Raw genomic sequence first — 111562 nt, 5'->3', positions numbered from 1 at the left:
TCTGTGGTATCTTCACATTCACACTGGGTATACTGGACAGTAACTGTGGTATCTTCACATTCACGCAGGGTATACTAGACAGTAACTGTGGTATCTTCACATTGAATCCAGGTATACCGCACAGTAAATGTGGTATCTTCACATTCACACTGAGTATACTGGACAGTAACTGTGGTATCTTCACATTCACACCGGGTATACTGGAGAGTATCTGTGGTATCTTCACATTCACACAGGGTATACTGGACAGTAACTGTGGTATCTTCACATTCACACTGGGTATACTGGAGAGAAACTGTGGTATCTTCACATTCACACAGGGTATACTGGACAGTAACTGTGGTATCTTCACAGTCACACCAGGTATACTGGACAGTAACTGTGGTATCTTCACATTCACACTGGGTATACTGGACAGTAACTGTGGTATCTTCACATTCACACCGGGTATACTGGAGAGTATCTGTGGTATCTTCACATTCACACAGGGTATACTGGACAGTTACTGTGGTATCTTCACATTCACACTGGGTATACTGGAGAGTATCTGTGGTATCTTCACATTCACACAGGGTATACTGGACAGTAACTGTGGTATCTTCACAGTCACACCAGGTATACTGGACAGTAACTGTGGTATCTTCACATTCACACTGGATATACTGGACAGTAACTGTGGTATCTTCACATTCACACTGGATATACTGGACAGTAACTGTGGTATCTTCACATTCACACTGGATATACTGGACAGTAACTGTGGTATCTTCACATTCACACTGGGTATACTGGACAGTAACTGTGGTATCTTCACATCCACGCAGGGTATACTGGATACTAACTGTGGTATCTTCACATTCACATAAGGTATACTGGACAGTAACTGTGGCATCTTCACATTCATACCTGGTATTCTGGACAGTAACTGTGGTATCTTCACATTCACACTGGGTATACTGGACAGTAACTGTGGCATCTTCACATTCACACCAGGTATACTTTACAATAACTGTGGTATCTTCACATTCACACAGGGAATACTGGACAGTAGCTGTGATATCTTCACATTCACACTGGGTATACTGGACAGTAACTGTGGTATCTTCACATTCACGCAGGGTATACTAGACAGTAACTGTGGTATCTTCACATTCAATCAAGGTATACCGGACAGTAAATGTGGTATCGTCACATTCACACTGAGTATACTGGACAGTAACTGTGGTATCTTCACATTCACACTGAGTATACAGGACAGTAACTGTGGTATCTTCACATTCACACTGAGTATACTGGACAATAACTGTGGTATCTTCACATTCACACAGGGAATACTGGACAGTAGCTGTGATATCTTCACATTCACACGGGGTATACTGGACAGTAACTGTGGTATCTTCACATTCACGCAGGGTATACTAGACAGTAACTGTGGTATCTTCACATTCAATCCAGGTATACCGCACAGTAAATGTGGTATCTTCACATTCACACTGAGTATACTGGACAATAACTGTGGTATCTTCACATTCACACCGGGTATACTGGAGAGTATCTGTGGTATCTTCACATTCACACAGGGTATACTGGACAGTTACTGTGGTATCTTCACATTCACACTGGGTATACTGGAGAGTATCTGTGGTATCTTCACATTCACACAGGGTATACTGGACAGTAACTGTGGTATCTTCACAGTCACACCAGGTATACTGGACAGTAACTGTGGTATCTTCACATTCACACTGGGAATACTAGACAGTAACTATTGTATCTGCACATTCACACTGGGTATACTGGACAGTAACCGTGGTATCTTCAGATTCACACCAGGTATATTGGACAGTAACTGTGGTATCTTCACATTCACACTGGGTATACTGGACAGTAACTATTGTATGTTCACATTCACACAGGGTATACTGGACAGTAACTGTGGTATCTTCACATTGACACCAGGTATACTGGACAGTAACTGTGGTATCTTCACATTGACACCGGGAATACTGGACAGTAACTGTGGTATCTTCACATTCACAAAGGTTATACTGGACAGTAACTGTGGTATCTTCACATTCACACTGGTTATACTGGACAGTAACTGTGGTATCTTCACATTCACAAAGGTTATACTGGACAGTAACTTTGGTATCTTCACATTCACACTGGATATACTGGACAATAACTGTGGTATCTTCACATTCACACTGGATATACTGGACAGTAACTGTGGTATCTTCACATTCACACTGGATATACAGGACAGTAACTGTGGTATCTTCACATTCACACTGGGTATACTGGACACTAACTGTGGTATCTTCACATCCACGCAGGGTATACTGGATACTAACTGCGGTATCTTCACATTCACATTAGGTATACTGGACAGTAACTGTGGCATCTTCACATTCACAAAGGTTATACTGGACAGTAACTGTGGTATCTTCACATTCACACTGGATATACTGGACAGTAACTGTGGTATCTTCACATTCACACCGGGTATACTGGACAGTAACTGTGGTATCTTCACATTCACACTGGATATACTGGACAGTAACTGTGGTATCTTCACATTCACACTGGGTATACTGGACAGTAACTGTGGTATCTTCACATCCACGCAGGGTATACTGGATACTAACTGTGGTATCTTCACATTCACATTAGGTATACTGGACAGTAACTGTGGCATCTTCACATTCATACCTGGTATACTGGACAGTAACTGTGGTATCTTCACGTTCACACTGGGTATACTGGACAGTAACTGTGGCATCTTCACATTCACACTGGGTATACTGGAGAGTATCTGTGGTATCTTCACATTCACACAGGGTATACTAGACAGTAACTGTGGTATCTTCACAGTCACACCAGGTATACTGGACAGTAACTGTGGTATCTTCACATTCACACTGGGAATACTAGACAGTAACTATTGTATCTGCACATTCACACTGGGTATACTGGACAGTAACCGTGGTATCTTCAGATTCACACCAGGTATATTGGACAGTAACTGTGGTATCTTCACATTCACACTGGGTATACTGGACAGTAACTATTGTATGTTCACATTCACACAGGGTATACTGGACAGTAACTGTGGTATCTTCACATTGACACCAGGTATACGAGACAGTAACTGTGGTATCTTCACATTGACACCGGGAATACTGGACAGTAACTGTGGTATCTTCACATTCACAAAGGTTATACTGGACAGTAACTGTGGTATCTTCACATTCACACTGGTTATACTGGACAGTAACTGTGGTATCATCACATTCACAAAGGTTATACTGGACAGTAACTGTGGTATCTTCACATTCACACTGGGAATACTAGACAGTAACTATTGTATCTGCACATTCACACTGGGTATACTGGACAGTAACTGAGGTATCTTCAGATTCACACCAGGTATATTGGACAGTAACTGTGGTATCTTCACATTCACACTGGGTATACTGGACAGTAACTATTGTATGTTCACATTCACACAGGGTATACTGGACAGTAACTGTGGTATCTTCACATTCACAAAGGTTATACTGGACAGTAACTGTGGTATCTTCACATTCACACTGGGAATACTAGACAGTAACTATTGTATCTGCACATTCACACTGGGTATACTGGACAGTAACTGAGGTATCTTCAGATTCACACCAGGTATATTGGACAGTAACTGTGGTATCTTCACATTCACACTGGGTATACTGGACAGTAACTATTGTATGTTCACATTCACACAGGGTATACTGGACAGTAACTGTGGTATCTTCACATTGACACCAGGTATACTGGACAGTAACTGTGGTATCTTCACATTGACACCGGGAATACTGGACAGTAACTGTGGTATCTTCACATTCACAAAGGTTATACTGGACAGTAACTGTGGTATCTTCACATTCACACTGGTTATACTGGACAGTAACTGTGGTATCTTCACATTCACAAAGGTTATACTGGACAGTAACTGTGGTATCTTCACATTCACACTGGATATACTGGACAGTAACTGTGGTATCTTCACATTCACACTGGATATACTGGACAGTAACTGTGGTATCTTCACATTCACACTGGATATACTGGACAGTAACTGTGGTATCTTCACATTCACACTGGGTATACTGGACACTAACTGTGGTATCTTCACATCCTCGCAGGGTATACTGGACAGTAACTGTGGTATCTTCACATTCACATTAGGTATACTGGACAGTAACTGTGGTATCTTCACATTCACATTAGGTATACTGGACAGTAACTGTGGTATCTTCACATTCACAAAGGTTATACTGGACAGTAACTGTGGTATCTTCACATTCACACTGGATATACTGGACAGTAACTGTGGTATCTTCACATTCACACTGGATATACTGGACAGTAACTGTGGTATCTTCACATTCACACTGGGTATACTGGACACTAACTGTGGTATCTTCACATCCACGCAGGGTATACTGGATACTAACTGTGGTATCTTCACATTCACATTAGGCATACTGGACAGTAACTGTGGCATCTTCACATTCATACCTGGTATACTGGACAGTAACTGTGGTATCTTCACGTTCACACTGGGTATACTGGACAGTAACTGTGGCATCTTCACATTCACACTGGGTATACTGGAGAGTATCTGTGGTATCTTCACATTCACACAGGGTATACTGGACAGTAACTGTGGTATCTTCACAGTCACACCAGGTATACTGGACAGTAACTGTGGTATCTTCACATTCACTCTGGGAATACTAAACAGTAACTATTGTATGTGCACATTCACACTGGGTATACTGGACAGTAACCGTGGTATCTTCAGATTCACACCAGGTATATTGGACAGTAACTGTGGTATCTTCACATTCACACTGGGTATACTGGACAGTAACTATTGTATGTTCACATTCACACAGGGTATACTGGACAGTAACTGTGGTATCTTCACATTGACACCAGGTATACTGGACAGTAACTGTGTTATCTTCACATTGACACCGGGAATACTGGACAGTAACTGTGGTATCTTCACATTCACAAAGGTTATACTGGACAGTAACTGTGGTATCTTCACATTCACACTGGTTATACTGGACAGTAACTGTGGTATCTTCACATTCACAAAGGTTATATTGGACAGTAACTGTGGTATCTTCACATTCACACTGGATATACTGGACAGTAACTGTGGCATCTTCACATTCACACTGGATATACTGGACAGTAACTGTGGTATCTTCACATTCACACTGGATATACTGGACAGTAACTGTGGTATCTTCACATTCACACTGGGTATACTGGACACTAACTGTGGTATCTTCACATCCACGCAGGGTATACTGGATACTAACTGTGGTATCTTCACATTCACATTAGGTATACTGGACAGTAACTGTGGCATCTTCACATTCACAAAGGTTATACTGGACAGTAACTGTGGTATCTTCACATTCACACTGGATATACTGGACAGTAACTGTGGTATCTTCACATTCACACTGGATATACTGGACAGTAACTGTGGTATCTTCACATTCACACTTGATATACTGGACAGTAACTGTGGTATCTTCACATTCACACTGGGTATACTGGACAGTAGCTGTGGTATCTTCACATCCACGCAGGGTATACTGGATATTAACTGTGGCATCTTCACATTCACATTAGGTATACTGGACAGTAACTGTGGCATCTTCACATTCATACCTGGTATACTGGACAGTAACTGTGGTATCTTCACGTTCACACTGGGTATACTGGACAGTAACTGTGGCATCTTCACATTCACACCAGGTATACTTTACAATAACTGTGGTATCTTCACATTCACACAGGGAATACTGGAGAGTATCTGTGATATCTTCACATTCACACTGGGTATACTGGACAGTAACTGTGGTATCTTCAAATTCACGCAGGGTATACTGGACAGTAACTGTGGTATCTTCACATTCAATCCAGGTATACCGGACAGTAAATGTGGTATCTTCACATTCACACTGAGTATACTGGACAGTAACTGTGGTATCTTCACATTCACACTGAGTATACAGGACAGTAACTGTGGTATCTTCACATTCACACTCAGTATACTGGACAATAACTGTGGTATCTTCACATTCACACAGGGAATACTGGACAGTAGCTGTGATATCTTCACATTCACACTGGGTATACTGGACAGTAACTGTGGTATCTTCACATTCACGCAGGGTATACTAGATTGTAACTGTGGTATCTTCACATTCAATCCAGGTATACCGGACAATAACTGTGGTATCTTCACATTCACACTGAGTATACTGGACAGTAACTGTGGTATCTTCACATTCACACTGAGTATACTGGACAGTAACTGTGGTATCTTCACATTCACACTGGGTATACTGGACACTAACTGTGGTATCTTCACATCCACGCAGGGTATACTGGATACTAACTGTGGTATCTTCACATTCACATTAGGTATACTGGACAGTAACTGTGGCATCTTCACATTCACAAAGGTTATACTGGACAGTAACTGTGGTATCTTCACATTCACACTGGATATACTGGACAGTAACTGTGGTATCTTCACATTCACACTGGATATACTGGACAGTAACTGTGGTATCTTCACATTCACACTGGATATACTGGACAGTAACTGTGGTATCTTCACATTCACACTGGGTATACTGGACAGTAACTGTGGTATCTTCACATTCACACTGAGTATACTGGACAGTAACTGTGGTATCTTCACATTCACACTGGGTATACTGGACACTAACTGTGGTATCTTCACATTCACACTGAGTATACTGGATACTAACTGTGGTATCTTCACATTCACATTAGGTATACTGGACAGTAACTGTGGCATCTTCACATTCACAAAGGTTATACTGGACAGTAACTGTGGTATCTTCACATTCACACTGGATATACTGGACAGTAACTGTGGTATCTTCACATTCACACTGGATATACTGGACAGTAACTGTGGTATCTTCACATTCACACTGGATATACTGGACAGTAACTGTGGTATCTTCACATTCACACTGGGTATACTGGACAGTAACTGTGGTATCTTCACATCCACGCAGGGTATACTGGATACTAACTGTGGCATCTTCACATTCACATTAGGTATACTAGACAGTAACTGTGGCATCTTCACATTCATACCTGGTATACTGGACAGTAACTGTGGTATCTTCACGTTCACACTGGGTATACTGGACAGTAACTGTGGCATCTTCACATTCACAAAGGTTATACTGGACAGTAACTGTGGTATCTTCACATTCACACTGGATATACTGGACAGTAACTGTGGTATCTTCACATTCACACTGGATATACTGGACAGTAACTGTGGTATCTTCACATTCACACTGGATATACTGGACAGTAACTGTGGTATCTTCACATTCACACTGGGTATACTGGACAGTAACTGTGGTATCTTCACATCCACGCAGGGTATACTGGATACTAACTGTGGCATCTTCACATTCACATTAGGTATACTAGACAGTAACTGTGGCATCTTCACATTCATACCTGGTATACTGGACAGTAACTGTGGTATCTTCACGTTCACACTGGGTATACTGGACAGTAACTGTGGCATCTTCACATTCACACCAGGTATACTTTACAATAACTGTGGTATCTTCACATTCACACAGGGAATACTGGACAGTAGCTGTGATATCTTCACATTCACACTGGGTATACTGGACAGTAACTGTGGTATCTTCAAATTCACGCAGGGTATACTGGACAGTAACTGTGGTATCTTCACATTCAATCCAGGTATACCGGACAGTAAATGTGGTATCTTCACATTCACACTGAGTATACTGGACAGTAACTGTGGTATCTTCACATTCACACTGAGTATACAGGACAGTAACTGTGGTATCTTCACATTCACACTGAGTATACTGGACAATAACTGTGGTATCTTCACATTCACACAGGGAATACTGGACAGTAGCTGTGATATCTTCACATTCACACTTGGTATACTGGACAGTAACTGTGGTATCTTCACATTCACGCAGGGTATACTAGACAGTAACTGTGGTATCTTCACATTCAATCCAGGTATACCGGACAATAACTGTGGTATCTTCACATTCACACTGAGTATACTGGACAGTAACTGTGGTATCTTCACATTCACACTGAGTATACTGGATACTAACTGTGGTATCTTCACATTCACATTAGGTATACTGGACAGTAACTGTGGCATCTTCACATTCACAAAGGTTATACTGGACAGTAACTGTGGTATCTTCACATTCACACTGGATATACTGGACAGTAACTGTGGTATCTTCACATTCACACTGGATATACTGGACAGTAACTGTGGTATCTTCACATTCACACTGGATATACTGGACAGTAACTGTGGTATCTTCACATTCACACTGGGTATACTGGACAGTAACTGTGGTATCTTCACATCCACGCAGGGTATACTGGATACTAACTGTGGCATCTTCACATTCACATTAGGTATACTAGACAGTAACTGTGGCATCTTCACATTCACACCAGGTATACTTTACAATAACTGTGGTATCTTCACATTCACACAGGGAATACTGGACAGTAGCTGTGATATCTTCACATTCACACTGGGTATACTGGACAGTAACTGTGGTATCTTCAAATTCACGCAGGGTATACTGGACAGTAACTGTGGTATCTTCACATTCAATCCAGGTATACCGGACAGTAAATGTGGTATCTTCACATTCACACTGAGTATACTGGACAGTAACTGTGGTATCTTCACATTCACACTGAGTATACAGGACAGTAACTGTGGTATCTTCACATTCACACTGAGTATACTGGACAATAACTGTGGTATCTTCACATTCACACAGGGAATACTGGACAGTAGCTGTGATATCTTCACATTCACACTTGGTATACTGGACAGTAACTGTGGTATCTTCACATTCACGCAGGGTATACTAGACAGTAACTGTGGTATCTTCACATTCAATCCAGGTATACCGGACAATAACTGTGGTATCTTCACATTCACACTGAGTATACTGGACAGTAACTGTGGTATCTTCACATTCACACTGAGTATACTGGACAGTAACTGTGGTATCTTCACATTCACACCGGGTATACTGGACAGTAACTGTGGTATTTCACATACAAACCGGGTATACTGGACAGAAACTGTGGTATCTTCACATTCACACAGGGTATACTGGACAGTAACTGTGGTATCTTCACATTCACACTGGGTATACTGGAGAGTATCTGTGGTATCTTCACATTCACACTGGGTATACTGGACAGCAACTGTGGTATCTTCACATTCACACCGAGTATACTGGACAGTAACTGTGGTATCTTCACATTCACACTGGGTATACTGGACAGCAACTGTGGTATCTTCACATTCACACAGGGTTTACTGGACAGTAACTGTGGTATCTTCACATTCACACCGGGTATACTGGACAGTAACTGTGGTATCTTCACATTCACACTGGGTATACTTTACAGTAACTGTGGTATCTTCAGATTCACACCGGGTATACTGGACAGTAACTGTGGTATCTTCACATTCACATTAGGCATACTGGACAGTAACTGTGGCATCTTTCACATTCACATTGAGGTATACAGGACAGTAACTGTGGTATCTTCACATTCACACTGGGTATACTGGACAGTAACTGTGGTATCTTCATTCACACTGGGTATACTGGACGGTAACTGTGGTATCTTCAGATTCACTAGGGTATACTGGACAGTAACTGTGGTATTTTCACATTCACACCGGGTATACTGGAGAGTATCTGTGGTATCTTCACATTAACACTGGGTATACTGGACAGTAACTGTGGTATCTTCACATTCACACCGGGTATACCGGACAGTAACTGTGGTATCTTCACATTCACACTGGGTATACTGGACAGTAACTGTGGTATCTTCACATTCACACTGGGTATACTGGACAGCAACTGTGGTATCTTCACATTCACACAGGGTTTACTGGACAGTAACTGTGGTATCTTCACATTCACACCGGGTATACTGGACAGTAACTGTGGTATCTTCACATTCACACTGGGTATACTTTACAGTAACTGTGGTATCTTCAGATTCACACCGGGTATACTGGACAGTAACTGTGGTATCTTCACATTCACATTAGGTATACTGGACAGTAACTGTGGCATCTTCACATTCACACTGAGTATACAGGACAGTAACTGTGGTATCTTCACATTCACACTGGGTATACTGGACAGTAACTGTGGTATCTTCACATTCACACTGGGTATACTGGACAGTAACTGTGGTATCTTCAGATTCACACAGGGTATACTGGACAGTAACTGTGGTATTTTCACATTCACACCGGGTATACTGGAGAGTATCTGTGGTATCTTCACATTAACACTGGGTATACTGGACAGTAACTGTGGTATCTTCACATTCACACCGGGTATACCGGACAGTAACTGTGGTATCTTCACATTCACACTGGGTATACTGGACAGTAACTGTGGTATCTTCACATTCCCACTGTGTATACGGGACAGTAAATGTGGTATCTTCACATCCACACGGGGTATACTAGACAGCAACTGTGATATTTTCACATTCACACTGGGTATACTGGACAGTAACTGTTGTATCTTTCACATTCACACTGGGTATACTGAGAGTATCCGTGGTATTTTCACATTCACACAGGATATACTGACAGTATCTGTGGTTTCTTCACATTCACACAGGGTACTGACAGTAACGTGTGCTATCTTTACATTCACACTGGCATACTTCTTTACAGTAACTGTGGTATCTTCACATTCACACTGGGTATACTGGACAGTAAATGTGGTATGTTCACATTCAGAACGGGTATACTGGACAGTAAATGTGGTATGTTCACATTCACACCAGGTATACTCGGTTGCAGTAACTGTGTTATCTACACATTCACACTGAGTATACTCGACAGTAACTGTGGTATCTTCACATTGACACCAGGTATGCTGGATAGTAACTGTGGCATCTTCACATTCGGCCACTTGGTATACTGGAAGTAACTGTGGTATCTTCACATTCACACAAGGTATACTGGATAGTAACTGTGGTATCTTCACATTCACACAGGGTATACTGGACAGTAACTGTGGCATCTTCACTTTCACACTGGGTATACTGGACAGTAACTGTGGTATCTTCACATTGACACTGGGTATACTGGACAGTAACTGTGGCATCTTCACATTCACACCAGGTATACTTTACAATAACTGTGGTATCTTCACATTCACACTGGGAATACTGGACAGTAGCTGTGATATCTTCACATTCACACTGGGTATACTGGACAGTAACTGTGGTCTCTTCACATTCAATCCAGGTATACCGGACAGTAAATGTGGTATCTTCACATTCACACTGAGTATACTGGACAGTAACTGTGGTATCTTCACATTCACACTGAGTATACAGGACAGTAACTGTGGTATCTTCATTCACACTGGGTATACTGGACAGTAACTGTGGTATCTTCACATTCACACTGGGTATACTCGAGAGTATCATTGTGGTATCTTCACATCTCACACTGGGTATACTGGACAGTAACTGTGGTATCTTCACATTCCCACTGTGTACACGGGACAGTAACTGTGGTATCTTCTCATTCACACTGGGTGCTGCTTTACAGTAACTGTGGTATCTTCACATTCACATCAGGTATCCTTTACAGTAACAGTGGTTTCTTCACATTCACTCCAGGTATACCTGAAGAGTAACAGTGGTATCTTCACATTCACATCAGGTATACTGGACAGTAACATGGTATCTTCACATTCACATTGGGTATACTGGACAGTAAATGTGGTATGTTCACATTCAGACCGGGCATACTGGACAGTAACTGAGGTATCTACACATTCACACCAGGTATACTGGACAGTAACTGTGGTATCTTCACATTCATTACACCAGGTATACAGGATAGTAAATGTGGTATCTTCACATTCACACTTGGTATACTGGACAGTAACTGTGGTATCTTCACATTCACACAGGGTATACTGGACAGTAACTGTGGTATCTTCACATTCACACCAAGTATACTTGACAGTAAATGTGGTATCTTCACATTGACAACACAGGTATATTGGACAGTAACTGTGGTATCTTCACATTCACAGGGTATACTGGACAGTAACTGTGGTATCGTCACATTCACACTGGGTATACTGGACAGTAACTGTGGTATCTTCACATTTACACTGGGTATACTGGACGGTAACTGTGGTATCTTCACATTCACACCGGGTATACTGGACAGTAACTAATGGTATCTTCACATTCACACCAGGGTATACTGGACAGTAACTTTGTGGTATCTTCACATTCACACTGGGTATACTGGACGGTAACTGTGAGGTATCTTGCCTCACATTCACACTGGGTATACTTTGGACGGTAACTGTGGGTATCTTCACATTCGCACTGGGTATACTGGACAGTAGCTGTGATATCTTCACATTCACACTGGGTATACTGGACAGTAACTGTGGTATCTTCACATTCACTTCGGGTATACTGGACCCAGTAACTGTGGTATCTTCACATTCACGGTAGGTATACTCAGACGGTAACTGTGGTATCTTTCACATTCGCACCAGGTATACTGGACAGTAACTGTGATATCTTCACATTCACACTGGTTATGCTTGACGGTAACTGTGGTATCTTCACATTCACAAAGGGTATACTGGACAGTAACTTGTATGTTCACATTCACACTGGGTATACTGGACGGTAACTGTGGTATCTTCACATTCACACTGGGTATACTGGACGGTTAACTGTGGTATCTTCACATTCACACTGGGTATACTGGACAGTAACTGTGGGTATCTTCACATTCACACCGGGTATACTGGACGGTAACCGGTGGTATCTTCACATTCACACCGGGTATACTGGACACTAACTGTGGTATCTTCACATTCACACAGGGTATACTGGACGGTAACCAGCGTGGCTATCTTCACATTCACACCGGGTATACTGGACAGTAACTGTGGTATCTTCACATTCACACTGGGTATACTTGGACAGTAACTGTGGCATCTTCACATTCACACCAGGTATACTGGACAGTAACCGTGGTATCTTCATTCACACTGGGTATACTGGACGGTAACTGTGGCATCTTCACATTCACACTGGGTATACTGGACAGTAACTGTGGTATCTTCACATTCACGCCGGGAATACTGGACAGTAACTGTGGTATCTTCACGCATTCACCAAAGTATTCGACAGTAAGTATTCTTATTACCGGACAGTAAATGTGTGGTATCTTCGCATTTCACACCTGAGTATACTGGACCGGTAACTGTGGTATCTTCACATTCACACGGTATACCGGACAACCGTGGTATACTACAAACCGGGACGGTAACTGTGGTATCTTCACATTCACACTGGGTATACTGGACGGTAACTGTGGTATCTTCACATTCACACCGGGTATGCTGGACGGCGGTAACTCACACAATGGTATCACTTCACTGGGTATACACAGTAACTGTGGTATCTTATACTGGACAGTAACTGTGGTATCTTCACATTCACACTGTGTACCTCACATATACTGGACAGTAACTGTGGTATCTTCACATTCACACTGGGTATACTGGACAGTAACTGTGGTATCTTCACATTCACACAGGGTATACACGGACAGTAACTGTGGTATCTTCACATTCACACCAGGTATGCTGGACGTAAACTTACAGTAACTGTGGTATCTTCACATTCACAAAGCGATTCACAGTATCTGTGGTATTTTCAAAGTCACAATGGGTATGGCTCGGACAGTAACTGTGGTGGCTGCATATTCACACCGGGTATACCTAGCAGAGAACCTTGTGGTATCTTCACATTCACATTGGGTATACTGGACAGTAACTATGTGGCATCTTCACATTCACACCAGGTATACAGGGTAAAATGGGTATCTCACATCTACTGGGTAAACCATACCGTGGTATCTTCACACATTCACAAAAGGATATACTCGACAGTATCTGGGTATTTCAAATCACTGGACAGTAACTTCGGCTCTTCACTGTGTAACCGTTGTATCTTCACATTCACACTGGGTATACTGGACCCAGTAATCCGTGGTATCTTCACATTCACGCTGGGTATACTGGACAAGTAACTGTGGTATCTTCAAACATTCACACCGAAGGTATACCGGACAGTAACTGTGGTATCTTCACATCCACACGAGAGTATACTGGACAGTAACTGTGGCATCTTCACATTCGCACTGACCAGGTATACAGGACAGTAACTGTGGTATCTTCACATTCACACTTGGTATACTGGACAGTAGCTGTGGTATCTTCATTCGCAGGAAGGTGCTGGATTCATTCACAGTAGCTGTGATATCTTCACATTCACACTGGGTATACTGGACGGTAACTGTGGTATCTTCACATTCACGCAGGGTATACTGGACGGTAACTGTGGTATCTTCACATTCAATCCTGGTATACCTGACGGGAATAATTTGGTGGTATCTTCACATTCACACTGAGTATACTGGACAGTAACTGTGGTATCTTCACATTCACACTGAGGTATACTGGTTTGGTAACTGTGGTATCTTCACATTCACACCAGGTATGCTGGACAGTAGCTGTGGTATCTTCACATTCACACTGGGTAAACTTTACAGTAACTGTGGTATCTTCACATTCACAAAGGATATACTCGACAGTATCTGTGGTATTTTCAAAGTCACAATGGGTATACTGGACAGTAACTGTGGTATCTTCACATTCACACAGGGTATACTGGACAGTAACTGTGGTATCTTCACATTCACACAGGGTGTACTGGACAGTAACTGTGGTATCTTCACATTCCCACTGGGTATACTGGACAGTAACTGTGGTATCTTTACATTCACACTGGGTATACTGGACAGTAACTGTTGTATCTTCTCATTCACACCAGGTATACTAGACAGTAACTTTAGTATCTTCACATTCACACCAGGTATACTGAACAGTAACTGTGGTATCTTCACATTCACACCAGGTATACTCGACAGTAACTGTGGTATCTTCACATTCACACTGGGTATACTGGACAGTAACTGTTAGGTATCTTCAAAGTTTCACTGGGTGCACTGGACGGTAACTGTGGTATCTTCACATTCACACCAGGTATACTACTAGACAGTAACTGTGGTATCTTCACATTCACACGGGTATACTGGACAGTAACTGCCGGTATCTTCACATTCACACTGGGTATACTCGACAGTAACTGGGTATCTTCACATTCACACTGGGTATACTGGACAGTAACTGTGGTATCTTCACATTCACGCCGGGTATACTGGACGGTAACTGTGGTATCTTCACATTCACACTGGGTATACTTTGCGTAACTGTGGTATCTTCACATTCACACCGGGTATGCGGACAGTAACTGGCGGTATCTTCACATTCACACCTGGGTATATTGGACCGGTAACTTTGGTATGGTGTCGCCATTCACATACAGGGTATACTGGACAGTAACTTTGTGGTATCTTCACATTCACACTGGGTATACTGGACAGTAACTGTGGTATCTTCACACAGGGTCATGCCAGACAGGGTAACTGTTGGCTGTGGTTTCACATTCACACCGGGTATTGGACGGTAGTATATGGTGGCTATCTTCATTCATCAACTGCTTGGGGTATGCTGGACAGTAACTGTGGTGTCTTTACATTCACACAGGGTATACCGGACAGTAACTGTGGTATCTTCACATTCACACTGGGTATACTGGACGGTAACTGTGGTATCTTCACATTCACACTGGGTATGCTGGACAGCAACTGTGTGGTATCTTCACATTCACCTGGGTACATACTGGACGGTAACTGTTGGTATCTTCACATTCACACCGGGTATACTGGACGGTAACTGTGGTATCTTCACATTCACACTGGGTATACTTGGACAGTAACTGTGGTATCTTCAGATTCACACCGGGTATACTGGACAGTAACTGTGGTATCTTCACATTCACATTAGGTATACTGGACAGTAACTGTGGCATCTTCACATTCACACTGAGTATACAGGACAGTAACTGTGGTATCTTCACATTCACACTGGGTATACTGGACAGTAACTGTGGTATCTTCACATTCACACTGGGTATACTGGACAGTAACTGTGGTATCTTCACATTCACACACTGGGTATACTGGACAGTAACTGTGGTATCTTCAGATTCACACAGGGTATACTGGACAGTGGCTGTGGTATTTTCACATTTCACCGGGTATACTGGAGTATCTGTGGTATCTTCACATTAACACTGGGTATACTGGACAGTAACTGTGGTATCTTCACATTCACACCGGGTATACCGGACAGTAACTGTGGTATCTTCACATTCACACTGGGTATACTGGACAGTAACTGTGGTATCTTCACATTCCCACTGTGTATACGGGACAGTAAATGTGGTATCTTCACATTCACACGGGGTATACTAGACAGCAACTGTGATATTTTCACATTCACACTGGGTATACTGGACAGTAACTGTTGTATCTTCACATTCACACTGGGTATACTGGAGAGTATCTGTGGTATTTTCACATTCACACAGGATATACTCGACAGTATCTGTGGTTTCTTCACATTCACACAGGGTATACTGGACAGTAACTGTGCTATCTTTACATTCACACTGGGTATACTTTACAGTAACTGTGGTATCTTCACATTCACACTGGGTATACTGGACAGTAAATGTGGTATGTTCACATTCAGAACGGGTATACTGGACAGTAAATGTGGTATGTTCACATTCACACCAGGTATACTGGACAGTAACTGTGTTATCTACACATTCACACTGAGTATACTGGACAGTAACTGTGGTATCTTCACATTGACACCAGGTATACTGGATAGTAACTGTGGTATCTTCACATTCACACTTGGTATACTGGAAAGTAACTGTGGTATCTTCACATTCACACAAGGTATACTGGATAGTAACTGTGGTATCTTTACATTCACACAGGGTATACTGGACAGTAACTGTGGTATCTTCACTTTCACACTGGGTATACTGGACAGTAACTGTGGTATCTTCACATTCACACTGGGTATACTGGACAGTAACTGTGGCATCTTCACATTCACACCAGGTATACTTTACAATAACTGTGGTATCTTCACATTCACACTGGGAATACTGGACAGTAGCTGTGATATCTTCACATTCACTGGGTATACTGGACATACTGGACAGTAACACGCAGGGTATCTCTTCACATCTTCAATCCAGGTATACCGGACAGTAAATGTGGTATCTTCACATTCACACTGAGTATACTGGACAGTAACTGTGGTATCTTCACATTCACACTGAGTATACAGGACAGTAACTGTGGTATCTTCACATTCACACTGGGTATACTGGACAGTAACTGTGGTATCTTCACATTCACACTGGGTATACTGGAGAGTATCTGTGGTATCTTCACATTCACACTGGGTATACTGGACAGTAACTGTGGTATCTTCACATTCCCACTGTGTACACGGGACAGTAACTGTGGTATCTTCTCATTCACACTGGGTATGCTTTACAGTAACTGTGGTATCTTCACATTCACATCAGGTATCCTTTACAGTAACAGTGGTTTCTTCACATTCACTCCAGGTATACTGAAGAGTAACAGTGGTATCTTCACATTCACATCAGGTATACTGGACAGTAAATATGGTATCTTCACATTCACATTGGGTATACTGGACAGTAAATGTGGTATGTTCACATTCAGACCGGGCATACTGGACAGTAACTGAGGTATCTACACATTCACACCAGGTATACTGGACAGTAACTGTGGTATCTTCACATTCACACCAGGTATACATGATAGTAAATGTGGTATCTTCACATTCACACTGGGTATACTTTACAGTAACTGTGGTATCTTCACATTGTCACAGGGTATACTGGACAGTAACTGTGGTATCTTCACATTCACACCAAGTATACTTGACAGTAAATGTGGTATCTTCACATTGACACCAGGTATATTGGACAGTAACTGTGGTATCTTCACATTCACACAGGGTATACTGGACAGTAACTGTGGTATCGTCACATTCACACAGGGTATACTGGACAGTAACTGTGGTATCTTTACATTTACACCGGGTATACTTTTACAGTCACTCTTGTAGCTTGACATATTCTACCACCAATATATTGCATAATCTCTGTGGTAGTTGAACATTAAACCTGGGTGTGCAGGGCAATCGCGATGCTTACGTGAATGTTTACATTAGTGAATGTTTGTTATTCTGGTTTCACATGTTAGCCCCAATTGTCGTGCACTCCAGTTTCATTTTATTATGTCCTTCCTCGAAACCGAGACTGGACACACACAACATTATTTTAATTTCCCTCCGACATTTCTGCATAATTACATGTTTTTGTGAGGTGCTGCTAACTGCTAAGAGGAAGGGTCACTCTGGAACCAAGGGGTCTTCTGGCTGGAGGCATATTTCATGATCGCCCTGAGAAATTGAACATCATGATTATATTGCACAAGTTCTTCAAATTGGCTCTAGGATCTGTACTAAAGGAAGGTAATGTGTAATGAAATTTTGTAATATTTGTTTATATGTGGATTCAGATGTAGAAGCCTAAGCGACGGTTCATAATTTATGGTTAGGATTTGGGAGCTGGGGGTTGGGGGTTGGGTGATAATTTTTTGGAGAAGCATGTACAATGTAAATGACACCCTCACGCTCTAACATTTACGTACAAAGTAAGCGACCCCCTTGCATGCAATGTACAAATCCAATGCCCAACCCTTCCCATAATATTAAAGCATAATTTTTAAATTCTTTAATGTACAAATTAGATTAGATTATCAGCTGCACATTTGATAACCTCTTCTGACCTTCACCTTGTCTGATGTTTGTTTGATGTTTACCGCCCCACTCAGCAATATTCCAACTATGTGACGGCGGTTTGTAAACGATCGCTTCTGGGCCAGACAATCCTGTGACTGACATCATCAGCATCGATCTGTAAGTCAAAAATTAATCCGATCCGATGCCTAACATGTCAATGCAGTCTTGACTCTGAGTTCAAGAATTGATATACTCTCTTTAGTATTAGATTTTGTGAATGCATATATCATACAACGTGTCAATATTCTTTCCACACTTAAAGCACATGTGTACTATTTTAGGTATTCCCGTCTTTTAGACAAAAGTTAAACACTTTGACAAACAGGATACTTGAATTCGAAGGTAAACACAACAGAGTCATTTTATATGCGGGTATAAGTATATTCCTTCCATTCCATTCCTCCCAGGTGGTCATATGTTACCGTAATGTTCTCGAAGTCCCATGAATATCCGAGTCTTAAACGAACCATGCTTGTCGTTAGAGGCAAGTAACTTGCTCGGTGGTCACCCACTGACATAGTTTATGCATGTCATCATATCCCAGATGCGTGGATCGATGCTCATGATGTCAGTCACCGGGTTGTCTAGTCCAGAACACCGAAAAACATCGACATCAAACCAAAAAACCATAATAACCCAACAACACAAGTAGGATTTCTATTTGAACTAAAGGTATAATATATCCATACATACAAGTTTACTTGTCCTACGGAGGTTTAATCCCTCAAGTGGGTACTTTGTATGAAGACAATTCTCCTAGAGGCAATAGTGTGTAACGTGGCGAGCATATTCGCTCACTCAGTTCTCACACTCAATGAGGTGTCAAGGCGTTCTTCGTCAGTTTACGTGCGCTTCAGTTTTCTGTGCAAAAATACGAGTGAGTGAGTGAGTTTAGTTTTACGCCGCTTTTAGCAATATTCCAGCAATATCACGGCGGGGGACACCAGAAATGTTCTTCACACGTTGTACCCATGTGGGAAATCGAACCCGGGTCTTCAGCGTGACGACTGTTGGGTGTGTTAACTGTTGAGTGAGTGAGGTTAATCTTCAGCATTCAGCAACATTCCAGCCAGACAATCCAGTGATCAGCCGCATGAGCATCGATCTACGTAACTAACTGTTAGTATCAGGGGTAACATAAACCCGAACCGGAGACGGCATGGTCACGTGACGAGGTTATCCTTACTTCAGTTATTTCTGTCTAAGCGTTTTGAGCACACTAAAAACCTCAGAATACGAAGCATAGTTGAATTAGCGTAAGCATTATGTATCTCACATTTAATAGTTTACAACTCGACTGAAATGTCTCTGCACAGTTCTAGACAATATAACAGTTTAGTTTTTCACCCTGCTTGTGAAATAGAATACTTACTACCTGTCACATCGTGTCCATGAAATGGCGGGTCAAATTGGATGCAATGTGGCTTGCAATATACGCCCATGTTATTCATGTACCAGCACAATCACTGCGGCGGACGCCTGATATGGAGTTCACACATTGTACCTTTGTGGGTAACCCGACACGGGTAATCCATGTGACACGCGAGCGTTTTAACCCCATCGTCCCACCTTATTTTTAAGTTCGCCGGATTACCGGAATTATACCCAAGTGAGTTGAGTGACGGTCTGTAAATTATTGAGTCTGGACCAGACAATCCAGTTATCAACAACATGAGCATCGATCTGCACAACTATGAACCGAGGACATGTGTCAACTAAGTCAGCGAGCCGGATCACCCGATCCCGTTAGTCGCCTGGTACGACAAGCATGGGTTACTGAAGATCAATATTCTAACCCGGACCTTCACGGGTCGAATTATACTCGAGCATATGTAGGTTTAGCGTTTACGAATAAGAAACAGTTGTATCCTGTGATATCTCACAACTTACCAATGGGAGGATCAAACCCATGCATTGGCGTGATAAGCTCATGCTTTAACCACAGGGCTATCCCACCCATGATGTCAGGTGTTGAGGCATTGGGGTCTAACGATTCACTAAATGTCGAAAATATCCTTGATTGTTTCAGCAAAATTGTCTTAGAACAACATCCAAAAAAGGTTGTTGTTCCCTAATTACCTTTCAGAGGTAAGATCCCTAATGCGCCAATAACGCAGTATTACGGAACATGTAGTTTTATATAAAGATTTCTTTCAGTGACGAAACACTGGCTAAACACCTGTATTCCATTAATCGCCTTTCAACACAAATTATATACACACATTAAACAAACTAATAATACATAAATACACACAACCAGTACTGCACAGAATGCACACAACCAGTACTACACACTATACACACAAATTGTACTACACAGAATGCACACAACTAGTACTACACACAATACACAAAACTAGTACTACACACAATACACACAACTACTACTACTACTACACGCAATACACACAACTAGTACTACACACAATACGCACAACTAGTCATACACACAATACACACAACCAGTACTACACACAATACACACAACTAGTACTACACACAATACGCACATCTAGTACTACACACAATACACACAACTAGTCCTACACACAAAATACACAACTAGTACGACACACAATACACACAACTAGTACTACACATAATACGCACAACTAGTACTACACACAAAATACACAACTAGTACGACACACAATACACACAACTAGTACGACACACAATACGCACAACTAGTACACAAATACTTCTAAACACAATACACACAACTACTACACACAACTAGTACTGCACACAATACACACAACTAGTACCACACACAATATACACAACTAGTACGACCCACAATACACAAACTAATACTACACACAATACACACTAGTACTACACACAATACACAACTAGTACTGCACACAATACACACAACTAGTAGTACGCACAATAGACAGAACGAGCACTACCCACAATATACACAACCATTACTACACTCAATACACACAACTAGCAGTAATTACAATACATACAAATTGTACTACACACAATACACACAACTAGTACGACACACAATACGCACAACTACTGCTACACACAATACACACAACTAGTACTACTCACAATACGCACAATTAGTACTACACACAGTATACACAACTAGTAATACACACAAAGTACACGTCTAGTACGACACACAATACACACAACTAGTACGACAAACAATACACACAACTAGTATGACACACAATACACACAACTAGTACTACACACAATACACAAACTAATCCTACACACATGTAGTATTACGCACAATACACACAACTAGTACTACTCTCAATATACACACCTACTACTACACACAATACACACAACTAGTACAACACACAATACACACAACTGGTACTACACACAATACGCACAATTAGTACTACACACAGTATACACAACTAGTACTACACACAAAGTTCACAACTAGTACGACACATAATACACACAACTAGTACGACACACAATACGCACAACTTGTACTATACGCAATACGTACAACTAGTAATACCCAAAACTTACACAAGTAGTACTGCACACAATACACACAACTAGTACTACACACAATACACAAACTAATCCTACACACAACTAGTACTACCCACAATACACAAAACTAGTACTACACACAGTACACACAACTAGTACTACACACAATGAACACATCTAGTACTACACGCAATACACACAACTAGTACCACACAATACACACAGCTACTACTACACACACAATAATCACACAACTACTACTTCACACAACTAGTACTGCACACAATACACCCAACTAGTACCACAGAATACACACAACTAGTACTAAAGCAGAATACACAAACTAATACTACACACTAGTACTAGACACAATACACACAACTAGTACTACACACAATACACACAACTAGTACTGCACACAATACACACACAACTAGTAGTACTCACAATACACACACACAACTAGTAATTACACACAATACACACAACTAGTAGTACACGCAATACACACAACTAGTACGACACACAATACACACAAACTAATCACTACACTAACAACTAGTACTGCACGCAATACACACAACTACTACTACACACAATACACACAACTAGTACTACACACAATACATAACAACTAGTACTACTCACAATACACACAACTAGTACTACACGCAATATACTCAGGTAGTACTGCACACAATACACACACAACTAGTAATGACACACAAAACACAAACTAATCCTACACACAACCAGTACTACCCACAATACACAAAACTAGTACTACACATTAACAGCACACAACAACTAGTACTACACACAATGCACAAAACTAGTACTACACGCAATAGACACAACTAGTACTACACGCAATACGCACAACTAGTAATACTCAAAATATACACAGGTAGTACACACACAACAACACAAAACTAGTACTACACACAATACACACAACTACTACTACACACAACACACAAAACTAGTACTACGCACAATACACACAACTAGTACTACACGCAATACACACAACCAGTACGACACACAATAAACACAAACTAACTAATCACTACACACAACTAGTACCGCACTCAATACACACAACTACTACTACACACAACACAATAACTAGTACTAGCAAGCACAATAACACACACTACTACTACACACAACTAGTACTACACACAAAATACAGCGTCCAGCAGTCGACATGCAAGCTTCGCATAAACCTGGACTGGGACTGACAGTAGTCCATCAAATGTCACTGTGATATGTACATTAGATAGTAACTGTCCTATCTTCACATTCACACTGGGTATACTAGACAGTAACTGTGGTATCTTCACATTCACACCGGTATACTGGACAGTAACTGTGGTATCTTCACATTCACGCTGGGTATACTGGACAGTTACTGTGGTATCTTCACATTCACACTGGGTATATTAGACAGTAACTGTGGTATCTTCACATTCACACTGAGTATACTGGACAGTAACTGTGGTATCTTCACATTCACACTGTGTACACGGGACAGTAACTGTGGTATCTTCACATTCACACAGGGTATATTAGACAGTAACTGTGGTATCTTCACATTCACACCAGGTATACTAGACAGTAACTGTGGTATCTTCACATTCACACAGGGTATACTGGACAGTAACTGTGGTATCTTCACATTCACACTGGGTATACAGGACAGTAACTGTGATATCTTCACATTCACACCAGGTATACTTTACAGTAACTGTGGTATGTTCACATTCACACCAGGTATACTAGACAGTAACTGTGGTATCTTCACATTCACACTGGGTATACTGGACAGTAACTGTGGTATCTTCACATTCACACCAAGTATACAGGACAGTAACTGTGGTATCTTCACATTCACACTGGGTATATTATACAGTAACTGTGGTATCTTCACATTCACACTGGGTATACTGGACAGTAACTGTGGTATCTTCACATTCACACCAGGTATACTGGACAGTTACTGTGGTATCTTCACATTCACACCAGGTATATTAGACAGTAACTGTGGTATCTTCACATTCACACTGAGTATACTGGACAGTAACTGTGGTATCTTCACATTCACACCAGGTATACTGGACAGTAACTGTGGTATCTTCACATTCACACTGAGTATACTGGACAGTAACTGTGGTATCTTCACATTCACACCAGGTATACTAGACAGTAACTGTGGTATCTTCACATTCACACTGGGTATACAGGACAGTAACTGTGGTATCTTCACATTCACACCAGGTATACTAGACAGTAACTGTGGTATCTTCACATTCACACTGAGTATACTGGACAGTAACTGTGGTATCTTCACATTCACACTGGGTATACTGGACAGTTACTGTGGTATCTTCACATTCACACCAGGTATACTAGACAGTAACTGTGGTATCTTCACATTCACACTGAGTATACTGGACAGTAACTGTGGTATCTTCACATTCACACTGGGTATACTGGACAATAACTGTGGTATCTTCACATTCACACAGGGTATACTGGACAGTAACTGTGGTATCTTCACATTCACACTGGGTATACTGGACAGTTACTGTGGTATCTTCACATTCACACTGGGTATATTAGACAGTAACTGTGGTATCTTCATATTCACACTGGGTATACTGGACAGTAACTGTGGTATCTTCACATTCACACTGGGTATACTGGACAGTAACTGTGGTATCTTTACATTTACACCAGGTATACTGGACAGTCACTCTTGTAGCTTGACATATATACCACCAATATATTGGATAATCTCTGTGGTAGTTGAACATTAAACCTGGGTGTGCAGGGCAATCGCGATGCTTACGTGAATGTTTACATTAGTGAATGTTTGTTATTCTGGTTTCACATGTTAGCCCCGATTGTCGTGCACTCCAGTTTCATTTTATTATGTCCTTCCTCGAAACCGAGACTGGACACACACAACATTATTTTAAATTTCCTGAGAAATTGAACATCATGATTATATTGCACAAGTTCTTCAAATTGGCTCTTGGATCTGTACTAAAGGAAGGTAATGTGTAATGAAATTTTGTAATATTTGTTTATATGTGGATTCAGATGTAGAAGCCTAAGCGACGGTTCATAATTTATGGTTAGGATTTGAGGGCTGGGGGTTGGGGGTTGGTTGATAATTTTTTGGAGAAGCATGTACAATGTAAATGACACCCTCACCCTCTAACATTTACGTACAAAGTAAACGACCCCCTTGCATGCAATGTACAAATCCAATGCCCAACCCTTCCCATAATATTAAAGCATAATTTTAAATTCTTTAATGTACAAATTGATGACACCCCCACCTCCCCCAGAACAAAATTGGTGACCCCACTTAAAAATAATAAACACACCCCTCCTCTCCCCCCTCTCTCTCTCTGTGTCTCTCTCTGTCTCTGTCTCTGTCTCTGTCTCTGTCTCTGTCTCTGTCTCTCTCTCTCTCTCTCTCTCTCTCTCTCTCTCTCTCTCTCTCTCTCTCTCTCTCTCTCTGTGTGTGTCTCCTCTACCTCCCCTACCGGAAATGCTACTTTCATAATCAAATCTGTGAGAAGTTTCCGTGTGTGTGGTGTTGCTGAATGGTCGCATTGCATACACAAACTCCCATCCTCTCAACATACATCGCTGAGATAGACATAGTCAGGTGAAAGATATTAATTAGATTAGATTATCAGCTACACATTTGATAACCTCTTCTTACCCTCACCTTGTCTGATATTTGTTTGATGTTTACCGCCCCACTCTGCAATATTCCAACTATGTGACGGCGGTTTGTAAACGATCGCTTCTGGGCCAGACAATCCTGTGACTGACATCATGAGCATCGATCTGTAAGTCATAAAATTAATCCGATCCGATGCCTAACATGTCAATGCAGTGTTGCCTCTGAGTTCAAGAATTGATATACTCTCTTTAGTATTAGATTTTGTGAATGCATATATCATACAACGTGTCAATATTCTTTCCACACTTAAAGCACATGTGTACTATTTTAGGTATTCCCGTCTTTTAGACAAAAGTTAAACACTTTGACAAACAGGATACTTGAATTCGAAGGTAAACACAACAGAGTCATGTTATATGCGGGTTAAAGTATATTCCTCCCATTCCATTCCTCCCAGGTGGGGGGGCGGTGGGGTAGCCTAGTGGTTAAAACGTTCGCTCGTCACGCCGAAGGCCCGGGTTCGATTCCCCACATGGGTACAACTTGTGAAGCCCATTTCTGGTGTCCCCCGCCGTGATATTGCTGGAATATTGCTAAAAACGGCATAAAACCATACTCAGCCAGTCAGTCAGTCCTCCCAGGTGGTCATTTTTTACCGTTATGTTCTCGAAGTCCCATGAATATCCGAGTCTTAAACGAACCATGCTTGTCGTTAGAGGCAAGTAACTTGCTCGGTGTTCACCCACTGACATAGTTTATGCATGTCATCGTATCCTAGATGCGTGGATCGATGCTCATGATGTCAGCCACCGGGTTGTCTAGTCCAGAACATCGTCAAACGTCGACATCAAACCAAAAAAAACCATAATAACCCAACAACACAAGTAGGATTTCTATTTGAACTAAAGGTATAATATATCCATACATACAAGTTTACTTGTCCTACGGAGGTTTAATCCCTCAAGTGGGTACTTTGTATGAAGACAATTCTCCTAGAGGCAATAGTGTGTAACGTGGCGTAAGAGCATATTCGCTCACTCAGTTCTCACACTCAATGAGGTGTCAAGGCGTTCTTCATCATTTTACGTCCGCTTTTAGCAATATTCCAGCAATATCACGGCGGGGGACACCAGAAATGTTCTTCACACATTGTACCCATGTGGGAAATCGAACCCGGGTCTTCAGCGTGACGACTGTTGGGTGTGTTAACTGTTAGGAGTGAGTGAGGTTAATCTTCAGCATTCAGCAACATTCCAGCCAGACAATCCAGTGATCAGCCGCATGAGCATCGATCTACGTAACTAACTGTTAGTATCAGGGGTAACATAAACCCGAACCGGAGACGGCATGGTCACGTGACGAGGTTATCCTTACTTCAGTTATTTCTGTCTAAGCGTTTTGAGCACACTAAAAACCTCAGAATACGAAGCATAGTTGAATTAGCGTAAGCATTATGTATCTCACATTTAATAGTTTACAACTCGACTGAAATGTCTCTGCACAGTTCTAGACAATATAACAGTTTAGTTTTTCACCCTGCTTGTGAAAAAGAATACTTACTACCTGTCACATCGTGTCCATAAAATGGCGAGGTCAAATTGGGTGCAATGTGGCTTGCAATATACGCCCATGTTATTCATGTACCAGCACAATCACTGCGGCGGACGCCTGATATGGAGTTCACACATTGTACCTTTGTGGGTAACCCGACACGGGTAATCCATGTGACACGCGAGCGTTTTAACCCCATCGTCCCACCTTATTTTTAAGTTCGCCGGATTACCGGAATTATACCCAAGTGAGTTGAGTGACGGTCTGTAAATTATTGAGTCTGGACCAGACAATCCAGTTATCAACAACATGAGCATCGATCTGCACAACTATGAACCGAGGACATGTGTCAACCAAGTCAGCGAGCCGGATCACCCGATCCCGTTAGTCGCCTGGTACGACAAGCATGGGTTACTGAAGATCAATATTCTAACCCGGACCTTCACGGGTCGAATTATACTCGAGCATATGTAGGTTTAGCGTTTACGAATAAGAAACAGTTGTATCCTGTGATATCTCACAACTTACCAATGGGAGGATCAAACCCATGCATTGGCGTGATAAGCTCATGCTTTAACCACAGGGCTATCCCACCCATGATTTCAGGTGTTGAGGCATTGGGGTCTAACGATTCACTAAATGTCGAAAATATCCTTGATTGTTTCAACAAAATTGTCTTAGAACAACATCCAAAAAAGGTTGTTGTTCCCTAATTACCTTTCAGAGGTAAGATCCCTAATGCGCCAATAACGCAGTATTACGGAACAATACACACAACTAGTACTACTCACAATACGCACAATTAGTACTACACACAGTATACACAACTAGTAATACACACAAAGTACACATCTAGTACGACACACAATACACACAACTAGTACGACAAACAATACACACAACTAGTATGACACACAATACACACAATTAGTACTACACACAATACACAAACTAATCCTACACACATGTAGTATTACGCACAATACACACAACTAGTACTACTCTCAATATACACACCTACTACTACACACAATACACACAACTAGTACAACACACAATACACACAACTGGCACTACACACAATACACACAATTAGTACTACACACAGTATACACAACTAGTACTACACACAAAGTTCACAACTAGTACGACACATAATACACACAACTAGTACGACACACAATACGCACAACTTGTACTATACGCAATACGTACAACTAGTAATACCCAAAACTTACACAAGTAGTATTGCACACAATACACACAACTAGTACTACACACAATACACAAACTAATCCTACACACAACTAGTACTACCCACAATACACAAAACTAGTACTACACACAGTACACACAACTAGTACTACACACAATGAACACAACTAGTACTACACGCAATACACACAACTAGTACCACACAATACACACAGCTACTACTACACACAATTCACACAACTACTACTTCACACAACTAGTACTGCACACAATACACCCAACTAGTACCACAGAATACACACAACTAGTACTAAGCAGAATACACAAACTAATACTACACACTAGTACTAGACACAATACACACAACTAGTACTACACACAATACACAGAACTAGTACTGCACACAATACACACAACTAGTAGTACTCACAATACACACAACTAGTACTACACACAATACACACAACTAGTAGTACACGCAATACACACAACTAGTACGACACACAATACACAAACTAATACTACACACAACTAGTACTGCACGCAATACACACAACTACTACTACACACAATACACACAACTAGTACTACACACAATACACACAACTAGTACTACTCACAATACACACAACTAGTACTACACGCAATATACTCAGGTAGTACTGCACTCAATACACACAACTAGTACGACACACAAAACACAAACTAATCCTACACACAACTAGTACTACGCACAATACACACAACTAGTACTACTCAAAATGCACACAACTAGTACTGCACACAATGCACACAACTAGTACTACACGCAATAGACACAACTAGTACTACACGCAATACGCACAACTAGTAATACTCAAAATATACACAGGTAGTACTACACACAATACACAAAACTAGTACTACACACAATACACACAACTACTACTACACACAATACACAAAACTAGTACTACGCACAATACACACAACTAGTACTACACGCAATACACACAACTAGTACGACACACAATACACAAACTAATACTACACACAACTAGTACCGCACTCAATACACACAACTACTACTACACACAATACACACAACTAGTACTAAGCACAATACACAAACTACTACTACACACAACTAGTACTACACACAAAATACAGCGTCCAGCAGTCGACATGCAAGCTTCGCATAAACCTGGACTGGGACTGACAGTAGTCCATCAAATGTCACTGTGATATGTACATTAGATAGTAACTGTCCTATCTTCACATTCACACCGGGTATACTAGACAGTAACTGTGGTATCTTCACATTCACACCGGTATACTGGACAGTAACTGTGGTATCTTCACATTCACGCAGGGTATACTGGACAGTTACTGTGGTATCTTCACATTCACACTGGGTATATTAGACAGTAACTGTGGTATCTTCACATTCACACTGAGTATACTGGACAGTAACTGTGGTATCTTCACATTCACACTGTGTACACGGGACAGTAACTGTGGTATCTTCACATTCACACAGGGTATATTAGACAGTAACTGTGGTATCTTCACATTCACACCAGGTATACTAGACAGTAACTGTGGTATCTTCACATTCACACTGGGTATACAGGACAGTAACTGTGGTATCTTCACATTCACACCAGGTATACTTTACAGTAACTGTGGTATGTTCACATTCACACCAGGTATACTAGACAGTAACTGTGGTGGTATCTTCATTCACACCACTGTTCTGGACAGTATACTGTGGTATCTTCACATTCACACCAGGTATACTGGACAGTTACTGTGGTATCTTCACATTCACACTGGGTATATTAGACAGTAACTGTGGTATCTTCACATTCACACCAGGTATACTGGACAGTAACTGTGGTATCTTCACATTCACACTGAGTATACTGGACAGTAACTGTGGTATCTTCACATTCACACCAGGTATACTGGACAGTAACTGTGGTATCTTCACATTCACACCAGGTATACTAGACAGTAACTGTGGTATCTTCACATTCACACCAGGTATACGGACAGTAACTGTGGTATCTTCACATTCAACGTGGTACTCACAGTATACTAGACAGTAACTGTGGTATCTTCACATTCACACCTGGTATACTGGACAGTAGCTGTGGTATCTTCACATTCACACCAGGTATACTAGACAGTAACTGTGGTATCTTCACATTCACACTGAGTATACTGGACAGTAACTGTGGTATCTTCACATTCACACTGGGTATACTGGACAGTAACTGTGGTATCTTCACATTCACACAGGGTATACTGGACAGTAACTGTGGTATGTTCACATTCACACAGGGTATACTGGACAGTTACTGTGGTATCTTCACATTCACACTGGGTATATTAGACAGTAACTGTGGTATCTTCATATTCACACTGGGTATATTAGACAGTAACTGTGGTATCTTCACATTCACACTGGGTATACTGGACAGTAACTGTGGTATCTTTACATTTACACCAGGTATACTGGACAGTCACTCTTGTAGCTTGACATATATACCACCAATATATTGGATAATCTCTGTGGTAGTTGAACATTAAACCTGGGTGTGCAGGGCAATCGCGATGCTTACGTGAGTGTTTACATTAGTGAATGTTTGTTATTCTGGTTTCACATGTTAGCCCCGATTGTCGTGCACTCCAGTTTCATTTTATTATGTCCTTCCTCGAAACCGAGACTGGACACACACAACATTATTTTAAATTTCCTGAGAAATTGAACATCATGATTATATTGCACAAGTTCTTCAAATTGGCTCTTGGATCTGTACTAAAGGAAGGTAATGTGTAAAGAAATTTTGTAATATTTGTTTATATGTGGATTCAGATGTAGAAGCCTAAGCGACGGTTCATAATTTATGGTTAGGATTTGGGGGCTGGGGGTTGGGGGTTGGGTGATAATTTTTTGGAGAAGCATGTACAATGTAAATGACACCCTCACCCTCTAACATTTACGTACAAAGTAAACGACCCCCTTGCATGCAATGTACAAATCCAATGCCCAACCCTTCCCATAATATTAAAGCATAATTTTTAAATTCTTTAATGTACAAATTGATGACCCCCCCCCCACCTCCCCAGAACAAAATTGGTGACCCCACTTAAAAATAATAAACACACCCCCTCCCCCCTCTCTCTCTGTGTCTCTCTCTGTATCTCTGTCTCTGTCTCTGTCTCTGTCTCTCTCTCTCTCTCTCTCTCTCTCTCTCTCTCTCTCTCTCTCTCTCTCTCTCTCTCTCTCTGTGTCTCTCTCTCTCTCTCTGTGTGTCTCCCCTACCGGAAATGCTACTTTCATAATCAAATCTGTGAGAAGTTTCCGTGTGTGTGGTGTTGCTGAATGGTCACATTGCATACACAAACTCCCATCCTCTCAACATACATCGCTGAGATAGACATAGTCAGGTGAAAGATATTAATTAGATTAGATTATCAGCTACACATTTGATAACCTCTTCTTACCCTCACCTAGTCTGATATTTGTTTGATGTTTACCGCCCCACTCTGCAATATTCCAACTATGTGACGGCGGTTTGTAAACGATCGCTTCTGGGCCAGACAATCCTGTGACTGACATCATGAGCATCGATCTGTAAGTCATAAAATTAATCCGATCCGATGCCTAACATGTCAATGCAGTGTTGCCTCTGAGTTCAAGAATTGATATACTCTCTTTAGTATTAGATTTTGTGAATGCATATATCATACAACGTGTCAATATTCTTTCCACACTTAAAGCACATGTGTACTATTTTAGGTATTCCCGTCTTTTAGACAAAAGTTAAACACTTTGACAAACAGGATACTTGAATTCGAAGGTAAACACAACAGAGTCATGTTATATGCGGGTTAAAGTATATTCCTCCCATTCCATTCCTCCCAGGTGGGGGGCGGTGGGGTAGCCTAGTGGTTAAAACGTTCGCTCGTCACGCCGAAGGCCCGGGTTCGATTCCCCACATGGGTACAACTTGTGAAGCCCATTTCTGGTGTCCCCCGCCGTGATATTGCTGGAATATTGCTAAAAACGGCATAAAACCATACTCAGCCAGTCAGTCAGTCCTCCCAGGTGGTCATTTTTTACCGTTATGTTCTCGAAGTCCCATGAATATCCGAGTCTTAAACGAACCATGCTTGTCGTTAGAGGCAAGTAACTTGCTCGGTGTTCACCCACTGACATAGTTTATGCATGTCATCGTATCCTAGATGCGTGGATCGATGCTCATGATGTCAGCCACCGGGTTGTCTAGTCCAGAACATCGTCAAACGTCGACATCAAACCAAAAAACCATAATAACCCAACAACACAAGTAGGATTTCTATTTGAACTAAAGGTATAATATATCCATACATACAAGTTTACTTGTCCTACGGAGGTTTAATCCCTCAAGTGGGTACTTTGTATGAAGACAATTCTCCTAGAGGCAATAGTGTTTAACGTGGCGAGCATATTCGCTCACTCAGTTCTCACACTCAATGAGGTGTCAAGGCGTTCTTCGTCATTTTACGTCCGCTTTTAGCAATATTCCAGCAATATCACGGCGGGGGACACCAGAAATGTTCTTCACACATTGTACCCATGTGGGAAATCGAACCCGGGTCTTCAGCGTGACGACTGTTGGGTGTGTTAACTGTTGAGTGAGTGAGGTTAATCTTCAGCATTCAGCAACATTCCAGCCAGACAATCCAGTGATCAGCCGCATGAGCATCGATCTACGTAACTAACTGTTAGTATCAGGGGTAACATAAACCCGAACCGGAGACGGCATGGTCACGTGACGAGGTTATCCTTACTTCAGTTATTTCTGTCTAAGCGTTTTGAGCACACTAAAAACCTCAGAATACGAAGCATAGTTGAATTAACGTAAGCATTATGTATCTCACATTTAATAGTTTACAACTCGACTGAAATGTCTCTGCACAGTTCTAGACAATATAACAGTTTAGTTTTTCACCCTGCTTGTGAAATAGAATACTTACTACCTGTCACATCGTGTCCATGAAATGGCGAGGACAAATTGGATGCAATGTGGCTTGCAATATACGCCCATGTTATTCATGTACCAGCACAATCACTGCGGCGGACGCCTGATATGGAGTTCACACATTGTACCTTTGTGGGAAACCCGACACGGGTAATCCATGTGACACGCGAGCGTTTTAACCCCATCGTCCCACCTTATTTTTAAGTTCGCCGGATTACCGGAATTATACTCAAGTGAGTTGTGTGAGTTGAGTTTTACGCCGCACTCAGCAATATTCAAGCTATATGGCGACGGTCTGTAAATTATTGAGTCTGGACCAGACACTCCAGTGATCAACAACATTAGCATCGATCTGCACAACTATGAACCGAGGACATGTGTCAACCAAGTCAGCGAGCCGGACCACCCGATCCCGTTAGTCGCCTCTTACGACAAGCATGGGTTACTGAAGATCAATATTCTAACCCGGACCTTCACGGGTCGAATTATATTCGAGCATATGTAGGTTTAGCGTTTACGAATAAGATACAGTTGTATCCTGTGATATCTCACAACTTACCAATGGGAGGATCAAACCCATGCATTGGCGTGATAAGCTCATGCTTTAACCACAGGGCTATCCCACCCATGATGTCAGGTGTTGAGGCATTGGGGTCTAACGTTTCACTAAATGTCGAAAATATCCTTGATTGTTTCAGCAAAATTGTCTTAGAACAACATCCAAAAAAGGTTGTTGTTCCCTAATTACCTTTCAGAGGTAAGGTCCCTAATGCGCCAATAACGCAGTATTACGGAACATGTTGTTTTATATAAAGATTTCTTTCAGTGACGAAACACTGGCTAAACACCTGTTTTCCATTAATCGCCTTTCAACACAAATAATATACACGCATTAAACAAACTAATAATACATAAATACACACAACCAGTACTGCACAGAATGCACACAACCAGTACTGCACACAATACACACAACTAGTACTACACACAATACGCACAACTATTACTACACACAATACACACAACTATTACTACACACAATACACACAACTAGTACTACACACAATACACACAACTAGTACTACACACAATATACACAACTAGTACTACACACAATATACACAACTAGTACTACACACAATACGCACATCTAGTACTACACACAATACACATAGCCGGTATTACTCATAATACAAACACCTAGTACTACACATAATACAAACACCTAGTACTATACACAGTATACACAGCTAGTACTACATACAATACACACAAACCAGTAGTACACACAATACACACCAGCACTCCACACGTACACATAACCGGTATTACACTTAATAAAGACACCTAGTACTATACACAATATACACAGCTAGTACTACACACAATATACACAAGCAGTACTACACACAATACACACAAGCAGTAATACACACAATACACATAACTGGTATTACTCATAATGCAAACACCTAGTACTACACATAATACAAACACCTAGTACTACACACAATACACACAAGCAGTACTATACACAATATACACAGCTAGTACTACACACAATACACACAAGCAGTACTACACACAATACACACAAACCAGTAGTACACACAATACACACTTAGCACTTCACACAGGACACATAACCGGTATTACACCTAATAAAGACACCTAGTACTATACACAATATACACAGCTAGTACTACACACAATACACACAAGCAGTACTACACACAATACACACAAACCAGTAGTACACACAATACACACCAGCACTCCACACAGTACACATAACCGGTATTGCACTTAATAAAGACGTCGTCATATGAGCGAAATATTCTCACACGACGTTAAATCCAATTTCACCTCACCTTAATAAAGACACCTAGTACTACACACAATATACAGAGCTAGTACTACACACAATACACACGAGCAGTACTACACACAATACACATAGCCGGTATTACTCATAATACAAACACCTAGTACTACACATAATACAAACACCTAGTACTACTCACAATACACACAAGCAGTACGTAACGAAAAACACACACCTAGCACTAAAAACAATAGACATAGACAGTACTAAAAACAATACACACTAGCACTCCACACAATACACATAACCGGTATTACACTTAATAAACACACCTAGTACTACACACAATAAACACAAACTAGTACTACACACAATACACACCAGCACTCCACACAATACACATAACCGTTATTACACATAATAAACACAGCTAGTACTACACACAATATACACAACTAGTACTACACACAATAACCACGAGCAGTACAAACAAACTAATACTACACACACAATACACACATCTAAAAGTACAAATAATGCACAAAGCAAGTACAACACACAATACACACAAGTACTACACACAATATACACAACTGGTACTACACACAATATACACAACTAGTACTACACGCAATACACACAACTAGCACTACACATAATACACACAACTAATACTAGACACACAATACACACAACTAATACTACACACAATACACACAAGCAGTACAACACAATACACACGAGCAGTACTACACACAATACAAACAAACTAATACTACACACACAATACACACATCTAAAAGTACAAATAATGCACAAAGCAAGTACTACACACTATACACATAAGTACTACACACAATTAGAAATAGACTTAATACACACAACTAGCACTACACACAATACACACAAGCAGTACTACGCACAAAACACACAAGCAGTACTACACACAGTACACAGAAGCACTACTACACACAATGCACACAACTAGTACTACACACAAGCAGTACTACACACAAAACACACAGGCAGTACTACACACAATACACCCAAGCATTACTACACACAATGCACACACCTAGTACTACACACAATACACACAAGCAGTACTACACATAATACACACAATTAGTACTGCACACAATGCACATAACTAGTACTGCACACAATACACACAATACACAGAAGCAGTACTACACACAATGCACACAACTAGTACTACACACAATGCACACAACCAGTACTACACACAATACACACAACTAGTACTGTACACAATGCACCGAAGCAGTACTACACACAATACACACAACTAGTACTGTACACAATGCACCGAAGCAGTACTACACACAATGCACACAACTAGTACCACACTCTATACACACAAGCAGTACTACACACAATACACAGAACCAGTACTGCACACAATGCACACAACTAGCACTGCACACAATACGCACAACTAGCATTACACACAATACACACAAGCCTTACTACACTCAATACACACAACTAGTAATGCACACAATACACACAGGTAGTAGTAGACACAATGCACACAACTAGTACTACACAAAATGCACTCAACTAGTACTACACAAAATACACACAAGCAGTACTACTCTAAATACACACAAACAGTACTACACTCAATACACATAAGCAGCACTACACACAATACACACAACTAGTACTGCACAGAATACACACAACTAGTACTGCACACAATACACACAAGCAGTACTAAACACAATACAGACAAGCAGAACTACACAAAATGCACACAACTATTACTGCACTCAATACACACAACTAGTACTACACAAAATGCACACAACTAGTACTGCACACAATACACACAACTAGTACTGCACACAATACACACAAGCAGTACTGCACACAATACACGCAACTAGTACTACACACAATACACACAACTAGTACTGCACTCAATACACACAACTAGTACTGCACACAATACACACAAGCAGTACTTCTCACAATACACACAAGCAGTACTACACAAAATGCACACAACTAGTACTGCACTCAATACACACAACTAGTACTACACTCAATACACACAACTAGTACTGCACTCAATACACACAACTAGTACTGCACACAATACACACAAGCAGTACTACACACAATACACACAAGCAGTACTACACAAAATGCACACAACTAGTACTACACACAATACACACAACTAGTACTGCACACAATACACACAAGCAGTACTACACGCAATACACACAACTAGTACTATACTCAAAACACATATGCAGCACTGCACACAATACACACACAGATTTTCCTCCAGAACTCTCCAGGGTCTGATTCGCAAAGTTCCTCCATCTCAAGAAGCGTTTTCTTAACGTGGGCACGTTTAGCGCGTTTGCATTTCTTATCGAAAGTTGTTCTTCTTGCAACGTATATACTCTTTAGATGCTTTTTCCTGGGACCATTAGATTTGCACCATAACAATTCTTCTTCACAAAGGTTTTTCCATAGCTCAGCTAACTCCAAATTCCACCACTGTTTCTTGTATTTACATTTAAATTTCTTTCTCACCGAATAATGCACAACTGCTCTTGACGGAAGGATTCCTTTCATCTCACATCATACAACCTCGGCGAAAGATTCAAAAGCCATATTGATAGACGTTTTGTCTTTTATTGAGACTTCCAAAGCACTAATGACTTTATCTAGTTTCAGACCTGACTCCGTTGAACTACAGAATTGCTCTGGAATTCTTGAACAGTCAAATTTAACAGACGTAACTGGAATAGCATTATCATTGGTGAAAGTCGAATGCGTTGTACCCATTTCCAGTGTCATGTTCCACTTCAACATAGAGTGATCCAGCTTGAAAATATAAGTAGGGTCTATAGATCCAGTGCATCCTGCTGATGTAGCTACAACGTTTGGTCTAACCACTTCAAAATCCGTGAAAAATTGTCAACGATTCATATGCAAGAGTGATCCAGCTTGAAAATATAAGTAGGGTCTATAGATCCAGTGCATCCTGCTGATGTAGCTACAACGTTTGGTCTAACCACTTCAAAATCCGTGAAAAATTGTCAACGATTCATATGCAGTCAAGCAGTAATCTACCACTGAAGTGCCTCTATTTGATACATATGTGTATCATTGTTTTTACAATCTCTACCATTAATAATACCATAATTGACATTAATCAAAAATTTAATTAAAGCACGGCTATGGGCATTAATAACATCATCAACAACATAACAATGTATTATAGTTATTGGCATTTAATAACAACGTTTCATAAAACTCCAAAGCGTCGATGTCTCTTGTTGAGTTTTCTGGTGGCAGGTAACACACACACGTGCACATGCCGTCAGTACAGTTTCATTGCTGTGTTTACACACCAATCTCAACCATAAAATGCCTTCAAACGATTTGTCTAAAATATTCACATTGTATTTTTCACATATATCTTTTTTTATTAAACAACCGATACCACCCGATCCTCGCTTGGCTATAATGTGAGTTCTGTTTCTATTTTGTCCAAACCAATTGTAACCGTCAACTGTAATAGTTTTGTTATTTACAAGATAGGTTTCTGCAATACCAATTATGTCAAAGTTATTTTCAATAACACATGTCGATCTCAATCGATGATTCTCGGAAATTAAGTCAGTGTCCCACCCTCCAACATTCCAAAACCCACCGCGTACCTATCTATGTGTACCTCTGCTTGGAGCGCGTGTCCCTGCTGTTGGCAGCCGGGTTTGGTGATCGCTAGTTGGTGCGTGCGGAGCGTTGATTGGTCGATGGCACTGGTCACGTGATCTTCGTTGATCAACATTACCACGTGCGTATATAGTATGACCCGAAATTATTGAGAATTTTAGGAATATGTTTAATTGGATTTCTAGTATAAACAACCTTGACCAGCTATCAAGTGCTTGGTTTCATTCAAGAGAGACAACTCCGTTAATCCTTTTTCATTAGTTTGTGAAGAGTTATCTCCCTTTGTTTACTTGCTAGCAGACGACATTTTCAGTGATCCTCAGTATGGATGATTTAGAGAAGAGGAAGTTGATTGTAGAGTATTATAACAAGGACATCAGATCAGCTAAAGTGATTTCAAGTAGAACAGGCATCCCTTTGTCCACTGTTTATCGTGTTTTGAAAAATATTGCAAATAGATATGGCATTGAGCACCAGGGAGGCGCAGGTAGGCCCAGAAAATTGACTGTCGGTGACAGGAGGCGGCTTGGTATTCTTGTTTCTAAAACAAACAAAGGAGTTTAGAAAACTTAAGGCTGGATATGATTGATAGAGGAAATGTGGCTGTCTGTAAGGAGACAATTAGAACTGAGTTGCATGCCATGGGTTGGCAGAAATGTCGAGGAATTCCATCACCGATCATGAAACCTGAACAAAAGGAGCGAAGATTGAACTGGTGCTTACAGCATAGAAATTTTAACTGGGACAAAGTGATTTTCTCAGATGAAAGTTCTGTGTGGCTATTTCCTAATACACTGAAATTCTGGACCAAACAAACTGAAAAACCTTTGTATCAGCGCCCAAAGTACAGTCCGAAATTTAACGTGTGGGGTGGCATATCTGTGTTAGGGGCAACGCCCCTCTATGTATTTGAAGGGAATATGAACAGTGAGCGGTACACAGATATTCTCGAAGGACATTTACTTCCATATGCTCACGTGTTCTATGGACATTTTTGGATTTTCCAGCAGGACAACGATCCAAAACATCGTTCAAAGCATTCACAGGCCTGGTTTCGGACCCAAAATATGACATTATTAGATTGACCAAGCTATAGCCCTGACCTAAATCCAATAGAAAATGTTTGGGGACTTATGAAGGAAAGTGTCAATAAGAAAAATCTGACAAATATTGCTGAAATGAAAGAAGAGGTGGTCCGATATTGGGACAGCATGGACCACGACTTTCTAACTTCTTTGATCAGTACTAGTATGCCCCGCCGCATTGAAGCCTGCATTGCTGCCCATGGTGACATGACAAAATACTAACTGTTCACCTGTTTTTGAATCTGGAGTTATGTTCTGCTAATATTCACATTTAATACGTGAGTAATGAGTGAAAAAAATAACAAAATTACAATCTTTAAATTCTCAATAATTTCTGGTTGTACTGGACATCCCTCCGATCTACGTTGTTGTTGCTCTCTGTTCTCGCCTGGTTTTTGTCCCGGGGGAACCGCGGGTATTGCTCCTCCTCTTCTTCGCGGCCCCAGTGTCCAGCTGACCTGCCCCTTTTGTACAGCTTAAGACCAGACACACTGAGTTTACCACCCCCAACTGTCCCGGCTAACACCCTCATGTTGGATTCTAAAATGCGTTGTTGCACTGGCTTGTCTGGTGTTATGTGCCCATTCCTAAGTTTCTACTGTTAGTCAATCTCTTCTTTTCCTCGAGGATCTTCTCCTTGTCCCCCGTAGAGCTACACGTAGCCACTATCAAGCCCGGGTATTTGGGGTGACGAGACACTTTTCTAACGGCTTGTGCAACGCTAATGTCCTTTAAATGCAAACCTGCATGATAAGCGCGAGTAATGTTATGTACATGTGGCGTACAAGTCAACCATTGAACGTTCATTTGCTCGTAACTGATACATTTCATGCAACTGGTACAAAGCTCATTATTCCACAGTGGTTCGAATCACTGTTTGGACAATAATTTAAAAGAATAAAAATCTAGATTTTTGCACCTGTATGTTGTTTTTATATGTAATGAGTAAATTATATTTCAAATTTGAACGAAATCGGTGAAGAAATGGATTTATTAGAAAATTCACCCTCTACACTCATTACATAAAATAAAGCATGCGTTATTCTTCTCAACAGCCAGACGACAAAGGCACCTCGGACATTAACATAGCCGGTTATGCAAGACACGGCTGCTAATCAGTCACATTAGTGTCAATGGATGATTCAGCAAAGGATCTTAGAAATCGTCATACGTCAGTTACAGAATGAATGCCATACGTCAGTAACAGAATGATTGCCATACGTCATAACAGAATGAATTCCATACGTCAGTAACAGAATAAATGCCATACGTCAGTAACAGAATGAATGTCATACGTCATAACCGAACGAATGCCATACGTCAGTAACACAATGAATGCCATACGTCAGTAACACAATGAATGCCACCCGTCAGTAACAGAATGAATGCCATACGTCAGTAACAGAATGAATGCCACCCGACAGTAACAGAATGAATGCCACCCGTCAGTAACAGAATGAATGCCACCCGTCAGTAACAGAATGAATGCCATACGTCAGTAACCGAATGAATACCACCCGTCAGTAACACAGTGAATATTCTCTTCGGTACCAGAATGAATGTGATATGTCAGTTATAGATCTTAGATGATTATCCATCATTAAAGGTCAAATGCGACTTGTTGTGCGATTTATTATAGCGCAGATGTAACAGATATTGTTTAGATAATGCTTCTCCGAATGTCCTATTATCGTTCTTCGTGGAAAAGGCATGAGGAAATAAATTTACCCGGAAAAACAGAAATTGCAGAAAATCAGCTAACTGCATGATAAGAGCAAAATGTTTTATTCAACTTGTGACTATTGTCCATGCTATCAGTCATTCACGCATGTCCGGTACCAACTGAACGAAAACGAAGTCGGAGTGCGGCGTTAAACAACATTCTAGTCTATTACTTGTTTAATACATTTGTTGCTTTAAGAACACATTATTGGAATTCACCTCACTGTTTGTTATTAAATCAGACAACTGTGGACTAGGTGCGAGGGTGTGGTCAGACCGAGGGCGTGGGTTTGTTCTGAAGTGGAATGGTGCTCTTCTCATCAACCACTGGTTTACCGATTCCATTCTCCAGAATTGAGAAATGTCTTTGAATAGGTTGATGTATTTGGCGGATTCACTCACACACGGATGAGAGGCGGTGGGGTAGTCTAGTGGTTAAAGCGTTCGCTCGGGTTCGATTCCCAATATGGGTACAATGAAGCCCATTGATATCCCCTGCCGTGATATTACAGGAATATTACTAAAAGCGGCGTAAAACCAAACTCACGCACTCACACACGGATGCATTCTATTGTTATGTCGATGTGTGTAAGGGGTATCCACACCATAAAACTAAATATTTTTCTCGAATGCCCGTCAGTCCAGCCGCTCTCTGCTTTAGTTATCATTTTCCCTTTCACTTCACTTTTCCATTGTTCTGTCTTTCTATTCTTATTTGTCCGACACATGCCGGTTCGCGTCATTTACATGGGCTCGTTCCACATATGAAAAATGACATGACAATATAGTGTTCAGACAAGTATCAGCCTGTCACCCGTTATAGTAGCTTACATACTTATCTACGCCAGAATTGTTGCACTTAAACACTGAGTGTGAGAGTGTGCACACCAGTAGAGTGACGTAAGCAATCGATCTGTAGCTAGACAGCTGAGTATAGTATGGACCTATTTCTGTACAGTTGTACGTGTGGTATTTCATGGTTCATATTCTAAGGAATTGTTGAAACGGTAAGTAATTATGTTTAATTTCATCATCATGCTAAAAGACGTTTAGAACTGTAACTTATTTGACCAGCTGGCTGGGCATTAGTTATAAAAGAAATGGTCGCTTAGAAAGTATACTGAATACTGTCACGATATACTAACAAATAACGGGTTAATGACAGTGGTGTATGTTCAAGTAAAACAGTACCATGCTATCACGAACAATTACGTTTCATGAAAATAATATGTAGTACACATTAATTTGTTTGTATGTTTCTATTTCCAACGAATATTGGCTTAGTGTGCAGGCAATAACAATAGCCTGTAGAGATGTGCGTGAAATGAAATCAATTACTTAATAGTGCAATGAAGACACGATGTGGTGTGGTCGGGTGGCGGGTGGAGGCTGTGATAGAGAGAAGCGGGGAGGTGTGTTGCAGGTAGGTAGACACAGTGTGGTGTGGTCGGGTGGCGGGTGGTGGATGTGATAGAGAGAAGTGGGAGGTGTGTTGCAGGTAGACACAGTGTGGTGTGGTCGGGTGGCGGGGTGTGATAGAGAGAAGTGGGGAGGTGTGTTGCAAGTAGACACAGTGTGGTGTGGTCGGGTGGCGGGGTTTGATAGAGAGAAGTGGGGAGGTGTGTTGCAAGTAGACACAGTGTGGTGTGGTCGGGTGGCGGGGTGTGATAGAGAGAAGCGGGGAGGTGTGTTGCAGGTAGACACAGTGTGGTGTGGTCGGGTGGCGGGTGGTGGCTGTGATAGAGAGAAGCGGGGAGGTGTGTTGCAGGTAGACACAGTGTGGTGTGGTCGGGTGGCGGGTGGTGGCTGTGATAGAGAGACGTGGGAAGGTGTGTTGCAGGTAGACACAGTGTGGTGTGGTCGGGTGGCGGGTGGTGGCTGTGATAGAGAGAAGCGGGGAGGTGTGTTGCAGGTAGACACAGTGTGGTGTGGTCGGGTGGCGGGGTGTGATAGAGAGAAGCGGGGAGGTGTGTTGCAGGTAGACACAGTGTGGTGTGGTCGGGTGGCGGGTGGTGGCTGTGATAGAGAGAAGCGGGGAGGTGTGTTGCAGGTAGAAACACAGGGTGGTGTGGTCTGGTGGCGGGTGGTGGCTGTGATAGAGAGAAGTGGGAAGGTGTGTTGCAGGTAGACACGATGTGGTGTGGTCTGGTGGCGGGTGGCGGGTTGTTATAGGGAGAAGTGGGGAGGTGTGTTGGAGGTACACACAGTGTGGTGTGGTTGGGTGGCGGGTGGTGGATGTGATAGAGAGAAGCGGGGAGGTGTGTTGCAGGTAGACACAGTGTGGTGTGGTCGGTTAGCGGGGTGTGATAGGGAGAAGTGGGGAGGTGTGTTGCAGGTAGACACGATGTGGTGTGGTCGGGTAGCGGGGTGTGATAGAGGGAAGTGGGGAGGTGTGTTGCAGGTAGACATGATGTGGTGTGGTCTGGTGGCGGGTGGTGGCTGTGATAGAGAGACGTGGGAAGGTGTGTTGCAGGTAGACACAGTGTGGTGTGGTCGGGTGGCGGGTGGTGGATGTGATAGAGAGAAGCGGGGAGGTGTGTTGCAGGTAGACACAGTGTGGTGTGGTCGGGTAGCGGGGTGTGATAGAGAGAAGTGGGGAGGTGTGTTGCAGGTAGACACAGTGTGGTGTGGTCGGGTAGCGGGGTGTGATAGAGAGAAGTGGGGAGGTGTGTTGCAGGTAGACACAGTGTGGTGTGGTCGGGTAGCGGGGTGTGATAGAGAAGTGGGGAGGTGTGTTGCAGGTAGACACGATGTGGTGTGGTCGGGTAGCGGGCTGTGATAGAGAAGTGAGGAGGTGTGTTGCAGGTAGACACAGTGTGGTGTGGTCGGGTAGCGGGGTTTGATAGAGAGAAGTGGGGAGGTGTGTTGCAGGTAGACACGATGTGGTGTGGTGTGGTAGTGGGGGGGTGTTTTATAGAGAAGCGTGGGAGGTGTGTTGCAGGTAGACACGATGTGGTGTGGTCGGGTAGCGGGGATGTGATAGAGAAGTGGGGAGGTGTGTTGCAGGTAGACACGATGTGGTGTGGTCTGGTAGCGGGGTTTGATAGAGAAACGTGGGGAGGTGTGTTGCAGGTAGACACGATGTGGTGTGGTCGGGTAGCGGGGTGTGATAGAGAGAAGTGGGGAGGTGTGTTGCAGGTGGACACGAGTGTGGTGTGGTCAGGTAGTAGGGGGTTTGATAGAGAAAGTGGGGAGGTGTGTTGCAGGTAGACACGGTGTGGTGTGGTCGGGTTTGTAGGGGTTTGATAGAGAGAAACGTGGGGAGGTGTGTTGCAGGTAGACACGATGTGGTGTGGTCGGGTAGCGGGGTGTGATAGAGTGAGTGGAGAGGTGTGGGAGGTGTGTTGCAGGTAGGGTGTGACGAGAAGTGGGGTGTGTTGCAGGTCACGGTGGTGAGGGGTAGCAGGGGTGTAGATAGAAGTGGGAGGTAGGGTGTTGCAGGTGGAGCCACGGTGTGGTGTGGTCGGGTGGCGGTGGGGTGATGAAGTGAAGTGGGGAGGTGTGTTGCAGGTAGACACAGTGTGGTGTGGTCGGGTGGCGGGGTGTGATAGAGAGAAGTGGGGGAGGTGTGTTGCAGGTGGACACGATGTGGTGTGGTCGGGTGGCGGGGTGTGATAGAAGTGGGGAGGTGTGTTGCAGGTAGACACGGTGTGGTGTGGTCGGGTGGCGGGGTGTGATAGAAGTGGGAGGTGGCGGGTGGGCACGGTGTGGAGGTGGTTGCAGGAGGGGTGTGATAGGTGGACAGTGGGGTGGTGTGGGTCGGGTAGATGGACAGAACGTAGGGGGGGTGTGATAGGTTGGAAGTGGGGAGGTGTGTTGCAGGTGGACACGGTGTGGTGTGGTCGGGTGGCGGGGTGTGATAGAGAAGTGGGGAGGTGTGTTGCAGGTGGACACAGTGTGGTGTGGTCGGGTAGCGGGGTGTGATAGAGACGGTGGGAGGTGTGTTGCAGGTGGGACACGGTGTGGTGTGGTCGGGTAGGTGGGGTGTGATAGAGAGAAGTGGGGAGGTGTGTTGCAGGTAGACACGGTGTGGTGTGGTCGGGTAGCGGGGTGTGATAGAGAGAAGTGGGGAGGTGTGTTGCAGGTAGACACGATGTGGTGTGGTCGGGTAGCGGGGTGTGATAGAGAAGTGGGGAGGTGTGTTGCAGGTAGACACGATGTGGTGTGGTCGGGTGGTAGGGTGGGGTGTGATAGAGAAACGTGGGGAGGTGTGTTGCAGGTAGACACGGTGTGGTGTGGTCGGGTAGCGGGGTTTGATAGAGTGAAGTGGGGAGGTGTGTTGCAGGTGGACACAGTGTGGTGTGGTCGGGTAGCGGGGTTTGATAGAGAGAAGTGGGGAGGTGTGTTGCAGGTAGACACAGTGTGGTGTGGTCGTGTGATAAGCGTGGGGAGGTGGTTGCAGGTGACACGGTGTGGTGTGGTAGAGAGAGAGTGAAGTGGGGAGGTGTGTTGCAGGTAGACACAGTGTGGTGTGGTCGGGTAGCGGGGTGTGATAGAGATACGTGGGGAGGTGTGTTGCAGGTAGACACGATGTGGTGTAGTCGGTTGGTGAGGTGTGATAGAGTGAAGTGGGGTGGTGTGTTGCAGGTAGACACAGTGTGGTGTGGTCTGGTGGCGGGTGGTGGAGTGTGATAGAGAGAAGTGGGGAGGTGTGTTACAGGTAGACACGGTGTGGTGTGGTCTGGTGGCGGGTGGTGGAGTGTGATAGAGAGAAGTGGGGAGGTGTGTTACAGGTAGACACGGTGTGGTGTGGTCTGGTGGCGGGTGTTGGGGTGTGATAGGGAGAAGTGGGGAGGTGGGTTACAGGTAGACACGGTGTGGTATGGTCGGGTGGCGGGCGTTGGGGTGTGATAGCGAGAAGTGGGGAGGTCGGTTACAGGTAGACACGTTCTGATGTGGTCGGGTGGCGGGTGTGAGGTGTGATAGAGAGAAGTGGGGAGGTGTGTTGCAGTAAGAAACAGTGTGGTGTGGTCTGGTTGCGGGTGGTGGTGCGTGATAGAGAGAAGTGGGGAGGTGTGCTGCAAGAAGACACGATGTGGTGTAGTGTGGTGGCCGGGTGTGATAGAAAGAAGTCAGGGTGTGTTGCAGGTACACACGGTGTGGTATGGTCGGGTGGCGGGTTGGGGTGTGATAGAGAGAAGTGGGGAGGTGGTTTACAGGTAGACACGGTGTGGTGTGTTCGGGTGGCGGGGTGTGATAGCGAGACGTGGGGAGGTGTGTTGCAGGTACACACGGTGTGGTGTGGTCGAGTGGCGGGTGGTGGGGTGTGATAGAGAGAAGTGGGGAGGTGGGTTACAGGTAGACACAGTGTGGTGTGGTCTGGTGGCGGATGGTGGGATTTGATAAAGAGAAGTGGGGAGGTGGGTTACGGGTAGACACAGTGTAGTGTGGTCGGGTGGCGGATGGTGGGGTGTGATAGCGAGAAGTGGGGAGGTGGGTTACAGGTAGACACGGTGTGTTTAGGTCGGGTGGCGGATGGTGGGGTGTGATAGAGAGAAGTGGGGATGTGGGTTACAGGTAGACACGCTGTTGTGCGGTCGGGTGACGGGTGGTGGGGAGTGATAGAGAGAAGTGGGGAGGTGGGTTACACGAAGACACGATGTGGTCCCCTCGGGTTGCGGGTGGTTGGAAATGATAAAGAGAAGTGGGGAGGTGTGTTGCAGGAAGACACTATGTGGTGTGGTCGGGTGGCGGACGGTGGGATGTGATGGCGAGAAGTGGGGAGGTGTGTTGCAGGAAGACACGATCTCGTGCGGTCGGGTTTTGGGTGGTGGGGTGTGATAGAGAAAACTTGGTAGGTGTGTTGCAGGAAGACACTATGTGGTGTGGTCGGGTGGCAGTTGACGAGGGGCGGGTGGTGGGGTGTGTAGTGTTGGGTGTGAGAGGGAGAAGCGGGGGAGGGGTGAGCAGAAGGAAGACATGATGTTGTCGTTGCGGGTAGCGGGGTTCTGAGTCTGGGTTGTGATAGGGGGAAGAGGGGAGATGGGTCATAGGAAGACTCGACCTGATGTAGTAGAGTGGCGGGTGATAGGAAGATGTGGACTGATAGGTGTAAAAATGCCACACTGTCTGCGGTAAATAATGTGCAATTTTATAACATCCGGATCTTTAACAGTTGTAAGCGTATTATTTTCTAATGTGTTTCTTCAGTAACCGTAAGAACAACTTTTGTAGAATAAACCCCAAGTTTGATATGCATATTCTCCTTGCCATCAGTGTCACCGCGAGGACAGGACTTTATTAGGACACTTCATACGTGAAGGAGCGATCGGAACAACAGCAAGAAGTACCTCTCTGCTGTGCGACGTTGCATGGACACATTAACTGTGAGTCACTTAAATAGAGTGAGGATTTGTGGGAATATCGCCAATCATCAAGATGTCGGGCAATTCAAATCTGAAAAATGAAAGTCCAAATATCCGACCATCGAGAAAGAATAATAACAACGTGGAAGATGTGGTGTCCTTGGAAATGACGCACCTCTTTATGTTGGGGCTTAAGCGGAACAAACAAGCAAAGGAAGGCTTCTCTATGATAGACCTTATCAACACACAGCTCACTCAAACAAGGATAAAGCAGATTGAAAGAATTGAGCAGACACTTCTTTGTCAGTGTGCAGAAATAAGCAGCAGATATAAAAATACACATATAGATGACCTGGACGCTTTTTGTACCCAAACATTCAGGTTGGCTTTGTTTAAAAAAGAATTAGTTAACAATAACATCGATGTTCATGAGAGTTTAACCAAATTTGATGAGGAAGAGGTTGCATCTTATGAGGTAGTTAGATGCTCTTTAGATGTAACGGTTGCTAACAAAGGGGAGAATTTTGACGAACTAAACAAAAGGCAACAGCGACGTCGCCTGACACAGATCAAGAATCGATCACAGAAGAGTCTTTCTTTTCTGGCGGAGTACCGGCTTTCACCCAAAGACCTAGTCATGACCTCGCCGATAGGCACAGAGTACAGGGTTTGCTTTGATGCAGATGGCCAGAAACGCTTGGAGCCCGAGAACCTCCGCACTCTTGTTGGTCTCATGGACAGGTTTTGTGTAAGTGAAGCTGCTTATCACGAACTTGCACAATTGTATCCGAACCTACCCCGCACGCATACTGTCATCAATGCCCGCCGACAGATGACCGCTACCCTCAACATCGAACGAGTACCAGGCGATGTCAACGGAGCACTGGTAAGCTTCAGATGTGAACTTCACAAAAAATTACAAGACGTCTTGAAAGAAAATCCCGACCAGAATAAAGTTATGGTTCAGTTAAGCATGGATGGAACGCACGTCAGTCGCATATCCAACTATGTGGTGTTTTCATTTCGGTTGGTGGACATGTCGGATAGCTGCTCCGCTGACAGTATTAAAACTCTGGCAATCTTAAACTGCAGAGAAGACTATATTAAACTGAAAACTTCCTTGCAACCTTTATTCGAAGAAATTAACTCAGTAATTGAAGATGGCTATGTGAATGTAGATGACAAAGCTATAGGAGTTAAGATTGTTTTCTGTGCTGACATGAAGATGATCCTGACAATTCTTGGACTGGGAGGAATCTCCTGCAATCACGCCTGTGTCTGGTGCTTGATGCACAGAGGTGACAGACACAACATGGAACATCCACTGGACTACTTCAACAGCGACGACATGAAGAGGAACTGGCAACAAATGACAGAACATGCTGTGAAATGTGAGTTTGGGGTACAACACACTCCTCTCTTGAAAATAGAAGTGGAGGACTATGTACTAGATGAGCTACATCTTCTGCTACGAATTACTGATCTTCTGGAGAGGAACCTGATTGATGAGGTAAAAACCCGAGATGAAGAAGAAAGAACCTCGAAAGGACAACCTACACATATGGACAAACTTGTCAAGTCCATAAAAGACTGTGGAGTATCTTTTTCGTTTTGGCAGGATAAGGAAACCAGGAAACTAAAATGGACGAGTTTGAATGGTCAGGAAAAAAGAAAACTTTTGGCTAAACTCCCACAAACATTAAAAGGGAAGCTTAGACCAAACACAGAGGAGAGAGTCTTAAGACTGTGGTCTTTGTTGTTTGTTATACATACCAAAATCACATCCCCCGAGTCTGTGGATGCACAAGAAGTGTTTGAATTATCCAGAAATTGGGTAAAAATTTTCTTATCACTTGACAAACACTTATCAGGATACAACGAAAGGAACATAACTCCATATGTCCATTGCATGGTGTATCACGTACCCTTCATGATACAAAAATTTGGTACTTTGAGGTCGTTCAGCTGCCAAGCTTTCGAGAAGCGCAATGATGTGATTAAGAAGATACATCAGCGGAAATCAAACAAATGGGACCCCACTGTTGAAGCTCTTCAGATCTGCAAACGCATGGAAGAAAGCTCCAAGTCTACACGAGACAAGCGTCAATACATAAAGAGAAAACCTGAGTACTGGAACGAGGAAATCCAACAAAACCGACGTGCGAAGCGAGCAAAACTAGATCTGATAAACTGCCAACCTGTTGAAGCAGTTGTATTGGAGAGCATGAATGAACCGGAATTGAGAGACTATATTGAGGGAAAGGGTATCAAAACCAAAGCCAGAAGTCGGGGCTGGCTTCTGAAAGAGGCAAAGCGTCTTGATATATAACTTTGTGACTGTCGCATATACTGTGACAGGCTTTGAAAGTGATACAGTGATTTCAAGCAAGTATTCAGTTTCTATTCAAGGACCATTGTTATTCAATGTTCCTCTCGTGTGTCTAGTGGTATTGTATCATTTGTAGGTCGCTCAAAGTCGCGCTTACTCGGCGTGTCTAGGCACGAACCATTTCCCAGGGAAATAGGCCTCTTGCACACGGTGTCTCGTATTTAGAATACTAACAGCTTTGACACAAATGTCATATAAGTGGTGAATACAAAAGTTGCTAAGAGGATATTTAATAAGTTTAACTACTGGACCGCGTCAATATTACCTTACATACAATCACGTCCATAAAACTGTCGCATTTATCACTTCGTTCAGAATAGACTCTGAATGTGTACACAAGTGCTTGAACGATTTTGTAAAATCGAAATCGTTCTCAGGTCTGCATGTCTATGCACGAACGATCGCGTCTTGAATATGTATGTACAAAATGCTTATCTTAATTAATTACAGTCAGTCATAAATTCCCTGTCCTGATTTTGTAAGAAAAACAATATCAATATATCAGTGTAAGACACATTTACAAGGAAGCAATGCTATATATTTTCGCCGGCTATATTTAACATTTGACACTTATTTTACCACGGTTACCGGACATGTTATTAATCTTAGACTCACACCTCAAATGTCACACGTTTCCTTAGCTAATGGGGAATGCAAAAAAGGCATTTCAACATTTTACAAAGCATAAGGGACCTGAATGAAATTTAAAATTATTATGAATGATAAATATATGAGAGGTGCCAGTTACATTTGCCCCTTGATTATATAACCACGTGACTTATTATCTGACCCCCACGATCTGCTCCTGTGTCACAAACCAGAAGTATTGCCGATATCGTGAAGCTAAGGATATCCTTGAATGTTTTAAGAACAGGACGATCTTGTCAAAACAATATGTATAATATTGATATTATATAAGTCATAACAAGGCAAATATGTGACAGACATATTCGCTTGTTTCATGATTTTTTCATGATGTTTGACACAGACAAACGCCTTTGACTATGCACATGGGGATTTATCATGGATCACCCACTTAGAATTAGGCGTCTGGATGAATATCTACGAGCCATCAGATCAATGTCAATCAAGATTGAATACACTGTGCCAGTTAAGCAGTATACAGTTGTTATCCACCCTTTATAGTCAGGTGTACAGCAATGATGTGTCCTTCCGCCTATACCGTTTGCAATGTGTAAGAGAGGATCTTTTGAATACAACCAAGGCTCAAGTGGTCGCGTGACAGCTACTGTTACGTCGAGGGGACAGGGAGAGGTGCGTGACGTATCTCAGCTGAAAGTCGAAACCATGTGTGGGCACGTGTGCGTATTGTTCTGTACAGTAAAGCCTACTTCAAGCAATCGCCCGCTCAAACATGATTGCCACGTCGTCTGTACAATACTGTTACGCAAGCTGAGTGGCGGAACCAGAGGAGGGGGTGTGTGTGTCAGAAGTTAATGTTTTGCAATGGCGGAGTCAAGGTGGAGTTACACACACACACACACACACACACACACACACACACACACACACACACACACACACACACACACACACACACACACACACACACACACACACACACACACACACACACACACACACACACACACACACACACACACACACACTTTGAAAATTTCTGGATCCGCCTAGCTTAGCTTGTGTATCGTTTAGAGAATGTCACTGCATAAATAATACATGTGACTCACGAAACACACTTGTGCAGGTTTGACTATGAACTATATTAGCGAAAGACGTAGGGTGCTTGTAAAACGCTCCAGTGCACTTGTCGAAAGGTGATATCTTCACGCGTTGGTTGGTTTGTTGTTGTTTAACCAAGTCAGCGAGCCTGACTACCCGATCCCGCTAGTCGCCTTTTACGACAATCATGGGTTACTGATCATGATCAATTCTAACTCAGATCGTCACAGGTCGATATCGTCACGGACTCTAATTGAATATCTCAGTGTTATGTTTTATTTATTTGTATTTCAGTGTTGATGTTTATTACCTTTAAATGTGTTTCAATACATTATTCTTTTGAGTAATTGGAGCAAGTTGAGTTTCAGTTTGAGTCACATGGAAAAAACAGATGCCATTAAAATGCTCTATTCTGCTCGTGGACCATGGTATTAATTCTATTGCGTATAGATTTCTGCATTAATATATTGCTGTGGGGATAGCCTCGCGGTTAACACTGAAGACTCTCATGAACACGATATGTAACGCCTATTTCTAGCGTCCCATGCCGTTATATTGCTGAAATATTAGTACACTAAAAGAGGCGAAAGACCATTGAATTCTCACTCATTCAAATACAGGAGACACAGGTTTTGGCAACACAAGTAAACAATACTGTCCCCAGCCAGCTTATCGATCTACCGACTGTTCAATATCTATTGTACTGGCGACATGCTTACCCTACGCTCGATTATTTGCTAAGCAATACTGTCAACAGTCCGCATATTATAGGATATTTATGTAGCGCACGTATCCACGCAACTAGTACATGCTCAAGGCGCTGGTATCGATCCACCGAGTGAATGAGTGAGTGAGTAACGAGTGAGTGAAGAGTGTGAATTCTTACTGTCAATCGAGTACTGCCATGGGTGCATATTATCATCGTTGTATTTATTGCTATTATTACTGCTCTTGTAATATCTTGTGAACTTGGTTCATTTTGGAATACAGTTATAATTACTGCTCTTGTAATATCTTGTGAACTTAGTTCATTTTGGAATACAGTTGTTAATTACAGCACATTTCTTTGTTGTTTGTTAATTGGCAGGGATGTCTAAACAAGAGGAATTTAAGAGCCAAGGAGAAACGAATATATGTCAAATATTTATCAGAGTAGTAGATACAATAGCGGTCCGAGACCAAGTCCAACAAAAGCCTCTGTAAAGCTTTATTTCACAAATAAAGCTTTTGTCAGGCCCTTAGATCTCACCCCCCATTGTCTACTACTTTTGAACCCCCCAGTTAATTTCCCGGCCCCACGTGACACAATAGTGCCGCTATGACCGCGAACTAGCACTTGACACTATGTCGCGTTGACCTCGATGAAACAGTTTAATGTGAATCGCCTATGATTTCTTTGGTGTTCATAATAAAGGCTTGCTGGGCTTTCCGTACCCCCTGTTCTATGTACTTTTTTTTCTCGTCTTTGCTGATGGCAGACTTACGAGACTTGGACCGGATTTCTTGTTTCTTCTTACGGTACTTGTCGAGTTCAGAGAGGATTGAACGAAATTCCTCCTCTGAGATCTTACTGTCAGTGAGTGCCGAGGAAATACGCTCACTTACCGTGTTCAGCTTTGCTTCGGCTAGAACCCTGATCTCATCGTGTTTCAATGCCTCACGATGCAGTCTGCGTGATGCAAACTTAAACACCAACCCTGCCACCCCTACAACCCCAGCTGTTATTTCAATGCCTAGCACTATAGGTGCGGCCACGATGGTGGCTAACAACCCAACACCTGCCGCCCCTAGTCCAATGCTGGTTGCCATAAGGGCAGTATCAGTCCCGTCCACGATATTGAAAGCTCTATGGTACTTCTTAATAGTGCTTTCCGCGTGTCGCGGTCTTGTTCTAGTTGGCGTTTTACACCACATAACTGTCTCAAGTGGAATCCGTCTACGGTTTCCAGGGTCTTTGCGACTTCCTCTACGACTGGGTACAGACCCATCCTGTGTGCATATAATATATCTTATGAGATATTTTCTAATTGTGTGCTATTTAATCGTTCCTGAACGTATTTGAGACTTACAAGGTGCAGACTCTCAGGCAGGGAAATAGGTGAGAGGATAATAGGCTCCTCTGCTCTCACACGAACCCCAGGGAGGCTTACTAAGGGGTCGAAGCCCGGTTGTACGACGATACAGCAACGTTGGCCACCGTGTATGGCGTGCCATTGTATTGTCAACCCGAGTAAAAGTGGTAGTGCTGAACTATAAAGGGTTCCCCCGAAATGGACTTCTATGATGAGTGTGGAGGGTAGGGTCACATATATAAGCTTCAAATGGGAATTGGGGGTGTAAAACCTTAATTAATTATTTTTGATTGAAACAAACATGTTGCTCGTTCGATCTGGGGTTAGCGGGACACCTACATCAGGCCCCGGAATGAAAACCCCGAGAGAGGTACCGTTATTCCTAATTTCGGAGACATAGCCATCTTTGTTTAAAGAGATATAAGGTGCGGTGAGGGTCATGTTGATCAACCATTTGGGCTCCCTAAGGACGTCTGCCAGAGGCTGCCGCACGTACACGCCGTTTCTTAAGCGTAGGACGTACGAGGTGTCTTCGTCGCCAGGCTGATCGAACCCCTCTATGCCTCTTAGACCCACGAGTGTGATGTTTGGTAAATGATCGGCCATTTCCGCCCGCCTATACACGTTATCTTTTAAGCGTAGGACGTACAAGGTGTCTTCCTCGCCGGGCTGATCGAATCCCTCTATGCCTCCTAGACCCCCGAGTGTGATTTTGGGTAGATGATCGGCCATTGCCGCCCGCCTATACACGTTATCTTTCAAGTGTAGGACGTACAAGGCATCTTCCTCGCTGGGCAGATCGAACCCCTCCATGTCTCCTAGATCGTTAAGTGTGGCGTTGGGTCGATGACAATTGGGCATTGCTATAATACTATTACGAGATAGTTTCCAATTGTTTTTCTGATAATTTCTCAGGGGTGCACTTCACCCCCATGAAGTGTATGTTGTTGGGTAGGAAGATCTTGGTGAGTGATATCGTGTCTTCCACGGTCACGGTGACCCCCTGCAGACTGGTGTGGGAGTAGACACCCACCCGCACGTAAACAGTGCAAACCTGATACTAGTGCCGTTTCACCCACCAGAGTTTGATCCCCTTCACGATTTCGACTTCATCCGGGGATGGTTCCCCTAGGTAGACTTTGATGACCAGCGTGGAGTTCGCCGGTAGGCTCGCCAGGATGTTGACCACGCCAACGAATTCAGACACCAACTGCAATGCCCCGTCTTGCACTCCCGGTTTACTCGATAGCATGTGGGCTGCCATACTGGCGACTGGGCTGATGATTACGCTACGTCTCTGCGCCGGGACATAAGCCACGAGCAGGGTTCCGTTGTTCACGACTTTGTTTAGGTAGTTGTCTTTGTTCTCTGTGAACACGTAGGGGAGCCGAGCCTAATATTGAGAAACCAATCGTGAAAGGGTAACAACACCCACTTGTCATCGTCGGTGAAGACGAGCGTATATGGCTTGTTTCTGGCGACGGTCGTTATCTCAACATCTTCTTTGTCGAACAGTTTGCCTCCGAACGATGGGTATACCATCCATTTATCATCACCGGTGCGGACTAGGGTGTACCGAGTGTTGACGGTCGCTCCTAAGGTATCTACTATATCACCTAGGGTTCTACCGGATGGGACTTCAACGCGTTTGTAAATGTTGTTTTTCAGTTGCAAGACATACAATTTACCATCTATTCCGGGGTCATCGAATCCACGTGTGTCCCCGAGGTTGGAGATCCCCGCATTGACGCTTTTTTCAACCTCATTCCGGGACCTTGTATAGTCATTTTATGTGCAGCGTTATGCTGAGGTATCCTATATTCACAGGATTATGATTTATATCTAACACCGATATTACCAGCCCAGGGATGTTGCCCCGAGTTAACCTCTAATACTACCGTCGTTGTATTTCTCCGTTTTCACCGGTACGCCTCTCAGTATTGTGGAAGGATGGCCACGTTGAATGTTGTCCGTTGTGCTCAGCTGACCGAGATGAACGCACTGCTCTCGGTACGGTACTAGGTCTGGTAACTTCGTGCCTGTGACGGTAGTTGTTGGTTTTATCTGATCAGGCGGCATACCGAGTGTCCTCGCCAATGGCCGGCCGAGCCTCAAGGGGTTTATTCCGTTGTTGATTAACACCACTGTGCCATTTGAATCGTTCATCTTGAGTTTGGCCCCCAAGGGTTTGAAGACCTTTTCGCTTAGCGAGCACACGCTGTAGTAGCCGTTGGTTATCTGGTTGCGGGCGCCACTGACGAACAGCTTGTTGTTGTTGAAGTTGGTGTTAGTCTTTTTTCATGATATCGACCCCCGGGTGAGCCTTCAATCGTAGCGTGCGCTTCTTATCGACGGTAAACTTGGCATAGTCTCGTACCAACGGCTTGATGTTGTCCCTAATTTCAACTGCATTGTAATAATCGTCGACGGCCAGCTGTACAAGTTCAGCACTTAAGGGGTTGTTCATGAATGTGGTGTCATCGTAACCCACATCAGCACCAGCACCCATATCATCCATCGGGATGTCCTCATGGACGCCTTCAGCCATTATTTATATTAAACTTTTATATTTTATCTATATAACAATGTATGGTAGGAAACTAGATCCTTTCCGAAGATCAAGAGAGCCTCCAGGCGTCAGAGCCTCGCGCCAGTCGGTGACCATCACCAACAATCCCAGCAAGATAGACCAGAACCAAACGCTGCTGGTTAGATTCCCAAACCTGGGTGAGAAGGACCTCATCGTACCAGGCACGGTTCGACTGACGTTCAACCTCACGTTGACTTCCGACAATGACAAACGCGAGCTAGTGCGGAACGTAGGTCGAGCCATCATCAAGAAAACCACTATCAAGATCAGCGGTAACGAGGTGCTGAGCATCGACGACAGCGACGTCTTTCACTGCTACGGGGACCTCTGGAAAAGCGAGGGAGAACGCGTCAATGACGTGTACCAAGGTATCAGCAAATCGACTTGGTTGCGCGTGGGGTACGGCTTCATGGCAGACCAACTAGACAAGATCTCGAACGGTGAAAAGGCCATCGCCCAAGCGTACGGGAACAGGTTCTGCGTGCCGCTCGACTTCGAGTTGCTCACGGGACACGTGCCGTTTTACCAGGCTGCGCTGGGTGATAGGCTTGAATACGAGCACACGTTTAACGACTACCGCAAAGTCGTGCGTACGCCGAACGGTGATGAGGCCAGTTACACCATCAACAACATCTCTCTGGAGTTCGACATGGTCACTGGCCCGGAGCTGGCCAGGCAGGTTCGAAACCAGTACTCGGGGAAGGTGGCCATCCTGTATGATAGGGTACTGAGGCATAGAGCGGTCGTGCGGGATAAGAGCGACACGCTGTGGAACATCAACCTAAACATGCCAGCGCGATCGATGAAAGGTATCCTGATCGTCCCCGTGGAGGATTATGAGCCGTTCCGAAGGGACAGCGAGAAGTTTTTCAACCCTGCAATTGAAAAGGTGGAAGTGACCATCGAGGGCGTGCCCAACCAGCTGTTCAGCGCTGGTATGAGGGCACACCAGCAGTGGGACGAGATAATGAAACTACCGACCTGGCACCAACACGTCATCAAGGACCTGGACCTACCCACCGTGCAGATCGGTGAATACCTGACCACCAACTATGCGCTGTGGTTGGACATGCGATCCACGGACAACAATAAATTGCATGGTAGTGGGCGTCGCATTGATAATGGCAGCGAGGGGATAACCATCCAGATTACCAAGAAGGCTCAACCCACGGGCAAGTTGAAATTATATCTGTACGTTATTATGGACGCGCAACTTAATATAGAGAATGGGAGATTCGTGCAAGCCATCTATTGATTTGCCTGGCGGCAAGCCATCTATTGATTTACCCGTGACCCGCACTGCGCCATAGTGTGCGGACAGACTGGTTGTGGGAAGACCGTTTTCATGCTGGATATGTTGGAGTGGTACTACCGGGATGTGTTTGACAACATCGTTATCATGTGCCCTACTTTGCACATGAATAGAACGTACACGGAAAGACCTTGGGTGATGACGGACCCGGACGTACACAGAGTCGACCCGGGAACACGTCTGCAGGAATGGTTGAAAGCTTATCACAACAAATTCAAGGGGGAGTCGACGCTGTTCATACTGGATGACTGCAGCGCTATCAGACTATGCTATAATACCTGGCCTTCTCCGGCCGGCACGCAAAGCACAGCGTCTGGGTACTAACGCAGAAGTTCAACTCGGTGTTGAAAGACCTCAGGGAGCAGACACGATGGGTGGCCTTATTCCACTGCAAGGACAGGGATTCGTTCGAGGAGTGTTTGAGAGAGAACGATGTGATGAATAAACATGATAGGGAATCGGTGAAGAAACAGCTCGCTGAAACTAAACATGCTAAGCTCGTGCTCAAGACCGACCAACCTGTGGTCTATAGGGTGTTACCACAGCCCGAATCCCCACGTGCAGGCGTCCAATCAGTAGCATATCGACCGTAAAACAGCGGTGGTGGTCGGGGGATCGCGGTTGGACTGGGTCTCATTTGGTTAAAAATTCCTTAGCCGCTACGTACACCAGACCCGCCACGGCGATGATGGCTGCCCACAGGTTTTGACCGAGCCACGTGACGGTTTTAGCCAGCGTGCTGAGCAGCCACGAGACGATGCTACCCAGGATGCCGGGCAGGGCTTCAGCGGCCTTACCAGCGAGTTTAGCCAGGGCCTCCCCGAGGGATTTCAGGTGTTTTTTTATCCAGTCTCTGACGCCACCAGTGGGTGTACCACCTGGTGTACCACTGCCGCTGGCAGGCATCAGCGACACGACCAGTGTTGATATGATGAAGCCCAATGCAGTCAGAATGTTGGCGATAGTAATCCCTTGCTCTTGGAATGAGGATTCGGATCCTGTTGGCCAACGTGGTGTCTTCATTTAGGACTCGATCGATGGTTTCCCGCACGCGGCTGATCTTGGATTGAAGCTGTTTCCAGAAGCGGATTCCAACCGAGTCCGTCTATCATCTTGTAAGCCACGCTGCCGTTTCTCGATACGGCGCTTCATATCCTCGTCCTCGGTGAGTTTTACTTTCTCGCGAGCGATGTGCTCATCGAGTTCGTTCAGTTTCCCCATGTTGTTCACGAGTTCTCCGCGTACACGTTTCAAGGCTTCGTCTAGGCCTCGCAGTTCTCGAACAGGAAATTCGAAACCAGGCAAGGGTTTGTCATGGTACGTGGCCAATATTTTTTCGATACTGTCTGATGTTTCTTTAGCACGTTGGGGTACATCCCCGGTATTGCTGAGTTCGGTCCTGGCTGCTTGCAGATCTTGGACGACCTTCGGGGGAAGCTTAGGTCATGCGCCACCGTAATCTATGAAGCCTAGTTCCTCACGGATCAGTTGACTTCCACCAGGGCGACCGGTGAGTGTTGACAAAGCATACGGCCCTTTCTCGTCTTTTTTCATGATATCGACCCCCGGGTGAGCCTTCAATCGTAGCGTGCGCTTCTTATCGACGGTAAACTTGGCATAGTCTCGTACCAACGGCTTGATGTTGTCCCTAATTTCAACTGCATTGTAATAATCGTCGACGGCCGGCTGTACAAGTTCAGCACTTAAGGGGTTGTTCGTGAATGTGGTGTCATCGTAACCCACATCAGCACCAGCACCTATATCATCCATCGGGATGTCCTCATGGACGCCTTCAGCCATTATTTATATTAAACTTTTATATTTTATCTATATAACAATGTATGGTAGGAAACTAGATCCTTTCCGAAGATCAAGAGAGCCTCCAGGCGTCAGAGCCTCGCGCCAGTCGGTGACCATCACCAACAATCCCAGCAAGATAGACCAGAACCAAACGCTGCTGGTTAGATTCCCAAACCTGGGTGAGAAGGACCTCATCGTACCAGGCACGGTTCGACTGACGTTCAACCTCACGTTGACTTCCGACAATGACAAACGCGAGCTAGTGCGGAACGTAGGTCGAGCCATCATCAAGAAAACCACTATCAAGATCAGCGGTAACGAGGTGCTGAGCATCGACGACAGCGACGTCTTTCACTGCTACGGGGACCTCTGGAAAAGCGAGGGAGAACGGCGTCAATGACGGTACCAAGGTATCAGCAAATCGACTTGGTTGCGTGCGGAGTGCGGCTTCATGGCAGACCAACTAGACAAGATCTCGAACGGTGAAAAGGCCATCGCCCAAGTGTACAGGAACAGGTTCTGCGTGCCGCTCGACTTCGAGTTGCTCACGGGACACGCGCCGTTTTACCAGGCTGCGCTGGGTGATAGGCTTGAATACGAGCACACGTTTAACGACTACCGCAAAGTCGTGCGTACGCCGAACGGTGATGAGGCCAGTTACACCATCAACAACATCTCTCTGGAGTTCGACATGGTCACTGGCCCGGAGCTGGCCAGGCAGGTTCGAAACCAGTACTCGGGGAAGGTGGCCAACCTGTATGATAGGGTACTGAGGCAAAGAGCGGTCGTGGGGGATAAGAGCGACACGCTGTGGAACATCAACCTAAACGTGCCAGCGCGATCGATGAAAGGTATCCTGATCGTCCCCGTGGAGGATTATGAGCCGTTCCGAAGGGACAGCGAGAAGTTTTTCAATCCTGCAATTGAAAAAGTGGAAGTGACCATCGAGGGCGTGCCCAACCAGCTGTTCAGCGCTGGTATGAGGGCACACCAGCAGTGGGACGAGATAATGAAACTACCGACCTGGCACCAACACGTCATCAAGGACCTGGACCTACCCACCGTGCAGATCGGTGAATACCTGACCACCAACTATGCGCTGTGGTTGGACATGCGATCCACGGACAACGATAAATTGCATGGTAGTGGGCGTCGCATTGATAATGGCAGCGAGGGGATAACCATCCAGATTACCAAGAAGGCTCAACCCACGGGCAAGTTGAAATTATATCTGTACGTTATTATGGACGCGCAACTTAATATAGAGAATGGGAGATTCGTGCAAGCCATCTATTGATTTGCCTGGCGGCAAGCCATCTATTGATTTACCCGTGACCCGCACTGCGCCATAGTGTGCGGACAGACTGGTTGTGGGAAGACCGTTTTCATGCTGGATATGTTGGAGGGGTACTACCGGGATGTGTTTGATAACATCGTTATCATGTGCCCTACTTTGCACATGAATAGAACGTACACGGAAAGACCTTGGGTGATGACGGACCCGGACGTACACAGAGTCGACCCGGGAACACGTCTGCAGGAATGGTTGAAAGCTTATCACAACAAATTCAAGGGGGAGTCGACGCTGTTCATACTGGATGACTGCAGCGCTATCAGACTATGCTATAATACCTGGCCTTCTCCGGCCGGCACGCAAAGCACAGCGTCTGGGTACTAACGCAGAAGTTCAACTCGGTGTTGAAAGACCTCAGGGAGCAGACACGATGGGTGGCCTTATTCCACTGCAAGGACAGGGATTCGTTCGAGGAGTGTTTGAGAGAGAACGATGTGATGAATAAACATGATAGGGAATCGGTGAAGAAACAGCTCGCTGAAACTAAACATGCTAAGCTCGTGCTCAAGACCGACCAACCTGTGGTCTATAGGGTGTTTTAGTGAGCAAATGCTTAGCAAAGTTTAGCCATGCTTAGCAAATGCTTAGCAAAGCTTAGCGTTTAGCACTTAGCAGTTATAGTTATAGTTATGGTTGTTTTTGAAGTGCTCGTCGTGTGCAACTTAACTTTCATTTCGCTGTGTTTCACCTGCATCGGGTATTATATTATTAAAACTAAAACTTGCTTATTACATTATAAGATGGAGCGTGATGAATTGCTAGAACAACTGTTGGTGGAGGGGGATAAGCGAGGGGACGATGACAAGACTGAGAGACTGGTAGCGTTGGCTGTTGGTGGTAAAGCCAAACAATACTTTGGGGACTACACTCCCGATAAAATTCACAAAATGTCAACCGAAGAAATTGATAAGCTGTACGCGAGATACGAGACTAGGCTCGTGGCCGAGATGACAAAGACTATAGGATCGGCTATGACCCAGATCTACACTGGTCTAGTGTCGTACTTCGTTCCCATTCCCCAGGAACGTCGACTTTACCTGTGGGAGCCTTGAGCCTGTATGAGCTGCGTGCTGTACCACAAATACGGTATGTTTTTACCCCGGTGACGGCGGCGATTATCACAGCAAAGCATTGCCAATTTAAGGAGGGGAAAAATAATCATAATAGTATACAAGATAGATGCTGCCCAAGAAGTGACAAAGGAGGTTAACCCTCCAGAGGAAACCCCACCCCAGGAGGGAAACCCTCCACAGGAGGTGAATCCTACAGTCGCCAGGCAGAAGAACCCTAAGAGAGTAGCTGCCGGTAAAAAAGGTGGTCTAACCAACATAAAAGTAACTACACGTGGAGCCAGGCTCCACTCCTGTGGATTGCAGGCGCAACTGCTGCCGTGGCTCTCTCATTATTGTTATATAATAAACAACCACCCCGGGAGGGTATCCCTCCCCCCACAATTAGAGGTCAACCCACATATCATGTTATAAATATATATTTTTATATCATATACATAATGTCTGAGGGTAAAACGTTCGTCAACGATGCATACCACGCCACCGTGGTCGCCAGTCTAGCCATAGGGTACGCTCGGTTGACCAAAATGGTGCTTAAACAACCGACTATCAAGCTAGATTTCAACCTGCAGGATATGGGTATGCTCATAATGAACCTTGGCATGGTGATGGCCACCAAGGACATCCTAGTAAAACAAGGGATCCTACCGGAAAATATTTTGAAGTAAATGTAACTATATATAGGATGGCTACGATCGCCATGATTGTCAGCGGGGCGTTAGTAAACGCCCTGGCATTTTCCGGGAGTAATTTCCTCTTCTCGAAACTATGGGAGTCGAACGCGGCCGAGATACAAGCTGAACGGAAGCGCCACGACCTGGCATTTGAGAAATTTCAAGCAGCGCAAGCCGCGTACGCGAAGACACGTGTACAGAGGATCGATTAAATTAACGAACAACTCCATCGTGAGAACCATGCCGTTAAAACATTCCATGATGTCGAAGCCGGAGCGAGAGAATTATACCTGCTAACCGGTAAACAGCTAGAACCACTCCATAAGCCCCCACTCGCTCAGTACTGCAAACCATCCCCGGGGCAAAAAGACATTTATGGTTGCAAAACAATTGGACTAAGTACTCATATAAGTATACCAAAGATGAGACCCGCCCCGTACCGATGCCAATACATACTTATGGGGAAGACTGAGGCTTGCGGTAGGAGATGCAGGACTGAGGGGTACTGTTCTGTGTGTGGTGTTGGGGTGAAAGGTCACTACTGCCTATGCAAAGCTCACGGAGCAAACATAGTCAGACATCATCTTATCTACGAGAAGAAAAAAGACTACAGAAAAGAACGTAGGCGCCTCCTCAGGATAGAGGTGTAATTAGAGATTATTTACAAGTATAAAAATAATGAATAGCTGGCGAATTGAACATGTATCTATTACTGATGCCAAGCCTCTTATCATTAACAAACTCGGAAAATTGGGACATATCAACTGTCAAATGATGATTGTTGTAAATCAGGATGTCTTCAGAGAGTATAGTTTGACTGAATCAGTTGATTTACATTCATATCAGCGACATTCTGGAAATAATAAAACGGGAATACGACACTTAGCCAATAATCGATACGGTTATTATTGGTGATTAAATTGTTTGAGTTACCTTCCCGGCGGCCCAATTAGAGATTGATCTAGTTATGATATAGCCTTCAACGTCTTTGGGCACGAAGGAAACAAAACGATCGTGCACAGGGTCAGTCTAATGTTGGGTCGCCGCGTGATCAATATATTCATGATCAGGCGAGGTGCAGACATGAACTTGAGGGGGCTGCTTTACAGTGCTTTGTAAACAAGTTGTTTTGTAGCGTTCATAGCTGAAACGTCGAACTCTCAAGCGTCTTCGGTTACTGAAACAACGGAAAATGGATTCATCAGAAAATAATATTTTGTTCCACTGCAGCAGCCGAAAATGTTTGACCCGTTTAGACCATGAAAATCGCTGTTTTCTTTGCTTCTTATTGAGAAGAGGTTTTCTGGCAGGGACGAAACATTTTTACCCACATTTTTGTAGTCTACGAGAGATAATCATCAGACGAACCTGTTTACTCACTGATTGCTTTAGTCGACCATGAATAATGTTCAGTGTAGCATATCTATCCTGATTATTCGGTCTTCACGTCTTGAAATACACCGAGGTCTGCCTGACCTTGGCAAATCTTTAATACGGCCAGATTCTTTGTATTTCTTACAACTTGATCATACCTCTAACTAGGGGTGGGTATTGCAGAGAATTTTCATATTGCGATATATTGCGATGCGGAAGCATATATTGCCATCTGTATTGCAATATATTGCAAGGATTATTTTTTTAACAAAAAATACTTATAATCGAGTTAATGCTTGATTATAAAGCAAAAACACAACAAAATCACTATGATTAACCTTTTATAAAAACTTTTAATCATGACAAAATAAAAATGTAAGTAGCATTTGGCACTAATGAAACAGGGAAAAGAACAATTCAAAAAACGGAAATATCCGAAGATTTCCAACTGTTACAAATTTTTCCGAATGCATGTCAAAATACCAGTTTTCGATCAGCGTATCGCAATACGTATCGTTTTCATGTCTGAACCGGTAAATACCCGTAAACCGGCTATATTGCGCAGCCCTACCTCTAACTGAGACATCACTCTTGTATTATCTCGCCATAAACTTCTGAATGGTACTCCATGTATTCCCTGCATCCCTCAATGTCACAAGCTTACTCCGTTCCATGTTTGTCCAGTTTCTGTTCTTTGCCTGATCCATTCTGTAAACAAATCACGATAGTTTATTATCGAGACAATGTGTTTTACCAAATGTTTCTAAACGAAGACATAAAGCTTCCCAGAAACGAAAAAATATACTTTTAAACAGAAGAGTTCAGATTTCTACCAGAGAAGACTTTAAACTCCTAAATATGATGTAATGAAATTTGTAACTGTTCTTTCTTTCTCTAACAGTATAGTTTAAGTATGTCCTAACAAATGTTGATTACATAATTTAAGAATAATAACGAAATAATAGTATAACTCACCTTTCTGTCTTGATGATCGCAGCTCCTGAATTTCATCCTCGGATACCGATGCTGTAACAAAGGCGTGACTAAGCTGTTTAAACGCACAACAATGATGCGAAAACACAACTTGAGCTCATTTGCATACGTAATTTACGAATAGGATTTACAAACAGACACTGGAATTCAATTAAAAGCAGTCGCCTAGGCTTTTTGACACGCTCTTGATGAGATATGGTGTCAAAAGTCATACACGCATAGACGACACAAGGCGATTGAAGAAAGCTTGGGGAATGTTGTGCCATGTCTGAACCAATGCTTTTCCCAATTCAGCTAACGTCAATGGTTTATTCTGGGCTTGACGTAAACGTATCTCCATTTCATCCCAAGCGTGCTCGATTTCCTTCATGTAAGCCGTGCATGACGTACGCACAGTTTAGGTTGAAATTAACGTGTTTCCACAACATTCAGTGGCTCGATTCACATTTCTTCAACTTTCAATATCAGGTGTGTGAACTTCAGGTGTCAAAAAGCATACAAAAAGTGAGTACGGTCATTGTGCACAAAGTGGCATCAAATGCCACGCAAAGTGCTTTTCTACATGTTTATTTTACGGTTACTTTTATAACTTCTATATTATTTTTATAATTTTATATTATGTACAGTTACTTTTTTCCGTTAGTATATGTAAAACTTCGGGCTCGGTGATTATTCGGTCTATTTTAAAATCGAAGAAATATTGACAGATGATATTACAGAAATCATACCATTTAGCGTATATACATGTAACAATTGTAACACTTGATTGGCTAATAATACTGTGTTGTCACTTCAGTTTGGACTGCACTTTGAAACTTGTCACGTTTAGATTTAAAGTGAAATGTTGACCACTAAAGAGCACCAGTTCAGCAGTTGCTTTAAGTAAACTAAACATGTTTAATAAGGCTTTTGGAAGTGGCCAAATGTAACATACATGTATGTCATATTGGGATTACACTTGAACCATTTGACCACTTTCTAAATGGAATTGCGTATGCTTAGCTTTCGGTCGTGGGAGCCGTGCTAGTTTACACGTATCAGAGGAGAACACAAAGTACCTGATCTAGACTACCAGTTGCCCGACTTCCATATGTCGTGGAAGCCCAGGTGGCTGACTTTGTGTCTGACGGCGTGGGTTCGAATCCCGGGTGGAACTAAACCTAACAAAACTACTCGCCTCTTTCCGTGACCTACAAGAAGACTCGTACCCCTATCGTACGCCATTATTGCCAAGAATCGTGGCAAACCAATCAAATCGCGCGTAGTAAAACGCATTTCGAAGCATGAAAATGGCGGCACCGTTGAAGTTTGAAACTTCGCTAAACTATGCAAAGCACAATTTAAACATAAACTTTGAGCTAAAGGATCAGAAACTTTAAACACTGAAACATATTTACAAAGGGAATGACTGTATTGCTGTTTTGCCCACGGGATATAGGATATTCTAGGAGCCATGTTTGGAAATTCAGAGTTATCTTTCCTTGGTAATAGTACTAGACTATTTTCATCTCCATGCCCGTTTGCGCTTAGACAGGGCCCAGTCGTAAACATGGCCACGAGAGGGGTACGAGACGCCATCCGGCTTGCCGGAATGACACGAGTACCTACGAACAATTTTTGGCCTCGTGGGACGACATCCTGCTATGTTTTGTTCTTCATTATGCGGAAGCTTAACATCCATACATTCTCTCTCTTGTGGGTATCACTTCTAACTGTCACTCAAAGACTTGATGGAATAGATTGGTCATTAGCGATGTATCCCTCTTACGTCAACAGACATCCACATACATATATGGAACACTACCTATGAGTCCTGTCACCGAAATACATTGATCGGTTATATATGATTTTGAGTTTTGAAGGATTTTGTTTGTGGGATACATAGCAAAAGATTTTACGGGCTCCTCCGATTGTGAGCGATCTAGCATTGGACAGAGTCATTTATGTACTGCAGCGACAGTGGGTGAGTGAGTGAGTTTAGCTTTACGCCACTTTTTGCCATATTCCAGTAGAAACGTAATTTCTTTGATAGCGTTATAGGCTGTCCTTCACTTTTTTTCACTTAAAGGCAATGTAAACATTTAAGTATTCGGCGTAAAATGCCTAATTGTTGTGTATATCAATATTATCTTTGAACGTGTAATACACTATGAGTTGTTCACTGATCACGAGGGGGACATGGGTTGATGTACTCTCTATGTTTATTTAAGGGAACGTAAACAAACATCGAGGGTACATCAACCCGAGGCACCAGTGAACAACGTACTTATCTTACCGAACATCTCAATGTTAATTTTGAACTGTTTGAAGCACTGCCATCGGATCATAAGAAGGAGTACCAGAGTTAGGCAAATAGACTAAACTAGATTTTCAGATGACATAGAATCTAGCAGACGACAAGAAAAACAAATTTAGAGTTATCTCATCGTAATTGAGATGTTAAAACATCAGTAATTTCCGTACATCATGCGTGACTCAGTTATTCGAGAAAAAGAATTACTAACACGAAGTATCAAATGAGTTCGGTATTCCCAGCGGGCAACATGGGGAATGTTACTCGCTTGTAAGCGGGGTAGATTAAAAATAATAGAAGAGCGCTCAGTCAATCAGAAAACGACATTTATGCTTGAGGTAAGATGAAATATACTGTCCATGATCAGAAACCCTTCTGGGTGTGCACTGAAAACACAACATATATGTGCTCCGTGTATGTCAAGTGGTATAGCGTAATTTTTCCAAACTTGAAACGTTATCTCAATTAGCAATCTCAATCTTAACAAATGAAACTTTATACATTATCACATTTACAACACAGTTATCTCCCTTCGTTTACGCTAAGCTATTTCTGCGGCGATGAGATTCCGTACCGATTGCTTCATACATCTCTATTAACGCGAGTTGCAGCCCTGACACGGCTTACCGCTGTCACAGGGAGTTATGACAGATATATGCTTCAAACATATAGAGTGGTGGCTTCAGTCACAGTCTATGCGGAGAGAGGTGGTTCGAACCCGGTTGCGCTATGCCAAAAGACGTTAAATGACGCCATGGGTTATAATGTCGATGGGCATTAGAGAGATATACCAGCAGGTTTGAAGTCTCATGAGTTGGTTCCTAGTGAAGCCTACAAGCACAGGTGTGGCTCTGCTAAGGGATGGCACTACACTTGTTGAGTTTGCTGGGGAGGTGGAAACTTTGTTTTGATAGGCGGTGTACTTCAGAAGACGTCAGTGGTGATTTTCATCATTTGGGACATTTGGTTTTGCTGTGTGTGTCAGTAGTTACTGCACATTCAAGCGAAGGTAGAATCTGTTACAAAATTCCTTTTCAAAACAAGAAAGGAATTTCTGGTAATGGTTGGTTACTGCCATATATACTCATGCCAATAATGGTTGTCACCACCACTAATATTCTAGCAATATCACGACTGGCGGACACCAGAAATGGGCTTCACACTTTGTACACATATGGGGAATCGAACCACTTCAACCACTAGGCTACCTCTTTTAAGGCACTAAATCACACCACACTTCTCTAAACATAAATAATGCGTTTCTCTCAATAACACAAAATATCAGCCCTCAGGGAAGCTACATAGACTTTAATAATAAAAACACACGTACTTAGATTACAGTATTAAATTAAAAAGTTCATATTAATTAAATGGACTCTCGCGCCCTCTACCGACCGAACATTATTTCAAGCGGAATCCATAGAGTTATGTCCCTTGCAGCGCTCTTTACGAATATCTACGCACAACTTGTGATTGAAACCAGTACAGAGCAATTGTTGGCCCTCCATATATGGCAAGTGTTCTCTGTTTGGAAGCTGTTCGACTAGAAGATTCAATTATTAATTTCAGGCAAATCGTAAGGGTAATAATTATTTTATTGCATCAACAGGAAGCTAAAGTGAGTGCATATGCGAGCAAAATCAGCTTTTAGCAATATTCCAGCAATATCACGGCGGGGTACACGAGAAATGGGCTTGACACATCGTACCCATGTGGGGAATCGAACCAGTGTCTTCGGCGTGACGAGCAAACGCTTTAACCACTGTGCTACCCCACCGCCCGAGTGCATATGCCCCAATATGGATACCAAGGGGTCAATTTTGTCGAAAATCTCTGACATTGTGCCCTTAAGGCAAAGATACCATTATCATTGATGTATTATTACAACAGGGCTGAGGATGTCCTGACTGAGAGTGTCCTGACTGAGTATGCCCTGACTGAGGGTGTCCTAGCTGAGGGTGTCCTAGCTGAGGATGTCCTGACTGAGGATGTTCTGACTGAGAGCGTCCTGACTGAGAGAGTCCTGACTGAGGATGTCCTGACTGAGAGTGTCCTGACTGAGTGTGTCCTGAATGGGGTGTTCTGACTGAGGATGTCCTGACAGAGAGTATCCTGACTTAGGTTGTCCTGACTGAGCGTGTCCTGACTGAGCGTGTCCTGACTGAGGATGTCCTGACTGAGTGTCCTGACTGTGTCCTGACTGAGGGCGTCCTAACTGAGGAAGCCCTGACCGAGAGTGTCCTGACTGAGGATGTCCTGTCTGAGACTGTTCTGAATGAGAGCGTCCTGCCTGAGGATGTCCCGACTGAGAGTGTCCTCACTGAGAGTCTCCTGACTGAGGATGTCCTGAGTAAGCGTCCTGACTGAGAATGTCCTGGCTGTGCATGCCCTGACTGAGGGTGTCCTAACTGAGGGTGTCCTGACTGAGGACTTCCTGACTGAGGATGCCCTGACTGAGAGCGTCCTGACTAAGGATGCCGTTACTGAGGGTGTCCTGACTGAGAGTGTCCCGACTGAGGGTGTCCTGACTGAGGATGTCCTGACTGAGAGTGTCCTGACTGAGCATGTCCCGACTGAGGATGCCGTTACTGAGAGTGAACTGACTGAGAGCGTCCTGCCTGAGGATATCCTGACAGAGAGTATCGTCACTGAGAGTGTCCTGACTGAGAGTGCTTCACTGAGAGCGTCCTAGCTGAGGGTGTCCTAGCTGAGGGTGTCCTGACTGAGGATGTCCTGACTGAGGGTGTCCTGACTGAGAGTGTCCTGACTGAAGATGTACTAACTGAGAGTCTCCTGACTCAGAGCGTCCTGGCTGAGGATGTCCTGACTGAGGATGTTCTGACTGAGAGTGTCCTGACTGAGAGAGTCCTGACTGAGGATGTCCTGACTGAGGATGTCCTGACTGAGAGTGTCCTGACTGAGAGAGTCCTGACTGAGGATGTCCTGACTGAGAGTGTCCTGACTGAGTGTGTCCTGAATGAGGGTGTTCTGACTGAGGATGTCCTGACAGAGAGTATCCTGACTTAGGTTGTCCTGACTGAGCGTGTCCTGACTGAGCGTGTCCTGACTGAGGATGTCCTGTCTGAGACTGTTCTGAATGAGAGCGTCCTGCCTGAGGATGTCCCGACTGAGAGTGTCCTCACTGAGAGTCTCCTGACTGAGGATGTCCTGAGTAAGCGTCCTGACTGAGAATGTCCTGGCTCTGCATGCCCTGACTGAGGGTGTCCTAACTGAGGGTGTCCTGACTGAGGACTTCCTGACTGAGGATGCCCTGACTGAGAGCGTCCTGACTGAGAGTTTCCTGACTGAGAGTGTCCTGACTGAGGGTGTCCTGACTGAGGATGTCCTGACTGAGAGTGTCCTGACTGAGCATGTCCCGACTGAGGATGCCGTTACTGAGGGTGTCCTGACTGAGAGAGTCCTGAGTGAGAGTGTCCTGACTGAGAGTGAACTGACTGAGAGCGTCCTGCCTGAGGATATCCTGACTGAGAGCGTCCTGACTGAGAGCGTCCTGACTGAGGGTGTACTGACTGAGGATATCCTGACTGGGTGTCCTGACTGAGGTTGCCCTGACTGAGGGTGTGCTGACTGAGGATGTCCTGACTGAGAGTGTCCTGACTAAGGGTGTCCTGACTGAGGATATCCTGACTGAGAGCGTCCTGATTGAGGATGTCCTAACTGAGAGTGTCCTGACTGAGAGCGTCCTGACTGAGGGTGTACTGACTGAACGTGTTTCACTGAGAGCGTCCTGACTGAGGATGTCCTAATTGAGAGCGTCCTGACTGAGAGTGTCCTGACTGAGGGTGTCCTGACTGAGGGTGTCTGACTGAGGGTGTGAGGATGAACTGACTGGGTGTCCTGACTGAAGGTGTCCTGACAAAGGATGTCCTTACTGAGTGTTTCCTGACTGATGGTGTCCTGACTCAGAGTGCCCTGACTGAGAGTGTACTAACTGAGGGTGTCCTAACTAAGGATGCCCTTACTGAGGATCTCCTGACTGAGAGCGTCTTGACTGAGGGTGTCCTGACTGAGTGTGTCCTGACTGAGGATGTCCTGTCGAAGCTTCCTGTGTCTGAGGGTGTCCTGACTGAGACTGTTCTGAATGAGAGCGTCCTGCCTGAGGATGTCCTGACTGAGAGAATCCTGACTGAGAGTGTCCTGACTGAGGATGTCCCGACTGAGAGTGTCCTGACTGAGAGTGTCCAGACTGAGGATGTCCTGAGTAAGCGTCCTGACTGAGGATGTCCTGGCTAAGGATGTCCTGACTGAGTATGTCCTGACTGAGGATGCCCCTACTGAGGGTGTGCTGACTGAGAGTGTCCTAACTGATGGTGTCTTCTCTGAATGTGTCCTGAATGAGGGTGTCCTGACTAAAGATGTCCTGACTGAGAGTGTCCTGACTAAGTATGTCCTGACTGAGAGCGTCCTGACTGAGAGAGTCCTGACTGAAGATGTCCTGACTGAGGATGCCCTTACTGAGGGTGTCCTGACTGAGAGTGTCTTGTCTGAGGGTGTCCTGACTGAGGATGTCCTGACTGAGTGGACCGCCTCCGTGGTGTAGTGGTTAGAGCGTCCGCCCGGAGAGCGGAAGGTCGCGGGTTTGATCCCTGACCGCGTCATACCAAAAGACGTTAAAATATGGTACTTGTTGGTCCCTGCCTGGCGCTCGGCATTAATGGGTACAACAAGGACTGGTCGGCTCGGAGTCAGTATAATGTGTCTAAGTGGGGTATCCATGATTCACTGCGGCATGGTATCTCAGTGGGCTAGCACTATAAAACCAGCTTAAGCCTGGGCTAGTACAAGCAGCCGCAACACACATACACACGCATGCACGTCGTCATACGAGCGAAATATTCTCAAGCACGACGTTAAATCCAATTTCACCTCACCTCACCTCACCTGACTGAGTGTCCTGACTGAGGATGCCCTGACTCAGGGTGTCCTAACTCAGTGTATCCTGACTGAGGACTTCTTGACTGAGGATGCCCTGACTGAGAACGTCCTGACTGAGTGTGTCCAGACTGAGGATGGCCTGTCTGAGGGTGCTCTGTCTGAGAGAGTCCTGACTGAGAGCGTCCTGACTAAGGGTGTCCTGACTGAGGGTGTCTCTTGTCCTGCCTAAGGGGGGCGTAACTAAGGGGGTCCTGGCTGAGGGGGTCATCACTAAGGATGTCCTGACTGAGGGGGTCCTGACTAGGGTTATCAGGACTGAGGATGTCCTGACTCAAGGTGTCTTGAATAAGGGAGGGCTGAAAGAGGATTTCTTCCTTCCTGCAGATATGATTTGAATTTTGTGTCAACTTTTTAATCTCTGAGAATTAAAAATGTTGATCTTTTCATGGACAATTATAAAATATTGTAATATTAATGTTCAAAATGTAACTAAAATCACGCAATAATGTCGCGAAAATAGGTATCGTGATATGTATCGAATCATGACATGGGTATCGTGATACGTATCGATTCATAAAACTCATGTATCGTGACATCCCTAGTTAATATCCTAATGCAGGATATTAACCATCCCAAACCACACGAGTGTGATAACCTATTTATCATACACAGTGTCATTCTTACTTTATAATTAAGAAAATGCGATTTCAATTGCCAGAAATCATGAAATTAAACTTCATGGAATGTGCATAGGTATCTATGACGTCACAAATATGCGCGTAGTAATACGTTACACAAGTTTCTTCTGATCACTCAATTGACTGCGTCATCTAGTTCTCAGAAAGTTTTTATGTTAAAGCACGTATTGTTGTCAACACATCTCAGCTTACGTTTGAAAAATAACAACACCTTGTGTGGAACTTAAAGGTCACATGCAACCCAAAAATCAAACATAATTAAAACACAATTATCACTTCTTCATGACATATAATATGCATTGCTGATTATGAAAAAACAAATAAACAAAATTATAAGCGTACAATCGCAAATCAAAAGTGCAATATTTTGTACTTGGGTTTACCTCCCTCAAAACGAAGCAGCCGGGATACCGAACCCAGTAAGAGCGGGTGGGTGTGCACTCAAGTGTAACGGCTGGTTCATTAGCAGATGCCGCCTTCACGGCTCGTGTGTGTATATATAGAAAGTTGGGTTTTGTAAATACATGCTCATTTTTTGTGTATAACATTTTGCAATCAACAGTCATCATAACATGTCATGTGTTTAAGTATCACACCTGCCTGTCTGTGTAATTACATAATGTGACAGAGACCGAACTCGGGCCATAAATCAATGCGTTTTGTTTATGGTGTATAGCCTGATTGGTGTTAAGTTCAAATTGCATGTGGTCAGTGATCGCAGTTGTGTATTGAATATTGTCATTAGCAGACAGGCAGGCAGACACACAGGTGTCAATAAAACAAGACATTGAGTTTTGTCTGTGACAGCGACATATCTATATCACAGTTAGAAATTGTGTCAACTCTAAATAAGTGACTCGGTAAGAAGAACGTGTGGTGAAATAGACAAATGAAATTATATAAACAGTTTATTTACTGTCATAACATACAAAAAGCTCGCGCCTGTGAGATATCAACAAAACATTAGAAAAATGGCTCACACCAAAGCCTTCACCGAGTATTCACCAGACAGCCCGCTTCCAAGTTGCGCGAACCTATTTCACTGCGCACGTGCTATGAGCGCAGCCTAGCTGTTGAAACCCGTATTCCCCAGAAAAGTCTGGGAAAATTAGTGAAACGTTTGAACTCCGATTTCGCGCGGTTTTTTTCATCGCGTTATTTTTCAACTTTATAAGTTGAATTTGCATTTTTGATGCTTTGTTTCGGGAAGTCCATACTGAAAGGTATCAGAATCTGCAAAGTTGTGTTTTACGTTGCTTGTGACCTTTAAGAAACCTTCAATTAAACTGTTAAGCAACAAATGCACTTTAATGTTCGCGTGACACTCTGCACCTGGATTCCTGTGCCGTCGACACGCTGACGCTGACAATCGGTCGGGGAACTGGTGTTGGTAGGTTCGTAAGCCTATGAATTTCTACCTTCGCTTCGTAATCCACTCCATCTATCATAACCAGATATTGAAATTTCTTGGATCAAAGCAATGACGGTACCGTAACCACGGTCGTCAATCCGGACACGATCGCCGACACGCCATGTTTGTTTACAGGGTGAAAGTAGTCCCTACAATTTGCATATGACCTCTCTAAGTTGTATCGATATCCGTATATGACCCCAACGGATACCGAAACTATCCGTTGGTTTTATCCTGCCGAGAACGCTATCCATTGTATGATAAAATAGAAAGATTAATATTCTTGTGTATATAAGAAAGGATTGCTATTGTTTCTCATTTCACAGTACATCTCAGCATTGCATGTAATGATCATACCATGGATACTCTCTGTCTTGCCCTTTCTTCCAACTTGTGTTGCTGTAACTGAACTGAACTTTATTTACACTCCGGCCGCGTTCTGCGGCATTAGAGGTACAAGTTTACAACATAATGTACAACTTAAATACAGGTATGAAACATAAGTGGTCATATATACATATCGCTTGGTTGCAAGAATAAACTGTCTGTACGTACATTTAAGCCAGTTAAATAAACAATGTTACACTCGTGCGCTACTGGTTATCCTTTGTTGGGGCTTGCTTAAAATGAGACAATATTGCAAAATATAGCTAATTTCCTTATTGTTCCTAGCTGGTTCATTTTGTGCATATTTGGATTTCTACAGAAATAGCTGTTAATATATTTTTTCCTTTCTTGGGCCAAAGTAGGGCAAATAAACAAAAAGTGAAATTCATCTCCAATATCGTTTGCATAACAGAGTAGCCTACATATTTCATTTGGGTGATATTTGATCCATCGTCCTGTTTCAATTGGTAGATTTTGGTTTGAAGTTCTGAAATTAAGTAACGCCCTCCGATTATTATAATGTAATAAATTCATATAGCTTTCATATTTCAATTCAGATTTTTTTTAAATATTCTAAATAGCGCCTCTTGAAGATTTTTCTATGTTTGATATCCAGGTCTGTATATTGATTTCTTTCAGTCTTTTAACAACAAGTGCTTTAAGACTATTTTTATTAGGACATGCCTGTGTAGCCCAAATATAGCTCATTCAAATTTTGTCAAAAGTGTCCTTAATACAGGCAAACCATTTATAGCCAGATGTGTTACAAGCTGTATCATTATAGAGTAATTTATAAACTAGGAAAGAAAATTTAGAAGGGTTTTTTTTTCCCCAAAAGAGTAACATACGTGATTTAATTTCAATTTCCAGCGGATATCTTCCCAGTTCCCCATAAACCATGGATGAGGGGGTGCTTTTTCTTAGAGGAGTTCCTTTAGAAATTTTAAATGAATATTTTCTACCCAAGAATTATTACCCAAACCCCATATTTCACACCCGTAAAGAAGGACAAGCAATCGAATAATCGTAACTGACAATCACAAGACAAACTAAGTAATCTGCCTTTGCTTAAAACAAAATACATTGTTTTGGTGGCGTTCTCAGCAAGAGAGGTGAATATCACCATCAGTGGCGTTGTTGCTATAACAACTAATCTTGTAGTAAAGTGCCTTTTCACTGTCATCCCTATTGTTTACTGCCATGGTGAAACCTTTGTAGAGATTTATGTAGATTTCTGAACTCAGTTAATTTGGGAGTGAGTGAATTTGAATTTTTTCTATCACTCCTATTGTGTACTGCCATGGGGACATATTATCATGGTTGTCTGTATTGCTGTAATCACTGCTCTCTTGTTAATACAGTTGTTAATTACAGTATTTTGTGTTGTTTGCTGGTTTCATGCTTTCAACTTGGGAATCAACATGTCACCGTCTTACGTGCGTTGTAATGAAAAGACCTGTCGTGGAGTATTTATTCACTTTGCGAACATGCTCTCACCATAATGTCGGCGTTGAAAGATGCATACGTACAATCCTGACTTTTCTGACTGATTTCCCAGCCACCTCCATGATGGGTGCAGTAAGGGAGACAACTCGATTGTACGAGTATTGCCGCGTCGCTACTGATCACCAATTGTTTTCATGATGTGTGATATTCCAGTGTATAACATAGTTTTGAAATGTGGCCTGTCCAAGGACTGGCTGTCTAAAAGGTTACCAGTCCTGAACAAACACAGCCAGTCCCATAAACTAAAACAACAACAAAAATCAACAAATGTTTATTCGAAAACGAGAAAGAACATGATTGCTAAGACGAAGTTAAGTTTACTTTTTTTCAAATATTTCCCCCGACCAATTTGCAAAGGGCTGCCTTACTTATTTAGTAGACCGTCCTTCAGAAACATAGACCATCAAGGACGGTGGGACGGGCTATGTTTTATACACTGGATATTCATTCTGTTTTTGTCAGAATGCAAACTAGATTCTGTCTGATTTCTTTTCTCTTCAGATGTGGAGCTGATTTGCGTCTTTGAGGTTTTGTATGTGTGCTCCCTTATCAGATTCTCACAAATTACAATTCTTGGTCGTAATAGCATCCACTTCGAGTGAGTGAGTGAGAGAGCGAGTTCCAACCTATTGCTATATAGCAGCAAAAATAAATAGTCTAGGCTGAGGTGGGATACTGACTGAAATCATAAGCAACGATCCAAAGGAAGATAGGCTGAGTTACAGAGCCTGACCATCCGACCCAGTTTAATATGCACATTCGATACAACCATTTCCATAATTTTAAGATTCTTAAATTTCTACCGAAAGCATGTGTGTAAGATCCACAATCAATTAGTTTAGATACCAGGATGCCGTTTCACGAAATCCTCTTAGTGTTATGATCCCCTTACCGCCACGGCACGGTTTATGACTGTCTCAAAGTCAATCTTAAACTTGAAGTGAGTGAGTTTCATTTTACGCCGCTTTTAGCAATAATCCAGGAGTATTTCGGCGGGGGGTACCAGAAAAGGGCTTCACACATTGTATCTATGAGGGGAATCGAACCCGGGTCTTTGGCTTTACGAGCTAACGCGTTAACCATTTAGCTACCTCACCGCCTCCTTACGACATCGCATTTTACATAGCAACCGGACCCGGAAGTAAAAGGGCACCTGTCGATATGATCATCTGATGATCAGTCGGTATCGTCTTTATACCGAGTCAATTCCCGATACAAAGAATTATGAGGTATACATGGTCAGAAAGCGTTGTTCTATTCAGTTTGGGTTTAACGTGTCGTATTCGTACATGTCGCCATGATCGTCGGTCAATATTCGATTGATTATTTCAGAAACATGTAATGTGTAATCTATATCACTCTTCTTTGAAAATACGAATGAAACAACTTGAGAGTTACGTCCCCTTTCGGCAAAGAAGACGTCAAAACATTGCCGAGCGTGAAGAAATGAAGTTTATCGAGACAAGAAATATACTTTCTTTATTAGTCAAAGAAAACATTCTTCTAAAAATACTGTTAAAGTGTCTTTCTTTAGTTATTGTAAAATATAAACAAATAACATGATCTGGCAACAAGGTTATTTATTTATCACAAAATGTGGAAAATATTATATAACTAACTGTAGCAGAGAGCGTTCTGAGACATACTTAATACAATCTTAGAAGCTCTGTGTACTGCATTTCCGGTAAAGTTGAGCGTCGCACACAGCGTCAACATTGGCAGCGTCATAACCTGTTCGAGATACAAAGGCAACCTTGTGGCTAGGCGTTTTCACATGTATTAAGAAATTACTGATATTACAATTGATTTATAGATATCTGTTTTCTATTTAAAGACATCAAGAATTAATTGAAGACATATATATTTTGAAATAATTTCTGATAGAAAAAATCGAATTACTGACAACGTATAATGTTATTGAGATATTTCTTGATACCTCCAAATGTGTTTAAGATTTCATTTACAAAATTACTATCATATCGTACATAATTATATTAGAGCTTAATTCAAGATATCTTAAATTTAATTAAAGATATCTAAAAAGTAATTTATACATATCCACAAATGCATTACAGATATATTTAATTCAATTAGAGATATGTTCTTCTTCATGGACGGTGGGGTAGCCCAGTGGTTAAAGCGTTCGCTCGTAGGTTATTACAGGTTATTGATATCAGGAAAAGACGGCAAATCAATCATTCATTTCAAGGTATCTAACATTCAATTTAAGATGTCTTCAGTTCAAAATATCTCTTTTTTTCATTCACGTTACCTTTAAAACAATATAATACATCAGTAATTTCCGAATATATCTGAACACGGCTTCCTATACGACTATGTCTACTTGAGGCCTCAGTTTAGGGATGAGGGTGCTTTCACTGCATCCGTGAATCTTTGGGAAACCGCACAATTTGAGGAATTCTTCTATAAGTTGTCTGTGCTTGACGAGGGGGTGAAAATATATAACTCTGACAGAATGAAGAATGGCGGACGCAATCTCGACAAGTGAATGTCACCGATCTTGCTATAAAGACGACCTTTAGTAAATTACCTCAGAGTACACAACGCATGGATCTCGGCAGGTGGTTAACGCAAACGTTGATGCGGTTGCAATAGATGTACATCAACATGAATAACGTGATCACCTTCAATAGATACAGTTTGAACATGAATATAATTATTGCCCCTTGAACATTCAGTGCACTTTGTTCTTGTAATTCATTTACATTGATGTTGTTGCATCAACCTTTATCTAATATGTTGCGATAACATTGGTCTGTGATTATAGAAATGATGTGCGTAGATGCATTTTAGTGATTAGTTCACAAATCACAAGAAAGGTTTTGACATAATACAAGTATTATGCAACTGCAAGTAAGGTCTAGTTTAAAGCTGGTTCATCACGTGTTAAATTAGCATTGTTTTGGTTAATTTGCAATTACCGTAGCAATTATGTTAATGCACTGAAATTCACATAGTGTTGTTATGAACACGGTGAACGTGTACACATGGAAATGAATATTGCGTATGTGCGTAACAGTGATTAACCAACCAGGCCTTCAAACACTGCTTCTTGCACATAGAAAAATGAACGTGAGAAGAAATGACAAGCTTTCAGAAACTGGGAGCTTGTCTGTGTTGACTGTGTAAGAAAGATGTTAGCGCCTTTAACTCCAAACCTATGTCACCTATGTCGTTAACCATCAACAGTTGTTTGTAACGGTATACTGTGCCCCACGACCTGGTGGTGTCCTCTCACTTAGCCAGATTCTGTCAAAACAGGTCTCATAGTAGCAGTGTAACATCTCGCTATATATATGTACTTAAGTATCGGCTATGTAACATCTGTCCCTAGGTTAGATTGACATAGGTGACATAGGTTTGGAGTTAAAGGCGCATATATCTACGAAGTTGAATCATCAAAAACGCCGACTCTGCATTTCCGGTGTTCGTTAGACATCTGTCCCTATCCTAATAAAAAAAAATACTTAGATCTATAAATCATGATATTATCAAATCAGTACATAACTTTATTATCACTTCAAGAAGATTTAATCAATCTTAAGTTTTCATCTAGCCCTTTGCAGAACTAAAAGGGGCGCGTTGGGCGAGCTGGCTAAGGCGCCAGGCTAGTGATCCAGCGAGGTTGAGGTGACGGGATCGAGCCCACCTGTGACCGGGTGTAAAAACCTTGGAGTCAACTTTGTGTGCAGACTCTTTCAGTGTTGTCACAACCCCTAGTGTACAGTACACAACCCTGTGCACTTAAAAGAACCCACGAATCCGTTGGTACATGACCAGATGGTGGCCACATGAATACGTGCAAACACCTAGTTGCGGGTACAGCAACGTGCAGTGAACTTGGACAAAGTACTGTGACCATGTGTCCCAGTCCACCCAGCTGTGAATGGGTACCTCGTTAAGATGAGAAAGTCACAATAACTCGGTGCGCCTAGTGGCTGAAAGAGTTGTATACTCCCCAGGGAGTTGAGATTGATAATACGATGTGCTGTTGAGATTACATCCAAAGATCGAGGGAAAAAATACCAGCGCCTTGAGCATGCACTAGTTGCCTGGATATGTGCGCTATATAAATATTCTATAATAATAATAAAAGTATTTCTGCTGTATGGATGTTTATATTCATGTATATTGTATGCTTTATGTTGTTTATGATATCGTGTACTCTTGTAATAATGCTATGAAATACAAGTCGCATAAATGCCACTTAAGGAAGAAAAGTCGCATAAATGTTATTTTGTCTGGACATACATTAATATAAGATTTTTCCATTTTCTGAACAATATATCAGAAATAAACATGTTTAAACCGAATTTTCATATTACAAACAAACGCACACACACTTGCATACATCTTAAATCGTGTCGCATTGTAGATATAGACTATAGCCCTTGAACAAAGGCTCACGCTTCAGTGAATAATGCTAATTACCTGGATCCCATCTCTCACCTAGCCACAGTGCAATGTTGTCTTAACAAGACCTTTTTGGTCAGACTGCTAAGTGAGAGTGAACCGACCTGGTACCCATTACCGGACTAGATATTGTGACACGTGTCTGAGTTATTGCGATGATCATAAACTGCCGTCTTCATGAATATTAAGGTGTTATACTCTGTTAATATTGACTTTACAGACAAAGAATGGGGGTTTTGAAGCTATGACCAAACCTACTAAAACTACCAGTTGACACAATCGCATGTAAGCCATTGAAACTGAACATGAATGTCACGCTTTCAATACACTGTTTAATACTTTACATATTACTTTACAAACACATTGTCGGGTAAATGAAACTAGACACTCGTGTACGATGGTGGTTAAAGCTGCAGCACAGAAGAAACGTTGTCAATGTTGTTGTAGTTGACATGGATATCGCCGTTCTTTGTTTTGAACCTTACGTTTGCAGTGTATGGACGACTTTTTCAACCTGTGGTCTGGTGGTTGAGTGAGTGTTTTCATTGCATGTATTTCAACACTATCACGGTCGGGACATCTGACATGGCCTTCACACATTGTACTCTTCGGGCATTCGAAACTTCATCCACCTTCATCCACTAAACAGTTTTACCGTCGTTCACAATTTAATACTAGTAGCGCTGTATTATATTCTTACTGGACTAAATTAATAATACTTCCTTACATGAACACATTTGCATACGTGAGTAAATTTGCACACGTAAGTATATTTACTCACGTATGCAAATGTGTTCATGTAAACGCAATTTGGGTATTAGTCTTATATTTGTATATCGTTTTTAAGATGTACATAGGTGAGACGTGAATCAGTTTTATCAATAAATATTCAAATAGAATTAACAAAATCCCTTCCATATTCATAACACGGTCACTGCTCAACGCAGAATCCATTGTACGATTCCGACTATCTTGAGCATGTGTCTACAAACCGGTGACAATAATTTCCTGCTCAGGTAACTGAGTTAGGCCTGTAATATGTCCCATTTTATTTGGGTGAGGTGAGGTGAAATTGGGTTTAACGTCGTGCTTGAGAATATTTCGCTCATATGACGACGTGCATGCGTGTATATGTGTATGTGCGGCTGCTTGTACTAGCCCAGACTTAAGCTGGTTTTATAGTGCTAGCCCACTGAGATACCATGCCGCAGTGAAGCACGAATACCCCACTCAGACACATTATACTGACTCCGAGCCGACCAGTCCTTGTTGTAACCATTAATGCCGAGCGCCAGGCAGGTACCAACAAGTACCATATTTTAACGTCTTTTGGTATGACGCGATCGGGGAAAATTTTATTTGGACTTATATGCAGGAATATATAGGTGATAAAAATAATGATATTCACATTTCACACAGAACAGTTTGAGGGCCCATGTCCGCAGTTGCAATGCCATTTGTCGGTTACCTAAAAGAACGTTATCTTTTGCACCCGCAATGCTTATATATAGTTCAACAAGTACCCATAAAAATACAGTTTCGTTTTTTAACGAGCGTTGCTACGGTTACCTAAAATACGCTATCAGTAACTACATGTCTCTCGCAGTTATTGTCTCCATGGCACTATACCCTTGTCTGAAAGCCACACATGGTGCCAATGGGAAACATGCTGACATCACTCACTCGACCCGCGAATGCCGGTGAGGTCACATAACATGACAATCTGGAAACGTATATCGGCCCGCGCATGCGTAACAGATGACCCCGACAGCACATCTCGACTCCCTATGGAGAATTGCTTGTTTACAAGTACCTGCGTGTGGTTTGGATTATCCCATTACCGGAACAATCTATGTGAAGCACGTGTAACCTTGCGCGTGTTTATGTAACCGAATTAGAATGGTCAGCATGTTCTGACATATGATAGCAAAACAGCTGGTGCATGCAGTGAGATGACAATTTGATTCATTATCATATTCGTAACTGCAGATATCTCAGGAAATTTAATACCTGAATATGTAACATATACTAGTATATGGACAGATTAAAATTCAATATGCCGAAATCAGATGTGAAAAAACTAAATAAATTATTATGATTAATCATATTTTTGGATGTGTGTAGTTTATCCCAACAATCCCAACTAAACTACCAACAGTATGTCAAAGGAAAAAAGTATAATTATGTTGATTATACTTGTGTCAGTGTAGAATAGGAAGAATTTGTCAAACAATTATACCCAAAGAGATTAACAACAGTATGTCAACGGGAAATGAATATGTTGATTATACTTGTGTCAGTGTAGAAGAATTTGTCAAACAATTATACCCAAAGAGATTGACAACAGTATGTCAACGGGAAATGAATAATTATGTTGATTATACTTGTGTCAGTGTAGAATAGGAAGAATGTGTCAAACAATACCCAAAGAGATTGACAACAGTATGTCAACGGGAAATGAATAATTATGTTGATTATACTTGTGTCAGTGTAGAATAGGAAGAATGTGTCAAACAATACCCAAAGAGATTACCAACAGTATGTCAACGGGTTATGAATAATTATGTTGATTATATTTGTGTCAGTGTGGAATGTTATTAGGTTATCAAACGTGACAAAATATTTCACTGGAATATGGCTATGCTCATTACATTTTTGTCTGAAAAGAATATGTGTAGTTTTTCACACAAAACCCAAAGAGACCGAAAACAATATGTGACCAGGATAAGATTATGCAGAATACATGTGTGACCACTTAGACTGGAAGTATGTATTGTAAATACGAATGTAACATTGATCGTTCATTACCCATTACCCATTCATTTAGAATATTATTATTATTATAATTTATATGTAAGGATTTTTACACCACGATGTTGAAATCGAACGTGAGATCCCACATCGCACAGCAGGTGCAGAACGCAAAACATTCTGAAATTCCTGCATAGTTATGAAACAGACACAAACCCTTCAACTTTTAAGTCGTACACATCCCTTGCGTTTTGTTCAAATATTTACTTCACGTCAATTGTAAAAGGAATAAACACATGTCCGATTACCAACACGACGGTGTATGTTCGAGATTCTCCCCGTCCAAAAATATCCCACAAAATGGACAAATCTCCCCCTGGCAAACTCCCTACTGTGTTCCGTTGTTTAATTGTAAGTGGAGCAGCGTTGTCTGGAGCTCAGCGGGATCCACGGTTCCAAGCGGAGAGTGCATCCCAAGCAGACGATATAAGCAGCAGACGATTATTAACGCAGCTCAGGCAAGTCACGTGCAAACATACCGTAAAAGGGTGCAGGGTAAGACGGCTGTACGACAGACGAGCAAGGATCAGATTTCAGAGCGAGGCCGGCTTTACATACGGAGCGTGCGCAGTGAAGATTCCTGTTATTCCGGCTTGCTACCGTTCGAGGTCTTTTTGGAGCAAATTGTTATCGGGGGATAGTCAGTAAAAGATTTCAAAGCCAAAATGGTGAGTGGATTACTAACATTTTGCATCGTTTAACCCCTGGTTCTATATACGTGTATTTTGTCCAAAGGGTGTTTACACAGACCAAGGCCACATATGAATTCATTCTGGGAGTCGGGAACTACCACAGCAAAATGTCGAAGGGAGCCCCTCGCTGATACTTCTATTAATGTCAGGTCATGATAGAGTAGCTCCGATTTGCGCTACGTCAGTTACACCTGTAGGTATTGTTTGATGTACTGTACCTGTTTATTGTTACCACCAAAAGGTGGATTCCACTTGCATGTTTCAGGAATACCCTCCGACATTCTACCATTCCAATTTCCGGATGTTATCGGAACAAATGTGTGTGTTATTTCCTTTAGTTACGCCATACTAAAAGCATATGTCGTTTGCGAATAGTCTCGGGAAACAGATGATGTATTCTAAACTAGATTTCTGATGAGAAGAGTAAATACAGGTACTATATATCTTGTGTTTGTGAAATATATACCAAAGTAAAAATCCGCTCCAGGAACCTTATTCCGTAAGAGAAACTAATGGTTAGTTCTTTCTCCTTTATCATCCACGATGAGTCAGAACGAACTTTTCAGAGCAACTCCTTATATCCGTGTTTGCCACAAAGGACCACGATCTTAGAAACAGAATCATCCAGTCCCGTAAGCTGCCTGTGTTCTGCTCAGCTCTGCAGAGCACCAACCAACCGCATGTGTTGTTTTCTTCAACTCAAACCCAAGAAAAACACCACGATGTTTTGCGAGGCACTCAACTATTTATAACGTGTTGAAGATATTTATAAACATCGGCCTACTGGGCCATTAGATCCGTATCTATTTATAGCATATATCTACGAAGTTGAATCATCAAAAACGCCGACTCCGCATTTCCGGTGTCGGACAGATATTTAGAAGTAACACATCTGGAAATCATCACTATAACACAGAAAATCGGAGGTGGGATTTTCTCAGAAAGATCCCCGTCTCTGCCGTTATCTCGACACCTTTATGTTGTAAATTGAGTGGTGCAACAGAACTGTGATTGTTCTATACATTCAGCTTCGGATAGAACGAACATGGTATGAACAAAAACAAAGAAATGGCATCAAAATCAAGCTTTTGTGATTCACATTATTGTTCAAAGGTGTAACGCAATTGGATAAATAAGAATTTCAACATTGCCATGGAGATGTATTTCAGTTATGATAGCGATTATTGGTATTTTTGTCTGACGGATTAAGGTGTTTTGGACTGACGGTTTGACACAAAACACGTATTTAAATTATAACATAATCTTTCTCATTATGCGGGTTAAATCTTTGCTAATTGTGAATTGCCCTATTTTTGTTGCATCTTTTAAGAATCATTAATGAATAACTATGCATTGTTTATTTTTCAGACCGAATTCAAGGTTACCGAAAAACAGTTTAGTGGTGAGTAGTATTTCGGCCTGGATTCTCTGTGAAGAGATATTTATGTTTCCAACATCGAACTTGACTTGCTTCAAGTTGGATCCGGTCCATTCTATGACTAAAATATGTATCATGTATGAATTTCTTTAGATCTACATCACATATCATCATGTGAAGGATTCATTAATAACGCCACCTGTACGTGTTCGTCACATGTGCCTGTAACCTCTGGGTTACAGTATGAGGAACAGGCAACGTCATGAGCGACACACATGTGCCAAGACCACTTCTTGAGCTACCTTGGTACAAAGGAAGTGATGTGTCATTATTTCCCACGGAGAAAACCGTTGCTAGGAAATGACGTACAGTTATATATGTTTTAAACTACAATCTATAGTATAGATGTTGTTGGGAAAATATAATTACAAATTAACCATGACTTCTTTGAGTGGCATTTTAGAAGTTGAAGAGTCAGATAAGGGCATATTTTATGGATGAACACCTTTATTCACCATTATTATCGCGTTACCTGTATAAAGAAGTTGTTCATTCATAAAGTTTGTCCTTATCAACTAAATTAGGAACTCTGTAATTTGGCAGAAACATATTAGAAATATTTTGTAAGTACATGTACTCTTGTGTGTTATGTGTAGGATCAGAATATGTTGTGTCATGTGACAGTCACGTGAATGGAATTCAAACTAGTTCTACTATAGATCCTCACAAAGCAAACAGAGTAGTCACCGGGTTGAACCGGTTAAAGGCCAATTCATCCCTATGATCAGTCTTTCTAAGAATATAACAGACTATCAAGCTAAGGCTTTGCACGTGGTGATGATGAGAGGTTTAATGTTACTACAACATCAAGACGATGTTTTTACAACAGTTTACCTCCGGTATTATCTCTTTGATAGGGCATCCTCCAGGAGCCACAACTATTTTTGGTTACCTGGTTACGTAAATAGATGTGTTCTTGATACACGTCTATTGCGTGTGTTACGAAACATTAAGCAATGCAAACGTTAATCTGAAAAGGCAGCAACAGTCCCTGTTAGTGAACAAACATGATTACGAAGTAATGACAAACAGTAACAGAACCTTCCACAGCACCATTCCTTGTAGATGAGCTCCTTATCCTTATCCTTCATGGGCAAACGAGGATAGTCAGTCCTTATCCTTCGGCAAACGAGGATATACTACTTAACGTTTGTGAGGAATAGGTCTTCGTAGTTATTTTATATGTTTCTCCATAAATGCAAATAATGTAAACTATAAATACCAATGTCAAAGGTTTGATAACATATACACTTACTAAACTCTATTCGAAAAGAATCTCTTCCTGCTCGAGGAATGGCCTGTTTTGAATGATCATCAGATATTCTACTTGTGTGTGAGTCTTTTCATTGACTGTACGCAGATAATAATAATAATGATAATTGATATAGACACATTTGCAATAAGTTCTCTTCTTTCTCAGGTTTAGTAATTGGTTTGATCTGGAAATATGTTTCCTGTTTTTACACACCATAATGTATTATATTACTTAGTGTTTAAATAACATTTTCAAATTCTATTTAACAGAAACGATATATAGCGATAAGTAAAGGTTATTTAATTTCATAACATTAATGTTTCATATATGATTTTCATATATGCAATTATGTCAGAAATAAGAGTAACTTTGTTTCACTCATGATGCACTTGGATGTTTAAGCGAAACGAAACAAACCTAAATCCTGTGGCAGTAATCTACGAAAAGATGGTCCTGAATCTGTGAACAGACCTCGTGTTGCAACAGCTGCCGAAATAAATGCAGCTGTGTGCCAGAAAGTATCAGCGATGTCGTTAAGTGATCTTCTAGCCTGTCTGGGTTTTCTGTATTACTCGGTTACGTTAAGAACACGCGTCACTGAAATGTAGGCACTGCAGCATAATAACAAATGTTCATAAGATAAAAATACAAATGATGCTAAAGCTTACAAGCCAACACTGTATTACCAAGCAGGTCTTTCACATGTTTGATTGTGTCATAGCTGTAGTGATAACCCACTGTATGTACATTTATGATAATAACCTGTATCATTGCTTCAAGTCATTTATGATTTGTTTATGCAATTCCTCACACATTATTTTCCCTACTGCCTAGCCCTCCCTGAAATGCTGAAGCCCTAAATGAAGCAAGTCTACATTTCCTCACATTCTGAATCTCCCAACTCACTGGGGCTCCTTTTCAATTTAAATAGGTTCATTTGTTAATATCAAAATTATATATATCCAGAGACTAAACGTTAGTCTAGATCTCACTTAACATCCTCTGTAATCTGCGGTAAGGGCATGTGTGAATTTAGTACAAGGTACCAGGCACCTGCTTTTACATACAAATTGTAAGATGAAATTTGCCTGCCGTGAGAAATATATTTCGCACGGGGTGGTAACGCGCTGTACACCATTGCTATGGCTACCTCCTTTATCATACTGGATCACAAGTGACATAACGGGATGTAAGTTTAGCCTTGAAGGAACAGGTGGCGATATGTTTCCTGGGAGGTCCCATGACATGGATTTAAACACTAAAGAAAGAGATAGCTTTGAACACCTGTCCTGCGTTACCATTGGTTGGCAAACGCTTAGTCTTTAAAGATGCATATATTCTGATAGAAATAGATAAGTCCATTTGAATTTAAACGGAGCTCCAGTGAGATTGGAGATATAATACCCAAGGAAAATCTAAACTTGTTAATTTTGTGATTTTACTGTTAGATTTAATGTCTGGGCGGTAGGGAGAATACTATGGTCCAGAGTCTGTGAGACAGACTAGTTGATAGGTAACCATTACAGTACGTGTCATCGCACAGGACAAACGAGGCACTCCTTGGAGGAACATCATTACGATGACGTCACGCTATTATAAGTGCTTTTGATTCTGGGCCAGGATTTCAGTTGATCTTCTGAACACAATGTAAACAGGAAACACTGACAGAACCAAAGGTTATTTACACTGCAAATTATTTCCAAAATAATTTATCAATTATAACATGATGTCATTAGAGCAATGGTTGGAATCTGATGATTAGGGAAATAGTATGTAGAATCAGCATGCGTATGGAAGCAGTTGTGCGCCATCACTCTGAGTTAGTGAAGTCGGCCTTGATGACTTAGGAGATAACGGTTTTAGGAAATATACAAACACAGCTTCGACGTGTTCACATTTTAGTTAAGTTATTTATATATTTGGCTCACAAGTGAATTAGACTGGGTGACTGTTCCTGCACTCAGTGTGATCCTGGCTGGATGACATAAGTCATCTTGATTCAAATTCTGCACATAGACCCACCTCCTCAAAATTACTGATTTAAACAGAAATACAGAAAAACTGAAACCAAATCAGGTTTGTGTTGGAATTTACAAATATCCAAATATATACCTAAGATGATATGATCTCCTGACACGTTAAGTAGGTATGCATTGCTTTCAGAAAAAGCAATATGATGAAACATCGTGAGCACTGCAATAGTCGGGTACCGATTATATGTAGGTGCGTTTGACATGGATGTAGTTTAGTGTTTTTGTAGGACATAGCGTCTTATTACATATCTCTGTTTCCGAAGCATGAGACATGTTCCCATCTATGGAGCATTGTTAGCATGTGTAGAAAGTTACTCACAACACAGATGCTTCTCCTTACAGTAATCGCTCAGCAGGACACAACATCTCCGGTTGCAGCCAACTGCGTTGTTCCTGACTCTGACGTAAAACAACATTGTATCACTCAGGGCTAAGGGAGTAAAGTCAATTGTTAAAAGTGTCCAATGGCTCAACTGTCAAGAGGTGTTGTGGCAATTCATATATCAAACACTTACTAATGACATGCCACGCTGCTGGACCTTAGCTGTTAATTTGGGGATTCTATTTCACCATTATGCACCAATCGTTAGGATGGTTGCACTAAAATAATTTTCTTATTAGTTTTCCTTTTACTCTGTATGCAAGATCTATAGATGAAAAAAATACGGACCAAAAGATCGTTGCTTTGGCTGTAATAGGACAGAGATAGTTTCCAAACTCTAAATCTAGTTTTCATAAGTTCCAGTGATTTTGGTTGTAAGATTTAGATTGTCCCTGATTAAGATCCTACAAATATCAGTACTCAACTAGATGTATTCGGCACAGTGGTAATGGTGATGCAACTGAAATACGTATAAAATCAAGGTATATATCCTTACGCCTCACGAAGGGCCATTTATCGACTTCAGTGTCTTCAAGCATCCTGCCATAGAAGCTTAATGATAATGCGTCTCTGATGGATCATATAAAACATTTGCTGGCTAATATACGTCTGTTAAACCAGATATCAGTGCTGTGTTTTACTGTGGGATCTGGCAGTCTGTATGGCCATACCCTTGGGAGTATTTACCGAGCACTAGATACGTTAAGTAAACAGTATAACGTTCTGGCTACACAGCTGTTGGAGTATTCCCGAGAGACTCAGCAAGGCAGACATTCCAGGATATGCATCACAGGTATTATTAGAGGTTGCCTCTGCCCTCTGACATCTGGGATTAAACGTACCAGGATTCTTACATACGTTAGAGGGGCAAGAGTTCACATAACGCTGGTTCATGTTGCACTGTTATGTTGGCCATGGATGACATATCAGACATTGGTAGCTGCAATAGTCTCATATGTTATTTCAACAGTAATAGGAGAAGGTTTGGTTAAAAGTGAATTTCATGGATATTAAAAGAGCGAATTAGGTTTCTTCACTTGCATCACAATCCCTGTCAAATCATGACATTCGAGTATTCAGATTAAGTGAATGCTTTGACCACTCGGTTAATCAACCGCCATGTTAAAACTGAATACTAGCAATCAAAATTTGCATGACTATATATTACTGTGATCAATATTTATTATACGAAATATGACCGATGTCTGAAATATAACCATGAATAGTCATCTCAAAATGACAAAATTTACGCATGAATGTGTAACCACTTTTCTATTATTTCTCTGTCTGGGTATTGGTTAGATAAGAACAGGTCCCAAATACGCAATGCCTGTCACAAGAGCCTACTGAATTGAAGATCGGATGGTGGTAATATGTAACCTGGTTGGATTACCCTACGACGTGGTCAGACAAACTAGTTGTTGATAGCATAACAATTTTATTTTAATGTATCTTTATGTTTATTTGGCTGGAAGCATGTCTTGGCTTAGCCATGCTTTTTGGCTGTACTGAATGATTAATCCACGTATATAAGGTATATCTATTCTTATATAAAAGATTGGTCTTTATTATGAGATAACTTGCTGGTTTATGTTTATAATCTAGAAATTACGATTTAAACTAATAATGATTTCCTGTGAGACTTGTCCAAAATTAGCAAATAATTACCGCGGTATCACATTACTTAGCATTTTTAGTGAATTTTTTTGCATATCATTAATAAAAGACTCGTTTTCTGGGCTGATTCGAAAGATACAATTCATGAATCACAAGCGGGCTTTAGAGAGGGTTACACCACCACTGATAATATGTTCATTCTCCAAAGCCTTGTTCAGCGTTATATCTCACGTAAAGGTGGTAGATTTTATGTTTTATTTGTAGATTTTGCCAAGGCATTCGATTCAGTTGATAGAAACAAATTATGAAAGCTACTCACCCAGTACAGCTTGAGTAGCAAAATGGGAAAACTATTATATAATACATGTATATGTTACAATGTGAAAGCATGTGTGCGTAATAATGGTGTTATGCCATCAACGTTTGTCGGTGTACGCCAAGGCTGTATACTTAGCCCATTTCTGTTCATTTTCTTTATGAATGAATTAGCGTCAGTTGTGAATCATAAATGTACAGATGGTATTCAGTTGCACTCGGATATTGTTTAGGTATTTTTATTATTGTTTGCTGATGAAGTCATCATGTTCTCAAGTACAGTTAAGGGTCTACAAAAACAAATTAACTTGTTGGAAAGCCATTGCCGTGAATTTAAGCTTAATGTAAATGCAAATAAAACAAAAGTTGTTGTCTTTAAGAATGGCGGTAAACTGTCCAAATCAGAAATGTGGCTTTATAGCGGAGACTACTTAGAAGATGTTAAAGGATATAAATATCTAGGTGACCCATTTTGTCAATACGTTATCATGGTATCATCATGGAAATAGTGCTGCTTTACAGGGACGAAAGGTTTTAATGGGCATTTACAGTAATTTAAAGAAATTGAGCAATGTAAATTTCAAAACATATTTCAAAATATTTGATACAGAAATTAAACCAATTTTGCTATATGGGACCGAGGTTTGAGGTTTTTCCTTTCTGGAAGCATTGGAAAAGGTTCACTTGTACGCTTGTAAAAAGCCTTAGGAGTTAAATTAAACACCCCAAATGTCATGATCTGCGGTGAATACGGGTCGTTTCCCACTTTATTTAGAAGGACAACTAAAAGTTATCAAACACTGGGTAAAGCTCTTGAATATGCCTGTATCAACATTTCCCAAGAAATGTTAAAACATGATGTGTTTGTTTGACACTAACGGAAAATCAAATTGGGTAACGAATGTTAGAAATTTACTAAATCATTGTAGTTATAGTGATATATTTCTGTCACAAAAGATTACCTGCCCAAAGTCATTTTATAATGCTTTATCGCACAGATTAAAAGATATGTACATTCAGACCTGGAATTCATCTTTAATACAGTCGCACAAATCCATTTTTACAGTACTTTTAAATCTGTTTTAAATACAGAGCAAAACTTTCACGATATTCATCTCAGAAAATTTCTCGTTTCATTATCCAGATTTAGATGTTATTCACATGATCTTATGATCGAGAAGGGCAGATATTATAATATTCCAAGAGAAAACAGATTGTGCATAGTTGTGCATTAAATGTAATTGAAGATGAGTTCCACTTTTTGCTGGTATGTCCTTGCTACGCTGATTTAAGGACAAAATATCTACCACAATATTACCATTCATATCCTACATACCTATGTATATCCACCATGCGTTTGCACGTAGAAAACAACGTTTGCAACATTGTGATTGTATGCCATTATTGCTATCAGACCTTGTACTGTAGGCCTGTGGCCTCTTCAGTACTGGAATAAATCTATCTAACTATCTATCTATCTACGGAGAGAGAGAGAGAGAGAGAGAGAGAGAGAGAGAGAGAGAGAGAGAGAGAGAGAGAGAGAGAGAGAGAGACAGAGAGAGAGACAGAGAGAGAGAGAGAGAGAGAGAGAGAGAGAGAGAGAGAGAGAGAGAGAGAGAGAGAGAGAGAGAGAAAGAGAGAGAGACGCACTGTGAATAATAACATGTTCAAATGACGAAACGTTAACATATATATTGTTTGTAGTAACATTTCAATTTTTGAACTTCGGTCAACATTAAATATAAATTTATGGCACAAGTACATGGAAAGGATTATGTTTCTGGGAAGATTACGAACCAGGTAGTGGCCAGAGGTGAACGTTTTACCAAAGGTCGATATTCGTCAATCTCCGTTTGTGTCAAGGACGTGGTGTAAGAACTAAAGCAAATGCTCTAAAAACCTCCGAAACTCCCACATTGCAGAAATACAACTGTCGTGGTAAGTGATGCAACAAGGCTGTGTAAAACATAAATTAAAATCGTTATGCGCGCGACTTTCGCCACGACTCGAGACGATATATGATTGTTATTGTAATATTTCATGCCGTATAATATATAGCGGTGGTGTCACACACGCAATGGCTTATATACACAAACCTGTTACGTGCACATGTACAAGGTTACGCTTCTCCGAGGAGATGTTGGTTATCTCTGTCTAGATCGGCGTCTGGGAGACTACCTATATCTTCATGAATGCCTGTAGTGTTTGAAAAAAGAGGAAACACATAAACGATAAGACACATGCACGGATATTGACTTTCTAGTTTACGCCTCTTGCATACGTTTTACATGACCTTGATAATATCGATTGACGCTGTTTTTGAACGTGTGTTTTAAGTGCGTTCAGAATTGACAAGGTGTGAGGATTAAAAAAAGTGGTAACGCCGTTAATAATTTCTCCTCTTGACATAAAGCGTTTGAGTCAGCAGAAATTATAAACCTGCATTTGCATTCATATCGCTCAATCATTCGACACATTTACAGGGTAAAATACCTAATACAATCCTTATGGACATCGAATACAATTTGTACATGTATTTCTGCACGTTTCATTCCAAGAGTATAAAACGTAATTGGCAAGAACCTCAGAAAAAAACCCTTTCGCATTTGTAATAGCAATCAGAACGTGCCAGGATGGCAGCTAATTTGGACATATGCCAGCACAATGACTAGTGAAATTGAAAGTATGTTTGAGAGATAAGCTGCTTCCTATGCCCGTGGGCTGCATAAATTACACTCTGGTGATTCTGCAGAGATGGACTAAGTTGAGAAGAAAGGTAAAACCGTTTGTCAAGACTTGACGTTTGGAACTGGTTCGTACTATGCGCAGTACATTAGTGGACATGAGAACGAGAAAACAATCGTCCCTCGCGCTACACCTAGTGACGGCTGACGGGATGTATTTGGTGGTTTTACAGTGTGGAATGTGTTGTGTATGGGCTATGCGCAAAGCACATCTCAGTGCTACACATGTATATGTACCAACATGACCTTGGGGATACACTGTTTCTTATGTATGTAAAACTACCGTGTCAGAGGATACCGATGCTAATGAATATGTTAATATAGAAATAATCTCTATTTGACAGGTTTGTATGACAACACAGAACGTTGGCTTAAGTATCCTGAGTTCGGGACACCCTATTGTTTTTAATTTGGCTTAAGCATCCTGAGTTCGGGACACCCAATTGTTTGTAATTAGGGTGCCGTCATTTGATTTTGAGAGGTGTGATGGTGATGTGGAGGGTTTTGTGTACTGATCAGTTTACAGTTTATGAGCTCAGTCATTTTGTTTCTAACATGAACAGGTGCTTAATTAGTAATATGTTTTCGAAACACATCATTTAAAGTTCCTATTTTGTTTCTCTGAATATGTAAAAGGCACCATTGTTTATTTGGGTTATAGATCGCCATGATGTCTTAATATTTATATTATTGTTGTGTTCTTCTCACAAAGGCACTTAGCTTTAGTTTTCACTCCCAACGCAACAATACGGCTTAATACTGTTTTGGTCTGTCTTGACAAATGATTAGTTGCTTACTCTGGCTGACGCAAGTAGAAGGTTAGCGAGGTAACTATACATGTTTCCAGCCTTGTCGAACTACATTTGGAAATGCCATCCATATGTCTAGATCTGCCATATACCTTTTTGAAAACTTAACTGTGTAACTTAACAAAGTTATAACCTTGAATGTTCTAACTTTGATCAGCATCCAACCTGTGGACACACAAGGTTAGCAAGATTTAGTAACTTCTAGACTGTAGATATAGAAGCTTAGAAATATGTAATATCTTCTGGGTTGAACGTACATAATGTCAGTAACTTGTAGTAAAGATATACAATAGCAGTATCAGATAGTAACGTATAGCTTGTAGATGCACAAGGCTAGGAACATGTATACCTTCTAGGATAAAATAAGATGAGATTGATATTTATTGCATAGCATTCCATGAAGGAAAAGTGGCAATATTCTATAAACTACAAATATAAACACAGTAGGTACAAAGATATAGAGATACACACCACATATAAATGATGTATATTATAACAATTTCACAAATCATATGTAGTATAATGACATGGAAACAATATGAGGAGACTATGGTAATACACAGAATTCATTTAAAATTGTAAATATGATGACATATTTTGAAAATTGTTTCTGGACATCTGTTTGTGAAAATTATTAAGAAGTGTTCATTTTTTACAGAGTGTAATGACTCTTGATCATGATTACGGATTGTTTGTGGAAATTATTCTCTTTCTTTCCTATATCTTGTAATGGATATTACATGGTGTTGCTCATCTTCCAAGACATTAAACATTTCACAGAAACGTTGTTCTAGTGGTGTTGAATGTCTTGAATATCTGGGGCTGTGGGGTAGCCTAATGGTTAAAGCGTTCGCTCGTCACGCCGAAGACCCGGGTTCGAATCCCCACATGGGTACAATGTGTGAAGCCCCTTTCTGGTGTCCCCCGCCGTGATGTTGCTGGAATATTACTAAAAGCGGCGTAAAACCAAACTCAGTCAGTCTTGAATATCTACCAATGTGATCAATGAGCTTTGTTTTTACAATGAAACAGATAATTCCCGAGTTCTGTGGATGACGCGACCAATCTGTATGTTCTTAATTTGTTACTTGATGTATGAGAATGCCTGAACATGTCTTCCTATTTGAACTGGAGTTTAGTCATGGTAGATAAATTACAATTATTCGTTCTCACTATTTCCAAAGTTTGCTTTATTTTATTAACTTTATGAACCCAGCCTTAGGTTGTAGATGCATAAGTACAGTAATAGGTTTTTCGTCTCGGCTGTAGCTCCACAAGGCAAATGAAAAGTTTACCTTCTAGTTTGCATATGTACAAGACGAGTAACACGTTTACCTTCTCGGTGGTAGATGCACAAGAAGAGTAACACGTTTACCTTCTAGGTGGAAGATGTACAAGGCGAGTAACATATTTACCTTCACGGTTGCAGATGTACAAGACGAGTAACACGTTTACCTTCAAGGTGGTAGATGTACAAGACGAGTAACATGTTTACCTTCAAGGTTGTAGATGCACAAGACGAGTAACATGTTTACCTTCAAGGTTGTAGATGCACAAGGCGAGTAATATGCTCACGTTCTAGGTGTAGTAGATGCACCTTCTAGGTTGTAGATGCACAAGACGAGTAACACGTTTACCTTCTAGGTGGAAGATGTACAAGACGAGTAACATGTTTACCTTCAAGGTTGTAGATGCACAATGCGAGTGACATGTTTACCTTCTAGGTGGTAAATGCACAAGGCAAGTAATATGCTCACGTTCTAGGTGGTAGATGCACAAGAAGAGTAACATGTTTACCTTCTAGGTGGTAGATGCACAAGGCAAGTAAATATGCTAGATACACAAGGCAAGTAACATTCTAGGTTGTAGATGCACAAGACGAGTAACACGTTTACCTTCAAGGTGGTAGATGCACAAGACGAGTAACATATTTACCTTCAAGGTTGTAGATGCACAAGGCGAGTAACATGTTTACCTTCTAGGTGGTAAATGCACAAGGCAAGTAATATGCTCACGTTCTAGGTGGTAGATGCACAAGGCGAGTAACATGTTTACCTTCTAGGTTGTAGATGCACAAGGCAAGTAACATATTTACCTTCAAGGTTGTAAATGCACAAGGCGAGTAACATGTTTACCTTCTAGGTTGTAGATGCACAAGGCAAGTAACATGTTTACCTTCAAGGTTGTAGATGCACAATGCAAGTAACATGTTTACCTTCTAGGTTGTAGATGTACAAGGCAAGTGATATATTTACATACTAGGCTGCGGACTCTGAAGGTTTATAAGATGTAGAGGGAAACTAAGCCTACAACTAATCTGTGTTTTAAAGTATTATGATAACAGATTCTTGTCGAAATTGGAAATATAGTTATTACTGAAAACACATATATCTAGCGTAGCGTGTCTTCTCGTGTATCAAATGCTTAGCAAAGGCGATAGCCAACCACTGAAGTCAAGATTATGGTCATAACATCAAAGTTGTGTAAGATATATCGGGCGAACCGGTAATGGAGAGGGCACCTAGTCCAATTTGCGCTACAGTGCTTGTAAAAACTAAAGAGACGTTGGGCTAAATCTGGAGGTGGTACATGCCCTTGCCTTAGCAATACACACCAGGCAACCACATGCAGCTGATGCAGGATTCTGTATACTAAGCAGTCAGGACAGAGCTAGACTAGAACAAGTCTCCACATAATTTATAGTGAGTTTATATTTCAAGTCCTAGATTATGTAAATAATAGGAACAAGACGTCCTTAGAGGAGATTGTGGTCATGCCAATTGTAATTAGCAGCAATACTACACATCCACGCACTTTCAGCAGTATGATTCAGTGGTTCCGTGGATCAAGGCTAGTGCACAGCGTGTGAGATACCACAGCTGGAAACGGTAACCATATTATCAGTTCTGTTGGCTCGCCTGTCATTATTCTCAGTGCACCTTCAATATAGGGGTGTTGCTTTTGTCTTGCAAAGATGAACCAGCACCAGATAATATTTATCAGGAGCATTCCCTGTGTATGTAAACCATCCTTGCCACCCTGCCTCCCGTCTTGAGATAAATGATGGGAACCACATGTTGCCAAGGAGAAGGGGCTTCATCACTTTACGGGCATATTGACCCAAGGCCAGTTCAGAGTTGTCTCCCTTGACACAGGGAGCTTCCAGATGTTGACACCAGGGGCCTTATAAGGAGGCTGTGTCTCTATCATGGAATTAGTCCTAGAGAAAATGCCTCGCGTGCTCAGAGACGAAAATAACCAGAGATATATGTGCGGGGAAACTAGTTACCTAGGTTACAGGCTGTTAATACCGCATTGAAACGGATTGCTGGGTTACCACGGAGTATAAAGATAGTGTTTTAATGATGAAGCATGACGGAAACAGCTCTTGTTATCGTCTTGACGGATGGTATTCACGTTGAAGCGTGTTACAAGCGAGGTTACATGTACACAATAGACAGCGAGCGACATGCGAAACGAATTGTATGTAGACATTTGCAGTAAAACAATATTTATGTTCTGCAAAGGAGAGTGTTAATTGATATAACTGGAGGAAAGGTGTACCAGCTTTACCGACCGACAGTTAAATATAATAGACCCAGTACAGCCTTGGGATGTGTTACCGGCTTATCGGAGGCTCTTTATATTAGAATATCAGTCTTTCATGTAATTACTTGTTACAAAATAGAATAGGTGTCGATTTTACTATCGAAGCGAGTTAGTGTGACGTAGTACAGGATCTACTGCATAGTCTGAGGGATAACGCGCCTAGTATTGTCTTATCAAATGAAGGTAATCTGCAGTACCTGTTGTTACCCAGCATGGCGCTGGGCGATAACGGGATACAACAGAGACTTGCCTGCTTGAAGTCAGTATACTGTGTTTGGGTTGGGTATCTGTGTGAAACTGCGATATGACATAACAATAGGCGAGCAATATGAACTCGGCATTAGTTGCGGTCAACTACACACAGATAAACAGACGGGCGGGCTTACACAATACACATTGATATGAGTGCAACAGTCATGTCTGACTCACAGTCCCTGAACCATATTATTTCGCCTACATCCTAACCCTTCCGGCAATGCAAAAGCCTTAAATGAAGCAAGTCTAGATTTCCACAGGTTCAGGAATCTCTGCTCTCCCTGGGTCTCCTTTTCAATTTATATGGGTTTATTTGTTACAATCACAATGATATGTATTCAGAGACTAAACGTTAGGTTAGCAACAATCTTGAACGCTACGCTAAATCCTATTTCAGCTCACCTCCGCTATGTATCTATATAACGTGTATCGGAATATAATACCATGTAAAGATGCGTGGATATCTTTTAACCATCTACATGTTGTGTATATGATGTATATATTGTGCGTATGATGTACACATTGTGAAATTGGGGGATAACTGTACTGTGTTTGACGAATTGGGGACGTATACCGGTGGTTATATAGCCGCAAATGTAACGTTATATCGGCTGTATAACCACCGGTATACGCCCTCAATTCGTCAAACACAGTACAGTTATCCCTATTCTAATTCAACTCTTTTAACGCTGTTTTTCCGTGAAAGAAATTCATCATTTAAACCAGGTCAAAGTTCCTCTAGGTCAAAGGTTAATCATATCACTCCTTGAACGTACACCATCGCCAGAAAAAGTAGTTCACTTTTCAAACTTAAAACACGTTTATTGTGTGCACACTGGCTAAATCTGACAATGATGAATAAATCATAGTGTTAAAGCTAAATTGGACGGAATTATCATGAAACCGCCCTCTAGTTAAATGAGCGGGCCGCTGCAAATGACAATGGCCCGCTGATTCCTCAACGACGGACCTTATAGCTAAAATACATGGAATTATCATGAAACGGCCCTCCTGTTATCAGAAATTTGCGGTCCGCTGCAAATGATATTGGACCGCTCAACCTTAACGACGGGCCACTATCAGTTCTGTTGTCAAGTGACGTCATAGTTCGACATTAGTGGCTTTCGACTGGCAGATGTTCTGGGTCAAACAAGTCAAAGCAACCCAAATTCCCGCTTTAAATAGCGATAATATTGGCTTTCTTGCTGGTGCTAACCTTAACAATTGCACTATTAAGACTGTTGATGGACCAAAACCGAACACTGTCATAGCTTGACATGTTGCAGGCTATGGTCTTGTCAAAGGCCAAGGTCGAATATCGTCACTTTCTGTTGTGACGTCACTTGAATTGTTCGATGACGTAATTGCATTCGGGCAGTCAAGCCCGTCAGAAGTTGATTTGGGTACAGTCAAATTCCTTCATTGTTTCCTTTTTCTTTTCAACACAAATTCCATGTAGTTTAGCAATAATAACGGTAATGCTATTTTTGAGGGCATTATCATTTGCAGAAAACCCTCGGTCTTTATCAACTGCCCTCCTTCGTCGGGCAGTTTATTATCCGGTGTGTTGTCAAATGACGTCACAGAAGGTGACGTCACACTCCATAATGACGTCATAAATCTTGTTCCATGATCTAACAGTGTTGGGTCAACAGCCCGTTGCGAGTTGTTTGAAGTAAACTTACAATTAAATTTATGATACTGTTTTGTCTTTTTCAACACAAATTCCATCCATGTTAGCGGAATAGGGGGGTTAACATACCTAGGGCTTCTGCAAATGATAATGCCCTGAAAAACAGCGTTACCCTAATAGTGTAGGGATACATTCAAAGGTTTTGGTGAATCGGTTTTCAAATTGCGACCGTATATGCTGATTATACGGTCGGAAATTTATAGCATTGGCCAATCATACTAAGTTGAATTAGAATCAGGTATATATTGACTGTGTATTTCGTGTCCATTCACTTTCCATATAGAAGATACTTAACTAGATTATAGCGTACTTTCATACACGTCTATGGTTGTAGCAAATGTAGCATGTTGTAGTCATGTACCTGATAATATGTATGAACTATTTTCCATATTAAAATATGAACGATTTCCAAAATTACACTTTTATGAAGTTTTTGGAGTCTTGTACTAGGCGCACAAGGACGTAACCTGACTGTCGCAATATCAATCCCTGGGTTGTCAGATCAACAAACAAACAATATTATCATTCTAAACCAAATCCCCACAAACCTGGTTCACAGCTAAGATAAACGGCCATACACATTGGCGCATTGTTCACATACGTAACACAAACATATGGTTTGCATATAAACTGTGGACATACATATATTTTCATATGATAATATGCTACAGTCGCAGTGAGTAAGTATATGAACATGTTTGTTCCTTCTCAATGTATGTTGTTGTTTGATACACTGTTCCTCGCCGATGTATGTACTTCCGTCATATGATACAATGTCATCCACATGTGCTAACAAACAACGCGCGAGGTAAAGTAAATACTAACATCTTGCACAATCAGCACTATCCAGTAACCAAAACCAAATTTAGGGGGATGTTTCTTTTCCATATACCTTCATGCAGCAGTTGCCCCGTTCTTTCTGCTCACCCCGTCGTGATATAGCTCGAATATTGCTAAAAGAGGCGTAAAACTAAACTCACTCACTCACTCTTTCTGCCCACCCCGCCGTGATATAGCTGGATATTGCTAAAAGCGGCGTAAAACTAAACTCACTCACTCACTCTTTCTGCTCATGTTGATAAGATAAGATGATGGTGAAATTCCGTCATTCAACAAAGAACGTACAAGTGTACCATTTGATTTGAGACACAATAAAAGGGTCGTCGTTTTGTTCACAGTTGAACAAATTTTGAATTTCACTCGAAAATGAACATATATTTTCACGCAATCTCAAATATATTTCTTAAGACATTGGACAGAAATAAGCAGTATACATTAAATAGATGCATGTGTTTAAATGTGCATGAGTATTAAGGAAGTATATGGTCGCCTTGTCTAAGACCTGTGCTATTTTCAGTTTTCCATCTATAAGCTGGTGCGACGTGATATAATTGAAATACCGCCGAAGAGGCGTCAAACTCAAGTAGGTCAATCAATCAAACACCAAAAACATTTCAACTTGTCTTCCAGATGCTCAACAAACATTCGCCCTCTTTGACAAGAAAGGTCACGGTAGAGTCTCAACGAAAGACATCGGCAGTGTGTTCAAAGGTCTGGGTCTTCAGGTCGATGAGGAGACGTTGAAGGGATGGACAGATGACCTGGATGAGGAAGGTGAGTCGAAGAACTGATATGACGAATGTTAGCGTCATACCTACCGACTGACGCTAGTGAACACATGCCCATTGTTCTCATAGTCTTTTGCTAGGTTTATGTGAAGATACTTTGGTGATTAGGGGTTTAAGAGCATCACGTTTAATCAGTGAACTGACTGACGATGCAGAGTTGCATCCCATAGTTCTGCCAGGAGCTGATTATGAACATTGGTCTGTCATGATCATCACCGTGCACTTGCTGACGTACTGGTACATGGACACGTCTGAGACCTTCTAATATATTATGTGAGAAATGCTCAAGCACGTTCTCAAATTCACAATATCCATGTACCAATATCATGCAACGTTGTCTGATATGTTCAGGCCCACGGTGGTATACTCTTCCAAGAGGCGTTTAACTCCACTCATTGTCTTTACCTTATCGATACCACAGCGGGGGTAAGAAATGCTGACCTAAGGAAGACAAATTTGAAATTTAAACATATGATTCCTAATACTTATATTGGACAGCGATGTTTTAAATACGGGCAGTATTTGCATGCATAACGAAGAGAGACATTCAAATGCTAGTGACAAAAATATCAAGAAATATTCATTGCAACAGATGTCAACTTTTGTAAGGTGAAATTGGTGAAAGAAAACTACTACGTGTCAGTTTTCTATTTAGGTACTTCAGGTAATGTATGTAGATGAGTCCAAATAAAATGTTCCCCGACCGCGTCATACCAAAAGACGTTAAAAGATGGTACTTGTTGGTCCCTGTCTGGCGCTCGGCATTAATGGGTACAACAAGGACTGGTCGGCTCGGAGTCAGTATAATGTGTCTGAGTGGGGTATTTCTGCTACACTGCGGCATGGTATCTCAGTGGGCTAGCACTATAAAACCAGCTTCAGTCTGGGCTAGTACAAGCAGCCGTACATACACATACATACGCATGCACGTCGTCATATGAGCGAAATATTCTCAAGCACGACGTTAAACCCAATTTCACCTCACCTCACCGTATGTAGATCTATATCGTTACTATGAAAAAGACTATCCTACATGTTATCAAGTATGCATTGATGATGTGATTTATTTTTCAGCAACGGGAGCTATCGATTTTGATCAATTTAAACAGATTTTCGAATTGAAGCTGAAGCAAGATGAAGACGAGAGAGAACTCCGAGATGCTTTCCGTGTATTAGACAAGAACCACAAAGGAACAATTGGAGTCGATGATCTGAAGTGGATCCTTAAGAGTTTAGGCGATGACTTAAGCGATGAAGAAATTGAGGCCATGATCACAGAGACAGACACAGACGGCAGTGGAACGGTAGACTACGAAGGTATCACGATCTTCATGGTTTCTTTGTATTGAGGTATTGTACTATGATATACACATAATGAAATCCCGTGAATCGGTCTTTGGCAAACCATGCTTGTCGTAAAAGACGACTAACGGGATCGGGTGAACAAAGATGGTGACTTCATTCACAAATGTCTTCGTATCACATTGCGATGTTCATGATGTCAGTCACTGGATTGTCTGGTCTAGGTAATATATAGCTGTAATATTGTTGAGTGCAGAGTCAAGCAACACATAATGTGTGTGATTCCAAGTAGAAAGATGTTTTGAACTGGTTTCGGTTTGGTCTGTCGGCTGTCATGGGTTTTCGTCTCTTTGTAAGAAATAAAATTGTTTTGGGACAAATATAATGACTCGGTCAGGAATACCATTATAACAATTCTCACAACACCCTCTGTGATTACGCTCTGAAAAATAAATGATGCTTCCGTCAAGGAACGTGATATATAATCTCTGTAATGACATCTTTCTGTCATTGGCGTAGGTTGTTGCTAAGGTCATTTTAAAGAGGTATTATACGTTTATCATTATATACTTTTTTATGTTATTTGGTCTTGTGAAATCCAAAGCCTTGGTAGTTAGAGGCAACTCAAGTTAAAGCAAGGGGCATCTCAAGTTCACGGTGACAAGGAACATTTTTAGTTAAGCGGATATTTTTATGGGCATTTTATGTTTTGTGCATGTGGTGGGCAGATTAGGTGGACACTCCTCAATGAACCGTGGTCAGAAGAAATTAGAAGGTATAGAACCCATGGAATTATAGTTGAATGCCATCTGTAATAAATGTTTATACTGACAACAAATACGCAATGCAAAACCAAGTGAACATATTCATTATTGCCACGCCCTTTGTACACATCGCAGGTTTAGATTTGTTATGTTTATTACATGTACACAAATTATGGCAACTTATATCTCCGTGTATTCACAAAATTGTCATTAATGAAAATTGTTTATTTTTGCAGAATATAAGGGAATGGAGGAACAAAAATATAATTTAGCTCCGTGTTACCAAATGGTTTCAGAATCAACCTTGTTGATACCGCGAAGGGAAACTCCAAACTTCTATAAATCGTTAACTACTATCAACTTAGCGATAAATTACTATCTTTTTCTGGTATTATTGAGCCATTATTTAAACGTATCCAGTGATTCGGAAACATTGTTGAAATTTATCCATTTGGAAACGACAATGCAACTCCTAGATTTCGGAATAATATGGTTTTGATGTATGCAATTGTCATCCTTTTCAGCAGCACTCGAGCAGAAACATCTTACCAGATACTGTTTTTTACTTATAACCCCCTTATAATCCCCTTTGATATTCCGAGATGACCAAATTTATTTGCATTGGTTTTGAGATCTGTTACAACTTTTACGTCCTGATCTTTCTTAACTAAACAAATAACACCTACTTATATACTGCTGGCGCGATACCAAGGTTCAAAGTGTCATTTTTGAAATTGAATTTGACGTGAAAACCCCCCTTCCGTGTTTTCGAAAGATCCGAATTTAATCAAATGTTGTCCCATAATTTTGATCCTTTTGCTTTTTCTATGACTATTTACCCCTCTGGCTAACAGGTAATTGATATATGGTGTGTTTGTATTTCTACGTTGAATTTACATTCAAATTATTTGTCCATGAATAGATGACGCCGCCGCATAGTGACAGTTACCATTTCCCTTTGTATATCAAACACAAATATGTGTTTTGTGTACCATTTATTGTAACGATATACTAAACATTTAAAACGGCGTCTGTGATTTGAATATAAATTCAACTTGGACCCACCACCAACACGTTACTGCTCAGAGTAACATGAAATCGGCAACACCAAATTCTAAAATGCAAAATCACAAGGACAATTCCACCTGTATATGTACTTTGTGGATTCAACATTTTTTATTCATCTTCTTTTGCAGAATTCAAAAACCTGATGACATCTGCGTGAAACAGCCAATACAAGACCTGGTTTTGGTTACCTTATGCCACAATCACGATTGTTCCAAACGGCAGTAATATTTATTAAAACAAACTTTGAAAGCCACGGAACAGTGAAACTTAGACTTCATGATGTCAACACCCCTGTGCAAAGGCCTGAATTTGCACGCGTCCCACATTTCCCCGATTCGATTCGCAAGTCCACTTCAAGACGGGCTTCCATTACCATTTTGCCTTTTCCCGTCATTCAAATTACTTTGTCTTCCTCTTCCATCTGCACCGCACATGCGCACTAACCGCACGCTTACTTCTGTTGTCTTGCGCTGCTCTTCATGTATATAGCTATCCAGCATGCTTTGTAGTACTTCTTGTTGATCTGTTTTCTTCTGTTGTTTCCAGAATTCTATGCGTTGATGAATGATAAATGAAAGGTTGATCAAGCTTCGAGGTTCCGCATCTTTGATGGAGACCCCTATCGGTCGTTTTCCGCTCAGCAGTATCCAGAAAAAAATTAGCTTTTTCCAAAACTGACGTCAACTGTTTTCTAACAATATACATTCTCCCGATAGATAAGGAGGGCATACTCTTCTAACTCCGAACGAAAATGTACACCTTTCTAGGGCCCTCTGTTGGCGTGATGTATATTTCAATCTGTGTCAATTTCAATCAGTTACCACCTGTTAAGTGTTAATTACCATGTCTGTATATTTGTATCCACCGGAACTTATTCAATATGTTGTTTCTGTCTGTGTAATACGTAGTTCATTTCTTGTCAGTTTCTTTGCTTTTTGTGCTTGAAATCGTCACATTTTTTATTCCTTTAATGCCCTATATCTCATTGGCAGAAAGCAAACTTGCACAGCACTTACTAAAAGCACTTCTTCATTCAACTTATTTCATTACTATTCTGCTATAAATGTCGATTTCTACCAGATGTTCTAAAAGTTGGTGCCGTGTTGACCCAAGACACCAGGATCGTTCGGTAATAGTTCAAGGAAAGGATTATCAGCTTTGAAAATTAGATAACAGGTTGATGTCTATATATAAACGATATATAATAATCTGTCTGTGAATATCTGATATGAAATAAATCTTTATCCTGACTTCCTTTGCATTTGCTGTGTTTGAGTTCGTAGCAATTCAATCTCCTTTTAATATTTCAAGTAAAATAAATATCACTCTTTAAAACAAACTCTCTTAACTCGAACATCGTGTCAATCAATACATTTCGGCAATGACAAATTTGTTGCGTGCCCCCCTGAAACATCGGAGGGCCATGTAAACTTGTGGTTGCAGCATTGTTTACATTTTGCTAAAAACACTCCTAAATTTGTACTTCGAAAACATGACATAGCCACACCAGATATTTATTTTGCCTCTGGCTCAAACATACTGTTTAAGTTTGAGTCGGCAATCCGTGGTTGAGATGTTAAAGGGAGATAACCATGTAGATGTGTTAGTAGATCGTTATGTAGATCCAAGCTTAGCCTATACTTTTTCAGGTATGTAGAAACGTGTGATCAATTCCATTGTAGACACTTAGTCATCTGCTTGAGTCTACACAATATACATCGACATACAGGTGTGTGATAATTGCTTGCCATTTGAGTCAAGAGCCTCAACGAATGTTCTGAGTTCGTTCCAGAAGGATTGGAGATAATGTTGGCCGTGGATATCTTTATCAAGGGCTACAACTACTTTAACGTGAAGAGAGCACAATACATCTTTCTTTAACGAAACATCTGACATGCATTCGCAACATACAAGTACGTGGTAATATTCAAACGCACACAGCCTGAAAGATGCGTTCATATAGCATATGTCAGTAGCATGTAACGCGCGATATGTTTCTCTGTGATATGTACACAGGACCAAAATGTCTAAGAAAAGGTGAGGTTGGAACCAATACTAGCCAAAAGGAAAATTCAGCTGTCATTTTATCAGTCAGGAGAGAACGCACATTCCGTGTATTCTGAGTTAGTGAGTTAGAGTCTTTCACATCGCCAATGACCTGGGATTGTAGTGAAGGCTATGTGTTCTGGTTTACCGTCGTACTTCAGGCTGCATCCACTACCAACTGACACAAACTTTGGTTATGCTTACTTTTGAGTTTATCCTCACATATTTCGTTTGTTTTTGATAATATGAATAAATTTTATACATTACTCTTCCTTGTGTAAAGTCAACAACTTTATTATTTACATGTTAGAAGTGAGTGAGTGAGTATGGTTTTACGCCGCTTTTGGCAATATTCCAACAATATCACGGCGGGGGACATCAGAAATGGGCTTCACACTTTACAGGTTATGAAATAGTGTTGGATTACAAGAACAAATTGCATGTTATGTTCACACTCCGGCACAGCGATGACTAACATAACATCACTGCCACAGGCTAATTTGCATATCACGTGACCGGACTTTTCTCTTGTTTGTAAACAAACGCGCATATTCATAATAAGAAGAATCTTGAATCTTGAATCTTGAATCTGTCTTCATAACGTTTTACATTGTTACATATATTTTCTTCCACAACTGCGACAGTAAAGGTCTATGACAGTACATATTTAGATATGAAACTGGCTGCATCGTATGCTCTCTATCAGCTTCGATGACAGCACGTGGAGCCGTACAACCTATGTAAACAAAGGATCGCTACGCAAATCGAAATAGTGTTACACGTTTTTGGATATTTTGTCAGTGAAACTAAACCATTCCATTAAAGATGATTTGTTAGATGTGTAGACTCGTCAAAAATAAAAGAGCTAAGAAATCTGTACATTATATTGAATGGACATTGCAAGATGTGACGAATCGTCACATTTTTCTGGCCTGTGGCAGAGGTACTATGCTGGCTTGCCGCACGGAACGCTGGGTAGGAGAGTGTGTTATGTTGTCATGTCAGGTCCGGTGGTCTTGACCTGTAACAGAACTCAGGAATATTGGTTCCTGGCCCTTATAGATCCTTTGGATATACGTCAGGCATTAAAACATATGCATTTATATAAACTGCCTAACGAAAAAAACAACAACATTAAAAACGTCACGCCAGGTAGCAGCCGGTCTGCAGCTACATGACGAAGGAGATTCAATTGGGCACAAAAAGGTAGTGACAATTATATGAACAGACCACCGAAATCTATGGCTGACTTCTGACTCCAGATAGGCAGGAAGACGGAAAACATTTGCTCCCATAAATGCATCAAACCATTATCTAGTATAGTGCCCAAACAACTGCTTCATACCACTGCTGCTAAACCTTTTGATGAGAGTTCCAACTTTCAAGATTTTATGAAGGCATGTAGATGCCATTTCCATATTGGACCCGAAATTTTGTCCAACGAATTTCCTTATTTTCACTTGCATCCTAATTCATCTCCGAAGATAAAGAAAGCTTTTCTTTGATTGTCTTAAGAATAATTTGGTGTTGTATTTGCGGGATCCAGCGACACATCTCTCCTTTACGGATTCTTATGAAGGTGTGGTATTATGTACACAAGACGAATGGACAAACTTGATTTTAAAGTTAAACATTGACATTGCTGTTGCTTGTTTGGCAGATTTCCCCCTCAGTTAACATGACGGCCTTATATATATGACGCACATATATAATTAATCAAACAATTAATAGTGATGCATACGCATAATGACATTTGATGCCTCGAAAGAGAGAAAACAGTTACTTCAAAACATTTACGTAAAACTTACAGACCAAGGTGACGGCTGGCTAGTATAGAATGGGTGTGCTACAATTCTGTTTCCTGTTTCTCAGTTTGTGCATTCAGTCGCAGACATGACATGCTGAATTAATCTACTCTGAACGACATTCAAAAGGAGAACGACATTCAAAAGGTTTATCATCTCTATTGGCCTATAGTTGAGCATAAGCTGCGACTGAATCCACAGAGATGTTATAGCGGTGATCCCAATTGGGAAAAGGCTGCTCCTGATGTTCGTAGTCTATCTTTGGTTTACTGACCACCTGTGGCAATGGCAACAAGAGCGAAGGCCCCTTTGATTATATGACTAACACGTTCGTAGCTGCAGGATAACCGTCTCCAGCCACAAAGTAATGGAGTAGGCATCATGATGTGCCAGGACTGTTGCACATGTACATTCGTATAATTAAACATCGTTGATGGAAATCTGTTCGTTTAGGTCAATGAAACTGATGGTGGTTCGTGAAACAAACTCACAATTTCAAACACATGTGCCCTAAGCTGTCGTTTGAACATCTTTCGATGTAGGGTTTCCTTGTTAGAGTCTGGGTTTCTTGAAAGAAAAATGAGACAATCAAACGGCATCAATCTACCCTGATAGCTGATTGATGAGTGCTTGTAGTTTTACGCCACAAAACAAGGTTATATTTCATCAATATTACGACGGGGGGAGATCAGAGATGGGCGTCACACAGTGGACCAATGTTGGGAATCGAACCCTTGCATTTGGCCTAGTAGAGAACGCTTCAACCACTATGCTAACCCGCCGCCTCGTTGTGATGATTACAATGTGCCGGTCTGTTACATTCCGCGTCTGTTTGCTGAAACTCAAACCATCCTCCACAACAGATGTCATATTGTCACTTCCACGATAACGAATCGGCTCGTCTATAACAGGAAGGACAGCTATGTGATCAGATGGTCGTGAATTCAAATTGGGAAATTCATCCTGACAGTATGGCTTCACCAAGAGCTCTCCAATGAATAAACGTTAGCCGATTAGGACAATTTCGGACAGCTGTTCATCCTGGCTCTGCCTTAATCTAGCTACGAAAACTATCACATGGAAATGACATAAGACGATTACAATGGTAATGATGTGTATATTATGCATCTCAGGCTGGTAAACATGTCTTGTTTACTACTCCTTTGATCTCGTACACCACAGGGTAAAATCATCATGGCATTTTCTTTAAACTTCTGAAGATGTCAGGACGTTAAACCCAACTGTTTTCAGCAAATCGCGGGCCTCGTGTAAGTGTTCGAAGTGTTGTCAGCGTGTGTTGTGTATAGAGGCATAACATATTTTGAGATGCTCCGCTCAAAGATCAAAGGCGCCGACAGTACATTAAAATTCACCCTGTGAGTTACGACATAATGGGCCAAGCCATGATGCTGTTCAAATTTTCTCCCCGTAATCCCCGTTAGATAAACGTCTAACGCACCCTTGGTGCCACTGTTACATCAAGATGGTTCATCACCACAAACTATTGATCGGTGTAATTATACTGAACATCATTGAAAACGCACCACTTATAAAAGTTCAGATTATTAAAAGCACGTGTAAGGAATTGATATTTTTTGAGTGGATAATAACAGATGGACGACTGACAAAA

At 41.9% G+C, this 111562-nt stretch overlaps 3 protein-coding genes and 1 long non-coding RNA gene across 6 annotated transcripts; 2 read left to right on the top strand and 2 right to left on the bottom strand.

Moving 5' to 3' along the window:
- Positions 1 to 19145: 19145 nt before the first annotated feature.
- On the top strand, positions 19146 to 53858 carry LOC124266631. Of its 2 annotated transcripts, none has more exons than XM_046701433.1 (2): positions 19146 to 19199; positions 48621 to 53858. In XM_046701433.1, the coding sequence occupies exon 2, from the start codon at positions 48783 to 48785 to the stop codon at positions 51036 to 51038; it is 2256 nt and encodes a 751-aa protein (XP_046557389.1). In that variant the 5' UTR covers positions 19146 to 19199; positions 48621 to 48782; the 3' UTR covers positions 51039 to 53858. The 2 variants fall into 2 exon arrangements, with proteins under 2 accessions (XP_046557389.1, XP_046557388.1); XM_046701432.1 differs by lacking the exon at positions 19146 to 19199 and adding an exon at positions 43220 to 43411.
- LOC124266632 lies at positions 50963 to 68831 on the bottom strand. The gene is made up of 4 exons (XR_006895803.1): positions 68820 to 68831; positions 67748 to 67749; positions 60803 to 60812; positions 50963 to 51038 (listed from the first exon to the last, which is right to left on the bottom strand). It is a non-coding gene; the product is annotated as an uncharacterized LOC124266632 (long non-coding RNA).
- Positions 68832 to 70738: 1907 nt separating this feature from the next.
- On the bottom strand, positions 70739 to 75369 carry LOC124266661 (membrane-spanning 4-domains subfamily A member 14-like). Its single transcript, XM_046701462.1, has 6 exons — positions 75347 to 75369; positions 73435 to 73608; positions 72318 to 72685; positions 71566 to 71907; positions 71114 to 71519; positions 70739 to 70997 (listed from the first exon to the last, which is right to left on the bottom strand). Exons 1-6 carry the CDS (start codon positions 75367 to 75369, stop codon positions 70739 to 70741), a joined length of 1572 nt encoding a protein of 523 aa, XP_046557418.1.
- Positions 75370 to 84994: 9625 nt separating this feature from the next.
- LOC124266630 (troponin C-like) lies at positions 84995 to 107331 on the top strand. 2 transcript variants are annotated; one of them, XM_046701429.1, is made up of 5 exons: positions 84995 to 85145; positions 86538 to 86571; positions 102790 to 102933; positions 104022 to 104264; positions 106210 to 107331. In XM_046701429.1, exons 1-5 carry the CDS (start codon positions 85143 to 85145, stop codon positions 106236 to 106238), a joined length of 453 nt encoding a protein of 150 aa, XP_046557385.1. In that variant the 5' UTR covers positions 84995 to 85142; the 3' UTR covers positions 106239 to 107331. The 2 variants fall into 2 exon arrangements, with proteins under 2 accessions (XP_046557385.1, XP_046557386.1); XM_046701430.1 differs by lacking the exon at positions 84995 to 85145 and adding an exon at positions 86123 to 86217.
- The last annotated feature ends 4231 nt before the right edge of the window (positions 107332 to 111562 follow it).

This window comes from Haliotis rubra, unplaced genomic scaffold (assembly GCF_003918875.1).
Source record: "Haliotis rubra isolate DU_JTF1 unplaced genomic scaffold, ASM391887v1 Scf127, whole genome shotgun sequence".
Lineage (NCBI taxonomy): Eukaryota > Metazoa > Mollusca > Gastropoda > Lepetellida > Haliotidae > Haliotis > Haliotis rubra.
The sequence above is the reverse complement of the archived record's forward strand: the minus strand, read 5'-3'. Positions and strand labels throughout refer to the sequence as shown.

Excerpts from the sequence above, each read along its gene's own strand:
- LOC124266631 (XM_046701433.1), top strand. The coding sequence starts at position 48,783 with ATGTCGGGCAATTCAAATCTGAAAAATGAAAGTCCAAATATCCGACCA.
- LOC124266661 (XM_046701462.1), bottom strand. The coding sequence starts at position 75,369 with ATGGAGTGGATTACGAAGCGAAG. Across the intron at positions 73,609-75,346 it reads GAGTGGATTACGAAGCGAAG|GAAGGAAGAAATCCTCTTTC; the intron begins GTAGAAATTCAT and ends TCATATCTGCAG. Across the intron at positions 71,520-71,565 it reads CCTCAGTCAGGACACCCTCA|TCAGGACGCTTACTCAGGAC; the intron begins GTTAGGACACCC and ends GGACATTCTCAG.
- LOC124266630 (XM_046701429.1), top strand. Across the intron at positions 102,934-104,021 it reads AGATGACCTGGATGAGGAAG|CAACGGGAGCTATCGATTTT; the intron begins GTGAGTCGAAGA and ends TTTATTTTTCAG. Across the intron at positions 104,265-106,209 it reads TGGAACGGTAGACTACGAAG|AATTCAAAAACCTGATGACA; the intron begins GTATCACGATCT and ends CTTCTTTTGCAG.